General features: G+C 38.3%; 2 protein-coding genes across 8 annotated transcripts; one reads left to right on the forward strand and one right to left on the reverse strand.

The window, feature by feature from the left end:
• Positions 1-9,542: 9,542 nt before the first annotated feature.
• Positions 9,543-93,628, forward strand: CAST (calpastatin). 7 transcript variants are annotated; one of them, XR_014025497.1, is made up of 33 exons: positions 9,543-9,976; positions 22,181-22,240; positions 33,809-33,880; positions 47,931-47,984; positions 55,948-56,013; positions 57,171-57,221; positions 59,420-59,476; positions 59,565-59,681; positions 61,137-61,244; positions 61,321-61,383; positions 63,052-63,150; positions 65,742-65,822; positions 65,910-65,963; positions 67,582-67,680; positions 67,920-68,012; positions 69,632-69,733; positions 70,446-70,529; positions 72,302-72,349; positions 73,278-73,382; positions 74,222-74,323; positions 75,062-75,163; positions 78,020-78,121; positions 78,733-78,816; positions 80,612-80,659; positions 80,857-80,940; positions 81,855-81,962; positions 82,493-82,594; positions 83,680-83,772; positions 84,479-84,532; positions 85,296-85,388; positions 85,932-86,099; positions 88,413-88,487; positions 89,638-89,698. XR_014025497.1 is itself a non-coding variant. In XM_081320539.1 (33 exons), exons 1-32 carry the CDS (start codon positions 9,926-9,928, stop codon positions 89,686-89,688), a joined length of 2,562 nt encoding a protein of 853 aa, XP_081176665.1. In that variant the 5' UTR covers positions 9,546-9,925; the 3' UTR covers positions 89,689-89,698; positions 90,715-93,628. The 7 variants fall into 7 exon arrangements, 6 of the variants coding, with proteins under 6 accessions (XP_081176665.1, XP_081176666.1, XP_081176668.1 ...); XM_081320539.1 differs by lacking the exon at positions 85,932-86,099 and adding an exon at positions 90,715-93,628 and having other exon boundaries at positions 9,546-9,976; XM_081320540.1 differs by lacking the exons at positions 55,948-56,013; positions 85,932-86,099 and adding an exon at positions 90,715-93,628 and having other exon boundaries at positions 9,547-9,976.
• Positions 88,533-121,256, reverse strand: ERAP1 (endoplasmic reticulum aminopeptidase 1; the record flags this gene model as incomplete). Its single annotated transcript, XM_081320538.1, has 19 exons — positions 88,533-89,665; positions 99,570-99,753; positions 104,498-104,579; positions 104,686-104,826; positions 107,706-107,867; positions 108,046-108,230; positions 109,710-109,866; positions 110,590-110,773; positions 111,214-111,293; positions 112,271-112,425; positions 113,796-113,870; positions 113,979-114,110; positions 114,942-115,073; positions 116,181-116,294; positions 117,041-117,195; positions 117,906-118,026; positions 118,530-118,664; positions 119,196-119,334; positions 120,778-121,256. 18 exons carry the CDS (start codon positions 121,254-121,256, stop codon positions 99,604-99,606), a joined length of 2,778 nt encoding a protein of 925 aa, XP_081176664.1. The 3' UTR covers positions 88,533-89,665; positions 99,570-99,603.
• Between the last annotated feature and the right edge of the window lie 8,138 nt (positions 121,257-129,394).

Consider the following 129,394-nt stretch of genomic DNA (forward strand, 5'->3'; position numbering starts at 1 on the left):
CTGCATTTCTATAGAACTGGTTTCTGCTCGGGGGAGGGAGACTTGCGGCTATTAAGAAAAACTGGGCATGTTTTTCTGCCTCTTGGCACAAATCAAACTCCTTATATCATTTTTTACTTCTAGGATATTATTTCATCCCCATGTTTATGTTTGCAGGACATGGGATCGTAAACAAAACTAATTAACCTTATAGTTAGTTTCTTTTTCCAGAAAGCCACTATAACAATAATACCTATCAATCAATATTGCATATCACAGTCATCAGAGATGATACAAATCTAATCAGTCTAAGTGGGTTAGGACGCTGAGCTTGTTGATCAGATGGTTGGCAGTTTGGTGGGTCGAATCCCGAGTGCCGCATAGCAGAGTGAGCGCCTGTTACTCGTCCCAGCTTCTGCCAACCTAGCAGTTCGAAAGCACGTAAAAATGCAAGTAGAAAAATAGGGACCACTCCGGTGGGAAGGTAACAGCGTTCCGTGCGCCTTTGGCATCTAGTCATGCCGGCCACATGACCACGGAGACGTCCTCAGACAAGCGCTGGCTCTTCAGCTTTGAAACGGAGATGAGCACCGGCCCCTAGAGTTGGAAACGACTAGCACGCATGTGTGGGGGAACCTTTGCCTTTACCTTTACTAATCTTCTATTGCCAGATAAGGGCCAGAAAACAGGAGGGGAGGGGAAAGAGAGAGAAACCCAATACAATACTAACAAACAAGGCAAATCAAATAGAAACAGGCCTAACTATATGGTTTCCTTTATAATCAAAGCCCAAATGTTATTTTGATTAAATTTTCGTTTCAATATCCTACTCAGACCCCACTTTTTAAAAAGAGGTAGACAGCTGAAAGTGTTTGTTACTAGCTAAAGCAAATGCAATTTATCTCAAGCCAATTAGCTTTTAGTAAATAAAAAATGTTTCCTTTCATGGTGGTGAAGACACTCCCTTCTTATACAATGTTTGGAATTCAGACTAATAACACCCAGCTAACTTGTCAAATACAGTATAACTCTCTTCTGAATTTCAAAGTGAAGTTTTCCTGTTGATTATAATTTTTACCTGTCTCACATATTACTCAGTGCTTCTTCTCATTATGTCTGCTTGTGTATAGATTGCAGAATATTTTGGCAAAATAACATCAATGGAAAACATGATCAAACAGATATGAAAAAATCCCATTGCTATGACTGCTAACAAAATTGCATCAAGCAAAATAGGAATGAATATGAAAAGGAATGAACAACAATAGCATAGAAAATAAACAAGCCTTAATCCATTCAAATTAAATCACTTTAATGGTTATTGAAGAGGTTTCTCAACAGAATTAAAAAGCAGTACAAACTGGAATCAAAGAATAAAGAAAAGTAGCAAAAAAGTAAAAAAGAAATAGAAAAGAAAACAAGAAAGTGGAACAAAATATAGAAAAATAATAAAAAAGTGAAAAAGATATATAAGAAATAGAAAGGAAAAGGAAAAAGGAAAAGTAATGAGTATAAAGAAGCAGCTTCCAATCTTCTTGACAGCAATTATAGATACATTTATATTGTACTCACACTTTCTAAGGCAGGGCTTTTCAACCAGTGGTACGGGTACCACCTGTGGTACGTTGGCATCTGGCAGGTGGTACGCGACCATCCTAGAAAAGTGGTAGCAGGGGAGGGGAATGAGCTGAACCGGTGTCAGCACTGCACAAGCCTGAGCGAGAGATGCTGGAGCTGCAGGGCTGTCAGGGCTCAGTGGAAGTACCAGGATCAGTGCCAGCCTCCAGCTGGAGCTTGGCGCTGATCCTGGCGCTTCTGCTGAGCCCAGAAGAAGCACCGATCAGCTGGAATGTTGTAGCATCTCCAGGGTCTTGTGATTTACATTCAGATGCTTGGCAACTGATTCATATTTATGATGGTCACAGTGTCCCAGGGTCATGTGAAGTGACCAAAACATGCTGCAACCACCCAGCAGAGGGGGAGAACAAAAATCAGACACACACCCCACCCCACCCCCGCTGCCAATCCTCAACAGATATGCTCACACCAATGAAAACCTTGGACAGGAGGAAGAGCGCCACCGGGCAGACAGGCAGGTGTCTTGCTCGGCTGTGGCTTGGGGGGCACTTTTTTCAGTGCCATTGTAACAGTCATTAAGTGAACTGTTGTAAGTCAAGGACTACCTGTACTTCATCACTTTTTTCCTTTTTTTTTGTGGTCATCAAATTTTTGACACCTTGCTAGGCAACTGGTAGTACTCGGATGTTGCCATATACTAAAAGTGATACAATGGGTGAAAAGGTTGAAAAGCCCTGTTCTAAGTTTACATCATCATTTATTTCCTCAAGCTATACTTTCTAACCTTCAAACCCATAAATCGCAGGTTTATTTCTCTCTCTTTTTTTCAGTAAAAGGTTTCTTCTCTCATCCAGTCCATGCATCATTGACAGTAGAGAACTATGGTTACAGCTATTGAGAACTATAGCTGGGCATACAGTCTCAGTGCAGTAATCACATAAAAATAATATTTCATTGCTCTTTTCTAATTAACTGTCCATTAATCCCATCAAAAATATTCTAGTTTCAGTTGAATGTTTTATCTTATTTAAAAGATAACACATTCAACTAAAGCTAGAACATTTTTGTATCGTTGTACTGGTATGTATTTGAAACCCCCCCCAATGATTATGTTTATGAGGTAATAAATTTGAAGCATCAGATTAATAACCAAGTGCATGCTCAAAAATATGTTCCACTGTATTTGATGGGATGGATGGAAGCACACTCATGTGGAAGAACTCAAGATCAACTGAAATTTAGGATATGTAGAAATTTACTGGTGTTTTTTTGCAAATGGTTGTGGAAACTTTTTCATCACATTGCCTTGCGACAGATATCTATTAGAAGCCACAATGAAATCACCTACATCATGGCAACATCATGTGACATTAATTACAAGACATGACTAATGTAAATTACACAGTTCATATCAATTGCATGACATTACATGACATTACTTTCCTCCTCTCTGTATGCTTTCTTGGTTATTTCTGAAATAGGGCAGACCAAAACAATTGTTCAATATATTTGATTTAGATATATGGCCTTTTTCTCTCATATTTGCATCTGATTAACATAATTGCTGGGAGCAGTGGAGCCTTGGTGGAGCAGTGGGCTAATGCCTCCTTAAGTAACACCAGCTGCCTGCAATTATTGCAGGTTCGCATCCCACCAGGCTCAAGGTTGACTCAGCCTTCCATCCTTCCGAGGTAGGTAAAATGAGGACCCAGATTGTTGGGGGCAATAAGCTGACTTTGTAAAAATGCCGCTGGGGGGGGGAGCGAAAGCCCTAATAATCAGGCATATACATAGAATGAAGGCTATTGCTAAACACATTTGATTTGTGCTTAGATTGTAAGCCGCCCTGAGTCTTCGGAGAAGGGCGGGATATAAATGGGATTAAAATAAAATAAATAAATAAATAAATAAAATTTGATTCAATTTTAGCTTATTTTATTGTATAATCTTAGTCATTGTTATTGTTTTTTTAACCCATGCTTTGTGATTTATTTTGTTTCAGTTTGTGGCTTAGCCAGTTGTGATTGGTTTAGTACCATACTTACGAAAACCCAAAATACTTTGTATTCATGATATACAAATCTGTTATGTTCTTTTTTATTCTTTTTTTACTATGTTTATTTTTCCTCAAATATTGTACTATTGTACCAGTTCAGATTTACTTCCAGTCTTGTGCAGTGTTGTGCAGTGTTTATTGGTATTTGTATCTGAGCTGATTTATTTTTGTTTTCTAAAAAAATGAGCAGAGATTATGGACAGACTTTTTCTCCATTAACATGAATCCACTGTACCAACAGCACATTATCCTATAGAACCTCAGCACCTTAATTCTGGTGACTGTCTGTAAACATTTTTAGAATTACAGCTTTCTCCCAGTCCATCCACCAATGACAATATGGAACTACAGTTACAGCCTTTGGGGAAATTAGCTGTTTACAAAATTGTTGACAAGCTTATTACCATCAGCACCCAATAGGGTTTTAGTGGAGAAGGACTTTGTGCCCAAGCAGCCCTCTTCATAGCTCTTGCAACTTATTTTCTTTTATTTACCCTCAGATACATGCACACATGTGGGAAAATGGTGGGGATTCGCTAGCAATTTATACTGTTTCCTTTTTGTGTGGAGTCAGTGAAATAATGTTTATTGCTTCAAGACCAGTGATGGCTTAGGGCAGGGGTGTCAAACTCGCAACCTCACGTGACATGTCGCAACATATTGTGACTTTTTTCCATTGCCGGCAATGGGGTGGGTGTGGTTTTGTTATGATGCATCCAGCCGGCAGGCCGGCAGTTTGACACCCTGGCTTAGGGAAAGGCACTAGCTGAATTGTTCTTTTCATTAGCTGGAGAGCACACAGATTGGCCCAGGATGTCTTATCATTTTAAAAATAGTCAAAATTATGGGAGTGATAACACCAAAACATCTGGATATACTTGCTTAGAGAAGGCTGATTTAACATACAGGTCACGCTATTTGGAAATAGCTGATACCAGCAAATGACTGTTCATAAACCATAGCAAGGCCTCGTCTATGTAGCTGATTGCTTTCATCTTGCTCTTCTCCAAACACCTGTTTTTATGTCAGCTGCCTAATTGATTTATGCTTATTGGGAACCCTGCCATGAGAAAAATAATTGGAAATCCTATTCACCCTATTCTAAGGTTCTAAAGTGACTGCCAGAGGCAAGACTAAAAAGGAAAGTCTACCATCCCATGCATGTATGTGTAAGTTAATGCTTGTCTGATTCCTGATGTCATCTAAAGCCAAGTGAAATATTTATTGCTATTATTTATCCATTATTGAAAAATCAAGAAGTGTGCACTGGTTCTCAAGGGCTAAGCTCACAATGGCTATCACCAAAACCATTTCCACTTATCTACATTCTTATCAGATATGTTGTGGATTATGTCCCACCAATATACTTACAGTTTGTGCAATTCATTTTGGCAACGCCATTAGGGAACACGATTTCCTTTTTTTTCCTTGGCTACCACTGGACAATTGAATGATAGTATTTCTAAGCAAGATACAAAGCACTAGAACAGTCCATAAAAATTGACTATTGAAAATATACCCTATGAAAAAGTGTTTTATAGTATCATAATGAGCAACTGCACCCAGAGTTAGTGTGGATCTTAACCCCCCCCCCTTTTTATATATAACTGTTAGAGCCCTTTCAATGGTGCTGCTAAATTCCTGCAGTGAAACTGCTGAAAACTGGCAGCATAGTTGCCACCCTTGAAGCAGGAAGTACATGAACATCAGTCCTAAAATAAAACTGAAACACTCCCTACAAACAAAGCTTGAGGGGGAAAAAAACACAACCTACTTTCCCCAGCAATTGGAGATGCTTCTACTCACAGTATTCAGACTTGCAAATAAGCATTAAAATGTGACTTCAAAGCTACCAGAGCTTCCCTAATTCTGCTCTAGTCTGCAAAAGTGATTGAGGTTACTGTAGCATACCATAAAAGCTTTCAAAAACCACAGCCCCTAAAATAGCTATTCAGAAAATATTTTCAGGATGGCGGTGTGGTGTGGCAGGGGAGTAAACTAGTCTAAATCATGAGAAGTTACTTAATATGAAAATATTGTAATTAACAATTTTATGAACTCAAAAATAATATAGGAACACTAATTGCTTCTTTGGAATTGAACTGCAAATCTGCTTACAATGTTTCAGGCTGTCCCCAGGTTAAGAATGACTCCTGTTCCTAAGTCTGTCTTTAAGTTAAATATGTATGTAGGTGGAGCTTGTACTTATGAATGGACTGCCTATTACTAAAAATGGCAGACAGCTTTCTCCTTCATCAAGTTTATCAACCACTGAAGCCATATAACGTTGTCATGAACCGCTGAAAACAGGCGGAATGTAAAAAATGTGCAGCTTCAGCAATTCATGAAAACATTGTGCAGCTTCAGCAGTTTATTGGCTTGAGGAAGGAGAACGTTGTCCATCATTTTTAGTAATAGCCCATTCATAAATATGAGTTGTCTGTAGGTTGGGTGTTCTTGACCTGGGGACTGCCTTTATACCCTGTATACTAATAGTTGTACACAAAGTAGGGTTTTCTATGAAGGGATGGCAAGTTCTCCTGTGCTAACACTATATAGGTAAAGGTAAAGGTTCCCCCGCACATGCGTGCTAGTCGTTTCCGACTCTAGGGGCCGGTGCTCATCTCCGTTTGAAAGCTGAAGAGCCAGTGCTTGTCCGAGGATGTCTCCGTGGTCATGTGGCCGGCATGACTAGACACCAAAGGCGCACGGAACGCTGTTACCTTCCCACCGGAGTGGTCCCTATTTTTCTACTTGCATTTTTACGTGCTTTCAAACTGCTAGGTTGGCAGAAGCTGGGACGAGTAACAGGCACTCACTCTGTTACGCAGCACTCGGGATTCGACCCGCCAAACTGCCGACCTTCTGATCGACAAGCTCAGCGTCCCAACCCACTGAGCCACCGCGTCCCTTAACACTATATAGAGTCTCCCAAACACAAATTGCACTTGCTTTTCTTCATGCCACCTGGGGCCATATCTAAATTTTCAAATGTTCTTTATTCTGGAACCATTTAAAAATTCTATTTTTGTTCATAAAATAGAAAAAGAAACATCAATAGACGGGGCAGTTTAAAAAGGAAAAACAAAAGGAAGATACATCTAACTTTGTAATTAGATCTCCATTGATGGCTTTAGGAGTAAGTTTTCCAGAGTTTTAGCACCTCTGTTTCCAAATATTATGAAATGTGGTTCTTGATTTAAAGAAAAATATAGGCTGTACCAACTATACAACTATATATGCAAAATATTGTTACCTTTGTCTCAGTCATGAAAAATTTCTCATAGATAGCAATATTTTCTAAGTACGTCACATCTTGATCTACCTAAATCAGAAACTGGAATCATGCATAGGCTTTTGTGGAAATAGACTAAGGGAGGCAAAACATACACTGCAACACCACAATGCATTTTCATTGCTTACAATGCAAACTTGCACAAAATGTCATGGTGCAAATACCAAGGGCTTGTATCATGACCTCATGGTACACATATTATCATTTTTGTGTTGTGTCTCTTGGCTCAACCTCCCTCCCACACAAACCTGTGTGTCTCTCTGAATGTTTCAAAGGATGTAATTTGAAAAATTGCAATTGGCTCCTGCATATATACATCAGGAAGTCTCCATGCTTTTTAATGGGGCAACAAACTGCATAAATTTAGTGTGACTATTGTCATAGTGATCTCTATACATTGTATTTTTGTCATTATGCCAACAGATTCATACTGCAGCCTCAATTGGATTATTATGGGTAAGTATGACTGGCACCATATGTGACCTTCTACCAAATAAGTGGTAAAGATCTGCTTATATCTATGTTCTAGCTATCAGAAAATGCTCCCCTTTGCTCCTTTGCTCCTGCTGCAATAGATTAACATAGTCACCTTCCTCAAAATGTTCAAAATTAAGAATACTACAAGACACTGGCATCAGAAGATGAATCGTGGGAATATAAATTTTTGGATAGAGTTGGTATCTTTCCCCTAATAAAGAAATGCATATGTTTTAATATCTTGATCCTTCCAGGATTTCATTCTGTTTTCCTTATCAACCTTGCAGCAGGGTGTAGTGTTTTGTGTGATGAACCCTCAGGAATGCAGCACAGTCTGTCAAACCTGTTATGTGATAAGGTTCAAGCATCGTTTAAAATTAAACATCACAAATAAAGAGAATCGCATGAAAAATAATTTGTGTTTCAAGAATGATCCTTTTTGCATTGCCGGCAATGGGGTGGGCACAGCTTCACTATGATAAAACCAGCCCACGGGCCGGCAGTTTGACACCCCTGGGCTAGAATGATGATGATGATGATGATGACTCTAAAATAACCATGGAGGGCACAACCAATAACTAATTCCAAAGGGAATTTGCTCTGTTGTGGCAGCTGTTAACATCAAGCAATAGGACAAACATAATTAGACCAAATTAAGCACAGGAGAGAAACCACACACCCAGTCTTGTGCTGATACAAATCTAAAAGCACCATTTTTCTACCAGAGCAGGAAATGAGGATTGCAGGTTGTCTTAATGAGGTAAGTGAACTAAGGCTGATGTCATTCATACGTCATTTCAATGTGATCATGGAAACAATGCCTGTGTTCAATTAGCAGGTCATATAGAAAAGCTCTTAATTGTGAGTAAGAGCTTACTTACAGGAGGGTTGGCAAGCTATCTACCTAAAACAGTGTTTCTCAATCTTGGCAACTTTAAGATGTTGAACTTCAACTCCCAAAATTCCCCAGCCAGTGATGCTAGCTGGAAATTCTGGGAGTTGAAGTCCATATGTCTTAATGTTGCTTAAGGTTGAGAAACACTGCTCCAGGTGTTTTGTATGCAGCCAATATTCTGGTGAGCCAGAATATTGGGAGCTTATTTCAGAAATGTCCAGACAGCCAAACCGGGCAGGTGCCTAGAACTGAGTCCTAATTCTCAAGAGTCTATTAGAATATATGTCCTGATAACAATTTCTCTGCTTTTAAGTTTGTCTTCCAAGCCCTTCTTTTTTTTTATTAGAAAATTTTATTAAATGTACATTTAAAAACAAAAGTGGAGATGATTCAACTTCCCTGGCTACAACACTACTATTAGTATTACCTTATGTTACAGAAAGAAAAAACAAAAGCTTAAAATACATTCTATGACAGGACAGAGTATAACAAACTGTACATATAACATCTGTAAATTTTTTGGTAAACTGTCTTTCAGTCATCAGCGTTATATTTACATATATTTCATAAAGCCCTTCTTTATGAGCTACCATTTTCAAAATTGAGATGACAATGAAGTAAAGACTACTTTTTGCAGAGATATTGTGATTAGACAATAATTCCTAAGGAAACTTGGCCAATCAACGTTCTTTTCATTTTTATGCCAGGAAAATATTTCTGACAGTTCTTTTCACTTGAAATGTTCTTTTAAACTTGCATTTAGCTAGCATAATTATATGCCTGTTTGTAATTGTATAAATTGAGTTGGAATTTCTTTTGAGTGAGATTTATTAAGTTTTAAGCAAGGGGTTTTGTTTTGCTTTTATTGTTCTTGACATTAATTGAACTGGGAAATGTCTATATAAGCTTTCAAATAAATTACACCAAGGTCAGTGGGAGAGGCTTCCAGATGTGTATATAAAAAAGCCTGTCTTGATTTACTTTCATCTGCACGGCATTATCTGGACTTGCTAGATAAATGTTCTAGATAAATGTTCGTCTCATCCAAACACTGGCCAGAATCAAGGATGGACCACACGGCTTCACATCTGGGTTTTAAGAGGAGAGGAAGGTAATACTGACCTGCGCAGATTAAGTACTAAAATTATTTTATTTTATTTTATTTTTAGAAATTAAGGAGAGGCCTCATTTATACCAGGCCAAAACAGTCAAGAGACAGGGTCAATAGATGGGATGGTGGTAGTGGCTGCAAGATTTTAAAAAGGAGGGCTCATTTGAAACAAGATAGAATGAAACGGCGCTCGGAGGTTGGGTTAGCAGCCTGTAACCTCGACAAGGCACAGCAGGCTCGGGGAATACAACAACGTGCCACCCAGTACTCTTGTAGCGGATCTCCTCCCCAGGAAAGCCTCCGTGACTGAAGCAACGGCGGCGGCGGTGGCAGGAAGAGGAGGCGCCACAGACGTCCGATTTTGGCACGGGGTCCGTCGGAAAAGTTGTTTCGTAGCTCCCCCGGCTCCGGATCCTCCTCTGCGGCTCGCCTCTCTTCCTTGTTTTGGAGTCACCGCAGAGTCCCTTCAACACGCCGCAAGGGGAAAAAAAAAACAAACGGCCTGCGAGGAGCCAAAGCGCCTCCTCAGCTGTCATGTCGCAGCCGACGAAGGGCAAAAAACAACCCGCCGCTGGCTCCAAAGAGGTAAGCCGAGGGCGGCCGGCGGGCGGGCGGACGGACGAGCGGGCGGGCAGAAAACTAAACTGTTGCCCCCTTAATTGGGCTCTCCTTCCATTTTCCCCTTTCGAGTAAGAAGGGCGAGAAAAGCGTCGCCCTGCGGCGTGCAAGGTCGGGGCTTGAAGCTTCTGCGTTCGAAGCGCAGCAGAAATGCGCCAGCGCCCAAAGCGGCGAGGAGCCAAGATCGGCAGCGCGCAGAGGCGCGGGCGAGCCGAGGCGCAGAGCCCGGAGCGGCGAGGAAAGCGCTTGGGGTGGGGCGAAGCGGCTGCTCGAATGAGGGAACTTGGGGTGCGCGCGCGTCCTCGTTTGCCTACGCCAGGGGTCTTCAAACTTGGCCCTTTTATGACTTGTGGACTTCAACTCCCAGAATTCCTCAGCCAGCAAAGCTGGCTGAGGAATTCTGGGAGTTGAAGTCCACAAGTCATAAAAGGGCCAAGTTTGAAGACCCCTGGCCTACGCCCAGGCCGCCTCTCCGCCGCGACGGCGCATTTTGAGTCTCTCGCTGCAGATGCGCCCGGCTACCCTGTTAATTTCTCCTGTCAGCTGCGGATAAGCTCAGTAGGGCTGTCATCTGCAGGGCGCCCGCTGGAGGAAGGCTGTCCGAGGGGACTTCAAAAGACCAGAGCCCCTCCCTGCGGTCGGGTGAAAAACGGTGACTGTTAACGCGAATTGCCCTTTAAATATATATATATATATATTAGCAGGCATTGGGGGCTACTTTAAAGCCGGAGATGGAATCCTTGAAAGCTTAAAGAGGGAAAAGAGACTCTGCGCGTCTCGAAGTTTGCCTCGGGGCGGTTTCTAAAGTGTGTAGGATTCAAAGCTACCTTCGACTTGGAAACTTTTACCGTTCCGGGTTTTGTTTGCGCAAGCCGCCAAATTTTAAAACCGTGATTTACAAAGTGCTGCAAAACCCGAGTCACACGGACACTGTGGGGACGATTTACCGAGTAACAAATTAGCAAGCACAATGAACGCGTTCTGAAAACGTGGCTTATGGTTATGAAACGGCGTATGGTGTGACTTCATTAAGTTTACCGTGTAGGTTGGTATACTGTGCAACAGCCCTCATATCATGGCCTGTTGTATGTACCGTGCCATTAAAACAATGAGCTTTCTCAAGACATTCGTTATGGCTTGTTTGCAACTCAGTGTGCTGTGTGAACCCAGGCTCTGGGCCTCTGTATGTTCAATGGCATTCATCTACACTGTCATTAAGTTTCATGTCATTTCCTGGTTTAAATGAAATGTAGTTGGTATCCTGTAATGGTTCCAATAGAAATCGGGATTTAACAGATTGCCTTCAGGATTTTGGGCATGTTCCCTCCTCTTTAAAAGAGAGAGGTTCTTACAATTTAGGCTCCTCGCCATAGAGAAGAGATGAAAGGTGGGTATGAGGTCATTTATCAAGACCTCTGTCTTATTTCTAGTACAGGAGGGTGTTCATCTTGCAGGTATTCCTGCTGTGAAATGATAGATAGTACAGTGGAACTTCACGGTTTGATTTCTACCATTAAGATACTTCATAGTGCCGGGAAAAGTAGGTTGCAGGGCGGCTGATTTTATGGCCTTCCTGTTTGTGGGATAGCAGGAGGAATGGCAGGTGGAGATTCTTTTAACACATTCACAAAATTGTGGAGCAAATTGTTCATAGTCATACCTCCCCCCCTTTTTTTAAAAAAAAAAATACTGTTTGCAAACTCTTGAGAAGTCAAGATACTGAGGAAAGGCCTTGCTTTGAAGATAAAACCTCTCTGTATGGTCCTTGACAGTTAGTGACCTATTAGGTACCCCAAGAAGAATTGGGAGACTTTGAAATATCCTTCTCAGAATTTATAGTAGCTGACTTTCCATATTCTTCTGGCCTCTCAAGCCACTGGCAACAAAGTGTTTCAGTATTCTGTGAAAAACCAAACTAGTGTGTTTAGTTTATGGTCCATTGTCCTGGTAATTAGTAAGTCATAATTCAACTGACTCTTGGTTAGCACCTGTGGGAACATAGTTTATGAGCCCTTAATTTCTATCTGGAGCAAAGTGCATTTCTTTATCTATGAATACAGCCCCGGGATAAAATATGAGTTATTGGCCAGTCTTTTTTTTTTAAGATATTCTGAGAAAGGAGGAGGAATTTTAACCCGAAAATGCTAGGGATTTAGAAAGAAAGGCAACGAGTGGAGACACCTTCCCTACTTCCAGGAACTGAGTCAAAACAATGAAATCATACTTAGAAGGCTTTGGGCGGTGCAGCTGGCACCAAGGGAAGCTGGATGGAGTCATCATTCCCGTCCTTACCTCCGTCTATCCCGGAGTGGGGGTGGGGGTGGGAGGTGGGGATGCCGTTTTAGCCGATTGGACTCGCCCGTAGTTTGTCCCAAAAGACGATTGCTTCTTGGCAAGCCTGCCTTGTTTCACAAACTTCAAAGCAGAAAGGCGGGGCTCTAGCAAGCAGGCACCACCTTGACACGGACCCTCCTCTTCAAACGTTCCTACTCTGCTGTCTGTTTGGGGGCGGACCGACTGAAGGACGCAGCGGCTTCTCCACGCCCCGCTCTTTGCCCGCACATCTTCCCAAGCCCTCCGGCCAGAGAGTCGCAGCCAGCCGCGCATAGTTGGGGAGTTTCGTGCGATCTCTTGGGAGGCTGAAGGCGAACTTCTTGGAAGGGAGAGCTGGGAGCGGTCCCCGCGATGGCGTTTGCGAGTTGGTGGTATGCGACGGTAAATACGCGGGGAGTTGATCACACAGTGATTGCTGCGGGTTTTGGAGATCTGACATTTGAGGGAGTGTCAGTCGTTAATCCTCTCGGATTGGAAATCCTTCCTGGTCTTTGCCCAAAGCGTACCTCTGCGCTTTTTACACCAGGGATGAATTGGCCAAGGAGAACCAGAAAGTTTACGCCCTTCTGACATGCACAGAATAGTTGGCATCTATTCTTGTGAATTGCTTGTGCCTTTTCAAACTTCCTGACGTGAAAGTCGGATTGATCAGAAAAGGAAAAAGGGGATACAGTTCTGAAGGGTAGGATTATACTCTTCATTCCTTGAATGAATCAGTCTGAAAGAGAGCTTTTAAACAGCTGATTCATTGGAAGGTGTATGGTAAGCCAGATTTGGGAATCACGAAAATAGTTATTCTGATTAAAGTTTTGGAAACATTTTGAGCAATTTAATTGATGATTTAAGAAAATGGCATGCAATTTTTTTTTTCATTAAAAAAGTCCATAATTTTCAGTGCAAATTGGGTGGCTTCCATATTTACGGAGGGTGGAGCTGCAGGTCTTATGTAAATAAAATCAATATTAACTATCCTGCCAACATTTATGATTATGCTAGTGTATATGATTATCGCAAAGTTAAATGGCTTTTTCAAAAAGACTTGTATGTTTTCCTTCTCTCCAATTTGTCATTGGGAAGAAAGAATGACCAAGATTTCTGAGATAGAGTAAAAGCTATAGAGTCTTTTTTTTCCTCTCTGAATACTTCTGAACTACATTTTTGCTTTTAATGTCTCTAGCAAAGTGCATTTCTGGCTTATGAGAGGCTTTCTAAAATAAATTATGACACTTATTTTGAAGTTTGGTAATTATCATTGCAGGGATGCAGTGGGTTAGGACGCTGAGCTTGTCGATCAGAAGATCGGCAGTTTGGCGGGTCGAATCCTGAGTGTTGCGTAGCAGAGTGAGTGCCTGTTACTCGTCCCAGCTTCTGCCAACCTAGCAGTTCAAAAGCACGTAAAAATGCAAGTAGAAAAATAGGGACCACTACGGTGGGAAGGTAACAGCGTTCCGTGCATCTTTGGTGTCTAGTCATGCCGGCCACATGACCATGGAGACGTCCTCGGACACGTGGCTTTGAAACGGAGATGAGCACTGGCCCCTAGAGTTGGAAACGACTAGCATGCATGTGCGGCGGAACCTTTACCTTTACCTTAATTATCATTGCAGAAGAACTTTGTGAGTTAACCTGCAATCACGTTACAAAGAGATCATCCATTCCATTTGCTGATTTAACCAACTTTAGGCAAGTGATTTTAAACTTGCAAAAGAGATGGAATGGATCATGTAACCATATATTTTACTACATAATGTAGTGATTAATCCACCTTAGCTATTTTAGACAACTACATTATATTATTCTTTTGCATTTTAGTATTCAATGACTGTGGGCCTCACAGTTTAAGGGTTGATATTATAGTATAGCTAGGCCATGCTGTGTTTTGCTCATGTGTAACTGACAGATTGGATGTCAAATTGTGAGTTTAATATATTAGATTTTATCTATTATTTATTATTTTATTTTATAATTTTTTACCAGATATTCCTTGAATGTTTTTAAGTTGTTCTTGTCTTTGGTCTTTGACTGTAATAAAGTTGACTTGACTTGACTTGAATGTAGTGGGCAGGTTGCTGAGGGAAGTACCTAGTGGTGGGATTCAGCCGCTTCGCACCAATTTGGCAGAACCGGTACCTATTTTTTTGTTGCCCAGGCCTAGAGTGGACTTTCGGAAGCAGCATCCACACAGAGAACCGGTTATTCACATATTTGAATCCCACCATTGGAAGTACCTGACAACATACTTGAGAACACCAGTATTAAAGCAATTAATAATTACTAATTATTAGTTATTCAGCCATGTCATTATGTTTAGCATATAAAGCCCCTAAAAAGTGAGAGACTAAGATAAAGATCATTTTCCTGATTGCAGACTTGCTTGATCACTAACACTGTAAAAGTGCTGGAAGGGCTTGTGCTACAATAGAGAGACTGCTGTGTTATGGGTTACTGTACTGAGAACTAGGCCTTCTCTATGCGCAGCCTATCGTCTGGAATATGTCCCCCCTGATACCTGGGAGGTTTCCTTTTAAGTTTGCAAAAGGCACCTCTGTGAACATCCGGTGTGTTTTCCCTCCTTTTTAGGATATACTGTGATTTATTGCATTTTAACATTTTTTTCCTTCTTCCATGATACCTTTTAAAAACATTTTTTTCTATCAAAAGGTGGTATTAAATGGTGTTCATGCAGATCTCTATTGTTTCCTGTAGTAATGTCTGGCTAATAAATTTGACATAGATCGTATAGGTTGTAATTGGGTTGTGTACATAGATAAAACCCTACTTAAAAAAATTATTACTTTTAAAATAGTACCAGAAAAAAGGAAAAAGTACCAAACACAAAAATCCATATATAATAAAAATACATAAGTGCTTAAAAAAATAAATGAAAAGTACAATGAAAAAAACAAAATGTAAATTAAAGTAATTGGTGAAGAATTACAATTCTATATTAAATATATTAATTTATTATAACATATATAATGCAAACATTATGCAAGTGTGTGTATTATACATGAAAGTATACACACATATACTTTTAACACTATTTAATTTACTAAATTATATCCCTCCTCCTTCACTGTCAAGCAACACTGAGCAGCTACTCTTATGTAACCATCATGCTTTTTTTAACCTACTGTATTTTATATATATGAGTCCTGTATTTCATTATATTTATCTACAGTGTACAAAGTCATATATGGTGAATTTATCTTTTCAATGTTACAGTATCAGTCTTTAGCTATATTGAGAATCTATATACATTGTCCAGTTGCCACGTTCTGTGTACAATATACATAATTCAAGAGAATAATATTCTCTGAAAAGTTTAACATTTGTTGTACAGTAACACTTATATATTAGACTTCTTTCCCCCAAAGTTTAACTGTAAAAACATATGCTTTAAAGAACCAGTGTCCTTTATTCTGTCATGGACTCTGTCTGTCTGTCTGTCTGTCTGTTTGTCTGTCCGTCTGTCCGTCTGTCTGTCTATCTATCTATCTAAAACATTTATACAGCCAATTAATTAACAATGAGGGAGGATTTGGTTTTTTGAATCTCAGCCATCTGAGATACAAAGTTCTAAATTTAAGATATTATAAAACACATGGGCAGTTAACATTTTGGTTTGAATTAAATATTACACCATATTTAGTTTCTATCTTGTCCCCACTTATCGGAGCCTGGACCAAAATACTTCTCAAAGGCCCAGATCTGAAGAAGTTGTATGCTATTGGACCATGTGCACCAAACCATGCAGTATCAGAAATTGCGTGAATCAGATTCCAAGTTTTTTCAGTTAACTTCAGTGTAGCTCATGCAATTTGTTTTTGCTACTGATAATGATTATTTACAACATAATCCCTTTTGTTTTGTGGGGTTGTCTAGATGAGCAAAGTCCCAGAATTGAAGCATGTGCCCCCTAATAATTCTTTTATGGCACTTTACTGAACTTCATTAAACTAAAGTGAATAATCTGTTCTATTTCATGTGGGAATACCTAGTTTTAATATGTGTAGGTTAAAATTACTGTGGTTTTACAGAATAACAAATTACAGTTCCAGTCCTCATACTAATATTTATAGTTGTCTATTTATAGGCCTGTTTATTTTGATACCTTCACAAAAGTGACTGTGATACAACATTGCATAAAGTCTTACTCCAGGCAAAAATATTCATAACAAGAATTGGATAAATGCCAAACTTGGATTTGTGTTATTATTCTGCATTTTTCCCTACCCAAGGAGAACTTAGTATAGATTTCATGTATGCAAACTTCTAGCCCTCACATGTATTTAGAAATATTTACATATATTTATAACATATATTTATATTTATAAAATTATACATTGTTAAATATACACTTTATATTTGTATATATAAATTTATAATATAAATTTATAAAATTCATAGGCTACCCATCTTACCTCAAGTTACTAATTGGAAGGAAGCAATAACCACTGTTTGATTCTGGAATCCAATTTAAAGCTTCTACAATGATTTCTTGCTTCCTGTGCTGGAACGTGTCTTGTGAAAGGGAATGTAATAGTATGTGGAAATGACTTTGGGAGACCGGAAGAAGAGACGCAGCCTGTGCAAGGTCTAAACAATGAAAATTGAATCGGGAAGAGTGGCAAAAGTGTCTCAGAAGGGATCTTCTCTAGTTTTGGAGAGAATAAAAGGGAAATATGGGAGGGGTCCTTTCAGACTTGCAAGATTCTACTAATCAGTGCTTTTTTGTAAAGGAAAAAGGTGCCAGAACTCACACATGTCATACAACGCGTCTTGCCTATGCTACAAGGTTCCATCCAAAAAAGGTTCCGGAACTCCGTTCTGAGCGTTCTGTGAGGAAAAAAAGCTCTGCTACTAATATAACCTTACAATAAAGATACAGCTAGTACTCCTGATTGTGTTTCTGGTTGGAACTACCTTGCAAGACTGACAGGGATGTGCTATTTCTCTGGCTAAGTGTTTCCCTTAATTGAACCAGTGTTTCTGTGAAAGATTTCCCCCCCCCCCAAACATACAGCTGAAAACTGCTTTCATGTAATTTAAATCTATCATTCCTGGTCTTGCATTATGAAACAATGAAGAATAATTTCTTGATTTTCTTCTGTGTGACATCCTTTCAGATATTTTAACCACACAGGGTGGATATACATGATTACAGTAGTGATGGATACAGTGTTACAAGGTCTGGGAACAGAACATCCTGGAGATCTATTTACATGGTTGCTAAGAATCAACACTGATGGTGGCAATAATCAACCAATCGCTCAATATCAAATAACTAGCAGCAATTAAGAATCAGGGCCATAAATACTCAGGCAGTTTTCAGTGATGTTTATTTAATTTATAATGAATAAATTTAATGGAGATAAATAGTTTCTCAGCCGGGCCTTTCTAAACAAATTAGAAATTAAATCATTTTATGAGAAAAGTCCTTTTTAAAGAAAAAGGTTTTCACACTGCCATGAAATGACATCTTGAATATGTCAGGTCTCTCTACAAAATGACTTGATGGGTTCATACTGAAGATAATGTTTCAGAAGTCCTGGTATGATTTATCACTGATTGTTTCAGTTATTTCCAGAAATTAATATATTACCCAGTATATGTTTTGCTATCCAATTGAGGCATTGTGTTTTGGAAGGCATCTTCCTATTTGGTGTGGTGATGAAGGTGTTGGCCTAGAACAGGGGTCTTCAAACTTGGCCCTTATATGACTTGTGGACTAACTCCCAGAATACCTCAGCCAGGCACACTGGCTGAGGAATTCTGGGAGTTGAAGTCCACAAGTCATAAAAAGGCCAAGTTTGAAAACCCCTGGCCTAGAAACTAGGAAACTATGAGCTTTAGTTTTGTCTCAGGCATGCCTTAGTCCTGCCTTAGACATGGCAGCCCAATCCACCTCACAGAGTTGTTGTTGTAGGTAAAGTAGGGGGAGGAAGAAAGAGCCCTATATATGATCACTGTCTTCAGTTACTTATGAAGTTACTGCGGCTGCTTTCGTGTCGGAAGTGCCAAGGCGCTTCTGGGATGAAAGGATTAACCAGTGACATCACTGTTGCCCAGAGGATGCCTGGTTGGAGACTCCTTTCAGATCCTCTTTAATGTGTCCATTGAAGTGGTACCTATTTAGCTACTCACGTTAGCACACTTTCGAATTGCTAGGTGAGCAGCAGCTGGAGCAAATGACTGGAGCTCAACCCATCACATTACTTGGCTTTTGAATGTGGGCTTGTAGATTGTCAACCCAGTGTTTTAACCACGTGAGTCTACTTATAAAGTAATAAAGGCAGAATGAAAGAATTAAATTAATGCACAGATATGAAATTATCATTATACATCAAATATTTCCTTATTTTGTAACATATTGGAGTTTTTAATACATATTTTAACTTTTTGGTTATCCGTTAGTGGAAATTCTGGTAGTTGTAAAAGAAAAACATTCATAACGCTGAGGTTTTAGGTTCTTGTGGAAAGATACAGTATTGAAAGAAAGGATCAAAAAGATGTTATTGTAATTTTTTTCCTTTAGTGTCATAACTTCAAATAGGAAAAAATTGGTTTCCTTTTAGTTATCCAAGTATAATTAAGTTGAGCAATAGTCAGATAAAGCAATCAAACAATGCCTGTTGGTTTCTTCCCCTTTCTCCTATCTTACTACAGCTTTTGTGATAAGTAGGTAATCTATATGCGCCTGTTTAACATTTCAAAATTAATTTCTTTATTGGCAGAATAAAACTTACCCTGGCACAGTTAAATCTGTTCTCCATATGTTACTACTTCTACATCCCATCTCTTTCTAGGAGCAAAATAAGTGCATGAATCAAACCTGGCTGGAGATTTATCAGGCTGGCAGGATGTTGTTTTCATTTATCTTCCTCTAGAACAAGATTCCTTGATGTCGATGATCTGTCTCACTCTGGCCTTTGGGACACAGAGATCTTCCAGGCCACTCAGGGACAAAAAATGTACCTTTCAGACATTCCAAAGCTGCCTAGTTCAATCTGATTCATCAGCTGTTTGTCTCTTTCCCAACTGATTTGTCAGAGTGCTAGAGTTATGTCTGGATGATCATATGACAGGATGGCAGACAACATTGTACTCACTTGCTGCATTCTGTCACACAATCTGTCATAAGGGCTTCTTGAATATTTTATCCTAGTATTGGATCATACATTTTTGGAAATACACAGTCATCAACTTACAAGTATAGTTTGGACCAGAATTTCTGTTGCTAAGCATGGAAGTTGTTGAGTGAATCTTGATTTTACAATTTTTTGCCACAGTATTTAAGCAAATCACTATAACTGTTAAAAGTGAATCATACAGTTGTTAATGAATCCAGCGTCCCCCATTGACTCTGCTGTCAGAAGCTGGCTGGGAAGGTTGCAGATGGTGATCACATGACTTTGGGATACTGCAACTATTGTAAATACATGCCAGTTGCCAAGTGTCTAAATTTTGATCACGTGACTGAGGCAGTGGCGTAGCGTGGGTTGTCAGCACCCGGGGCAATTTGCGCCCCCTAACCCGGTGACGTCATGGCACCGCCGAAAAGACGCGCCCCGCAGCGGCGTAGACTTTCCAAGAAGAGTCGCGCGCATGCGGGATGCTTCTGGGTCCCTCTCGAGGGCGGCTGGGCGGGGCTCCGACCTGCAAGAGCCGCTGCATTCAAGCTCGCACGTGAGCCCCGCTAAATAAAGCCACGCATGCGCACGAAGCTAGGCCAGCCGGCCGGCGGGTCCGTCTTCGCTCGGCCAAGCCTGCCGGGGCACCTGCGGGGCGCTTGCGGTTGGCCTGAGCCTGGGCGGAGAGTTGGGCGCTTCTATTTATTTTATTCAGTTTATGTGGCCGCCCATCTCACCTGCCGGACTCGTTTCGCTTTGCAAGAAAGAGCAGCTCGAGAGCGGAGCCAAGCCGACTCTGTGCAGCCCTTGGGGCTCCCTGAGCAGCTCAGTGCGAGCGCGCCCCCCCAGATGTTGCGCCCGGTGCGGCCGGCCCCCCCTGCACCCCCCACGCTACGCCACTGGACTGAGGGGATGATGTGACAGTTGTAAGTATGAGGATCAGTCATAAGTCACTTTTAGTGCTGTTGTAACTTTGAATGGTTGCAAAATAAATGGATATAAGTCAAGGATTTCCTGTAAGCTGTGTAGTTGTTTATTTATTTAGCATATGGCAAAAATGTTAAAAAGCACATCACAATTACATTCTCAATGAACACTTATGAAACTATTTACAAATTCAAAGGTAAACTATTAATATAGTCAATACATGATGGACTTACATACAGAAAATCTCTGGAGTTTCCCTGATGTGTGCTCAAAGGGCACTGTTCCTTAATATGTCACACTGTCTGCTTTGGAGCACCACAATCACATTTCTAGGAGGAGGGCTTTCCCCATTTATGGAGGTGACTAGCACACCTGCTATGTTGAGTCCCAATTCTACTGAGGATTGACCAGGTCTTAAGGGGTAGATTGAATCCTTCTGATTCAGCTATAAAACAGGGAAAGTTGTGACATTCTGGATGAGCAATAGAGGACCATTCTTGTGTCCAGACCTGAAGCAGATTGAAGTTGTTATCTAGCAAGGCATAACAGATGTCTCCTATGTAGTGATAGATGGGAAGTCAAGAAACACAAGTTCAATGTTCTGGTGAATATACAGTAGAGCAACATATCCTGAGTTCCTAGGCCATGTGTGGCCTCTCTTCTCTTTACAATGGATTACATTAAAGCCACACATGTAGTTCTGCACAGGATAAAGTATATGGAGTATAATTTGTTGGTTAGTAAGATTCTATACCGTAGCTGAACCTGAATTCCAAGCTTCTAAGAACTCGTTTCTTCTGTCTGTCTTGCAACGACATCCCGGCCCATCTGAGATGAGTGTACAAAGTATATTGTGGCCAAATTTTCCATGAGAGCAATCAAGACAAGTAATCAAATAATGTATCCGTGATGAGCATGTATTTGTTTTTATATGTTGATGGATGCAGATCATTTATCATAATAAGGAACGCAAGTATATGTGGCCACTAAAATTCTATAGGCCTCTAAAATTGTCTATAGGCTATTGCAAATTTTAACATGACAAAAGCGGAAAATGATTCAGTGTAATAGTAATTGCATTTGTTATAGTTTGGTTTAATTTAATTATATTTAAATTTAAATAAGAAATATATCTTGGGTTTTGTTTCAGACATATCTCCTAGTATGGGAGCAAAACCCCTGGTACAACAGGTGACACAATATGACCTACTGTGTTCCAGAAAAAGTTTGAAGCCTGTGATGTTGTGTGAGGGATTATGCTCCAGGAATTAATAAATACAGAAAAATAAAATCTACATTATATTTAATTTCATTTAAATTTAAAGTATAGGCAATGTTTTGAAGCCAATGAGAACAATTAAGATTTTTGTACTTAAATCATGCAAGCTCTTCATAAGAGGAGGAAGGGGAGCTTCTCCCTCCACAAAATGATTGCTTGGATATAAAATCCCAGTTGATAAAAGAAGGTAGATTGGAGATGAAGGTGTTTTCCTTAGTCCTAGTGCAATATTTCCTTCATTGTAACTCCTTCATCCTTTTTATTTTCTAAATAAATCTGTGCAATCTATTGTGGGAGCTGGTGGAATTTTTGTAAAGACAATACCAGAAGTCATTGGTGTGCCTTGCAGCCTACTAACTTCTTATTTTTCTTTTTAAAATGGGGGAAAATGTCTTGTGGGTGCAAAGGGAGTAGTCTGTGGGCATGTTGCCTATTCTTAGTGTAGAAAATGTTGTATGTTTTCAAATGCTAGTTTGATGTTTTAAAATTTTCTTACAGCATGGAGGTAAAACTGCAAGTGGAGCATCAAAAGAGAAGAAAGGAGCAGAAGCAACTGAGGTAAATTATGGCTATAAATTATAATAACAGAATGAGTCATTATTTAACTTTTGCACATCTCTTACCATTCATAGCTTGTATAAAGAAGATGGTTAACAAATTTCATTAATTATTGTGATTTGGTTATTTCATTATTAGCCATCAGCCATAAACTGGACTGCCGTAATGAATACAAAGAAGTTTTGTTTTCATATAAGTTCTGAAACATTCTGAATTATTTTCAGATTGCATGAATTCCTATCAAGCAGTATTGGGTAGAAGTAGGTTAAGCTCTAGTATATTACTGTCATTATTATCATTTCTGAATTTAACTGAATTTAGAGTCCTGCTTAAGCTTTTTATCAGGAGTCTACAACCTCAGGCTGCAGACAGCATATAGTTTCCTATAATCCAGAATCTAAATATTGCTCACATCTTTCTGTTTTTAACAAGACAGAAGTTATTTAAAAACCCAGGCAATGAATTGCATTGTGTTAACTACATGTTAATTCAATTAAATTAAATGGAATTTTTGTCATAGCCTTGCCCACTTTTAGGAGACTGCACTTGTTTTATTTATTATTATTATTATTATTATTATTATTATTATTATTATTATTATTATTATTATTATTATTATTATTATTATTATTAATATTTTATTTGTATACCGCCCTTCTCCCGAAGGACTCAGGGCGGTGAACAGGGCAAACATAAAAGTACAGGAATACAAAAACTAAAAAAGAATTAAACAAGATGTCCAAGTTAAAACAGTAGATTAAAAAACATTTAAAATAGCAATAAAAACCTAAACCCATCCCCCATCAGGCCAGGCCGGCTTGTTCGAACAAATAAGTCTTCAGATCGCGTCGGAAGGAGCGAAGGTCAGGCGCCATCCGGAGCTCAACCGGCAAATGATTCCATAAATCCAGGGCGCCCACAGAGAAGGACCTCCCCCTGGCGGCCACCAGACGGCATTCTCCATTCTCCGGTGGCACCCTGAGGAGGCCCTCTCTGTGGGAGCGCACAGGGCGGAGGGAAATTGACGCCGGCAGCAGGTGATCCCTAAGGTACTCCGGACCCATGCCATGTAGGGCTTTGAAAACCATTACCAGAACCTTGAATCTCACCCGGAAGACAACTGGGAGCCAATGCAGCTCACGGAGCAGAGGTGTAACATGGGAGTATTGGGAGACTCCCAACACAACTCTCGCGGCTGCATTCTATACATAATTTATAGTCTGTTTGAGCTGTACCATATGATCCTGATCCCTCAACATTTAAAGTATGGAAGTTGGCTTTGCTGGATGTCCATGCAAATAGGTACGAGAGGCAAGTTCATGAATATAGCTGTAAATGCAGAGGCTTCTGCATGCATAGGAACTCTCACATGGAAGATTAATAGGGTTCAAATAAGGCTCTTGATATTCCTGGAGAAGGTCTTTCTGTGTGGTTGCTAAGTTGACATCAAGTGGATGGCATACAATCAGTCTATCCTTCAATGTAATAGAGAAAACTGGATTGATTTGAAGTGTAATGTTGAATTCTGTGTGACAGATGGGAGGAATTTGAGCCAGCATGGCTAAAGATCAAGTGCTGAGAGTTGGTCTTAACACTTTGAGAGATACAGGTTGCTTTACTCACTTGAGGAAACAGGTATAAGCTAAACACATTTTTAAAATATACCCAGTGCTATGATCATCTTGGTTCTTCATGCATGTCATTTAATTATTTCTTTATTTGTCAAATATATATGGCTGCCCATGTCACAAATAAGTGACTCTGGGTGACATAAAACAAGGCTAAAAAAATCATTGTTACACAGAACAATTGCTATTATTATGGTTGGTCACACAGTCAGCCAGATGTTTAGATTAGATTTTGTATTTCTATTTAAATTGATCAAAGTGGTCCTTGATCCTTGAGTTCTTCCATGAACCTGGTATTGGCAGATGTTGTTGTTTTAAATTCCCCCCCCCCCTCAAGTTCTTTCTCTTATCTCCTGCTGGCTTTAGATACTGCAGCATTCACTATTTATATTTTTTTTTTGTCTTTCCTATCAACGATGATTAAATCTGGGGTGTTATGTGTCAGGTGCCTGTCTGTTTGAATTCTAAAGTTCCAGAGCATTTTAGTGCCCTTGTTGTCTAGTACTTTGTATATTTTGTGATCGCACCAGTTATGGCTTGTAGGCAAATGGTATTTCTTGCAGCTACTCCACTGCAACATTGTTGCTACTTTGTCATGCCATTGTTTATTGTCAGTCTGTACTATCTTCTTGCAGCAGCTTACTAGATGGTTCAGTGTTTCTTCAGTTTCTTTGCAGAGGTGGCATTTGCTGTTCCTTACTGTCATCTCAATTCTGGCTTTATATGCTTTTGATCTTAAGGCTTGTTCTTGTGTAGCCAGAATTCTTCTATCTCAGACATGTCAAACACAAGGCCTGGGGGCCAGATCCGGCCCGCGAAGTGGTTTCATGTGGCCCTTGAAGCCATCCTGGAAACAGTGAGGGAACGGCCCCCACTGCCTTGGCCCTGGCCCAGAGACCCTCCTTCTTCCAGAGACCCTCAGATCTGTCCCACTCCTGCCCAGGCACCCATAGGCACCCTTGATGCGAACAATGTAGAGCTGGCCATGCCCACCCAGTAGGCCAAATGCACTCTAGCCACGCCCACCCAGTAGGCCACGCCCACCCTGGCCATACCCACCCGGCCCCCTGAGGGCAACCACAATCCTGATGTGGCCCTCAAGGAAATTGAGTTTGACACCCCTGCTCTATCTCTTTCTTCAACTTTCCTGTTCTTAGCCATTGTCAGGTCTTGTTGTTATCTGCTTTGCCTGCTAGGTTTGTGTGTGTGTGTGTGTGGGTGGGTGGGTGTGCGTGCGTGCGTGTGTGTGCGTGCTGGCCATGCACTACTTTTTTATTTTTCCTTTGGTCTTTCTTGTAGGCCAGTTTGGTCTCTCTTGTATTCAATAATCCTTTGTTTACTAACTTCAGTGCATCTTCTTCATTGTCCTTCAGATATTAGGATATTATTCCAATGCCTGTTTTTCTTCTTCAGCTGTCTGGTGTATTTGCATCACTCCACAGTCAATGGGATGGCAGTGTCTTTTTTATTGACAATTATTGAATCTGGAATGATCTTATTAACTTTGAAAACTTTAAAAACTACAAAACTCAAGGTTAAAATAGAATAAGTATTAGGTGAAGAGTAGGTATTAATAATAATAATGGAGTCACCTCAGTATTTTATCTGATGGCCCAACCAAGTTACTAGAGTGAAAAAAATATTCCATAAGGTGGCACTTTGGCAACAAAAAAAAAGTCTGCTGCTTAGGACTTGCCAGATATAGTTCCATAGTTAACAGGACCCATAACATGCTTTTCCTGTTGGTTCTGGTGGGACAGGCAGGTGTAATTGGGGAGAGGCAGTCCCTCAGATAATAAGACCCCATGCTATGTAGGGCTTCAAAAGTCAAAGCCAGCATCTTGAACTGGACCAATGCAGATTGTGGAGCAGAGGCGTAATGTGTTGTTCTGGAAACATACATTACTTCTTACATTGTTGCAGTTTGTAACAGCTGAAGCCTTCAGATGCACTTCAAGGGAAGTTCCATGTAAAACACATTACAATGGTCCAACTGAGAGGTGACTAGGGTTTGAGTGGCCATGAGTACAGCCCTTCAATTTAACAATGGGTGCAACCAGCACCCAATACAAAGTTGTGCAAACGCCTTCTACCCATGACTGTCACTTCCTCTTTAAGCAGGAGGGGTGAGTTAGGAGACTCTCCAGGTTGTGCATGGGCACTACAGCCTCATCCAGCATCAAAGATGGCGTAGTCCTAGAATCAGCAGCTCCCAATACCTAAAGCCACTCAGTATTGCCAGGGTTGATTCATATTGTAAGTTAGGTAGTAAAGCTCTAATTTATTTATCATACCAGGGCTTCTTTATTGAGTCAGCATGAATAAAGTTCTGCATTTAAAGTAGCATTCCTAAGCTATCTATCTGGACAATTTGGATATACAGATAGTCTTTGCTTAGCGATCTATCTGATTTAGCAACCATTCACAATTATAATAGTGATGAAAAAGTAACTTTACCACCAATCCTCACATCTGCAATCTTCATACTTGTGTAAAGCAAAGGAAAGCTGAAATAAGATCATAAGCGAACAGTAGTTGCAGTGTTACCTAGCAACCATTTCGCTTAATAACTGAGCTGTAATTGCTCAACAAGAATCTCCTGTAATCACCATCTGACTAATCCCTGTAATACAATGAACAATGACAGATATTGTTCAAAATGGGTAGTCACCAGTTTATTGTGCCACCTCTGCAATATTCCAAGAGATGGGTTTTATGTAACCCCCATAGCTTTAGTAGTGAATCAATTGGTGGTATTCAAAGTGTTATGTTCTTGCCTAGGTGTAAGAAGACATCCAGATGTTATACTGATACTGTCATCAGAATGGGAATCATTACTAGGCAGCAACTTTGGGCTAAAGTGACTTCATTTGCTATCTCTGGACTTGGCTGGATTTGCAAGCTGGAGGTCTTGATCAGGATGTACTCTTGGTATAGCAATTTTCTTTTTTCTTTTTATAAATGAATCTTTATTTACATTTCGTGTTAAAAACACACCATACACCAAAAAAGACAAAAAAAACCACAATTACAATATACAAAAAACGAAGAAATCAAAAAATTGAAAACTATTTCAAAAATTTCACATTATATCTACTTCTAAACTAACAATTATATTCCACTCATTAAGTCTCTTATAACCATTCAACTCCAAAGCTTATTCATTAACAAAGACTATATCACTTCATTTTTGACCAACCTCGAAGCCACCCTCATTTCTTTAATCTTTTATCCATCCAAATATACCATTTATTCCATGATAGAAATGCTGGTGTCTCTTCTTTACCCTTCAACTTCTTGGTCAATGTGTCTGCTTCTGCACAATCAAGTATTCTCCTAGTTATAACTTCATCCGGCGGGGTATAATTTGCCTTCCAAAATTGAGCATACCCCATCCTTGCCACCGTTAAGATATGTAAAACCAAATACCATATTTCCTTCTTAATATTTCCAGGCCTGGAGCCAAGCAGATACGTCTCTGGTATAGCAATTTTCTTTCATCCTCTTTCCTGATCAAGACCCTAAGGTAAAACAGAATGAAGCAGATCGTCATTATCTGAAACTGAATAAGATGGAACCAATTTGGGCTGTTTCAGGCTGGAAGGATGTTTGGCTTCCTGAACTATGGATTGTTTTCTTTTTTGATTGCAGGACTCAGAGCGTTTATAATGATTTTCTTTAGGGTTGCTCTTAGATGACAAGTCCAAAGATATCAGGTCAATTAAAGGTTTGGCTGCTGTTTGTGTTAACAGCTGTGTTTATTTAAATTCATCAAATTATCTCAGTATTGTTCACTGATAAGGCCTCAACAGAGTTAATCCTGTTTCTAGAGTTTCCTTAGTGCCAGTTTTTTTTTCTTGTAAAATCTCAGTATGGTTATTTGAACATTGTCTTGTCAAGTATGCTAAAAGTACTTGGATGCTTATGGTTTTGGCTTTTTTTAAAAAAAAAATATCATGGCTGCCTATAGCATGAGGCAGGGCAGTCTGCCTGAGACATTAAACCCAAGAGTGCAGTTCTTTTTCCATCTTGGAAAACAGCCAGTGGTATATTTGAAAAGTGAAAAGAAAGGATATCGTTTGGAACAGCATGCAGGGGACAGTGGAATTCCTAAAAGGCAACAGAATTGGTTTATGTCCTCTCATGTTAGGGAGCCATTTGACAGCACTTAGATCAATAATATGACATGGGCATCAAAGAAGTAAGCTAAGTGATAGAAGGTTAGCTCTTCTGATAGAACAACATCCAGTACTATTTCTGTTAACTGTAATTGTTAAAGCACCTTGATATGTTTGGAGTATATGGTTCTACTTTTTGATGGAAAGTGAGACTGTAAACTCTGCCTGTATTTGGTTGTCATTTCTAACCATCATTTGTTCTCCAGAGCAATTCTATTTCATATGGTTATCCATAAACAGATCGAAGTTAGTGCTAACATTTTGAATTACCGCTAGCTTATCTGCATAATTTTGCACAAAGGTTTCAAAGGCTGTTTTTAAAGAGTCCACATTTGTATTTATAGAGGTAAACACAGTCTCTAAAAATTGAAATTACAATTTGTAGTTAGTAGACATTGTCTAGCAGCAAAGCCTGTTGTGAATTCCTTTGCTAAATTGCTTGACTTGCTTTCCCCACTTCAGAGTTACATTCATGGCAGTCAGAAAGTTTGATTCCTCATGCAAAAGTATAGAAGAGTTTTAATAGATGTTGTTTTTCAATTTCTGTTTCCAAATCCCAATTCACTATAGCTTTGGGAGGTAGGGATGGAATGGAGAAGATTTATTTTTTATTATTTTTATTTACAGTTTTCTTATCATGTAGTCATCCGTTTTTGGCTACTTGGTTGATTTAGGTAGAGTCTACGAGCCTTGTCTTGATGTGTTTCTTTTTCTTCCTCAATGCCTTGGTGTCATTGTACCATATCAGAAGCCTTTACAATGTTTTAGGGACTTGGTACTCATATTTAGAATATCCCCTGCAGATAATTATTAAATAAAAGTAGATAACAAAATGGGTTGCTAAGCTATTTATAAAAATGGATAAAACAAATAAAATATAAGGAGCTCAAGCAGGAAAGCTGCTGCTTTGTTGCCATTAATTCTACTGTAAGCACATTTACTAGTATATATGTTCTATAATGAGACTTATTCATGTCTAACATTATATTTTAAGGCAGTGGCCTCCAACCTTTTGGGCACCAGTAATTGGTCCCATGGAGAGAGGTTTTTCCATGGACTGGAGTGGGCAATGTTTCGCATGCTGTCTGCCGCATGGAGTGGGCTTCGCTTATTTGCATGGCCCAATTTCTGGCATGCTGCAGCCTAGTGCTGGTCCATGGACCAGGGGTTGGGGACCCCTATTTTAAGGGATATAGGCTACCATGCTTGTAACTAGCACTTGAATAATTTCACTCCACGTACTGCTCAGGTTACCTTTGATTAAGAATGGCAAAATGTGATAGCTTCCAGGTTTCCATCATCATTCTTTTATAAATTTTAGTATGATTATGTGCCTTTTACTAGGTGTAATCTTGCACCAAACTGTAGTTGAACAAATCACCGTGATTACCTTTACACAAGGCCAAATCCAAACAAAATTATAGTATGTGTGGATCGAACCATCTTAGTGGCAGTTTTAAGGGTATCAGACTTTGTCTGTCCCTATCCCAAGAAACATAATCTAAATGGCTGTCATGTTGGAAGGCAGCAGAAAGTGGGAAAGAAATGCAAATACAAAGACAGGAATGCTGAATGATCCAGTGAAACTCAGCTTCATTTCATGATAACAGAGAATTGTATTCTGAGTTCAAAAGAATAGCTTTCAGTCAGACTAGCTGACATTTGTACTAAAACTTGGTTGACTTTTGAATTGTCTTGGATGATGGCAATTTGCTTGTAACATTATCTGCTCTGCTTTATTTATTAGATAAATAAGAATGTATCACATTTCCTGAAGAATAAGTGCTGCTGCAATTTTATCTTCTCTGACTTTGTCAGTTCATTGTCTAAAGTTCTTTTTCATCCTAGCCTAATGACATAAAGGAGGGTATTGTGTTCACTTGCAGGTCCCCAAACATTCAGAGAACAGAATGCATGAATGAGTGTCAGTTTACGATGCTGGGTTATCACATCAGCAAAATAGAATAGTTTTTGTTAATTATATAAATGTACCCAAATATACATGTGCATATGTATTCTTGGGATGCATTTCAGTGCTCAGTACACATGGTTAATTTGTTCTTAGATCCTACCTTGCTACACTTTGCATTCTGGAAAAGTAGATAGGTTTCTGATAGGAATGGGTGTGCAATATAGAGTACTGTAAATGATATATTTACAGTAACTATTCTCTTTCCTGTACCGTTTTCACAACTTTCATTTTAGAATCCTTGTTACATTTTTAGTATGAGTTGTACAATGACAAAAATATATACACATAACCACATAACATTTGAATATTCTGGGCATTTTTAAACTTTTCAACTTGTATTTCCTATTTTGTGCCAACTGTTGTTCCTTGATTTGGAAAGTAAACACTATGAGCAAAGGCATCAATTTTCGTTAGGTCATTCTAAAAATAATAATAAAAAAGGTTATCATTAGCACTATTGTTTTTAAAGAAGTTGGGGTTTTTTTAAAAAAAGAAACTTTATAATTTTATAATGCACTTTAGTCTTCTATTTTTTTAAAATAAAAAATCCACATCTTTTATTTTGGTATGGTATTTCTAAAACACCTGTTATCAAGTTTTTATATTTGTTAATATTTTTGGCCTTGTGACAAGTTTTAGAATTAAGCTATGTTTTTTTTTATTGAAAAGTTTTATCATACATTTTATCTTTGACAGTCCCCCCTACCCCTCCCCTGTCCCTCCCTCCTTACCCCTCCCCCCCTCCCCACCCCCACCCCCGACTTCCCAGAGCTAAGTACAAGGTATAAAAAAACAAAGAATCATAAACAACCATATGCTAACAACCATAGACTCTAAAATCTATCACTCTCTAGCTCACATAGGATAACTACAAACACTATTAATATAGAATATATAAAAAAACAGAAAAAAGAAAGAAAGGAAGACTTATTCAAATACTACATGAAACTTCTTAGTCCCATATTTGTTCTGGATATACTCAATCCATTCCTCTTAACAGTTTAATAGCCTCCTTAGACTTCACAACCTCTAAATTCAAAATCAAAGCCTTTTCTTTTCCTTTATTTCATTCTCCAATTCTTCCCTCCTAGCTTCCACAGCACATCTATGTTTATTGTTCATATATATCAACACCCCTCTCAAATAGGCCTTGCTAGCATCCCAAACCATATCCATAGAGGTGCCCTTATTCATATAAATTTCAAAAAAAACAAAAACCCTTCATCCGCTGTTTACATTCTTCCCCATTTCTCTGGTTTCTAAACAAATTCTCATTTACGCGCCACGAGCGCCTATCTCTATTCTCCTTATAAATCTCTAGCCAAACTGGGCTATGATCAGAAATAGTTCTTGCACATATCTTCACCTTCTTAATCCTTAAAAAAAAAGTCATTAGTCAACAAAATAAAATCGATCCTGAAAAAAGATTGATGTCTGTCAGAAAAAAAAAGTATAATCCTTTTCATGCGAATGTCTTTCACGCCAAATATCTCGCAGTTCCAAGTCATCCTTCATTTCAAAATAGGATTTAGACAGTCTAGCATGACTTGGGCCGCGCTTAAAAGCTCCAGCCTTGTCCATCTGTACATCCAAAACACCATTCCAATCCCCCATAAAAATAAAAATTTTATAATCCAACTAGGTAAACTTTGTATGAAATAAACTAAAAAAGTCAACTTGTTGTTGATTAGGAGCATATAATCCAACTAAAAGCATCCTTTGCTTAAATAGGACTATCTGTTTTAGGCCGTGCTCCTCCCACTACTTGGCTGTAAATACATTTTAGAAATTCCATAGACTTCTGCTGATCTTATTCTTTTATTTTTTTTTATCGTTTTAGAGCAGCACGCGTCTCCCTCTGCTCTCTAGAATCATCCAAAGAAGTTGTAGCTTGATCTCCTCCAGCACCATTCTCCTCTGTCTGTCCATCTTCAGCCTCTTGGTGTTCTCCTTCTCCAGATCCCTTTGCAGCTTCCAAAAGTGATAGTGGGGTTGCTTTTAAAACGTTATTGTAAAAATCACACGCCTGCATCACAGTAGCCAAACGGTACCTTTTACCTTCATGCATCACCATCAACCCAACTGGAATCTCCCATCTGAACCTTATATCTCGTTGCTTGAGCTCTTGCACTACAAATGTAAAATCCTTCCTTCTCCTTAAAATCTTTGGAGGAATTTCTTTTAGAACCAAAACTTCTTGATCAGCAATCACGACTTTAGTACCATAAGCAGCTTGAATAACTTCGTCTCTAATTTCCCTCTTTGCAAAATAAACCACCACATCTCTAGGTAGCTTTCTCTGTCTGGCAATCCATGAATTCACACGAAACACTTTATCCATGCCTCCCTTTATTTCAGATGCTGGCTGCCTCAATACTACTTCCAAAGCCTCAGAAATCAGCTGCTTTAGATCTTCCTTAATATTCTCTTTTAAACCTCTGATTCTAACAGCGTACTGCATCTGGTAATATTGAGCAAGACTCAATTCTTTGTCCATTTTGTCTCTTAAATCTTCATTTTCCAGTACTTTTGCTTCTAATATGGCATTTTTTTGAGTCAAGTCTTCCACTTTTTCATCCAAATCTTCCACACATTCAGCCACTCTATACACTGAAGACAAAATGTCTACCTTCATCACTCTGAACTTCTCTTCCATCCTCTCTTCTATTCTCTCCTCCAATTTCTCCAACTTCTCCTCCATCTTTGCAAATTTATCACCCATTGCTTCCAGAATTACCTGGGCAAATTTTCCAAGAGCATCTTGTAAATCCTTCGGTGTCAATACATCAGGAAGAAGCAACGCTTGCAATGATGACTGCTGCACCGGAGAAGTTCCAGCACTCCAAAGAGCTTTTGGGAGAGATTTAGCCGCCATCTTTACTTTCACTTACTACGCACTTTCACTTTTAAATTTATAAAATCCATTAAGCTAGAAAGCAGCAATAAAAATCCTCTTCACCTTTTCCTCCTGTACCGCTCTGCCTGCTCCTTTTATTCCATGGTCTTTCCTTCTGGCAGGGGTGGTCGCAAACGCCTGGCTCCGCTCCAGAAATCACGGAGCAGAGACGCTGACCAGCTGGGAGCAGCCCAGGCTACGGGGGAGTTCGATCCTTCAGCCGCCCAAGCTTTAAGCTCAGGCGGCCCCGGAGAACTCAACCCCTACCTGGGGGCTCACCCCCTCCTCTTCTCCCGAGGAGGGGGCTTCAAATCCACCCGAACAGCTGATCGGCGCTGTTTCGGGTGGAAATAACACAGCTGAGCCGCGGGCAGCCCGAAAGGGCTGTCTCCGGCGCCGTGCCGCCACCGGAAGTCTAGAATTAAGCTATGTTAAATTAAAATAACTGTATAATATTGTTATACACACACACACACACACACACACACACATTGTTGTAAGATGTAAGTTAGATAAATTTTTAACTTTGTCTTCGCTACATTCTGTTCTAATGGGAAGATGGCAGACAAGTACTTACAGTTAATTCATAATCTCAAAATAAACCTGTGATTCATCTGTGATAGGAATATGATAGAATATCATAATGTGTTTGTACATTTTGCATCCCCAAAATATTATTGCCTGAGAAATTTATATTCATGATTCCAAATGGTGCTCCAAGCGTTTTTTGGAACAGTGTTTAATTTAATTTCATGAAGATATTGCTTATAGAAGGGCATTTTTGTAATATACAAAGGAAATAAAATTTGGAAATAGAATTCAATGTCTCTAGTGAAGGATTTCTCCCGTGATGTTAAAATGCTAAGATTTAATTCTTTATTTTTTTCTTCACAGAAGAGATCTGTAAATACTAGCAATATTGATTTGCCTAAAAGCCAGACGAGTGGAGTTTCTTCAGTCAGTAAGGTAATTTACCTGTCTGTCAATCTTCCCAAAAGCAAAATATCTCCCTATTGTTGTAAATGCTTATGATGATGCTACTCTAACAGTTTGTTGCTTTTGTAAAGAGGTAGAGAGCGTCTAAGACACGGGTAGGCAACCTCGGCTCTTTTATGACTCATTGACTTCAACTCCCAGAATTCCTGAGTCAGCTGACTCAGGAATTCTGGGAGTTGAAGTCCATGAGTCATAAAAGAGCCGAGGTTGCCTACCCCTGGTCTAAGATCATGAAAATTAAGAAAAATATTTAATGTATTGAAATCTCTAAATTAAACTAGTTAGAAGGATTAATATGCACAGAATCTAAATGCAAGGCTTTAGTATTGATTTTTGGTGATAATTTAGGATTTGTAAACGAGGCTTTGTGCTGGTCATATTTTCTGCCCCAGTGTATTGCTTCATCTCAGATACATCTCAGATACATATCTCCAAATATTTCTTTTGTTGCAATCGTCCTGTCTTTTTCCACATGGTTCTTTTATTCTGGAGTGCTTCTTAAAATTTAAATGATTTTGGTCTAATTTCAGTTTATTCTAAGATTTAATGTTCTGCTTTTTAAAATCAATGTATAGCATATTAAATACTGTACCTAAGGAGATGTAATTCAGATAGTATAATGTAATATTATGCATTTACCTATTTTATATCTATTGCTATATAGCAGAGTTCCCCAACCTTTCCAGCTTTGTGGACTGGCTACAGGGGGGAAATGGTTCTGCGCAAGTGGTGGGCAAGTGTGTACAAGCATGTGCAGCTCCATTTGTGGGAATGGTGAGCACGCTTGCCCGCCACTCGTGCAAATGGAGCACATGTCCCTGCACTTGCCTGCTGCCTGTGCTTGAGGTGATGTGCTCATGTGCGTGCTCCCCACTGCTTCCATGGCCCAGTTCCGAAGGGCTCAAGGCCCGGGGGTGGGCTGCAGACTGGGCAACCTGCTTTATAGAAAGCATGAAGGATGAGTGCTTGAATATAGCCTCTTCGATCTTTTCTGCCTCTACAGTAACAAAAAGCAGAACTCTGGCTTTTTATATGGCATGCTTTCACTTTCGATAGAAAGGCAGGAAATAAATTCAGTGAATACATAATACTTATATTTACTTTAAGCAGAGATGTTTGGAATCTTTTGTGTTCTGAGACTTGGACGTAATCCCTTCCAGAATTGCATGTTACCAAACCATGATTTGTCATAGTGAAAATGAACCAAAGCTGAGCTCTGAGCTTGCTCTTGTAGAGAGATCTTAGCCTCCCAATTGCCATTATTCACAGTTTAATATGCTATTGAAGCCCTAAATAGTGTTGAATACTGGTTATGTTTAAAGAAGGGTTGGACATTCTAGTTTTGAAGCTGGTTCAGTTTTGTAGAGAATTGGCAGCAGGTTATTGTTTGTTATTATACTTTACTGCTAAGAAGGTAAAAATTTGCTTGTGAGAAGTTCTGGCTCAGATGCCAAAATAATTTGGCTGGCTCTGATAGTGCTGTGAAGCTTGAAGATCTGCAGAAAGGAGATTAACATTTGCTGCTTGGCTTCAGTATTTTGAGACAGCCTATAAACAAATCATAATTCATATTAACCATAGATCCTGTATGGATAATATGTCAAGCTATAGCTGTTGTAAAGAAAGGAAAAATTCTTATTTCTTTTTGTAACTCAGCCACTAGCTGGGTGAATATATTTAACCCTTCTTGCTGAATAACTATACAGTGGCTGGACCCACATAGTATACTGAACCAAAACAACCACAAAAAAGCCACATTATTTATTTATTTATTATCAAATTTATATAGTTCCCCATTTCCCGAGAACACGATTCTTTGTGTTGTGGCTTAATGCAATGTGTGAAGGTAATTTAAACTCATTTTTTATAATCTGAACAATAATTTAGCTCAAAAATCATCAGTGGTTGAAGTTAGCATTGTCCAATCCTACAAATTTGTTGGGCCAGAAGGACTGTTATAAAAAACCCATATTATTCACAACTTACTGCTTAGGCATGAGCTTAAATGGACTCCAGAAGATGGAGGACTCCAGAAGGCCTGGAGGAATGATGTCCATGGGGTCACGATGGGTCGGACATCTAACAACAACAACTAACAACAACAACTGCTTAACATGCATTTAGTTTTATTGTATTTCTAAAGTGAAATGATCTTGTGTGCTCTGGATTAGCATAAATGTCTGATCAAATTCAAAATATCCAGATGTTTTTGTTTAAATATCTATAATATTTGTTTTAAAAGGCACTTAATAATGGTGTATTCTATATACACTATTAAGAACATCTCACTTTAAATAAGAAGTGAGGAAGAATCATAATGAAAAAATGGCAAGATTTTTGAGTTTATTGCTTTTTCTGATGAATAAGAATTGCTGAGAACTGTTTTGTGCCTTTATAAATGCTGTGGGGTAGAGGGGAGAGCAGAATTTAGGTGTGTATAGGACAGAGTTGGAAATAATTTATTAATGCTCCCACTTTGAACACTTCTGGTAATTCTGCTATGTTTGAAAATTACAATGGCTTCTATAAATCCTACAAGCTAAGCCAGGGGGTAGGCAAAGCTGGCTCAGGAATTCTGGGAGTTGAAGTCCACGAGTCATAAAAGAGCCAAGGTTGCCTACCCCTGAGCTAAGCAATAGTAATATCTAGAGATAACTGCAGTCTTTTGCACTAAAATTACTGATGGGAGTAAGCATATTTGACTTAGGCAGTGCTTTCTATTTGACTGCGCTAATAGTTGGGTCTATTTTTGTCCTCAGTGGCTGCTGTCAATCACACAGCTTTTTAGCATATTCATAGAGGGGTGGAGCAGAACGGCTGTAGGCAGAGGGAGTTTGGAAACTCTTCGTTTGGCTTCGTTGTACTATTCTGAAATGCCACAGACTATGTTGAAACTGTAGTCATAGGCAGACCTGATAAGCACTGTAACACAAACAAAATTGTGCTAAGGATCTGAGCAGGCTACATCAGAAATTTGGAGCAGAATTGTTGAGCTGTACAGCGTGAGTACTCTTTTTCCGGAATGTTTGTGTGATTGTCAATATTCTGGGCTAGTTCTACGCACTTCCTCCTTCCTTCTCCGAGTCTGCATTTTTCTATATTATAGAAACATGATCTTACAATTTGTAGGTTTGAGACTCACTTAGTAAATGAGTGCTTTCCCAGGATTTGTAACAAACTGGGTTTCTTATTTTACTCACAGAGTAAACCTTTTCAAGAGTTGCTTGACAGTTGTTTCCTGAGCCCACCCAGGAAGGATGTTATGAAAACAGTGACATGAAAGTTCTTTAAAGCAGAACAAAAGCTCTACAGATCTAAATATTATTACTAATAAATTTATAAGACCGGCAGAATTGACTTAAAAATTCATTTCTGGTTCTCAATATTTAGGCTGCATTTTTCAGGGTGTGGCCATCTGAGTGGCAGGATATGTTTGTTGAGACATGCCTAACTATTGTCCTTATAATAACCCATAGGTAGCATTTATTGCAATGCTATTTGCTGTTGTTTCTTAACAAAACAAGTTGTTGCTAAGCAACCTATAATATTCTCTGTCCCCCTTAATTTAATAAATGTTTGTCATTTCATATTTTAGGAAATGATTTTGTTTGATTATGAGGTTTGGAGTTTAGTTTACCTGCATTGGAATTTAGTCCTGAGAATACTTATGAAAAAGTCCATCTATTAAATATAGTGGCAATAGTACTACTTAGACATAACTTTAGAAATTTGAGCCCCTGGTTGCCACGTAAATGGTATTTATTGAAATAAGATATTTTATATTTTTGTTCTTCACACCATGCATTTATGCTAAACAAGAAAATGCTTTAAATAGTGTTTAAGGAGGAGTTGTTTTGTTTATGAATTGCAGGCAATTTTATAGAATTATTCCAATGAAAATTATGTAGAAATGAATGTGAATGAAGTTGAAAGCAAACTTTCATTAGAGGAAGATTTGTGTCTTTCTTCAGATTAAGGATTAAAATTATTTTCTTCTAAAATGTTATATTTAACCAGTACAGCAAGCATGGGAAACCTATAGCCCTTGAAATGTTCATGAACCAGTTCTGTACAACTCTAGATATTGTTGCCAATGGTGAGATCAAGCTCCATTAAGAGAATACTAACTTTAATAAAGGCCCAGTTTGAATGCCAGAGTAATGTCCTGAACAACTTAATGATGCAAAACTTGGGTTTTCAGTGGGACCCCACTTCCAACATCATGTGGCTCTGCAGCTCAGGGTTGTATACTCATTGGATGGTTTTTATTTATTTATTATTTATTAATTCGGTTTATATACCGCCCTACTCCCGAGGGACTCAGGGTGGTTTACAAGGCAAAATTTAAAAACAATACAATATTGGTGGAGCAGTGGGCTAATGCCTACTTAAGTAACACCAGCTGCCTGCAATTAGTGCAGGTTCATATCCCACCAGGCTCAAGGTTGACTCAGCCTTCCATCCTTCCGAGGTAGGTAAAATGAGGACCCAGATTGTTGGGGGCAATTAAGCTGACTTTGTAATAATGCTTGGGGGGGGGCGAAAGCCCTAATAAGCAGGCATATACATAGAATGAAGGCTACTGCTAAGCTTGTAAGCTGCCCTGAGTCTTCGGAGAAGGGCGGGATATAAATGGAATATAAATGGGATATAAAATAAATAAAATTAAGTCTAGCCCCAAAAAATTAAAATCACAATTTAAAAACATTAAAACCCCTCAGTCCAGACCAGATAGCTCAAAGAGCCAGGTTTTTAGGTCCTGGCGAAATGAACGAAGGCCGGGGGCAGTCCGGAGTTCCGTTGGCAGTTGATTCCACAGGGCAGGCACGCCCACAGAGAACGCCCTCCCCCTGTGGATCGCCCGTCGGCAATCCTTGACCGGCGGTACCCTGAGGAGGCCCTACCTGTGGGAGCGCACAGGACGATGGGAAATTGATGCTGGCAGCTGGTGCTCCCTCAGATAATCTGGGCCCATGCCATTTAGGGCTTTATAGGTCATCACTAGCACCTTGAATCTCACCCGGAGGGCAACTGGAAGCCAATGCAGCTCGCGGAGAAGAGGTGTTACATGGGAGTATCAGGAGACTCCCATCACAACTCGCGCGGCTGCATTCTGCACCAGCTGAAGCCTCCGAGTGGTCCTCAGGGGCAGCCCCATGTAGACAGCATTGCAGTGGTCTAGCCGGGAGGTCACGAGCGCATGGGTGACTGTGCGTAGGGCATCTCGGTCCAGATAGGGCCGTAACTGGCGCACCAGGCGAACCTGGCAAAAGCCCCCCTGGCCACGGCTCCTATATGATCTTCCAAACTGAGCCATGAGTCCAGGAGGACGCCGAAGTTGCGGGCCCTATCAACGGGGGGGTAACACCTCACCCCCCATAGTTAACGATGGAAAAGATTGGTTAGTCTGAGATGCCGGTATGCACAGCCACTCAGTCTTGGCAGAATTGAGACGAAGCCTGTTTCTCCCCATCCAAACCTGGACTGCCTCCAGGCAACGGGACATCACATCAAGGGCATCACTGGGTTGGTTTGGGGTGGAAAGAAAAAGCTGGGTATCATCAGCATACTGATGATACCCCACCCCAAAACCACAAATGAGTTCACGCAGCGGCTTCATATAGATGTTGAATATGAGGGGAGAGAGGACCAACCCCTGAGGAACTCCTCAAACAAGAGGCCTCGGGGCGGACCTCTGCCCTCCCATCAACACCGACTGCAAGCAACCCAGGAGGTAGGAGGAGAACCACTGTAAAACAGTGCCCCCTACTCCCAACCCCATGAGATGCCGCAGTAGGATACCATGGTCGATGGTATCAAAAGCCGCTGAGAGGTCTAATAGGACTAGGACAGAGGAACAACCCCTGTCCCGAGCCCAGCAGAGATCATTCACCAGCGCAACCAATGCCATCTCTGTGCTGTACCCGGGCCTGAAACCCAATTGGTACGGGTCCAGATAATCAGTTTCCTCCAGGAACAGAGGGAGCTGAAGTGCCACCACGCTCTCAACCACCTTCGCAAGAAAGCGAAGTTTGGAGACCGGACGATAGTTGTTCAAAATAGCCAGGTCCAGGGCAGGCTTCTTGAGGAGGAGCCTCACCACTGCCTCCTTCAAGGCGGCAGGGAAGGTATCCTCCCTCAAAGAAGCAGTTATTACTGCCTGGAACCAGCCTCGTGTCTCCTCCTGGGCTGCATATACCAGCCAGGAGAGGCACGGGTACAATAAACACGTGGTGGAACTCAGTCTCCTCATGATCCTGTCCACCTCATCTGGGGTCACAGGATCGAATTCACTCCAGGTAACATTCTCTAGACCGCTCGATTCCTCCCCGTCAATCTCTGCCTAGTCAGAATCCAAACTGGCTCGAATCTGAGCGATTTTGTCCATCAGATGATAGCTAAACTTTTCGGCCCGACCTTGCAAGGGATCCTCCCTCACCTCCTGATTAAGGAGGGAGTGAGTCACCCTAAACAGGGCGGCCGGGCGATTATCTGCGGACGCGATGAGGGCAGCAAAGTAATTAGAATTCGCTGTCCTCATCGTCGCGAGATAAGACCTCGTAAAGGTTCTTAACCGCAATCAGTCAGACTCAGACCGGCTGGATCTCCAACAGCTCTCTAGACCTCGTCTCCGACGCTTCATCTCCCGGAGCTCCACAGAAAACCATGGAGCCCACCGGGATCTGCGCCGGGTCAGGGGTCGCAAGGGTACAACACGGTCGAGCGCCTCGGTGGCAGCCCTTTCCCAGGCATCCAGCAAGGCGTCGGCCGGGCTGTGAGCCTTTTAGTTTCATTATATACAATTTGGGAATATTTTTACGACTGTGCAAAAATCCTTCCCTGGCTGTATGTGTCACTGGTAACTTGAGTTGTACAGTTTTGTTCTAGGTTAGTTTAAACAAAAGGTTTATTTAATTAGAATTATTTTCTCAGATCCTATGGCAATTGATAGTTTGATAATATTTCTTCTCTAATTATTTTAATCATGAACTAATAAAAAAAATTGGGTCCAGTTACAATGAAGTTATATTTCTATGTAAATGCAACAATGAAGACCGTTTGAACGCAACACAATTATGTTGCAAATTTGAGGCACTATGAAATTGTTCTACTGATTCATTGGGATCAGACTATCACTCTCTGTGTAGTTGGACTGGGTCTCGTAATTATTTTGAAGTTGTAGCTCTGATCTGAATTTACTATAGGTGACACAGTTTTTACTGCTCTGCCTTTTTCTTTGCAGACTTTGTCTTGAGGGTTACGAAGCCCAAGTATGGTGTGGGAAAAGGTGCTGTACATTCAACCTTTGTATTAGCTTTTAAAAAATCTCATATCTACGAGTTTCAGAATTACCAGTAAGGTTGGATTATTATCCCAGTGTGTCTGGATGCATGTGGAGGATAGTGTATATTCTTAAAATATGGAATAAGACATCAGTAAGAGGTCTTCAACTGTATGTAAGAGTAGAAAAATAAACAAGATATTTAGTTGATATGTATGACATGAGCTGGAGAAAGCTAGGAAATTGATTCCTGTGGTTTCAAATTTCCTTGTACTGAACATATTCCATGAAAGGAAGATTAATTGATAAATTTTAAAAATGCAGAATATTATATTTCTCTTTCTTTTGGCACTGCTGGTTGATGTGGAATAGTAAATAGAGCTTGCAACTCTGTGACACGGCAGGAAAGAGCAACATTTTTTAAAAAAAAATATAGAAGTTTACCTGCCCATGACAAAATGAGTAGTAGGATATAATTTATATTTACTTCTCACCATAAATTACAGTGACTATATCATATAAGGAGTTGCCAAATCTCATGTGGTAGTAATTTTAATACTTACCCGCTCTACTTTTCACAGAAATACGGTAAATGAAAAGTATTCTTGCTGCTATCTGTGGTAGTTAGGAGGTATTCCTAGTAATTTTCTTTATGGAAACCACAAACTCTTTGCTTTCCCCACGTTCCACCCTTAAAATATCCTTTGCATGTGACAGTAGGCCACAAATTCTATTTAGGATTGTCCTTTTCCATGCTAAAATTTAAAATGTAGAAGGAATTTTTTCCTTTTTTATTTATTAACTTGAATCTAAGAAAAAGTATATTTCTCAATTTAATTCTTAAGATTGACGTTTCCTGAAGCAAAGAAAGGATGTTTCAGTTTGAGCAAAAATGGAAAAGTGAAATTTCAACCCAGAATTCTCAATTTAGGAGGGGCAATTTTAGGAATGGTACCAGTTCATGAGGAAAAGATTGGTTCGGAACATGACGTCTTACATGTAGGAGGGTGCGTTCTTTTGAGCACAGTTACAGTCATTTCCTTTGTCATTAAGGTTTCTTTGGGACAGATCCTTAAAAGGCTTAGTCAACCACTTTGGGGATTCATTTTCCTTATTTATCTCAGAAGGGATATGTATAGAGCAGGGATCTTCAAATTTGGCCCTTTTATGACTTGTGGACTTCAACTCCCAGAATTCCTCAGCCAGGCACACTGGCTGAGGAATTTTGGGAGTTGAAGTCCACAAGTCATAAAAGGGCCAAGTTTGAAAACCCCTGGTATAGAGTTATGTAAAATGTTCCAAGGTCACAACTTTTGTATCTTAGGACACCTATTCAAATATTTTAATTTCAGGACAAAACACCCCACGTTTTTTTTTAAATTTTATTCTGAATATAGAACAAAACTATTAGAATACTTGTTAAGATGTTCAGTATTAGCCAGTTGGAACATAACTTACCTGACGTGTTCTAATGGAACAATCTAAGGAAGGCTGTTGAACCGGACTCCATTTAAAACTTCTCTTTCTTTCACACATCCTGATAGTGATATACGCAGAAGCTAAAGAGGTCTGGGGAGAAGCATTTTTATTTGTTTATTTTGGGGCTTTTTCCTTTTCTTTTTACAATGCAAGGAGACTACCTGACCTGTCTCCTATTTTCCCCCACAACAAAAATCCTATGATATGGGTTGAACTGAGAGAATGGCTGTTCCAAGTCATGCAGCTGACTTTCATTGCTGCAAGGACAAAGTCTCCTAGCCTCCTGATTTCTAGTAAATCCAGCAGCTTGCCTGTGAGCGGATAGAGTCCAGGGGTCAGCAACCTGAAACAGTGAAAGAGCCACTCGGAACCGGTTCCCTCACAAAAGGAAAAACTGGGAGCTGCAAAAAAATGTGTGCACATGCGCATACATGCATACATGCGCAGAACAGGGTTTGACTGAAGAGTGGAGCCAAGGCGAGATATGCACCTACGGTACCCTGCATATTTGAATTGATTGGTTGAACTTTTTTAGTCCCACTTTTTTTTTTTTTTGGACTGCACATGGCAGAGGACTGGGAGCCGCAGGAGATGGCTGAAAGAGCCGCATGCGGCTCTGGAGCCGCGGGTTGCAGACCTGTGGGATAGACGTTTATCCTTTCTGACTGTCCTCACTATCTTGTCTATCATTAGCTAATGCAAAAATGAGCAGATTGTATTAGTATGCAGTTTTTAACCGTTGGACACTCCTGCATTTCATAAAGTGCTGGTTCCTACGGTATACACGAAATGCCTCTGTTTTTTCAATGCAGTCAGGAAGGTGTTTTTCCCCCTCTTATATCTGGGTGTGCCTTCCTCAAAACATGCCAGAGTCTCTCCAAATTTTATTTAGCTATGAATCATTCAGCTATTGTTGATTACCAGGCAATAGTTTCATATTTGCTTCTTAGTTTCAGTATGTGGTCCTCAAGGGTCAGTGCTGTGCTTTCTTCTGCTTATTTAATTTATGGCATAACAAAAACAAGAACAACAACATAGTCAAAGTGGACAGCATTAAGTTTGCTGCAAGATGATTTGTTTCACTTTGGAATTTTATGTAGCTGGGGTTCAGTCACATTATTTTTCTGTTATTTTGGTATTCAATAAAGCTGGAATATCAAGATCTGCTAACTTGCATAGTGAGATTCCCATGCCTATCACTTCAGAAACAGCGATTTGCAGAACATGCACAATCCCCAAACATATTAATAATATAAAATATTTCAGTAATCCTTTTTACAATCTTGCTATCATAAAATCAATGTTTTGATGGATTTATTTGAAAAACTTGTATCTTACGTGAAGAATTGTATATTTAGTAAGAAGCAAAAAAATAAAATAGTTCTTCTCCCAGATTTTCAGTCTTGAAATGTTTTTGCAAACGGGTTCTCTGTCAACATTATTTCATGTGACTAGTGTTTAACAATACGTTTAAAAATTAGGCTGGATGATTTCCTGTATATAATGGTTATAATGCCATCTTGCATTCATGAAAATGATAGCCAGCTTTTTAGACTACTCATTCATACTCATGTCTTCATCACAAACAGAGTAAACATTGGGAGAAGCATAATGTCTGTCATTAAAAGCCCTCCAACTCTCAGGGAAAAAAAAACTTTGTTCTTTTAAAATCAGTGTTTAAATTTGTATAGTTTTTATTACGGTATATAAAAATACCTTCAATAAAAATTAATTAGAAATAAAATCAGAGGCAGAACTGTGGCAACAAGAAAAAGAGGATGCTTATGTCCTCTCCTAACTTGCCTTGATAAACAACTGGAAATATCAGAAACCAAGACAGATCCAGAAAAAAAGAAGTACTGTAGGTATCTTTACTTCAGAATTCAGAAATAGAGGACATTTTGCTCCAGATTTTTATTTCTATAATGTAGATAAGTATGTTTGGTAGAAAGGACATTAAATTTTAATTTGTTTGGTTTGTCTGTACTTAAATCCAATGTTCTTTGTATTTCTGTACAAACTGTACAAAGTAACCATATATACTTACGTATTTATCAGGTTGTTCAAGATGATACTTTCTTCTAAATGTTTGAGATTACATTTTTTTTCTGATAAATCCTTTAAAATCTGTAAAACTTAGAGTTTAGGGGATTTATGACAATGTGCTTTCTGTGAATTCAATGTGCCAGCTGCTCTGTATTGTAGCTTTGGCAGCTGTAGTAGCTCATGCAGGAATGCATGATTATAATTTTAAAATTAGAAAGTAATTTCTTCTGAAATTCTCTTAAAATTTGATTTTTTATCATGTGTCCAGTTGCAAGGTGATCACAGCATGAATGGCCACAGCTGCCCATCTGTGCTCACGTAGGAGCTGAGAATTCCAGGAAGACTCCCCACGACTCGGGAATGGGGGAATGCCACTGCATTTAGAGCCAAGGATGGAAAGTCCCCAGAACGAGGAGATCCAAAAATCCATAGCCACTCAATCCTACTATGTGAACATGTGTTCCTCCCCCTGCAGACCCCAACAGCATTGCTTGATTAGCCAGGTGTCGAGATTTATTTATATAATTTGTATGGCTGCCCTCTCAACAATTGACTTTGAATGATGAACAATATTAAAGTAAAAAAAAACCTGCAGTAGTACAATTATTTAAATATACAGCAGCTGCGAAAATATATCCATAATCACTAATACAAATGAAAAATGGGTCCTTGCATACATTTGTAGCAACTGGCCCAGAGAAAGAGCCAGGCCTTTAGAACTTTATAAAAGAATAGCAAAGTATATACTGTATAACTGAAGAACATTCATGAACTAAGGATACTTGATTCTAAAACTGATGAATGACCTGTACCAATAGCCAGATGTAGGTATTAAACCATGGGTGAGAGTATTGGGTTCTCTGACACCCCCCCCAAAGCAGGGGTTTCAGAGTCAACCTCTCCTCCCACCATTCTTACTGGAACCAGCCAACAGAAAGGAGGAGAAGCCCTACAATGCTGTAGTATCCACTGTTACTCCCTGTAATCAGTCCAGAAGAATCCATGGCTGATGGTATCAGAATCAAGGATGGTCAGGGTGTCTGCATTACCCATAACTTAGGTTTCCCACAAATCATCAATAAGCACCCCCGAGGGTGTCTTAATTCTATATTCTGGCCTGAGTTCTGATTGAAAATTATCCAGATAATCCATTTCCTCTAGAGTCATCTTTAATATGTAATATGTGGCTCAGTGGGTTATGATGCTGAGCCTGTCGATCAGAAGGTCGGCAGTTTGGCGGGTTGAATCCCGAGTGCCCCGTAACAGAGTGAGCACCTGTTACTCATCCCAGCTTCTGCCAACCTAGCAGTTCGAAAGCACGTAAAAATGCAAGTAGAAAAATAGGGACCACTATGGTGGGAAGGTAACAACGTTCCGTGCGCCTTTGGCGTCTAGTCATGCTGGCCACATGACCACGGAGACCTCCTCGGACAAGCTCTTCGGCCCCTAGAGTTGGAAACTACTAGCATGCATGTGCGGGGGAACCTTTACCTTTTACCTAGCATTATATGCTTTTAATTTTTTTTTAGTTGTTCACTGTTTACCCTGGCCTTCCAAACAAAGATTAGATTTACCCATAACATTAAGTGGTTAAATAAGTGGTTTGGTGCAGTGCATGAATTCATCTGCTATTTACTATAGACTTGTTTAATGTATTAATAATAAAATCTATCTGGGATTGTTGAAATGATGTGCAGAATTTCCCAAATCTAGTTTCCTTTCAGTTTGTCATGTAATCAAATGACAATCTGTTCTTCAAATTTTATGGTATTTAAGTTGCGTATTTAAAAAAATAGGTGCCATATGTGTTATTCTATTATTTTTTATTTTATTTTTATTTATAAAAATAAAAATTATTCTATTATGTATGCTTCAACTTTCCTTTAGAAATGGGCAGCGAAATAAACATTAGCAGAGTTTAATTGCACATGTATTGCATGGTGATGGATTCTTTTCTGGCAGATCATGCTATTCCTTTTGCAAAGTAATCAATGTATACATTCCAGCAAGAATGTCTAATCTTCTCCTTGCAAATGCAATATTTTGAGTTTTACTATTTTGGAATCCAGCTAATTGAAAATGTTCTGGTGGAATTTTTCAAGTTAGGCTGGGGTGTTTTTTTCTGAGCTCAGCGCAAAAATATGGTTTCTGTTTCATTCAGACCCCAATAGATCAATGTTTGTTGCACAGCAACAAACTTGGTGGAGCAGTGGACTAATGCCTCCTTAAGTAACACCAGCTGCCTGCAATTAGTGCAGGTTCGCATCCCACCAGGCTCAAGGTTGACTCAGCCTTCCATCCTTCCGAGGTAGGTAAAATGAGGACCCAGATTGTTGGGGGCAATAAGCTGACTTTGTAATAATGCCGCTGGGGGGGGGTGTGAAAGCCCTAATAAGCAGGCATATACATAGAATGAAGGCTATTGCTAAGCACATTGATTTGTGCTTTAAATTGTAAGCCGCCCTGAGTCTTCGGAGAAGGGTGGGATATAAATGGGATTTTTAAAAAAGTGACTTGTGTAAGATAGGCATGGTACAGGATACTTATGGTCCTTGTCTGAGCTTGATTGTTTTGTTGCAGCCCTTTCATTATCAAATTAGGTAACATCATCAGTGCTAGAATAGAGTGAGGTTTGTGATGCATCCTCTTCTAAAAAGGTGACAATTATCAGCTGGTCTCTAAGCTTCCCTTTTGGATTGCTAATGAGACAGTCATTGGTGAACAACTATAGAGCGCTGTAGGGAAAATACCTTATCTGGACTCTTTTCAAGCAGGATTCAGGCCTTGGTATCCAATGGAGAGGACTCTGTTTTGTTTTTATTAACTTTGTCAGAATATAGGGGAGAGAGCAACTGTTCTGGTCCTAATAGAACTCTCAGGGGCCTCCCATGTCATCAGTCATAATGCTGTTCTGGATTGCTTGTGAGAGTTGAGGATTAGGGGCCCTATGTTGCAATGGCTCCACTCCTATCTGAGTACCATTGGTATAATATGTGCCTATGATTATGCAACTTGTTGGAACAAACTGAACTTGGCATACTTATCTGTCATTGCATAAATCTATCATTACAGTACATTTCTATCTGTTATGGGGTCCAGCATAGTCTGAAATACAGTGTGTTATATTGAGGTATTAATATTCATCATTTTATTTTTTTTAAAAAAAGATCTAGGATGGATAATTAATTCACACATTTTTGTACCTTAATGCAGGCCCAGACTTCTGTTGCATCAAAGGCACCAACTATGAAACCTGCTGAAACAAAGGTATGTCTTCTTAAAAAGGTGAACAAGTCATTCTTGCAGTGTCATCTATTCAAGTGGGATTTTTCTTATCAAGTCTTATAGTTGAAGCTATCAATTTTTCCAAATTTTTAATAAAGAGTGATGTTGTTGAGTGGTGTTGGGAACAAATATGAAACTGTTGTTGTTAGTTGCGAAGTCGTGTCCGACCCATCGCGACCCCATGGACAACGTTCCTCCAGGCCTTCCTGTCCTCTACCATCTTCTGGAGTCCATTTAGGCTGCTTCAGTGACTCCATCCAGCCACCTCATTCTCTGTCATCCCCTTCTTCTCTTGCCCTCAACCTTTACCAGCATTAGGCTCTTCTCCAGTGATTCCTCATAAGGTGGCCAAAGTATTTGAGTTTCAACTTCAGGATTTGTCCTTCTAAAGATCAGTCAGGGTTGATCTCCTCTAGGACTGATCGGTTTGATCGCTTTGCAGTCCAAGGGACTCGCGGGAGTCTTCTACAGCACCATAGTTCAAAGGCTTCAATTCTTTTGTACTCAGCCCTTCTTATGGTCCAACTTTCACTGCCATACATTGCAACTGGGAAGACCATAGCCTTTACTATATGCACTTTTATTGGCACGGTGATGTCTCCTTTTTAGTGTGCTGTGTAGGTTTGCCATGGCTTTCCTCCCCAAGAGCAAGCATCTTTTAATTTCTTGGCTGCAGTCCCCATCTGCGGTGATCTTGGAGCCCAGGAAAATAAAATCTGTCACTACCTCCATTTCTTCCCCATCTATTGGCCAGGCTTTGAGAGGGCTGGATGCCATGATCTTGGTTTTCTTAATGTTCAGTTTCAACCCAACTTTTGCACTCTCCTTCTTCACTCGCAACAAGAGACTCTTCAGTTCCTCTTCACTTTCTGCCATTAGAGTGGTATCATCTGCATATCTTAATATGAAACTAGTCTATCATTATTATATTTTTGCATAGATTAATGTAATTGTTTTGCATATTATTATCTTTGACATGATTTCTGCATTTAACTCATGAATGTGTTTGGTGTAAGTTTCCAGCTGTATTATTTTGGATTCACTATCACATTAATTCCTTTTAGGAAGGTTTATATGAGAGGATATTGCTATTATTTATTTATTTATTTATTTATTGATGGGATTTATATCCCGCCCTATCTCCTGAAGGACTCAGGGCGGCTCACAATAAAACATATAATAAGTGCATAAATCAAGATAAATGAAATTGAGAACATCAGTGCAATAAAAAATTAGAGAATTTAAAAATGAATTAAAAATACTAAATATAAATTAATTAAGATGCCTGTCAGTCTAGGTCAGCTTAGCATTATTTAAGAATTATTCTGGTTTATGGGACAGCATTTTTGCCATTACCTATCACTGACATATCACTCTTCCCACTCCCAACCCTAAATTAAAGAAGAAATAATTTCATATAGTGACATATGAGACAAACTGATCAATTTTTCAGAGCCTTTGTAACCATTTGGGAGTTTATCTGGAGAAAAATACTTATTTTATTTTTTAAAAAATAATTCTATTTATAATAGCAAAATCATTTTAACTGATTTTGCTTTTAACATTTGTTGATCTTTATCAGATTGGTGCTCAAGTGGTCATCATATAAATAGACCAAGTGGCTGCTCTTTTTGTAGACTTAACGTGATAACCACATACTGTAGGTTTAAAAAGATTGGGAGAGCCATCTACATTGTAGGATTGCTAAATAGTTAAAACGTGGACCTGCAGATATGTTCTTTCATTTATAGAAATAGATTTAGTGTTTTAATTGGCTCTTTGTGAAATATGTTTAACATAGGAGCAAATGGAGCCACTGAGAAATACAAGGAATAGTCAAGTTGATCAAGCCAACTTTCAGAAGGCTATTCTTCATAGAGCTTGAAGTTGAATCTGTTGTCACTGAAACTAGAGTTGAGTTCCTTGTTTTACAAAGGACTTCTATTTTGCGTTCTTCTAATGCTTGGAGAAATAAATGAAGATTAATATAAATGTATGTTAATCTTAGGCTTCATAATGCTTGGTTTACCTGTTCAGGAGCTTTCTTATAAAAGGGCAGCATGTTTGTTGGGGGAACAATTATCCTTTTCCTACATTACTGTAATTACTGAAGCTATTCTATTTTCGGGAAGCAGAAGTTAATATAATTTCCCAATGACATCTGTTCCCATACTTGCTGTCTTGTTTAATTAGGAATCACATTTTTATACAATAGGCATCGATATTGCGAGTTCCTTAAATAGCATGAAGAAATTTTACAGGAAGATGCTACTAATATTTCTCCAAAACATAGTCAGTAAGGTTAATCTTCTAGATACTTATATCATTGATTCTATCCCATCTGCATTGAATACCAATTATTAAAACAAACATATAATTATTGTGTAGATAATACTGGACTTACAGCCACAATCGGGACTGGAACTTTCGTGCTAAGTGATGCTATCATTAAATGAATGGCACCTGATTTTACAACCTTTTTACTGTGATTGTTAAGGAAATATGAATTCTCCCATTGACTTTGTTTGTTGAGAGCCCCATGGGAAGGTTGTGGATGGGGATCACGTGGCCCCCAAGAATGCTGCAACTGTTGGCAATACACGCTGCCAAGCATCTGAATATTGATCACATGGCTGTGAGGACACTGTGACAGTTGCAAGTGTGAGGGAAGTGTCATGTCATTTTTTGACAGTGTCATAACTTTAAATGGTCATTTAAATGAATGGTTGTAAATGAGGTCTACCTGTATATGTTTGCCAGTATGTTTAGAGCTTTAGGTACTAATGTACACCCCAAAATTGGGTTCAACTTATCCACAAATCAAAGCTCGAATTTTTTTAAAGCCTGCCACAAACTTAAACTTATGCTGTTTTATAGATAATGATGTAACAGTTTGCCATTTCCCGTCAGTCATTGTTAAAAATTCAAGGGTCAGCTAATCTGCAGGTGACGCATTTTTCATGTTTGACTGAAATTTTGAAGGTTGATGTATTTGCATTTGGTCTTATCCACAATTGTGTATAGTTATTCTCAGTGCCCAGTAGTGTTGTCAGTTTGTGTTTCCCAAACCACAGCTAGCTATGCAATATAATCATGTAAAAATAAGATTGCTGTAGCTGGCACCTGTAAAATTCCAAGTAAGCAATAAAATTTAACAAATTACCCCATCTTAATAGGTCTGCATCCAAGGATAGTCTTCTGACTGTCTTATAAACAGGCAACTATAATTGGAATATGTGATCTGGAAGAGTTGCACAATAGTGGCATGTAAAATGATGGGGATGAAATAGATTTGTGTGGCAATACAGGAGCCTGGAAAATTACTGCACTATATTATTTCCAAAGAAAATAATCAGGACTGAGATAGCATGATGGCTGCAAAATTCCAGAAGGAGGTGGCACTAGCAAAAAGAAAGTACCTCTGTAATGGCATTTCTCAAAGAATAATCCTGGATTGAGAATAATTCTCAAACAGCATTGCCAATAGCAAATAATCACTATTTTCAAACCTGAACTCCCATCCAAATTAACCCAAATTGTTCCATCACCCAGCCTGCTACAATGAACTGTGCTTTGTTCTGCATACTCCTAAATTTTAAGATTGCTTGAATCTAGAATGGTATTGAGACTATTGCATTATCTGTATTAAGGGCAAAAAAGAAATAAGGTATTTCTGTTTACTCATCTCCAGCCACAGCAAAGAGAACAAAAAGTTATCTCCCCTCTCAAATAAATACAGTTGTTATACACATGACACTTGGATGTTAAAAACAATGTTTTGGATTGGCTGAGATTTACTTTCTCAGCTGTTACATATATTTGGTATTAAGCTGCAAGGGAACTTTCAGATGTTGCTGAACTACTATTTTTTATCATCCATCACTATTGTCATTATGGCTGGGGCTGCTGGGAATCAGTGGCGTAGCGTGGGTTGTCAGCACCCGGGGCAAGGCAAGTAATTTGCGCCCCCTAACCTGTGGATTTTAGCACTCGAGTCTCTTCCACTAGCTCAGGAATTCTGGGAGTTGAAGTCCATGAGTCATAAAAGAGCCAAGGTTGCCTACCCCTGAGTTAGGTTCAAGGCAAAAAAGGGTCTCTGGAGAAGAGGGAAAATGCTAGTTTAACACTGAAACAAGGCAACTTTAAGGTGCCTCAGCTGTGATTTAGGATGAGACAAAGAGAGGACATGGCGTTGAAAATGGTTAATGGGGCATGTTTGTTCCACTCTTAGTGGACGTCAGGATAAACCCCACGAGAGAATGACCTTACAACAGATGTGAATAGGCTTGGACTACGTTTGTAGATTGAGTGCATACATCACATGGAGCGATGATGGGCTTCATCAAGATTTATGATCCCACAATTGGCTAGTTTTCTCCATCTTGTCCTAAACCCTGGATACCAACCACGGTTTATGGCTTAGCATGTGGCGTGGGGTTGACCCAACATGTTAGGCGACAAACAATGACTTCCAACTTACAATGCCTCAGCTTCCCAAGGTTATTCCAAAGCCGGAAAAGCCAACCAACCCACCCTGCAGCTTTGCCTGCTTAGGCTGAACCCCAGGAATTCATACTTGCTGCGGCGCCCGACCTATTTTCTGCCCAGACGCTGCTTATCCAAGCCAAGCCGCCTCCTTCTCTTTGGCACCTCACCCCAAAGATTCGCCGGCCTGGCTGGAAACTCTCGCTGCTGGCGACGTGTGTCGGGGGGGGCGGTCCCGATCGCCGATGCACGGTTGGATCGGCAACCTGCCGACGCAGCTTTCGTTCCAGAGCAGGGACCCCCGGAGAGACGCTGCAGCGATCCTCCCCCCGCGGGAAATCCACCCTCTTTCAAGCCCCGCCGCGCCCCCCCACCTTTGGCAACCCCGGGAGCGCCTTGGGAGAGCCTCCGCAGCGGAGCCCCGGGCTTGCAGGAGGGCCGCGCTCTGTGCACGGCAGGAGCCGCCTTCTCCTTTGCGGGGGGGGAGGAGGGAGAGAAAGCTTCCGTCCAGCGCCGGAGCGAAGGCGGAGCGGCCCGAAGGAGGAGTCACGCTGTGTGGTTGTGTGTTTGTGTGTGTGTGTGTGTGGCGCGCCGTGGGGTGTCAGGCCCTTCCCGGCTGGGGCTCCGGTGCCTCCGCCCTGCCGGATCCCGGCGCTGTCGAGCGCGCCCCCCCCAGATGTTGCACCCGGTGCGGCCGGCCCCCCCTGCACCCCCCACGCTACGCCACTGCTGGGAATTGTGATCAGCTAGATGTACAATAAGATAACTTTCAGGTCTGCATGATGAAGGTAGAGTTTTGTTGAAAAATAAAGTGCTTGTTCCAGCTGAGCTTAGAAATGGCCAAATATGAAAAAGGTCTTGCTAGTCAAAGAGTAATCTATCAACTTGCTTTCCACAGCTCAAATTATGAAATGCTAAATATTAAATAAAGCAAGCATATTGAATGTGACCTGTTAATGCAATTCTCCACAGAATAATTTATGTGACTTCAACTGAGCTGACTGCATTTTCTCTAGTAAATGTTCGTTGAAACCCATTATAAATTCAAGGGAAATCATCAAGATAGAAAATAAAGAAAATAAACATTTCCCAGAATTGAACCAACAGAACCATGAGGCAGTATTAAACTGAAATGTTCAATGAACCTCAGTATCTTGGTAACAAGTTCTTTTGGTTTTTGCGGGGAGGGAAACCAGCATGCTTATAAGCAACATTTATAATCCAAAGCTATGCAGGGTTTGGGATGTGATTCAGCAGTTTATTTCATCCTTTGTTTTGAATGGTGGGGATACAATGAGCTAATATAAAAGAAAAGGACCATGTCCTCTTGCGATACAGAAGTAGTTTAATACGATTACAGGCCTGAAATTCCCCAGTTTTATTTGAGGATGGAAATAAAATGACATGTGTAATAAATGTAATAATCCATTTTTTGAAATATTTTAGCCTTTCATTTTTTAAAATCAAGATGTTACTACGTATGTCTCTACTCTCTTATACTTTTGTATAATTATTATCAGTCTGCTGTGCTGAATGTTGTGCTTTCTATTATCATAGAAACATGTGGTAAAAAGATAAAAAAAAACCTTTTACTATGGCTATGGAATAAAAATTGAAACATTAAAACAAAGGAGAGCAGGACACCATAATTGCTACAGGGAGAGTGTTATATCAGACTAGAGTTAGTGCCCTCTGAAATTTAGAGACAGTTATATGATATGATATAACTGTCTTACTGGTTAGTGAAGGGAGATCTGATTGTTCAAGACTATGGTCCTGGGTAGAGGAACATTGATGCTGTTGGATTTCCTGATATTTAATACAGTATGTTGTTTAAATGCACTAAGTGTACACTCATAGGCCATAAGGGATTTCTTCCTTGGAGAGGCCAAAATGTTGGAGTTTTTGTGAAATAGTTCTAACCCATGTTGATTTATAATTTATCCTTCATAAGGAGAGTCCCAAACCTGTGGGAAAGAACATTAATTTCAGCCAGCGTGCTATAATGCAACCTCATGCACCTGTTTTGACCTTGGACATACTGTCTCTGTGTTTGTGCATAGTCAGGGGTGCTGTGCACATTCAGCTATTTCACTGGCAATCCCTGTGTCTCTTTAATTGAGGATATTGTCATTCTACATTTTCGACAATGGCCTCACACACTCTATCATGTCAGAGTTGGCAAATATCCACTTCCAAGATGGGCCATGATGTCATTGGCAAGTAGGCAAAACCTTTCATTCATTAACTCAGGGAAGATGTTGCATCTCATAGAATAAAATGATTTAAGAGTTTTAATTATGTTTACTTTATACTCATGTACTCAGTAGAATTCCAGATTATCTAGATCTTTTATGTATCAATCTAGGGAATAAATGCACTTCTTTCAGTTGAAAGGACTTTCTTAGGAATCTTTGTACTCAGAAATAGAAAAATCGCCTCATTTACCTAATCTGTAGTCCATACATACATTAGGATTATTTCCAAAACTTGGGATCAAGTCTGATTTATTCCAAGTTATAGAGTGAGCAGATTATGACACAGAGTTTTACATTTCTGGAATGAAATTAGGAATAGAATGAAAGATTTTTATCCTCTGCCTCCCCTTTTGCATCCACTATTTTTTTAGAATTTCTAATTACCCAGAAAAGAGAGCCTAAAACTTTTTTTAAGGACAAACTTGACATTTATATGTATATATTGAAAAAGACAAATTGTACCATTACAAATAATATACAATAATGTTTAAAGATAATTGGAGAATAGAAATTGAGAAAATTCAGTGTGAGTTCTAATTCTGTTTCAGTCACTCCAGGAAACCATATCAGAAACCAGTCGTAATGTTGTAGTTGGAACCAGTTGATAAATCAAAATAGTTATCTTAGCATCCACATTTGTCAAGGGAACAAGTCTATAATTTGTGCAGTGCTATGGATTTGAAGGGAAAAAAGTGCTTCAGAACTTCAGAAACCCTCATTGGTCAAATTCCTTAATGCAATCATTTTTTTTATGGGAGACAATATGTTTACATTAAGGAGTTGCAACAAGTGGTACAAATGCCACCACATCTCTTTCAAAAGATCTTATTCTTTCAGTTTCAAAGTGCTTCATGGCCCTAGTCAATAACTAGAAAACATAATATGATCTTTGTCCAGCTTGGGAAGAATTATAATCTTTGGCTAAATGACACATAGGAATAAGAATATTTTAGTTAAAAAAACTTCATTACATACTTCATAAGAATAAGAAATATACTTCATACTTTATAAGAATAAGAAATAGGAATCCTAGATATTTTTATATCAACCAACAGGGATATTTTGCTAGCACACTTCCATAATTTTATCAATATAATTGTGTTCACCATTTCTAGAGGATAGAAAGTTGAGGTTAATAAGAAGTTTCCTTATACTTTGAGCAATTTCTTTCCAAGATCCTGAGTTTGTACTCCCAATACTAGGCTTCCTCAAGCCAACAACAGACACATGGAGTGGAATCCCAGAAAAGGAAGAGAAACAAGAAGAAGGTGATACAGACCCTGGGTTGTGTGTTTTTATGCTTGATAATAACAGCTGTCACATTGCCAGCATGTGCTCATTCATTAATCCTTAACTAATACATTCTAGTTTATGTCTACCTTTTCTTTTATATGATCATGTTGCAATCATTTCTCATGGCACAGCACACTTTGAAAATGTGTCATATAAATGCAGTCTAATAGTATTTCTTACCATTTAGTCTACTGTGCACCATACACTGTGTTAATATTTATGTCCTGGAGAATGATATAGCTGTGCTTTGGCAAATTTCTTCTTATCTAAAAGACAAGAAAGCTAAGAGGTTTCTGCATTTTTGCTTGTTTTTGATAACTGCTGTACAATATTAAAATGTGTGGAAGCATCAGAGAAAAGCTTTTATTCAAATTACAAAGAGGCTAGTTAATTGAAAGTATAGTATTACATAGAGTTTGAAGTGGGCAGTTTAACCTGTTGCTTATATAGATGCTTATATATATGCTTAATATTTGATATAAAAGCAATCCTCTAGTAATTGCTCTAAATCCCACTTTCTGATTTGAATTTCTATTTTCCTTCTAATCCATGATTTAAATTATTCTCATAAATGCCACCCTAACATTGCATCATTCATTACCTGATATATTTAGATTTCATTTCTTCATTCTGTTCTTGTCGCAGATGGTAAAAATTTTGCCTATGCACCATACAGTTGTTTTTGTACCATGCAGTTTTATTGTTTTTGACTTTTATTAGGCATATACACAGAATGAAGGCTACTGCTAAGCTTGTAAGCCGCCCTGAGTCTTCGGAGAAGGGCGGGATATAAATGGAATTAAAATAAAATAAAATAAATAAAATATTTGTTATGTATATTTATAATGTACATATGATTATGTGTATGTTGTTTTATTCTTGATTGTCAGTCATCCATAATTTGGTTAAGATGGATGGCTATAGAAATGTTTTTAATAAATAAATAAAAATAAACACAGGTTTGTCTAAGTCAATTAAATGATGCTCAAAGTCATAGAAATAGTTTTTGGGCTTCTTAGTTGAAGCCCAAAGAGTTTAAGTTATACACAGCTTGCAGAATATCTTCCTGCAGTAGCCAGTGAAAAATGTAAATCAAGTAATTATTTTTTTATTATTATTATTTGTACTGCAGGCAACACAGAAATCAAAGACAGAACCTGGAAAAGCACTACAGGACAAAAAGGTAGGACGAAAAGCCTTTATTCTGAATGTGCATTAAATACATACAATATGATTTTTTCCTTTAAAAAAAACACTCCTTTGGTTTGTTCCTATGTGTTTACCTGACTTTATTTTGTTCTTTTAACCTTCTCTTAGTCATACTAAAGATATTTTCTCAACAGCATGCAAACCAGTTAGGATTAGAATTAGAAAAACCAGTGCTGTGCCTTTTTCTAAGCTTTCCATGGTAGCACTGTGGGCCCATGAAAATATGTTTTTGAATGTAAGGGGTAGCAAATATGTTCCACCGAGTCAAATGCATATTGGGATTTGTTGGATTGCACAGTATGAACCCAGGAAAATTTAGAAAATTTAGATACCAACCCACATTACCTTTTCTCCCATTTTGATTGGAACAGTTGCAGTTCTGGTTTTCGATAACCCTAACTTTAGTTATAATAATAAGCAGAGGGTTGTAAATTTGTTTTTTTGAAACTGAGAGCCAATTTGATGTGGTGGTTAAGGCATCAGGCTAGAAACCAGGAGATTGAATTCTAGTCCAGCCTTAGGATAAAAGCCAGCTAATAATAATAATAATAATAAAGTTGGAAGGGACCTTGGAGGTCATCTAGTCCAACCCCCTGTTCAGGCAGAAAACCCTATGCCATTTCAGACAAATGGCTGTCCAGTCTCTTCTTAAAAACTTCCAGTGTTGGAGCATTCACAGCTTCTTCTCTTTCTCAGTACAGTCCACCTGACAGGGTTATTGATGTGGGGGAAATATGGGGAGAAAGAAGTCTTAGGTATGTTCGCCTCCTTGAGTTATTTACAAAAATAATAATGGTGGGACTAAAAAATATTAAATAGTTAGAATTGTTTGAAAATATTTCTGTTATAGTTTTAAAAAACTGTTTTCAAGAGAATGTTAATGTGTATTTGCAGACTTAATTGTTCTCTCCAGATGTACATATCTGTACTTCACAACAGTGTCCAAATAAAGTAATTTTAAAGTTCACTGCTCTGAAATCAGCAAAATGTGGACCAAATGATATTAAACTATACAAGCATCTCTCTCTCTCTCTCTCTCTCTCTCTCTCTCTCTCTCTCTCTCTCTCTCTCTCTCCCTCTCCCTCTCCCTCTCCCTCTCCCTCTCCCTCTCCCTCTCCCTCTCTCTCTCTCTCTCTCTTTCTCTCCCCCCACACACACCCTTATTAAGAGGGCCGGTCAGAATTAAATAATTATAATATAATTATATAGTATAGTATAGTATAAATTAGGGTTTTACTTGATTGTCCTCAACTGTACAGTAGTCTTAATCTAGTTTAGGTCTGGAAGTCATTAACAGTTTATAGAACAGTAAAAAGGTTTCGTTCAGATTTCAGTATATGGTTAAAAACTCACTGATTCCATATACAATGGTCCAATCTTCTAAATAAAATAGAAGAATAAAAAGAAATGAAAAAAAATCAGTTGCCAGGTAGGTCTTTAGTACAACATTTCTTTGTTGCTATTTAATAATCATATGGATTTTTTGCTACATGAATATAGCAACTTTATATCATTTAATGGAATTTATGTTTAGGTGTACCATGCAGAGAGCTAAGCTCTTAACAAAGGATTAAATAGCAGAATAAATAATTTCAGTTTTGAATTGAAGCCTGTATGAACAATGTTATTTTAAACTATATTAAACTATATAAAAATGAATGAGCTTATATTAATTTAACACATTTGTTTATTCAGTTTTTAAGTATTTATTATCTTTAGAGGAATCTGATAATAGTGGAAAGATAGAATGTAAATTATTACCCTACCCTTGAAGGACTATGTCTATCTTAATGGTGGGATTTATATTTTAATAATCAGGCAGGGGTACATGACTGTTTGAATATATCAGTTATCAGGGCTTTTTTGTCATAGAACGCCCAGAACGGAGTTCCAGCACCTTTTTTGGATGGAATCTTGTAGGGTAGGCAAGGCGGGTTGTATGACGTGTGTGAGTTCCGGCACCTTTTTTTTTTTTTTTTACAAAAAAAGTACTGTCAGTTATAATGTAATTATGTTAGAAGATTTATGTCTACACAGTGTTGAAATTTGTACTTTGTAGGGAAAGTAATAATATTGACGATTATTTTGTTCATCATGCAGATCATTCTGTTCTAGAATAAAAATCATTAAAAGAGGTTTGATTAAGTTTTCATATTACTGTGTGTACTACAGGCAGATGAATCTCAACCTGTCAGTCCAATTGAAGGGAAGCAGAGAGATCCTGGAGGGGTAATTGATTTACATATTATGATAAAAATATTTTAAATAGAAATTAGTATAAACAGATGCATAAAAATTTAAAAATATATTTGTGCAGGCAAAAAGTCCAAGCAAAGAGTCTTTAGGGAAGGAGCCTAAGCAACCAAGTTTGGGAAAAGAAGCTTCTGGTCAAAATGCCAAATCAACACAGCTGGCATCAACTAAAGAAGCAAAGGTAAGGTGATCTTTCTAATGAAAATATTCAGGTAGCATTTCTTATGTTAAATTTATGATAGCCTACTCCAAAATGACACACTCCAGAAATGCTAAGACTTGTTACTAGGATTCCTAACCATAGGCTATGTTAAGTGGGAATTCTAAGAACTGAATTTTGTTAATTTGGAGAGCAACATAATGAAAAAAAACTGGTAGAAAAGGAATCCCAAAGACTAAGAAGGACAAGTGAGGGGAAATGTATTACTAAATAAATCACTTTGGTAAATAACCTTCACCTTTTATGCATTCTTAAAAACAGATAAGAATATATTCCAGATGTGTAATTATGACCTGTTATAATTATGGTTGTGTTTGTGGGATGGTTCTTGTTGTACAAATGTCTGCAGAATAATAAGGCAATTTCAAGTACTTGTGTAATTTAGATTGAAACATCACAGTTGGTCACTTTATTATATTACAAAATTGGCCAAAGCTCACTAGCAGGACGTACTAGCCACTCTTTGATCCTGCCATAATAGCAGCATTTTGCAATAACTCAGTTTGGTTGTTTAAAAATGTACTTAAAAAGCTTTACTGTGGTAGTTTCAGAACAGTTTCCATTTAGTAATCATTGGTTAATATAAAAGCATTTTGTAAGGTTAATGTATTAAATTGGGTTAGATCACATCCCTACTATGAGATTATTGAATTATTTAAGAAATGTTACTTTCCTTAACACCTCAGTTTTAATGAGGAACTATATAGAATAGCATTGTGCATTGCCAATAAAATATTTTTTCCTCTCAAATTTTTATTTGCATGGCTAGAATTACACCGTTGATCCTTTTATTTGACAGTGTTCTAGTGTTACTGCATCTCATAAACAATGAATTATTAATCAGAAATGAAAATACAAATAGTCCTTGACTTACAAGCACAATTAAGCCCAAAATTTCTGTTGTTAAGCGAAACATTTGTTAAGTGAATTTTGCCGCATTTCATGACCTTTCTTGCCCCAATTTATAAGTGAATCACTGCAGTTGTTAAGTTAGTGACACAGCTTCCCCATTGACTTTGCTTGTCAGAAAGTTGCAAAAGGTGATCACATGACCCCAGGACACTGCAATTGTCATAAACATGAACCTGTTGGCAAGTGTCGGAATTTTGATCACATGACCTTTGGGACGCTGCAATGGGTGTAAATGTGAAACATGATCTTACGTCACTTTATTCAATGCCGTTGTAACTTTGAATGATCACTAAATGAACTGTCGTAAGTCAAGGACTACCTTTATATGTAAGCTACATTTTTACAGTAATTCTGAATTATGCTTGTAGTAAATGATTTCATATTACGCTTTTTATTTAAGACCAGTGTAAAATCATACTTGAATGACAATTTTTGCTTAGAATTTGGGCTGCTCTAAATATGAGTGTACTTTGCATGGGCTGATCTTACCTTTTTCTACCTTAGGCTAACACCGACAAGAAACCATTGGCTTCCAAGGTAGCTGTTGGCAAGGTAGCTGTTGGCACAGCTGGAGCAGTCACAGCTGCTGGCTTGACTGCTGCATCTGCAGAGGTGAGTTTAGTGGTGGTTAGTGGTATGTGTATGTGTAATTATGTACTAGCTCTGAGAAATACATTCTTGTTTTCAGACTAAAGAACATAAACTGGCATCTCCTGTTCCAGTTACTGCAGGCAGTAAACCAGCAGAAAAGGTAAATAAAGGGTTTACTAGCTATGTATTCTACTGCTGTATTATTATCTTTTTAAAGAACCATTTTAAAAGTAGCTAGCCAGCATGGATATTCATTGATATTCTTTTAAATATGCACAATCAGCTTTATTTCAAACTGTAATTTCCCCATCATTACTATGGTGGCTCCTGACTCCTGGGAAAATAAAATGTAGAGCTATGTTGTACTACATATACAAATGTTCAGCAAGCATTGCGGGCCCAATTGGCAAAGGAAAACTCAGGACTAAGTATAGGTTGGAAACATGCGGAAGAGTCCTTCATCCATCAGTGGATAGACAATGGCTAAAATGATGATGATGATAATGATGATGGATGATGATGATGGTGATGGCAATGATAATGATGATACAAATGTGCACTTGTATATGTGCCACATGCACACTTGAATAATCAAGTGTCTATGTGGCACATATAATCTCTTACTGCCCTGATTGGAAGGTTTTGTCCATCCTTTTGTTTTTTAAGCTGCTTGACGCATGAATAATCTTTCTCTCACTTTAAATCTCTGCCGTTTTGCTTGCTTGCATTTGAGTAATTTTTCTGTTTGTCTATAAATCTCTCCCTGAGTCCTTTTTACGCTTCACGTTCTTTACTAAACTATCCACTTCCTTTTCTTTTTTCTAGTCATTTCTTCTAGGTGTGGCTTCTCTGAGTCAAGCTTACTGTTATATCAAGCAGACTCCCTATGCCTGTATTATCTTTCTAGACATCTTTCTTCCTGTACTCATAACACCACACCTTTTATATATTTTCAAATTCAACATTTGTTTCTTCCTCTTACCTCTTCAGGGCGATCTTCCTCCTCCTTCATTCCAATTTTCCTAAAGTTTTCCTTTTTTGTATACTAAAGAGCTCCTTATTTGATCCTGTGATCCAACTGTTTTATTTTCCAAGTTATCCCAGCATTTACCTGCATTTTCAAGTCCTATTTCCTACATTCTGCTAATTTCAATACCTAGATATCTGGATTTCTAGCAGCTAAGTTATTTATTTCTTTTATTTGCAAGTCTCTATCATATTGCCCAGATTATTTCTCCAGTGTTAAAATATCTCCTGGGTTACATAACTATAACTTTAGATCAGACATGTCAAACACAAGGCCCGGGGGCCGGATCCGGCCCGCGAAGTGGTTTCATGTGGCCCGCAACGCCATCCTGGAAACAGTGAGGGAACAGCCCCCACTGCCTTGGCCCTGGCCCAGAGACCCTCCTTCTGCCAGAGACCCTCAGATCTGTCCCACTCCTGCCCGGGCCCCCATAGGCACCCTTGATGCAAATGATGTAGAGCTGGCCACGCCCACCCAGTAGGCCATACGCACTCTAGCCACGCCCACCCAGTAGGCCACGCCCACCCTGGCCATACCCACCCGGCCCCCTGAGGGCAACCGCAATGCTGATGCGGCCCTCAATGAAATTGAGTTTGACACCCCTGCTTTAGATACTAATATTTCACTGAAACCTTTTAGAATTTAGATAATATGTTGTTAGATTTTACTGCATTGGTTTTATATATTTGATTATAATAACTTTAAGCTGTATTTACTAAATAACATCTTAACATAGAACATTACAGTAGTCACCTACCTCCATGTCAGTGCTAGATATTATTAACAAAAATGTCTCCCCAGTCTGATTTAGATACTGCCTTAGATGATTTAATAGATACACTTGGAAGTCCTGAAGAAAATGAACCACCTGCTCCAATATATCTTGGACCAGAAGTTTCGGTATGGGATTTCTTCTATAAAAACCTTATGCATGAAACCTGCATTTTTATAATTACATTTTATAAATTTGCATGTAAGTAAAATAATGATAAGTTTATCCAAGTTTTGTTTTCCCATGTGACATCCTTGAACATCAGTGTATGCCTCTCTATTATGCATTTTTCACGTTTTTAACTCACATTGAAGCCTGGATTAGTTTAACTGGGGTGTTTTCTTTCCTATCTCTATTACGGGAGGGATTACCCTTTCATTTTTTTATTTTGTGTTGCTTACCAGTATATGGTGATCATTGTGTTTCAATTCAGTTGTTAAGTCCAAATGAATTTAGGACAGCTTGCTTCCATGGGAATAGGTCTAGGTCAGGAGTAGGCAACCTCGGCTCTTTTATGACTCATGGACTTCAACTCCCAGAATTCCTGAGCCAGCTTGGCTGGCTCAGGAATTCTGGGAGTTGAAGTCCATGAGTCATAAAAGAGCCGAGGTTGCCTACCCCTGGTCTAGGTGAAGTGACTGAAAAGAATTTTCAGAAGGTAGAACTTTCTCATGCAACTTGCTCTAAAAAATTAAAAACAGCTAGCATCCGCAATCTTTTTCCTTTCTTAAATATGCTTTCATTTTATGTCATTGAATGGTAATCTGGTCTACAGACCATTAGAAGTAGCATTACAATGTTGTGAATGAATTATATGCTCTTTAAAATTTACATATTAGAGAACAGGGAGGTTGAATGACAGTCTAGTCTTTTTGCTTTTTCTGAGTAGAATAAAGTTATAGAACAGCAAAAGAGAGAGAACTATTTCAGACAATAATGTTTGGAAATATGTCTATGCTTAGGGAACTTTTCTCCCTCTGTAATCAAAATGCAGGAGAAAGAAGGTTTGGGTATTTACAAACTCTGTACTATGAATTAATCTAACCATCATTGATATATAACTGGGTAGGTTAATGATTTTTATTATTCACATAGTCAGATAAAAAGAAGCTAATAATGTCATCTCAAGTATGGAAGAATAATAATCATTTTCTGACCTCTAAGTAAGGGAATTTTTTTAAAAAAACAACAACACTATAGTGAGTTTATTTCCATTTCCAATTATTAATCCTAATCATTAAATTATCCTGATAATTATCACCCAGAATTGAACCAACAGAACCATGAGGCAATATTAAATCTAACTGTTCAATGAACCTCTATATCTTGATAACAAGTTCTTTTGATTTTTTTTGGAAACCAGCGTGCTTATAAGCAACATTTATAATCCAAAGCTATGCAGGGTTTCGGATATGATTCAGCAGTTTATTTCATCCTTTGTTTTGAATGGTGAGGATACGATGAGCTCATATAAAAGAAAAGAACCATGTCCTCTTGCCATACAAAAGTAGTTTAATATGATTAGAGGGCTGAGTTTCCGGTTATATTTGAGGATGGAAATAAAATGATACATGTATCCAAATAATATTCCATTTTTTTAAAAAAAAATCTTTTAGCCCTTCATTTTTTAAAATCAAGATATTACTACCTCCATTTCTACTCTCTTATATTTTTGAATAATTATCAGTCTGCTGTGCTGAATGTTGTGCTTTCGTATATTTTTCTATTATCATAGAAACATGCGGTAAAAAGGTAAAAAAAAGTCAAAAAGGAAAAAAAAACACCTTTTCCCATATTGTCAATCGAATTCAATCTTTTACTATGACCATGGAATAAAAATTAAAACATGAAAACAAAACAGAGCAAGACATAATAGGGTATTACAATTAATGATGGGATCATGAATGGGTCACCAGAATCTGCCTAATTTTACAGACAATATAGCAGAATTTAGGTAAAGATAAACTGTATCCTACTGATTTGATAGTAAAAGCTGTTCATAAAAGAGATCAGATTTTCCTTGTAAGGCAAGGAGTTATAAAATGAGTCTGTGGGTCCTTATATAGGGTGCAATATAATAGGGCGTGAGCTGTGGTTTCAATGGCCCCTTGTCCACAGGGCACAATCTCAATTCATATGGGACTTTTTAAAAATCGGCTCACCAGAACTGCTACAGGGAGAGTGTTATAACAGGCTAGAGTTAGTGCCCTCTGAAATTTAGAGACAGTTACATGATATAAATCTCTCACTGGTTAGTGAAGGGAGATCTGATTGTTCAAGAAAATGTTCCTGATAATTATCACCTCCTACCAGATGGTATGTTATTTTAAAACCCAGCATGTTTTAAGTATTAGGTAAAATATTATCTAATTTGTCTTATTAAAATGAACTGCTGTTCTCAATTATTAGGTAATTGAGGTAAACAGATGTGTTCTATACAATAGTGATAGAATAAGAGAACAGAAAAGACATTTGCAGATGTAGACATCAGCTTGTATTGATTTTTAATTCATTATTATTTTTATTATTATTTTTCCTTCCATAAGCATAGATTTTTACCAAATATTAGGGATAACTGCTTTCCGTAGATAACTAGTGTTAAAATGAAATTAAAATTATTTTTTTCTTAATAAATTGGAATCTTATGGAAATATCTTTTATGTAACTATGAATTAATTGTTGAGCTCAAGAATAAAATGTAACTTTTCCTTTGATGTAGGACCCAATATCGTCCTTAAATATAGAAGAGTTGGGCAAATGGGAGAGCACAATTCCTCCAGAATACAGGAAATTATTGGAGGTATAGACTACTCAGTGTTATGTTTCAGCCATTTCCTATAAGGCATATTGCTTAAAATATCATCACAAAAACACTTTTCTTTTTCAGAGTAAAGGTGATGATAAAATAACTTCTCCATCAGTTGCAGTGGGAGAATCACAGGTATGGTTAATTTGTTCAGTACAAAATGTGAACAGAGGAAACTATTACTGTTCTTTACATATAAAGTTATCCATGCTTTTTTTAAGACACAAAACAAATAAATAGGTTTAGACACATATAATAGGACCATGCAGTATTTAATCTCTAATTGGTGATCTGGAGCACACAGTATTTGCAACACCTTAAAAATTTTGGGTGATTCTGAGAAAAGATGCTTCTGTTTTAGGATGTTGCAGTCAGCTACTCCAAAACACCTGAAAATTGAATGTAATATTTAATCACAGAGAAAACTTATTAGTTGGGATGCAACCAATTTACTATATATAAGTAGTCATGTTCTTATACAAGTGACTAACTCAAACTACTAGAAATGTGCAGGTTTAAATGATTTGTTTGACACATAAAAGTGGATAGTATTATGTTTGTTGAATTCATTGAATAATCTCTAGAATTTGATACAGAATGTTATATAGAAAAGGTTTTGTACTTTGTGTGGTATAAATACAGTGATTTTTGTTATGGACAAGAATTGTGGATTCAGACTAAGGTGTGCCTTTTTCATTTCTAATATAAAGTATATGGGGCATAGTCGTTAAATAAAATTAAGAATTCCTTTTAATTCTGTAATTATATTTCAAAATCTTTTGCTAAGTTAAGGCATGTTGGTGACTAATTCCAGAAAAAAAAATCAGTCAAGGCAATCAAGGTCACATGAAGTGTTAATACCACTCTACAATGCCTTGGTAAGGCCACACTTGGAATACTGCATTCAGTTTTGGTCACCACGATGTAAAAAAGATGTTGAGACTCTAGAAAGAGCACAGAGAAAAGCAACAAAGATGATTAGGGGACTGGAAGCTAAAACATACAAGGAATGGTTGCTGGAATTGGATATGTCTAGTTTAATGAAGAGAAGGATGAGGGGTGACATGATAGCAGTGTTCCAATATCTCAAGGGCTGTCACAAAGAAGAGGGAGTCAAGCTATTCTTCAAAGGGCCTGAAGGCAAGATAAGAAGCAATGGATGGAAACTAACCAAAGAGAGAAACAACCTAGAATTAAGGAGAAATTTCCTGACAGTTAGAACAGTTAATCAGTGGAACAACCTGTCTCCAGAAACTGTGAATGCTCCAACACAGGAAGTTTTTAAGAAGAGACTGGACAGCCATTTGTCAGTGTAGGGTTTCCTGCCTGAGCAGGGGATTGGACTAGAATAGATGACCTCCAAGGTCCTTTCCATCATCATTATCATCGTCATCATCATCATCATTATTGTCATTAAACAAATGATCTTAAGGCAAGGACTATCTGTATTTGATTTGAATCATGCCATTAAATAAAACACTCTCGATATTATGTGTGAATGTAACCACTGAACAGCAAAGAACTGCTAGAAAAGCAAGCTGTTGTAAAACTTGATTGCAAATCATCTTTTTTCCCCTTTTTGTCTTCCCTTTTGATGTTAGTGCTTCTATTAATAGAGAATGACGGGTGTTTCTAGATTAGAAATTGGCTAATTTAGCTATGTAGTATTTGCATTAAAAATATGGTGCCCATAACCTGTAAAGAGCTGTTGGGTAACTTGTATAAATCTAACCCAGTTTATGTTTTCATTTAGCCAACAATGACAGACGATGATCTTGCAGATGCTCTGGCATCTGATTTCACTTGCACTACTATACCATCTGCTGGAGAAAAGGAAGTCAGGCCAAAAGAGGTACTGGTTTACTGTCTTTTAAAGGAATATTGCCAAGCATGAAATATCCATTTACAAAGGTAGTTTTAATATATTGCTTTAGCAATAGCAGTACATTTAAATTAATATATTTCTTTCAATACATTACAATACACTAATTAATACATTAATATTAATTTAATGCTTTGCTTTTATAATTTATGCCAATACATTTTGTGTTTATATTTATTTATTATATATTTATATTTTTGTGCTGTAAGCCTGCAACAAAAGATGACCTTTTACAAGCCCATACTACAACATCAGTCAGCAGTTCAGCTCCTCCCAAACAGAAAAAACCGAAATTGGAAGAGGTAGATATGTTACTGTTCTATATTAAATGCTCTGATACTTAAAAATAGATGCACAAAATTATTATGACCAAGGATTTTGGAAGGCTGCTACAAAGGTTAGGTAACAAAATCTTTTCCAGTCCTTATTGTACATGTTTAAACTATATCATGAGAATTTGTACTGAAATATATCAATAGAACTGAATTTAAACTTCAGTCATTGAATGAGTCTTTCCAACTGAAGAAAATATTTTCATTTTGCAGCTTTTTTCATTCAGCATTTTTCAAAATGCTTTTAAAATGAGGACTTTATTGTGTTTCATCTTAGTGGGGTCCATCCAACAGAAGGGTGACTGTGGCTTTAGGTGAGAAAATTTCAGTAGTCTACAGCACATTATGAGCCTTTGAACAGTTTGAGGTATATAGCCCTAATCTGTAGCTGATAGTTAAAGGAGGTTGAGATTTTATTTGAAAATACAGATAATGCACACTATATCCTTTAGTTGCCGCAAGATCTCAAACACACGTACGCTTAAATTTCAGATGTGAAATCAGAACGTGATTTCATTCTCTGCCAAAATGATCAGTTTTTTTCCACTGTGGCTTTTATTGGGCATGACTTTTATTTTTTCCTTTCTACCTGTGTTAAATGTTGCACTATAATTATCCTGAATGTTTATTGAGGCACAGGATCACAAGCAATTATAAAAGCACATTAGGATCCCATTAATCTACTATCTAATGTTGAATAATAATAAGTATAGCTGGAGAGAACATGTTTGTCACTTTACCTAGAACAGTGGTGGCGAACCTATGGCACGTGTGCCAGAGGTGGCACTCAGAGCCCTCTCTGTGGGCACACGCGCCGTTGCCCCAGCAGAGTTCGCCAGAGTAGTGAGCACATGGCTTTTGGAAGCAACAGGGCAGGAAGTGAGCAAGCAAGCAAGCGGCGTTGGCCCCTCGGGGATGCCCCGGAGACGGCAAGGGGCTGGCCCCGGCCACACTCACCCAGTCTGCCATGACCACTGCAGCCATGCCCACCCAGTGGGCCATGCTTCCCTACCCCCACCTGAGGGCACCACAATGCTGATGCAGCACTGGCACTTTGCGATAAATAAGTGGGTTTTGGGTTGCAGTTTGGGCACTCGGTCTCTAAAAGGTTCGCCATTACTGACCTAGAATGTGGCAATAATTACTCAATTCATGGATTTCCCCCCTTTTTTATTGAAATAAACAAGGATTAATTTTCCTGAGATTTCTCATAATCGTTTCTTGTATAAATCACTCTACTTTCCTGAGCTCACAATTGTTATACTACAACTAAGTCTTCAGCTAAGTTTCAAGATTCATGGTGGATTTATTATTATTATGGCTGATGAGCCTGTATTATTATAGATTACTTGAAATTCAATATTAACTACAAAAAAAGAGACTGTGCAAGCCAGCCCAAGGCAATTGTCCTGTAATGGAAAAGTGCATAATTTGCCATCCTGCATTCAAATGTTTTAGCTATCAGGTCTAGATTATACTATAAAACAATTGCTGAAAAATCTGAATTGTCAATACAGCATTATGTCCAATAATGTGCAGATATAAGGAATCGCCTGTATTATTATTTGCATTTTGGCTTTACAATTTAGGTGACAATTAGTGATAGTGCCCTGGATGCACTTGTGGATACACTTGGTATGCCAGAACCTGAACCTGAAGAAGATACCAGTTCCTTCATTGAAGTTGAAGAGGTAAATCTGTGCTGCAAACATTTTGAGAAACTAGCCCAAAATAGAGCCACTTTGATCTAGTGATCAAGACACCTGGGTAGTAACCAGGAGATTGAGAATTCTGGTCCTACCTCAGACATGAAAACCAACTGGGTGATGTTCAGCCAGGCACTCACTCTCAGCATTGCCTACCTCACAGGGTTCTTGCTGTGGGGAAAATGGGAGAAAGAAGAAATATTAGGTATCACTGCCTTGAGTTATTTATAAAATAACAAAGGCAATACTTTTTAAAAAAAAATCTAATCAACTAATGTACAAATAATCAAACAGAACAATTTTTGCTTGTTGGTAAAAGAGTTGGAAAGCTTAAGAATGACTAGGAAGATTTGTGCAATAAAATAGACGGGGTTTTTTTGCATTTGTACTCCTAAATTTAGAGTAAGCCCAATTAAATACATTAAGAGGTATTTGTGAATAAAAATTAAGATTAGGTTGCAACTGTGGGGGAATAAAGTACTATTTAATTACATAATATATGTTCAATAGTCATGAAATACTTAGGTGTATATAATTCGATCAATGAATTATGAATAATATACACCAATAAGTATTAAATCGATTCAATCAATTTAAATTTAGGCAGTTTTAAATCCCACTGATTTCGGAGTATGTATTTAGATTTCCGAAGAATCATCTTTTATACTGATAAATTGTTTTTTCTCCCCTCCTTTAGCCAAAAGCCACAGAAAGGAAAGAAAAGAAACCTGGTGAACATGATGATACAATTCCTCCTGAATACAGATTAAAACCAACCTTGGTAACTAATAATCTCCAGCCTTCAGTAACATGCAATACATTATTTTATTAGTTTAGCAATTGCATTGGAATATTAAATTATTCAGTTATTTAGTTGATGTTGTAGTTTTACTTTAAAGCCACTTGTTCCTAAATTTTGCCGTATCATTTCCAGGTTAAGAGGGATAATTGCAGTTTGAGCACTGGGAATCTTGACCTGGGTGCACTTTCATCTTTCACTGCTTTGATGTGCCATAAAAGGCAAGAATAGGGAAATGCTTATTTGATCCCTTTGCAACCGTCTGATGAAAAGGGCACACTATAATGATTCCATGCAGAATCTGGGTAGTGATTGATAGCAAGGGGGTGATATGGTCTTTTAGCTTTTTGATTGTCTCTTTTGAACAGTATGTAGAAGTTGTTTGTCTCTATGTGCCTGTTGATGGCTGGTCTTCAAAACCTGGAGCTATATCATCAAGCTTACCAATTGTCAAATGTTAAATACTGGAAGCCAACAATTGGTGTTGTTTTTCTTAGGGATATACAAATACAGCACTGTTGGCCAAATGGATAGTATTAAGATCTAAATATAATAGAACTAGTATCTCTAGAAACAACTATATCAGTTAGGAAGCAATGTTATATAATGACTAAATGTAAAGATCCTATGCTTTTTCCCCTGCTAAATTGTATTTATGGGGAAATCCAACATTAATGGGGGAAAAGGCAGTGATATGGAAAAATTGGTTGAAAGTGGTGATACTGATTTTGGACCAAGTGATAGATAATGAGGATGTGTTTTTAATATGCATTCTGCTAAGAACAAATATCTATCAGATACAACTCAGTGGCAATATTTGCTGGTACAATATTTGTTAATAACATTGTTTAGACAGCAGTATTTCCAACATCTGAGACACCTGAGAAATTAGATCAGCTGGTTTAATGTTTTATACAACGAAAATAATATTTAGAGCTTATTGAACTCCATTAAGTCTGTGTAGAAAAGGATTGTCAAGGACAGAATTTACAGGTTGTCCTTGACTTTCGACCATTCATTTAATGATTGTTTGAAGTTATGATGGCACTGAAAAAGTGATTTACAACCAGTCCTTGCACTTATGACCAGTGCATCATGTGTAGTCATGTGACCAGAAACCAGGTACTTGGTATCCAGCATGTATTTACAATGGTTGCCACTTTATGACCTTCTTAGGGGACTTCTGACAAGCAAAGTCAATAAGGGAAGCAAGATTCACTTAATGACGACAGCAGTTTCCTTATCATCTGTGGCAAAAGAAGTTGTAAAATTGGGCATGACTCACTTAGAAACTATATGGAGGTTCCAGTCTCAAATGTAGACATAAGTCAAGGATGGCCTATAAGGCCTATATTAAGGATGATTTTTTACAGTGTGCTGTGCTTACTAAGTTTGGGAGAAAACTAGACTATATAAATTGGATATGCAAGAAAACCTAAAATTTTCAGAGTATAACATTCTGTTGAATTACATACCTAGTATATGGAATTTGACAACTGGACAGCATGGCCAAAGGTGAGGAATGGTGGAAAATGAAGTTCATAAAAATGTGATGACCATAGGCTTCTACATCTGCCGTAGATTGATCCACCTCAATAATCAACTTGGTGTCTTAATTATTGTTATTATATAGAATTATTAAACTTTGGGGAAAATATTTCTATTCCAGTTTGGACTTCTTTTGTATCTTTACTATTTTTATATTGCTTGAATATGAATTGCATTTTTATCACTAGTTTCTTTTAAAATATTAGGACAAAGATGGGAAGCCGCTGTTGCCAACACCCGAAGAGAAACCAAAGGTTATTTAACAATTTTTAAAATATTTATTTTCTATTACTTCTATTGAAAAAGAACCAGTTGAGTGAAAATTTTATCAGTTCTTTTTTCAAAATATATTGTGAATACATTCAACATTCTCTTTGGAGGAAAGTCTAGTGTATTACAAAGAGAAGTTCTTAATAAAGATTTTTCTTTTCTTTTTATTATTCTTTTCCTTTCTATTTTTGCAATAGCAAATACAATATCAAAACAAAGGACTGTTTGGTCCAGAGCTGTAAGTCACAGATTCCAGTTCTGTATTTGCAGGGAAAGTCAGAAAGAAGACAGGAAATCAAAAGCGTGCTTTCATTGTTGATACCCAGCAACTAATGCTTTGGGTGTGAACTTTTTTTTTCTGATACCAATATAACAAGAAATCTAAATGAATAGCCTTATTCTTATATCAATTTGTCTTCATACATTGGTTGCCATTATCACATTTGATGGCAATGATTTAATCACATGTAGTTGAAGAAATTACCTCCTTTTAGCATTCAAGAATCTCCTTGTATCTTACTTCAACAGATAAGTCTAGATTCTAATACCATGGAGGGATGAGAATCTTCTACTGAATTTTTTCTTACATGATTTTATAAGCATTTATTATCCCACAGTTGTGGTCCACCTTTTTACTTTAAGAACTCAAAAGATAATGTCTTCCTCCTGCATTTCTTATATTAGTTTCTCTCTTACAGTGCAAGTGATATAATTTGTTGCCAATGTGTAGTGGGGGTGGGCATGGCTTCCACATGACTCATCTGGTCCGCGGGCTGGCAGTTTGACACCCCTGACTTAGGGAGTGCTGTAAAGCACTATGAAGAGATATATAAATGCTATTGCTATTGTGGCTGTCGTTTTTGTCTGTTTTTTTGTTTTGTTTACTCTATCTATTTTTTCTCTTTTTTACAGCCAATTAATGAGACTGAACTCATTGATGAATTTTCAAAAGACTTTGTCTGTCCTGCTTCTTCCACAGAAAATTCAAAACCAACTGAACTTGTTGATACATCTAAGGTATGTTTCTTTTTCCCAGTAAAATCCAAAATCCTGTAATGAATTAGATTACTGTTTCTACTGATTCTACCCCAATATGGTGAGAAGGACACGCACCGGGTATTGTCAGCTAATAAGTGTTGGCTAGTGGAGCCCAGAAGGAGAGCTTTTGGGAGCATCATCCTTTGGAACATCATTCCTCCCCCCCACCTGCCCCCCTCCCCCCGAGATTTGATTGGCCTGTCCCTGCTGACCTTTTGTAAGGCCTAAAAACTTGATTATGTGCCTGTTCATGGATTAAAAACTGTCTCTTGGTGGTTGATTAGATTATGCCTGGCTGTTACATTTTATTATTTTTATTTGTTTTTAAATATTGTCTGTCTTATGCATTTTATTTGTTTTATTGTAAGTGTATTGTGTTGAGATGAGCAGCAATATAAATCAAACAAACTCCTCAACCAGGAAGCTGTTTTGAGAAATCTGAGAGTAGTATTTCTCAATGCATCAGTACAATTTCAGATCGAGAAAGACTGCATTGAATGGAAGCAGATGAAAAATGTGTAAATCCATCCATAGCATAACCTCCTCTCATGCTCTGCTCTTATATAACTCACCATTTGTTAAGGTTTAGGTATTTCACATGTGGAAGAGAATAAGGGGAAATCCCTACAAAGCAGACTGCAGCTATTACTTTGGGATTTTATTTGAGCAGAGTACTGAGCAGGCCATCCACACAGAAGGATGTATGTAAAGACAAGTCACATGCTGGGAAATAGAGATTTAGGCACAACTCCTTTTAATGGTGCTCAGACAGTCATATCTTTTAATGATTAAAATTCTTTCATCATTTTTTCCCCAAGACACCTGTGGTAGAGGAGCCCCCCCAAGTTCCCAAAGTAAAAGTAGCTGCATCTCCTGTAGCTCTTCCTGTGCAACCTTTGGCTTCACCAGGAGTTTCAACAGTGAGTATCTTCTTAGAGACCACAGAAATGAGATCACATTTGAGAGGGCAGTAACTGCTTGTGTGTGTGTGTGTGTGTGTGTGTGTGTGTGTGAGAGAGAGAGAGAGAGAGAGAAGATATTGTATGTGTGGGTATGTATATATCATCTAAAAAGAGATCCAAACTGAACAAAAAGATTCATTTGATTCTAATATCATGTGACAGAAGTGGATTTATTCCTTGAATATAATGTAAAGATGAAATGTTCAAATGTTTTCTAAATCAAATATTTTAATTGTGCTAAGATTGACAGGAATGTGGTCATATCTGTCTGTCAAACACAAAAAGCCTCCTGAACTATGTTGTGCAAAGGCAAATCCTCTAATTCAGACATGTCAAACACAAGGCCCGGGGGCCAGATCCGGCCCGCGAAGTGGTTTCATGCGGCCCGCGAAGCCATCCTGGAAAGAGTGAGGGAACGGCTCCCACTGCCTTGGCCCTGGCCCAGAGACCCTCCTTCTGCCAGAGACCCTCAGATCTGTCCCACTCCTGCCCAGGCCCCCATAGGCACCCTTGATGCCAAGGATGTAGAGCTGGCCATGCCCACCCAGTAGGCCATACGCACTCTAGCCACGCCCACCCAGTAGGCCACACCCACCCGGCCCCCTGAGGGCAACCGCAATGCTGATGCGGCCCTCACTGAAATTGAGTTTGACACCCCTGCTCTAATTGATATCTGTTCTTGTCTTTTTGCTTTAGAAACCTGAGTCAACTAAGCCCCAGAACACATCTGGAGAAGAAGCTATCTCAGCTTCAGCTGTGTCTTCTGTAAAATCTTCAGCTCCTATAGTCACTTCTCCAGTGAGTAACCAAGTTATAGAAAATAATATAAAATTAATACAAAACTTCCCAAGATGCACTTGATCAAATCCAATAATTGATTTTATGGCAAAGCTGTAGTGGCCCAGTGGTTAAAATGTAGTATTGCAGGCTGACTCTGCCCACTGCCAAGAATTTGATCCTGACCTACTCAAGGTTGATTTAGCCTTCCATTCTTACGAGGTCGGTAAAATGAGCACCCATATATTGTGGGAATATACTGACAATGTAAACTGCTCAGAGAGTGCTATATAATAGCGGTTCCCAAACCCAGGTCCATGGCCTGATGCCAAATGGCATGTGAGTATGCGAAGCTGCATTTGTGCAAGAGGCACGTGTGTGCAAAACCATTCCTTCTCCCCTCCTTGTCACTGCTATCACCATTGCCGCCAATCTATACAGCCAGAAAAGTTGGGGACTGCTGCTGTAAAGCACTATGTAGCGGTATATACCGTATATACTTGAGTATAAGCCGAATTTTTCAGCCCACTTTTTGGGCTGAAAAATTCCACTTCGGCTTATACTCCAGTCAACAAAAAAAACTTACCGAGGACTTGTGCGCGGCCGAGGCTTTGGTGCTTCCGGGATCGCGCGCACCTCTCCCAAGCCACCGCCGTCCGAGACCTGCCGAAGTTTGGGGAGGTTTGGGGAGGTGCGCGCGCACCTCCCCAAACCTCCCCAAACGGCAGGTCTCCGTTCCTCCGCGCCCTGCCTGCCTGCTTCTTTCCGCAGCGGAAAGAAGCAGGCAGGCAGGGCGCGGAGGAACGGAGACCTGCCGACATTTGGGGAGGTTTGGGCGCTTCCCCAAACCTCGGCAGGTCTCCGTTCCTCCTGCCGACGTTTGGGGAGGTTTGGGCGCCTCCCCAAACCTCCCCAGGTCTCCGTTCCTCCGCGCAGACCTGCCGACGTTTGGGGAGGTTTGGGCGCCTCCCCAAACCTCCCCAAACGTCGGCAGGTCTCCGTTCCTCCTGCCGACGTTTGGGGAGGTTTGGGCACCTCCCCAAACCTCCCCAGGTCTCCGTTCCTCCGCGCAGACCTGCCGACGTTTGGGGAGGTTTGGGCGCCTCCCCAAACCTCCCCAAACGTCGGCAGGTCTCCGTTCCTCCTGCCGACGTTTGGGGAGGTTTGGGCGCCTCCCCAAACCTCCCCAGGTCTCCGTTCCTCCGCGCAGACCTGCCGACGTTTGGGCAGGTTTGGGCGCCTCCCCAAACCTCCCCAGGTCTCCGTTCCTCCGCGCAGACCTGCCGACGTTTGGGGAGGTTTGGGCGCCTCCCCAAACCTCCCCAGGTCTCCGTTCCTCCTGCCGACGTTTGGGGAGGTTTGGGCGCCTCCCCAAACCTCCCCAGGTCTCCGTTCCTCCGCGCAGACCTGCCGACGTTTGGGGAGGTTTGGGCGCCTCCCCAAACCTCCCCAGGTCTCCGTTCCTCCGCGCAGACCTGCCGACGTTTGGGGAGGTTTGGGCGCCTCCCCAAACCTCCCCAAACGTCGGCAGGTCTCCGTTCCTCCTGCCGACGTTTGGGGAGGTTTGGGCACCTCCCCAAACCTCCCCAGGTCTCCGTTCCTCCGCGCAGACCTGCCGACGTTTGGGGAGGTTTGGGCGCCTCCCCAAACCTCCCCAGGTCTCCGTTCCTCCGCGCAGACCTGCCGACGTTTGGGGAGGTTTGGGGAGGCGCCCAAACCTCCCCAAACGTCAGCAGGTCTGCGCGGAGGAACGGAGACCTGCCGACGTTTGGGGAGGTTTGGGGAGGCGCCCAAACCTCCCCAAACGTCGGCAGGTCTGCGCGGAGGAACGGAGACCTGCCGACGTTTGGGGAGGTTTGGGGAGGTGCGCGCGCACCTCCCCAAACTTCGGCAGGTCTCCGGACGGCGGCTACTTGGGAGAGGTGCGCGCGATCCTGGAAGCACCGAAGCCTCGGCCGCGCGCAAGTCCTCGGTAAGCTCCGGGCGGTCACTTGCTTCGCGTCTCCTGAGGGAAGGGGGGGCGACTGGAGCGGGCGTGTTTCCTCGCCTGCTGGGCGCCGCGATTTGCCCGGGGAACGCGTGGGCCCCGAATGGCAGCGTGGAGCGAGGAAGCGGACAGCCAGGGCTTCCCCGAGAGCCGCAGCCACACAGGGTATTCCTGTGTATTCAGGCTTGCAAAATGGCGGATCGAGCCTCTGCTGGCGGCAGAGGCTTGCAGAGCGTGGATCCAGCCTCCGCCGGCGGCGGAGGCTTGCAGAGCGCGGATCCAGCCTCCGCCGGCGGCGGAGGCTTGCAGAACGGCGGATCGGCTTATACTCGAGTCAACAACTTTTCCCAGTTTTTGGGGGTGAAATTGGGGGTCTCGGCTTATACTCGAGTCGGCTTATACTCAAGTATATACGGTAAGTCTATTGCTATCCTTAGCAGCCTTATAAAACATCCGTATATACTTTCAGTATAGATCGCCCAGAAGTAGCAATTCACACATTTTAAAGTTTTGAAGGTTGAGAATGCTGGTATAAATGATTTGGGAGCTGAGATAATCTGATTTTCTTCCTCTTTTTAATATTTGGGATTATTACATTGAAATTTTTTCCCTGATTCAGGGAATGACTAAGTCCAATTTAATTAAGGCTTTTGGCAAAGTAAAATCTTTAATTAATCTAGATAAAAATTCCATATAAATTTTGTCTATACCTACTACTATTTTTTTTACTTAGCCTAACCAATTGTACATTACTGTACTATCATAACAGTAACAAGTTTTCTTGACTGTTATTTCGTATTAAATTTGAGATCAGTAATGTTATATTTCTCATTTTTCAATCACACTTTTTAAAAATACCTCTTAACTGATTTCACTTATGTTATTTATAGAGCACAGAAGCAACTAGTGAAGCACTAGATGCCTTATCTGGAAGCCTAGGAAAAAGAGATCCTGCTCCAGAAGAAAAAAAACCTGCTGTGGATAAAGTGAAAGTAATAAAATATCTAATTTGCTGATTATAATGGAGGGGGCCTCTCTTACTTTCTGAATGTACCAAAATAGTTTGCTATGAAGTGTAGTTTTTCTGTTTTTTAATTAATTGCTAGCATTTAATTCTCAATTTTTAAAACTATTTCTCCAGTGATGGAACAGTGCCATGACAGCAGGCAGATTTCAACACTGAACGTTATATACTCATAATTATCTTTGTTTGTGGCTTCATGCATTGTGTGAAGCCAACCATTCTTATGACGTGTTGAACAAACTATGCTTAAGTAATTCAAAGCTTACCATGCATCATTGTAGTCACAATCAGAGATATTCTAAAATAGCATTTTGAAAGTGGCACGAGAGAGGAAGAGCATGGATGTTGCAGTGGATTTAAGGAATATATCTCAAAATGGCCACTCATTGAATTCTTCTTCTCATGCTCTTCCATAGTTCATGTGGTAGAGAGTTGGTTGGAAGAATTTCTGTGATAGTCAGCAATAGATTTAGGTTTTGTTTTATAAAGATAGTAGAAAGCAATGGGACAATCCTAATAAACTATACTGAGATTGTCTTGTTGTTGGAACTTTCTGTTTCTTGTATTTCTGTTGTCTAGGAAAAAACAAAAAAAGACAAGCATGAGAAACTTGGGGAAAATGAGGAAACAATCCCTCCTGATTACAGATTAACTGAAGTAAAGGTAATAAAGCTTATTTTTCTTGTATGCTTCATTCACTTTTTTGTTAAAAGTAGTTTTTATGTTTTAATAAACTTTCTGCAGAATTGTAGTATAAAGTTCAGTATAGCAAATCAGGAATTTTAGATATATGTATTTGCAAACTTTAGATACAATATGCAGCATATATTAATAGTTATGTAAAGAGTTCAGTTAAATATACAAATTACTCTGAACCATTTTCCTCATGTTTTTCTTCTCGTATAGTAATATATTTGCTAGGTCTGTGATGGCAAGGTCCCAACCCTATTTTGGTTAATTTGTTAATTCTGTTCATTAATAACCAGACCAAATATGTGTCCTGAAATGATAGAATAGATAGGATAGGATAGGATAGAATAGAATAGAATAGAATAGAATAGAATAGAATAGAATAGAATAGAATAGAATAGAATAGAATAGAATAGAATAGAATATCTTGTCATTGTGTAACTCACAACGAAATTAAGTAATTAAATTCTGAAATTGGGGAAATCTGCAAGAAAGGGGGGTCAAAAAAGAGAGAAAATAGTAGCCATGACAATATTATACTAATGTTACCAATTTTTGTATATATTGTGAGGCTTCAATTTAGTGATTGTGGTAGCTCTCTTGAGGGTTTTTTTTGAACACCCCAATAACCCTGCCTGATGCCTTTTCAGGATCTTATTTGCAATATTTCTGTACTATACACTTAATACTGTAAATATCACAGCTATGAGACATTGCTATGCACCTTGTATGACAAAAATCACAGATTAAATTCTTAAAAGCTTCCAGTTTTATCTCACAAATGAGGTGGCTTCAGAAATTGGCTTGCAGATGTAATATAGGAATGTACAAATTGAGGAACGCATCACCTTGAGATTTACCCCAGAAGTGGATAGGGCCAGTGTTTGTTTAATGGCCCTTCAACCTCTTCTCTTCCCCTCCATCCCTGGAGTTGCTTATTTTAGGCATCAGCAAGGGGAGATTACATATTAATGAAAATTATGGGTCTAGAAGGTATTGGGTGCCTGCTATGACAAAACAGGAAAATAATTGTACTAATTGGGTCTACAGCAGAAAATTTGTTATGTTGCGAGAGAAAATAGAAAGAGCTAGCTTGTCTTTTTAACTTAAAAATGAAGATTACAGGACTCTTTTTATGTCATCATAAATTAATAAACATTAAAACTGAATAAAGTATTCCTAAAGTCCCAAAAGCAAAATTAATTGACAGAAAATTCCCCCCCCCCCTTGGAACCTGTAACAGCTGGCCAGCAAAATGCAGATAAGAATTTTCTTTCTGCAATTATTCCTGCTTTTTATGTTGAATTATGATGGTATAGTTGGGGAGAGCTGGAAGCTGTATTGTTCACCTGAATCTCTAGATAGTAGCATTTTAAATTGCATGTGGATCTTTAACCATGAACGCCTTGTACAATATAGTCAAGATCAATATCCTGAATTAGTATGAATTGATTGCATGTTGACAGCTCTCAAAATTTCTAAGTTGGTGGAAAGATATATCCTGCAGTAGCTAAATATTCCAGCTCATCTTTCAGCACAGGCAACATCTTTTTCACAAACATATTTGAGGAAGGAGCAGAAGCTAATTAAAAGATGCAGTTGATAAAAGCAGCCACAGGCATTTCTTACTGTGGTCTCTCTGGAAACATGTATACTGGATTCTATGAGATAGCTGATCTCCTAAATTTGTGACAGAATTATGTATAATATTAAGTAATTGCCATCGTGTATTAATTGCTAGATTCCTTTTTTTTCTTCCCCTCCACAGGATAAAGATGGGAAGCCACTTTTGCCAAAACCTGAAAAAAAGCCTCAGGTGTGTGTACAGATTGGTCAGAAACCTTTAATATATTCTAGTTTGAAAGCCTTTGTTATGACTTAATATCTTCCAACTGGATACTTACTTAATTACTTAATTCTTTGATAAGAATTAATTCAGTTACCTTATGAAGGAAAAAAGGGGACATTTAGATATGTATTAAAACATTTTTAATGATTTATTCTGATTTCTAGCCCCTGAGTGAAAGTGAACTTCTTGATGCTTTGTCTGAAGGATTTTCTTGTTCTGCACCAGCATCAACAACAGAAACACCTGTGGTAAGGATTGGGGGGAGGGGAGGGAGGGAGAGGGACAGGGATGGAGAGAGAGAGAGAGAAAGAAAGAGAGAAAACACTTTGCCTCTAGATTTTAAAAAAATATTCTATTAACTGTGGTAGAACTGTATACTTTATATTGCATTGCATTCAGTAGATCTGTACAATAACATTGTATTTATAGGGTCATTTTTACATCCCTTCTAATAAATTTGGACACACATTTTGCATTTTTTTCATAGTTAGTACATCCCAAGTTAGGGACGCAGTGGCTCAGTGGGTTAGGACGCTGAGCTTGTCGATCAGAAGGTTGGCAGTTTGGCGGGTCGAATCCCAAGTGCCGCGTAACAGAGTGAGCGCCTGTTACTCGTCCCAGCTTCTGCCAACCTAGCAGTTCGAAAGCACGTAAAAATGCAAGTAGAAAAATAGGGATCACTATGGTGGGAAGGTAACAGCATTCCGTGCGCCTTTGGCGTCTAGTCATGCCGGCCACATGACCACGGAGATGTCCTCGGACAAACGCTGGCTCTTCGACTTTGAAACGGAGATGTGCACCGGCCCCTAGAGTCGGAAACGACTAGCACGTATGTGCGGGGGAACCTTTATCTTTACTTTACATCCCAAGTTAATTTTTTAATGGACATTTTCAGAATATTTCTGGATAAGCCAGAACGTTTTAACCCAAAGGATTTTTTGCAGAAGGCAGTCAGCATTCAGAGTTTTCTCTTTTATTAGCTGGCTAGGATTTCAGCTCTCAGTAATTACTGGAGGAAAAATTTGTTGCATTTTCTGTAAATTCTTTAGTTTTAGAAAAGCATTCAGGAAGCATTAAGGGACAGGTCAGAAACAGCTCTCTTTGTTAACTTCTTTTTTCCTCCCTTTTACATGTATTGATGAATCCTTTCCTTTCCTTGTAGAAATCTACAGGTCCTCCTAGCAAGCCAGCTGTTCCTACTGAAGAGGTGATTTCTTCTGCTGCCACTTCTGCCGTGCATTCATCTGTTCCAAAACAAGCAGCCCTCCCAGTAAGCAGAGCAATGCTTCTCGATAACTGTACTCGTGGCCAAAATTTCAAATATTAGCAACTTTCACTAACCCAAGGGTAGGCAACCTCGGCTCTTTTATGACTCATGGACTTCAACTCCCAGAATTCCTGAGTCAGCTAACCTATCGATATCCAGTTACAGTGACATTCCAATTCAGTTTTATTAGCCCATTTGATGTTTTAGGAATGTTGATGATGTTTAAATCCAGGTTCTTGAAGTTTAGTACAAACTAAATTATGTAAAAAAAAAGTGTGCAAATGCATTTGCTTTTTTATGCAGATAGTTATTTGTTGGAACAATCTAGTAGTGTTCTTGAGTTCCATTGGAAGGACTTTTATTGATGCTAAAGCATTGTTTGAGTTAAATTTGATTTACAACTACTTTTTTTTTAAAAAAAATAAAGCATTCAGAAATATTGGAAGCTGAATTCCCTTGCTTGTGGTCAGAGGTGCAAAAAATAAAATGCTGACTGTATAAACGTCTTCTTTGTTTTTTCTTAAATCTGTCAGGGTAGGAAAGAACTTGATGCTGCTGCAGACCTTCTTGCAGACTCACTGGGACAAAGACAGCCTGACCCAGATGAAAACAAACCAGTTTTGGATAAAGTAAAGGTGAGAAAATAGTAGAGACCTTTCTCCCCAAACTGCTAATTAGTACTATACTTGGTTTCCAAAGTTGCAAAGAAAACTAAATGCCCTGAGCCAGTTTTGGCAGACGTATGGATGGACTGAGCCAGGGAAGTTTGCTAAAACACTAGGGAAATAGAGATGTTTTCTGTGTCAGTTCTCTAAAGTCATCGTTTGCTTCACTAAAGGTAAAGGTAAAGGTTCCCCCACACATGCGTGCTAGTCGTTTCCGACTCTAGGGGCCGGTGCTCATCTCCGTTTCAAAGCCGAAGAGCTAGCGCTTGTCCGAGGATGTCTCCGTGGTCATGTGGCCCGCATGACTAGATGCCAAAGGCGCACGGAACGCTGTTACCTTCCCACTGTAGTGGTCTCTATTTTTCTACTTGCATTTTTACGTGCTTTCGAACTGCTAGGTTGGCAGAAGCTGGGACGAGTAACAGGCTCTCACTCTGTTACGCGGCACTCGGGATTTGACCCACCAAACTGCCGACCTTCTGATCAACAAGCTCAGCGTCCTAACCCACTGAGCCACCACGTCGCTTCACTACACATTGTTTTATTACTTTATTCCTGCTAGGAACCCTTTTTCTCCCTTTATTTGCCTCTTGAAATACTGAAAATCAAAATAAAATATTTATTTTATCTCTCTAATCTTTATTAGACTGCAAAATTATACCTGTGGAACAAAAAATGTTACTCAAAAATTACAAATTTGTGTTTTTTTGCGTACCAGTGAATTTAATTTTCACAAAACACTGCACCAAAAAACTGAAAATTCACAGAAGCTTGACTTAAATATGTTTAAAAGGTTCTAGTATTTCTTGAATTCATTTACAAAAAATGTTGCTTTGTATTTAGATGACATTATAAAATATTTCATATAAGGATATTTGAATCTGCAATGTTTTAGGGCATTCATTATTTTAATGCTTTGTGACATCACTTTTTAAAAACATTTTCATTCTGAGGAGGTTATCAAGGTGAGACTGTCATCTATAAATCATGGTTGGGATTAGTTAGACTCCTCTAAAAGAATAAGTGTCTTTTAAAGAAACCCCACTTTTTTACAGGAAAAAGTCAAAGCTGAGCATAAAGACAAACTTGGAGAAAGAGATGATACAATCCCTCCTGAATATAGACATCTTCTTGACTCTGATGAAAAGGTAAATGTATACTTTTAAAGTCAAACGTACAACATATTTTTAAAGAAGTAAATGTACTGATGCAGCACTAGACTTTTGAATAACATTGATAAAGAACTAATAAATAAGGGGGTGTCCCTAGTGTTTAAATGCATGTGTTACCTTATAAATAACACTATTGCCCAGACTAGGGTCTTCTAAATGTGTTGAAGTTGAACATCCTTTAGCATTAGTCAGGATGGTTTCTGTTAATCAAGAATCATGGGAGTTGTTGTCTAAAAGAATGAAAGTTAGGGAAGGCTGCTTTAGAGCAACTATGACAAATTACTTGACATTGAAAATAAAAGTATCTTGATCCTTTCATGTTTTTTGAAACCGTGTTTTACATACATGCAAACATAAGACTGGAAAAGATCTTGGAGGTCTTCTTGTCCAGCCCACAGCCCAAGGCAGGAATCATTATATCATTCCAGACAATGGTTGTCCAATCTTTTCTTGAGAAAGTCCAGCGACGGAACATCCATAACTCTTATTTTGTATTGGAGATACGATTTTAGCATGCAGAATGCTACTTTTGAAGGACATGAAGGTAGTTTTGAACCAACCGAATTAGGAAAAGTTGAACAATCCAACAAGCACTTTAGATTATTTAAAATAGAAGACTAGATTAGACTTGAATAGGCTGGTGAATGACACTAATATTTAATCATGTTTATCTTTGTCAAAGGGTAAGCCTGTAAAGCCAACAGATAAAGATGGTGAGAAACCCAAAGAACAAACAGTAAGGAAGTATTACTTTCAATTCTGTGCTGGGTTTGCTTGTCAGTAAATTGGCTTAGTTTATTGAAATATGAACCTACCACCAGGACCAAAATGATGGATATGAATCCTTTAACATTGCATTAAGTAGCGTGAATTTTAATACTGTTCAGATGAAAAGGTGTCTTGATTAGTTTGTACAGTATAAGACCAATGAGAAATAAGATGGCTTCTATCTGGAATAATATTGGAAAGAACAACAATTCTTATGTATTAAATTTCTACACCATCCATCTCACTTAGATGACCCTGGGTGGTTTATCTCAAGAAACTTTAGGTCAAGAAACTGATCAAATTCTTAAAAAGATGCAGGATTCTTATGACAAACATGAATTAGAAACCAAATAGTAGTGATAATGGAGTGTTTTTATTACTTTTGCTGCTGTAGCTGGGTGGGCTTTTGTTCCCAGCCATTTGTTTACTGTTTCATATCAGTTAACGCCATGTACCAGTGAGGAGCCTCAGGGAGTAGGACCCAGTGGTGAGCTTTAAAGAGAGGATGGTTTTAATTTTAATAACTTAAGACCTATGACACCTGGAAACATTTCTGCATTTTGAAAGTTCCGTTTCACTTGCCCTGTATCTTTGTACCAAATATGCTTGAAACATGAACAGATGTTTGATAACAAAAAAATTTGATTTCGGTTTAGAGCTTATCTTTTAAGAAGATCTTTGAAAAGTACTTATTTCGCAGTTCTTTAAAATGGTAATTATTCTTATCTCAGAAGCCCGACAGTGACTCAGCAGCCATTGATGCTCTCTCTGGGGATTTTGACCATTGTGGCAAATCTGCTGTTTCACAGCCACCTTCAACAAAGGTAGGCCTCTTTTTTGGCAAGGAGATCAGGTGCTCTTTATCTCAAATCTTAACGTCCTGCCATTAAAGGAGCAAAGGTAAGAAAAGGTAGTTTGCAAAATGGCCTTGCTTCTGTTTTGTTAAACAGCAAGTCAAATCTGCTGTTGAGCAAAATTTGCTTTGTTATGTGGTCCCGAATTAATATTTTTTTAAAAAGTATACAATATTTGCATCCTATTTGTGAATATAAGCCGTATTTAAGAAAGAATCCCACTCGAAGAGTGCAAGTTGACCCAAATCTGAGTTGTATACCACCAGCTATTTTTATCCTGCCCTTCAGGTGGCAAGCATACATAGTACTTCTGCCTTTTATTTTCTTTCCAACCTTGAGTTTGGTTGGGCTGAAAAAGAGGGACTGGCCCAAGGTCACCCAACCAGCTTTCATGCCTAAGGAGGGCATAGAACTCTGTCTCTTGGTTTCTAGGCCTGCAATTTCACTATTGTGTAAATGTGTATAATGGATGTTTATTTCTATTGTGCATGAAAATCCCTATTGATGAGTCAGAAGAAATCCAACATCTTCAGTTCAACAATTCTTATTAGACTTTAAATATGTCCAAGTTTGAGTTTCAAGAATTCTTCAGTAAAGAAGACGACCAGGAAAAAGAGGGAGAAAAATACATCGGCTAATTTGAAAACTATCTGTGTTCTTAATCAGATAGCAAAATATATTGTAAGAGTTTTTGAAACTTGAAAGCTTATTCTCTTTTGTGTCATTTGGTTGACTGTAATCAACAGGGTTAGCTCTGGCTTTTTATCATGGATATACTGTTTAAAAAACACATATTCATGTTTTCTGTCCTCTTGCTTTTATCCAGTGAACAACATTTAATAGAAAAAGTTTTTAAATAGATGTTTTCTCAGTTTAAAGCTACTCCTCAAAATAAGTAAACATCCCCGTTAAGGACTGGATTCATTTAAATAATCTTCAAAAAGATGGATTTCATGGGTTTCCTACTCACAATTATTTGCCTATGGCTTTTATCAAAACTTCTTCCTTTGGGAGGTTTGTCAAGTTTTTAGGTAACCTGACTTTTAGGTAACTAAAAATTCTATCCAGTATGAGAATGTAGCTGAGGTTAATCTCACATTGGCTTCTAAGGCTAAGAATAGACTTGTTAAACAAATGCTTTTTAGGAGTGGCATTTTATTTCTAGTCTTTGGATGAACATGCATTAATTAACTCAAATAATGGAACAAAGAGTTGGCTGTTTTAAATGCTAATTCAGGTTTCTTAGAGTCAAATGGAATGAGGGAACAAGTATTAAATGTCCATTCTTGCTTTTATTTCTTAGTTGTAAATCTGAGTTTTATTCATTCTCAAGAACGTCTCCAATGTAAATGCTGCCTAAATTATCCAAAGAAACTCTTCTTCCCTCATCAAAAATAAAAGTTGTTTTGAATGTGTTCCTGCTAATAAAAGTTTTTCTCACATTAAAGTGTGCTACGTATAGGCTTCTTTTTGTTTGTTTTCATCTCCAGGAAAATACAAATTGTTGTTGTTAGTTGCGAAGTCGTGTCCGACCCATCGCGACCCTATGGACAATGTTCCTCCAGGCCTTCCTGTCCTCTACCATCTTCTGGAGTCCATCTAAGCTCACGCCTACTGTTTCAGTGACTCCATCCAACCACCTCATTCTCTGTCGTCCCCTTCTTCTATTGCCCTCAATCTTTCCCAGCATTAGGCTCTTCTCCAGTGAGTCCTTCCTTCTCATTAGGTGGCCAAAGTATTTGAGTTTTAGCTTCAGGATCTGGCCTTCTAAAGAGCAGTCAGGGTTGATCTCCTCTAGGACTGACCGGTTTGATCGCCTTGCAGTCCAAGGGACTCGCAGGAGTCTTCTCCAGCACCATAGCTCAAAGGCTTCAATTCTTTGGCGCTCAGCCTTTCTTATGGTCCAGCTTTCACTGCCATACATTGCAACTGGGAAGACCATAGCCTTGACTATACGCACTTTTGTTGACAGGGTGATGTCTCTGCTTTTTAGTGTGCTGTCTAGATTTGCCATGGCTTTCCTCCCCAGGAGCAAGCGTCTTTTAATTTAAAATACAAATAGGACACAGTTTTCCCATGTGCATGTTTATACGCGCTCAATGAAATGCAAGAATTTATTCTTACACCATAAATAAAATATGTATGAACCTGCATATTTAAACATTAAACTTTAGAAAACTTACGTCTTCCTCAGGAGAGATAAAGCAGAACCAGAAAAGGGGGTGCTTGGCAGGAGCTAAGCAGCTTATTATTCTCCTTAGTCAAGTATATACTTAACTAAAGTCTCATAATGCCTCTTAAAATTATATTATGGAATTATATGGTGTTCTACCTTTTCAACAACTAGTTTTAGCTTCTCCGTGGTGCAGTGGCTAGAATGCAGTATTACAGGCTAATTCTGCTGACTGCCAGAGTTCGAGTCTCACTGGCTCAAGGTTGACTCAGCCTTCCATCCTTATGAGGTCGGTAAAATGAGGACCCAGATTGTTCGGGGCAGTAGGCTGACTATGTAAATCGCTTAGGGCTGTAAAGAGCTGTGAAGTAGCATACAAGTCTAAGTGCTACTGCTATTCTGCATACGCCTGAACTCGGGTCAGATCACCATCACATGAATTTCAGTTTTTCTGTATAGATAATGCTTGACTTAACGTTCATTCATTTAATGATGGTTGAAATAGGGAAAAGTGATTTTTTTGGCCTGTCTTCAAAATTAGGACCACCATAGTCATGTGATTAAAATTCAGGCACATTTACGATCGATAGCAACATCCTGTGGTCACCTAATCATGATTAGTGACCTTGCCAACTGGTTTTTGACAAACAATGTCAATTGGGAGAAGCTGGATTCACATAACAAAGGTGATTTGCTTTAACAACTGATTCTGGTCCCAATTATCGTAAGTCAAGGACTACTTGTATGTATCACAAGCAACTACTTTTTGAAAAGATGTATTTCTTGAAAAATGAACAAGAATTTTTCTCTGTTGGGCATAGGAGGATAAATCAAAAGGTGCTGCCTCATCTAAACCACCAAGGAAGGAGGAAAAGAAATCCAAAACGCCCAAGAAGGTAAGAGATTGTTTAGCACAGGGGTGTCAAACTTGCAACGTCATGTGACACTTTTTTTCCATTGCCGGCAGTGGGTGGGCGCGGTTTCACCATGATGTATCCAGCCCAGGGGCCAGCAGATTGACACCCCTGGTTTAGCATAACAATTCTACCTAGTGTGATTAGTTCCACTTTCATCTCTTTTATGAGCAGGATGATTTCTGAAGCATCTTATGTGCAATTTTTAAGCTTATTCCCTTACCCTCTATTGTTAGTCAGGAAGCCTGATTTTTTTTTTTTTTAATCTTTCATTTCTATCACCTATTACTAGAAAAGAAACTATGAACCTGTTGTACTCAGATGGAGCAATGTGAAATTGTGGGGATATAAAGAGTGACTATAATAAATTAAAATTATACTTTAGCATGAAACATACTTATGAGAATGTTATTCCTAAATTTAATGCAAAAGCTAATGAGCCTCTGGAGATTTTATAGAATCTTTGTACATTATTTGCCTAAATTCATAGGCATATTTAATACTAGCTTCTACTGTAGTTACGTAAACGTGTAAATGATACCCTTTTTGCTGTTTTATATGCTTGTATTGGGGCTGGGAGGGATCAAGTCTGGAATAACTTGGATTGGGGTGTCGCCTTAGCTAACAACCACAGGAAATGCTAGTCACTAAGTTATGTGGTCATGTGTCATGCTTTATGACCGTGCAACAGAAATTTCATCCCAGTAGTGGTCACATCAAGGATAACCTATGTGGTAAAGAAATAAGTACACTTATCATTGGGTGCTACTGCTGTGATCAAATGTTGGATCTCTAGATGCATGAAAGTACCAATTAACTTTAGGAGAGAGAGTTTTAAGATATGAAAAGCTTTTTACCCCAGTTTCTGGTTTTTGATAATTCTGTTTATTTCAAACTGTTTCCCCCCCCCCCAAATCTTTATTTTCCATTATTCTTTTTAAATGAGCTAGTTAACATATCACACTTTACTATGGTTTGATTAACCATGTCTTATTGACTCGCTTCACAGAACATGCTAAGCCAAAATCAGGCCCCCCCTCCCAACATATAATTCATCACTCGGTATCTGAACTCAGTGTTTACTACATGGATACAGTAATTAATGTCATCATTCCTTTTTCTCTCCTTTAAGGCAAAGGAGCAATCTTCTGCCGCAAAATCTGCAAAACAAAAAAAAAGTTAAATGTCATCAGGTAAGCAGTCCTAAGTTATCTATCACGCATCTATAATATGCAGGTGATTCAGAATGAATTAACATTTAGAAAATCTGTGGTTCTAAATCCTGACGTTAGGTTTTCACTATCTCAGAAATTAGTTTGACTCATAGCACATATTCTGATGTCCTAAAAAGTCTTTCCCAACATGGTGCCTTCTTTGTAAGATGCCCTCTTACATCTTTCCCATTAGCGATCTATTGCTGTACACTTGAAGTAACAGATGGATAACCTACACGATGCATCAGCCCCTTTTTGCAGCCCCAGGAAGCCTCTCCTGCAAATATCAGCACCAAAATAGAGAGGCGGATTTTCTCCCTTGTTTCTTACAAATAAGAAGTAAAGTCAGATCATTGCTTCCTCTGGCGACAATAGATCACTGCCATAATCCTTGAAGTTGGAATAAAATCATTTAAAAAAACCTCCATATTCTCCCTGTGACTGTTGTTGGCTGTACCTGGGCTAATTTTTTTTCTACAGACCTCTGGTTAATTGAGGCATACTGCAAAAGATGGGTTCACGACTACAGTAAGATCATTTCCCAGCCGCTTGGGAAGAATGAGAGAATGAGCGTGCCCACTGCCACCATCCAGCCTTTAAGCCCCATCTGGCTCCCTGACAAAAAGAGAACCTTTGATATTTATTTATTTATTTAAAAAAGCCTTAATGGAACACTAGTTTTTATTCTTGGGAACAAAGCAAATTTCATTAAACAAAGAAATTATGTTCAGTAAGAGGATTCTGCTTACGTGAAGCATCAGAGATACAATGTTATGTTCCTATATCCTGATTTTTTTCTCTATTGAGTCACAAAGTTGAAAAGAACAGCTCTATACATTCTATGAATAACATTATCGGTTAGTTTAAGTTTAAGTCAACCCTGTTTGTCCTGCTAATCTGGATATTTTAGTTTTCTATTTTAAAATTCCTGCCTCAGCTGTTGAATGTTACGACACACTTCCTTTTAAGAATAGAATATATTTTTGTCTTTTCAGAATGTTTATCACCAGTGCGAAAATTCTTTATTTTGATGGACAGCTGCATTTGAACAAAAGCAGTTTTTCAAAAAGATAGCATCTTGGACATTTTATGGTATTGGGCTGTTTTGGCTTGCAAAGCATTTATTTTGCTATTTTCAAGGATGAACTCACATTTTCTAGACACATACTTTATTGTCTATATTATTGTCATTTTCTTAATTTTTGAAAAGAAAAGAATGCTTTATATTTGTAAGAAAAATATTTCTTATGGATTTAATAGGAGTGAAATATGCAAAAGTTTGCACATAATCTACCCACAGTGCCTGTAAATCTCAGTGAATCTATGCTAGTTTTGGCATAAAAAGGAATGCTTTAAACATGGTTGCCTTCTTTTTTAAGCCAATTGCCTATGAGTACTTTTGCTGGAGAATACTTAGGGGGAAATGAGTAAATAGTTGCAAAATTTTCAGAGTTGGGGCAGAGTAGAAGCTAGTATGTTGCAGCCTTGGCTTCTTATCAAATAATGAACAGTGTCATCCTTTAAAACTTGCATTGCATACAATGTATTTGTGCTACATCTGTCATTGGCTTCCTGGAAGGATATAGTACTACATCCAAACTTATAGAGACAGGTAACTGGTATTTCTTCCACCAACCCCCTCCCCCAAAACTCTTCTATACTATCTGCTTTACTCTGAGCAATAAGTAACACAAGAGGTGAATACATAGGATGGCATAGTGCCCGTCCTAGGAATTGAGAACATGCAAAGAATCCTTATCCTAGTGCAGTGTTTTTCAAACTTAGCAACTTTTGAGTTGTGTGCATTTCAATTTCTTTAATTCCCCAGCCAGCCATTCTGGGATTTGAAGTCCACACATCTTAAAGGTGCAAAGTTGAAGAAACACTGTCCTAGTGTATACATATACAGGGAGTGCAGAATTAGTAGGCAAGTTGTATTTGTGAGGATTAATTTTATTATTGAACAACAACCATGTTCTCAATGAACCCAAAAAACTCATTAATATCAAAGCTGAATATTTTTGGAAGTAGTTTTTAGTTTGTTTTTAGTTATAGCTATTTTAGGGGGATATCTGTGTGTGCAGGTGACTATTACTGTGCATAATTATTAGGCAACTTAACAAAAAACAAATATATACCCATTTCAATTATTTATTTTTACCAGTGAAACCAATATAACATCTCAACATTCACAAATATACATTTCTGACATTCAAAAACATAACAAAAACAAATCAGTGACCAATATAGCCACCTTTCTTTGCAAGGACACTCAAAAGCCTGCCATCCATGGATTCTGTCAGTGTTTTGATCTGTTCACCATCAACATTGCGTGCAGCAGCAACCACAGCCTCCCAGACACTGTTCAGAGAGGTGTACTGTTTTCCCTCCTTGTAAATCTCACATTTGATGATGGACCACAGGTTCTCAATGGGGTTCAGATCAGGTGAACAAGGAGGCCATGTCATTAGATTTCCTTCTTTTATACCCTTTCTTGCCAGCCACGCTGTGGAGTACTTGGACGCGTGTGATGGAGCATTGTCCTGCATGAAAATCATGTTTTTCTTGAAGGATGCAGACTTCTTCCTGTACCACTGCTTGAAGAAGGTGTCTTCCAGAAACTGGCAGTAGGACTGGGAGTTGAGCTTGACTCCATCCTCAACCCGAAAAGGCCCCACAAGCTCATCTTTGATGATACCAGTCCAAACCAGTACTCCACCTCCACCTTGCTGGCGTCTGAGTCGGACTGGAGCTCTCTGCCCTTTACCAATCCAGCCACGGGCCCATCCATCTGGCCCATCAAGACTCACTCTCATTTCATCAGTCCATAAAACCTTAGAAAAATCAGTCTTGAGATATTTCTTGGCCCAGTCTTGACGTTTCAGCTTGTGTGTCTTGTTCAGTGGTGGTCGTCTTTCAGCCTTTCTTACCTTGGCCATGTCTCTGAGTATTGCACACCTTGTGCTTTTGGGCACTCCAGTGATGTTGCAGCTCTGAAATATGGCCAAACTGGTGGCAAGTGGCATCTTGGCAGCTGCACGCTTGACTTTTCTCAGTTCATGGGCAGTTATTTTGTGCCTTGGTTTCTCCACACGCTTCTTGCGACCCTGTTGACTATTTTGAATGAAACGCTTGATTGTTCGATGATCACGCTTCAGAAGCTTTGCAATTTTAAGAGTGCTGCATCCCTCTGCAAGATATCTCACTATTTTTTACTTTTCTGAGCCTGTCAAGTCCTTCTTTTGACCCATTTTGCCAAAGGAAAGGAAGTTGCCTAATAATTATGCACACCTGATACAGGGTGTTGATGTCATTAGACCACACCCCTTCTCATTACAGAGATGCACATCACCTAATATGCTTAATTGGTAGTAGGCTTTCGAGCCTATACAGCTTGGAGTAAGACAACATGCATAAAGAGGATGATGTGGTCAAAATACTCATTTGCCTAATAATTCTGCACTCCCTGTATGGCATAGCTGATTTCAGAATAATTCTTGATAGGATTTCAGTGCTGTTTTTTCTTTAAGTATTCCATGCAGGATATGTGAGAGATGGATACAGTTCCAGATTCAGATGTGCTTTGAAATCTCTCAACTGACTTCCATCTTAAAATGATTACACCTGTTCTTAGGTAGCTGGTTCCATAAACTAAACCAACATTAGTTATTCCAGGAATCTTAGCTGTGTGATTTCTTTTCACCTGCATAGGAACTAAAAGGAAAAGCATGGTGTTTTCTATCACAATGTTTACTTTTTTTCAAATGTATTTCATGAGAGATTTCCTTGTGGATTACATCTTTCATATTGAAGACAATGAGACTGTCCTTAATTACATGCAATGTCAATACTGAACTGTATTTGACATTTTACTGTGTCACACTAATAAACATTTTGTGTATTACTTTATATTTGTTATTTTGTATTCTATTGCAATCTGACTCCTATCAAAAATACCTTAAATATGTTTTGTTATATCTTATCAATTCTTATTACCTAATCCTTAGGCATACACATTTCCCAGTCCAGTCCAACCTTGCTTTTAAGTACTGCTGTGGATTATGGACTTTTCACATATTTTGCCACTAGGAATTGTGTCTTAATTATTGAAATTCAATTCTACTCGGACTTCCGGTTTGCTGTTGTGGCGCTGCAGAGACAGAAAGGCGAGCTCCGTCTTCCGCGTCCAAATTAATTGTGCTGGGGGACCCTGGAAAGGGTCGAAAGTCGCCCTGTAGAGTGATGAGTAAGGAGGAGATCCCTGCTTGATTGTGGGAGGGGGTGGCCCTTCCATTTGATCCGGGGAAGCCCTCCAAAATGGCATGGGAAAGACCGGCCATACCAATATGGCTCATCACTAAGCTGCTGACAGCCGAAGTCAAAATTACCACCAAGCAACTTTAAAGCAATGTGGATGAAACTGGGTGAGACCTGATCCTCTCTTTAAGATTTTAAGTATTTTTTCCTGTAAAAGCTGCCCAAAGTATTTTTCCCCCTGTGAGGAGAGAGGGAAGGGAATTTTTACCCCATCCTCTAAGAAAAGCGGTGACTAACTACCCAGGGGAAACAGAGCAACTATAAGAACAATTTTAATCTAATTGGATGTATATTCTTTTGATACTTGGGGACTAAAAGTGTTCCTTTTCTCATTGGAGATGTTTGTTTTTATTTTTTAAAAAAATACTTGAAAAACTACCATATAAACTTTGGATTTAAAAAGCTTAAAATGGCGTCGGTGACATCTTGTGGCAAAGTATGGTATTACAATTTGTTATTGCTTAAAAAAGACTTGGCTTGAATCCCAGACTTTAGATAAAATTTCTTTGACCTTGACAGCTACCACCTATGAAATACTCAGCTGCAAAGAAGGAACTTCTGGGCAGCATATGTAACCTGCTGGAACTATGAATGTAAAGTTTTACTGACTCTCAGAGCTATACTTGGGGAATTGCTTTCCTATTTCTTTACATGAGAAACATGTTATTATATGAGATGATGGAACACCTTGGACTATAAACTTTTATTTGACAAACAACTTCTACTATAAAGATCACATATAACACATGAAATAATGTCCCATAACTAGCTACAAAAGAGAAAAAAAACTATTTTTAATGTTTGATTCTAAAGTCTGCAACTTAACATACTATTAAGAGAATATGGATGAAGACCAGGAAAAAATCCTTTCCATGTTGAAATCAATACATGAAACCATCCTTTCAGCTTGTGATGAAATAAGAAGCAACATAAACGAATGAGATGCCAGCTTAAATATACAAGCCCAGATCTTGACTACAACCAAAGAACTAACAATGCAGGAAATAACAGCAAAATTGGAACAACTAAGCACCAAGACAGAGGACCCAACTGATCAACAGACCCAGCCAACGGAAAAATCAGAAAAGGGAGTGACAACACTGAAACTGGAAAAGACTTTTTACAAAACTCAGAAGAAATTTGAGGAAAAGGAAGAAGAACAGACTGAATGGAAGATAAACGTATCAGGACAATTGTGGGAAATTGGAATAATAGAGAGGGGATCTAATGAATACAAATGGGCTCATTCTTCCAAAAAACTTCAAACAAAGGGTCTTTCTTATTCCAAATAATATATATATAATAATAGAGGGAGAACTATTTGATGATTCAAAGGCACTGACATGGAAGGTTAACTGACAAAGGAAGAAAGCCAGAGTAAGGCTGAAGAAAATAATGGCTTTGATTTATTAGAGGGGATATTATATTACTAATTAGAGGGTTGAATATAATGGAAAATAGATAACTTTTAGAAAATAAAGTAACATTATAACTGAATAGCTAAGATATGTAACAAGACTATTAGGCTTTGGTGTGAAAAGGGAAAAGCTGAGATAAGAGAAATTTTGATCACAACATAAAATATTTGGAAATCATAAATAACTGGTTTTTTTAATATTGATGGGAAAATAAAATTTATGTATAGGCTAAAAAGTATTGATAAATGTAACAAGAATGTTTTTACTTAGTTGAAAATAAGAATTTTGTTTGCCCAATATGAGATATTTATATATATATTACTGAATTATTGGTTAACCCAGATAACACACATAATGGTTTTGACTTATTAGAGGGGATATGGTATTAATTAGATGGTTTAACACAGGGGAAAATAGATAACTTTTAGAAAACAGAACAAGACTATAATCAAATAGATAAAATGTGTATTTAGAATATTAGAATTTGTTATGAAAAGGGAAAAAGGAAGAAGTTGAGATAAGAGAAACTTTGGTAACCTAAATATAAAACACTTGGAAATCATAAATAACAAATGTTAATTTGAATATTGATGGGAAATTAAAGCTTGGGGGGGGGAAAGCAATAACAGGACATTGTATATAAGGATCGAATGCAAATGCAATTAAGGTATGTATAAGCTAAACATTATTGATAATTGTAACAAAGATATTCTTATTTAGTTGATAATAATAAAAACCTGTATTAGCTTAATATGAGACAGTAAATATTAAGGGAAAAGGAGATGAAATATCTGATGTTGTAACTTGAGGTTTATAATAAAGATTTATGTATGCTATTGAATTATTGGTTAACCTAGTCATCACGTTGCTTTTTAAATACTCAATTGTAAAATGAGAAAATGAATAAAATATTATTTTTTAAAAAAGAAATTCAATGCTACTCAACTATAAATGATGACATTTAAGACAGTGGAACCTATTTTGGAGATTAATACTCTGTTATTTTGTTGCACTGAGAATACTAATATTTTAGCATATTTTAACAATGCAGAGAGGATTTTAGAAATGATACATTCCAAGGCAAAGATTCATCTCTCAACTTTATTCCCAGAAATCGGAAATACTGTAGTTTATTGCAACAGGGTTGTTGTGAAATCCATCAAAATGTTTAATAAAAGCCTTTCGCCATAACACAAATGTATGACTTGTGGATAAGGAGAAAAATGAATGAGGGTGAAACAAGAACATTAATGAAGGAATGACATTCTTGAGGCACAGATACCTCCCGTTTATATTTTTTATTTTTATTTTTTTATTTTAATCCCATTTATATCCCGCCCTTCTCCGAAGACTCAGGGCGGCTTACAATTTAAGCACAAACCAATGTGCTTAGCAATAGCCTTCATTCTATGTATATGCCTGCTTATTAGGGCTTTTGCCCCACCCCCCCAAGCGGCATTATTACAAAGTCAGCTTATTGCCCCCAACAATCTGGGTCCTCATTTTACCTACCACGGAAGGATGGAAGGCTGAGTCAACCTTGAGCCTGGTGGGACTCGAACCTGCACTAATTGCAGGCAGCTGGTGTTACTTAAGGAGGCATTAGCCCACTGCTCCACCAAGGCTTTTTTATATGACTTTTATACTATTATTCCAAAAATAAAATTGTAGCAGTGTGCACCAATATACCTAATTAAAATTTCTTCACTGAATAATTAAGCTGGTGGAAAGTGATGGTTTTTTTGCCAGGTGCCATCAAAGAAAGAATTACACAAGAATCTTCATGCACACAATCCTCGCTTAACAATAGTAATTGTGACCAGAATTTCCATCACTATGCAATATAGTTGCAAGGGACGTGGTGGCTCAGTGGGTTAGGATGCTGAGCTTGTCGATCAGATGGTTGGCAGTTTGGCGGGTCGAATCCCGAGTGTCGCGTAACATAGTGAGCGCCTGTTATTCGTCCCAGCTTCTGCCAACCTAGCAGTTTGAAAGCATGTAGAAATGCAAGTAGAAAAATAGGGACCACTGCGGTGGGAAGGTAACAGCGTTCCGTGCGCCTTTGGCGTCTAGTCATGCCGGCCACATGACCACGGAGACATCCTTGGACAAGCGTTGGCTCTTCGGCTTTGAAACGGAGATAAGCACTGGCCCCTAGAGTTGGAAACGACTAGCACACATGTGCAGGGGAACCTTTACCTTTACGCAATATAGTTCCAAAAGATGCTTAATGACGGCAGTCCCATTGGTATCATTGAGGACTACCTCACAACTTCCTGCTGACTTCCAAAAAGCAAGGTCAATGGAGAAGCTGGCAGGAAGTTGCAAGTCTCAGGCAGCTCTCAACCAGGCTGGCAAGTGGGTAAGTGGTTGGTGTAAGCATGGTGGGCCAGCTGTTGCTGGGTGGGGAAGAGGGTCTATGAAACGGGTGCCAAACTCGATAATGTCACGTGATATATCATGACGTATCGTGATGTTTTTTTGTCTTTGCGGAGCCAGGGTGGGCGTGGCCTGCACGTGGCGCATCTGCCCTATGGGCCACCAGTTTGACACCTCTGGTCTATGACAACTCGCCATGGCTAACTTGCTGCAGGCCAACTTGCTGCGGGACAAGAGCTACACTAATACTAAAGAAATAGTGGACTAGAAGCATGAAAGGATGCCAAAATGAAATGTGAATGACAAAAATTCAAATCTTTTTAAAAATTATTTTGAACAATTGAATTGTTGAATTGTCCTGCAGCGAATTGTCCCGTGGCGAGTCAGCCATGGCAAGTTGGCTGCGGCAAGTTGTCCCATTCCGGGGGGAAGATGTGTAGGCAGCTGCATTGGCATGGCATTCCAGGATTGGGGGTAGCTGCTACCAGGTGAGTGTGCATGCGCAAAGGGCAGTTGTGGGTGGTAGGGTGTTATAGGCATAGGCAAGGAAGTACAACATTTCCAGGATCCATGCCCAGGACCTTGTACTCCATAGCCAGGCTATTCAAGAGAAAAAACTGTAGGAATGAGAGTAATTTAGAGCAGTCTCTTGTAACATTTCCTGCCAGCTTCCCCACTGACTTTGCTTGCAGGCAGCTGGCAGAGAAGGTCACAAATGGAGATCATGTGACTGCAGAATGCTGCAAACATCATAAGCTGATTGCCAAGCACCCAGAGCATGATCATGTGACCAGAATGCTAGGAAAGGTGAAGGTTCAAGGATCGGTTGTCAGTACCACTTATTCAATGCTGTTGTAACTTTGAACAGCTGATGAGTGACTGGTCATTAACTGCGAATTACATTGGAATGGCCACAATTGTATACATAACTGTGTATAGTTTTGAGATGCAACAAAATGAACTTTTCCCCTCGATCTCCTTGAAACTGTGCCAGAACAGGCAAGACAAAAATGGTATATAAGTGAAGTTTACCCATTACTTATACAGTCTTAATTTTTATAGCTGCCCTGAGTAGCTCATTTTAACATTCAATTACTGGTAAGTACTATTTAATTCTAGCCTGCAGAGTCTGTAGAGTTATTTTAAAGAAATGAAAAAATAATGGCCATTACGGGTAGTCCTTGACTTAACCATTCATTTAGTAATCGAAGTTACAATGGCACTGAAAAAAGTGACCCTTGCAGCATCCCCAGTTGCTTGGCAACTGGTTCGAATTTATGATGGTTGCAGAATCTCGGGGTTATGTGAAAACCTTTTGCAACCTTCTGACAAGCAAAGTCAATGGGGGAAAGCCAGATTCACTTAACAGCCATGTTACTAACTCAACAACTGCAGTGATTCAGTTAACAACTGTGGCAAGAAAGGTCATAAAATGGAGCAATATTCTCACTTCTTCTTGTAAGTCAAGGATTACCTTGTTGTATAAACTTGTTTGAAGCTAATTATTAAAGCTATTATTATAAAAAATACTTGTGTAGGGCATTGCAGTTATAGTAGTAAAAAACTGGGCTTATCATATACACATAGATCTGCAATACTGTTTTTCTTGCCTTTAATTTGTTTCCCACAATCCCCAACGTAGTCCAAGTGGAATAATTTTAAATATATTAAGGAACAATCCTGTTGCAGAGATTCCTATCGATTTGTAAGCAGTATGGATAGGCTTGAGAACTTACTTGTCAATTCTGAATCAATAGTTCACGTACAACTTCACACTTTGCTATTAATCTGTAACCATGCCTTGATTTTTTCAAGGTTCTTATCCATCCACTGGATATTTTCCTCAATTGTTTCTATTGCTTGTTGAACAGCACGGAGCTCTGAAGTTTTTTTGTCCATTGAGCTGAAATAATTTTTAACCTGTTGAGGAAATACACAGAGAAACACAACTGATTTAATAATACTAATACTAATAATATAACAACAACAATAATCCATTCCTTACGTTAAACATAAGAAAGGTGACAATTGTACAAAGTGGAAGAGGAAGTTTTTAAGAAGAGACTGGACAACCATTTGTCTGAAATGGTATAGGTTCTCCTGTAGTACCAATAGTAATAGGTGCCTTGGGTGCAATCTCAAAACAACTGGAGCACCACTTGAACACCACTGGCATTGACAAATTCACCATTAGTCAATTGCAAAAGGTGGCCTTACTAGGAACTGCTTCCATCCTGCGATGATATCTATAATATCATCAAACATCCACATCTGCCTATCCCAGGTCCTTGGTAAGGACTTGATAGGTAGACAAAAATGCCAGTCTGAACATAGGTAGACAAAAATCCAGTCTGAACATCTGGCTGACTGTGCGGTGATCAATAATAATAACAAAACAACAACAATAATAATCCATTCCTTACGTTAAACACAAGAAAGGTGACAATTGTACAAAGTGGAAGAGGTTGAATACATCTATCTTTATGTGCTGGGCTCATTAATAGAATAGAGTTGGAAGGGACTTTGGAGGTTTTCTAGTCCAACCCCCTGCTCAGGCAGGACAACCTATACCATTTCAGTCAAATGGTTGTCCAGTCTCTTCTTAAAAAGTGTTGGAGCATTCACAACTTCTGGAGGCAAGTAGTTCCACTGATTAATTGTTCTGTCAGGAAATTTCTTCTCAGTTCTAGGTTGCTTCTCTCCTTGATTAGTTTCCATCCATTGCTTCTTGTCCTGCCTTCAGATGCTTTGAAGAATAGCTTGACTTCCTCTTCTTTGTGGCAAGCTCTTAGATATTGGAACACTGCTATCATGTCACCCCTCGTCCTTCTCTTCATACCCAATTCCAGCAACCGTTCTTTATATTTTAGCCTCCAGTCCCCTAATCATCTTTGTTGCTCTTCTCTGTACTCTTTCTAGAGTCTCAACATCTTTTTTTACATCGTGATGACCAAAACTGGATGCAGTATTCTAAGTGTGGCCTTATCAAGGCATTGTAAAGTGGTAGTAACACTTCACGTGATCTTGATTCAATCCCTTTGTTAATGCAGCCTAGCACTGTGTTGGCTTTTTTGGCAGCTGCAGCACACTGCTGGCTCATATTTGAGTGATTGTCCACTAGGACTCCAAGATCCCTCTCACAGTTACTACTATTGATTCCTGCAGGATTCTTATTTCTAAAAGGATTTGAAAAATAATATTTTAGAAATCATTCCATCCAACTATTTGGGGCCTACTATGGTAGCAATAAGGGACGCGGTGGCTCAGTGGGTTAGGACGCTGAGCTTGTCGATCAGAAGGTCGGCAGTTTGGCGGGTCGAATCCCGAGTGCCGCGTAACAGAGTGAGCGCCTGTTACTCGTCCCAGCTTCTGCCAACCTAGCAGTTCGAAAGCACGTAAAAATGCAAGTAGAAAAATAGGGACCACTACGGTGGGAAGGTAACAGCGTTCCGTGCGCCTTTGGCGTCCAGTCATGCCGGCCACATGACCACGGAGATGTCCTCGGACAAGCGCTTTGAAACGGAGATGAGCACCGGCCCCTAGAGTTGGAAACGACTAGCATGCATGTGCGGGGGAACCTTTACCTTTACCTTTATGGTAGCAATAGAAAACTAGTTTTCTCAAAATACTTTACTGAATACACTGTGCCATGGGATGGCATTCAAAACTATTTGATTATGCTTATCTCTCCTTCTTCACTATGCCTTCCACCAGAAAGGAATTGAAAATAAAAAATCTATTCCAGTTGACAAGAAGAGCCAGTTAGCAATGAGACACTCTCTTAAGAGATATATGGATCATCTTCATATGCTTCCATTCTCTGGATGGACATGAATAGTTGCAAATTTTTTCCTCCCTTCTGACAGAAGCCGCAGCTATCTCAGAAGTACTCATTCTCAAGCCCTACTCATTTCCAAATGAAAAATGTAGGAAGATACAAACAAAAGAGCCTTGGTGGAGCAGTGGGCTAATGTCTCCTTAAGTAACACCAGCTGCCTGCAATTAGTGCAGGTTCGCATCCCACCAGGCTCAAGGTTGACTCAGCCTTCCATCCTTCCGAGGTAGGTAAAATGAGGACCCAGATTGTAATAATGCCACTGGGGGGGGGGCGAAAGCCCTAATAAGCAGGCATATACATAGAATGAAGGCTATTGCTAAGCACATTGATTTGTGCTTTAAATTGTAAGCCGCCCTGAGTCTTCGGAGAAGGGCGGGATATAAATGGGATTAAAAAAAATGTAGTAAGTTGGGCATATTACCATAGATGTTGACAATATACCATTTCAAAACTAGACTTGTATGCCTAAAGCATGTCAAATTATAAAACATTTGTGCAGTAACTAAGCATAACACAGGTAAAAAAATCAATGGTCCTGAACACAGGCCTCCTCCGTCTGCATTCAAGAAATGACTCTCAAATTGCAAGTACAATGCTCTGCAAGGACCATGTTCACACTGAGAATGTGCTTGTGCACTCATTTCAAGATGCTTCTTTTCTTATTCAAATCAACAGACATTTGGAACTCAATTAGGATATTTTTATAACAAAGAGAAATAAATGACTAATTCACTGAATTTTAAATGTTTTAAATTTTGTAGTGCCAGATCCTTTGGTCATATCAGACCAATTTTGCAAGGCCTACTGTCAGGCACAAAAAACAGGTCCACATGTGAAGGTTAAATTTAACTCTTATTGCTAAAAGCCTACACACAGGAATCTTCTCAACTAACAGTCAATGCCTGATTAGAGTTAGATAAGCCAAGAGAGGGTTGGACTTAATTTGTTGTGGCTATCTAGGCTGGCCCTTTTTTTCATCCCTCCCCCTAGTTCTGCCAGTCCTTCTCCTACACCTAAATTAGTTACTAATTTGTTTCCAGGTACAATTGAAGGTTCTAGTTTGACTTATAAAGCCCCACATGGCTTGGCAACAGGTAAACTTCAAGGCTGCCTTTTCCAACTCTACTTCAACCCTCCAGCCTGCTTCCCATGGGCAACCTGCCAGGAGCAACTGCTTTTGGCCCCAATTTTCATGAGGGGAAGGAAGTTGAGAAACTAGAAAATGCTGTTTTCCTCATATGTTTAGTTATGAACACCTAGAAGGAATGAAGCTATACTCTTCCACAGGAACTTTGGAAGTCTGAAATTGGATTTTGTCACTGTAATTTTATTTTTTATTTTTTTTATTTTAATCCCATTTATATCCCGCCCTTCTCCGAAGACTCAGGGCGGCTTACAAGCTTAGCAGTAGCCTTCATTCTATGTATATGCCTGCTTATTAAGGCTTTCGCGCGCCCCCCCAAGCAGCATTATTACAAAGTCAGCTTAATTGCCCCCAACAATCTGGGTCCTCATTTTACCTACCTCGGAAGGATGGAAGGCTGAGTCAACCTTGAGCCTGGTGGGACTTGAACCTGCAATAACTGCAGGCAGCTGGTGTTACTTAAGGAGGCATTAGCCCACTGCTCCACCAAGGCACCAATTGAATAGTATTGTGCTTTCTTGAAATGATTTTGATCTGCTAGTACTATAATGATGTTGTGTTTTGTTGTAAGCTGGCATGAGTCAATTACAGGTAGTCCTTGACTTACAACAGTTTGTTTAGTGACTGTTCAGAGTTACAACGGCACTGAAAAAGGTGACTTATGCCCATTTTTCATAGTTACAACTTTGCAGCATCCCCATCATCATGTGATCAAAATTCAGAGGCTAGAGAACTGGCTCATATTTATGTCCTTTGCTGCATCCCAGGTTCATGTGATCACCTTTTGCAACCTTCTAACAAACAAAGTCAATGGGAAAACCACATTCACTTAACAACCAGGTTACCAACTTATCAACTGCAGTAATTCACTTAACAACTGTGGCAAGAAAAATCATAAAAAGGGGCAAAACTCACTTAACAAATGTCTCAATTAACAACAGAAATTTTGGACTCAATTATGGTCGTAGGTTGAGGACTACCTGTATTTGGAAACCTGTATTACAGAGCCTTGGTGGAGCAGTGGGCTAATGCCTCCTTAAGTAACACCAGCTGCCTGCAATTAGTGCAGGTTCGCATCCCACCAGGCTCAAGGTTGACTCAGCCTTCCATCCTTCCGAGGTAGGTAAAATGAGGTCCCAGATTGTTGGGGGCAATAAGCTGACTTTGTAATAATGCCGCTTGGGGGGGGGGGAGAAAGCCCTAATAAGCAGGCATATACATAGAATGAAGGCTATTGCTAAGCACATTGATTTGTGCTTAGATTGTAAGCCTCCCTGAGTCTTCGGAGAAGGGCGGGATATAAATGGGATTAAAAAAAACCCTCAGATAAGTGTATATGCATGTGTAGATGGGTATTTATTAGAATCAGTTTAGTGTAATGATTAAAAGCAGTGGAGCAGAAACTAAAGTTCTAAAATAGGGCAGCCAGCTGGATGACCTTGAGCCAGTTACTCTTTCAGCACTAGAAGTCACACATCACAAAATGTTGCAAAAAAAAGCATGAACTTGTCTATATAAGTTGCCATAAGTAAAAACTAACTTGAAAGCACGAACATATGTCTCTATATATACACAAACACAAAACTAAACATTATTATATATCCTTACCAATTTGAGTCTATAAGATAAAAATATCGTGTCACAGTTACTTATGTAATACAGACTGTCAAAGCTATATTTACCTCAGCAAGCTGCTCCTTTGTGGAATACTGATTTGTTATGCCAGTAATCATTTGTGCAAGTGAGTGTGAGCCAAAGTCAAATCTACAGGAAAAACAAACAAAACCAATAACAAACATCAACAAAGTAAACAGTTTTGTAGGCTTCCTCAAAACAAAATAAAATGCAAGAACATGAAGGTCATACATACTTTTTTACAAGTTTCTGCCAGTTTTGTTTTAAAAACTTCCAAGCTAATTGATATCCATAAGGATTCCTTCCAACACTAACAAGTATAGAAGGAAGTTCCTGGGTCTTTATTATGTCACCTTGCAATGCTTGATCCATTAACCTAAAAAGAACATGATTAAACAAGTATTTCAATTAAGCTTGGATACATGAAATATATGCAGGTTCGTTAAGAAAAGACATCCCTTATTAAAGGGAGCAAGGAGTACAATAAATAATGCAGCTTTTAAATTTTTTCTCTCATTGATTTGCTCAATGAGTGGATATCTAGCACTGCCCAAAAGTAATGATGATCTAATTTTCTTGTCTAAGTCCCATTAGGCATTCTTGACAATATTGTTTCACAAAAAAGTATTTTATTTATCCCGTGTTTCTAAGTTACCCACATGCAAATGAATAAATTAAAAACACTAATTTTTTTGGAAGTTTCTTCTTCTGTCTCTTAATGTATGTATAGTACAATATATGCCAAACATAAAAGAAATTCATGTTTTGGAAAAGCTGATTGTGAATGTGGGTTAACATATAAAGACTTGCTAGCACAGGAAAATAGGGAGCTTAGGATGAAATCAAGAAAATAATTGACTGCAGAGGGATTTAGTTTTCAATAGTTCTAATATGTGCAATTAAAATATTTAATATAGATTTTAAATGACCAGGAATAGAATGAGATAAAATAGAATTTAAAAATGAATTATGTACAATGTAAAAAAATGTAAAAAAAATATTGAGATTTGAAATGGAGGAAAAGCAAGTTAAAGGGTCTGAAAGTCTTAAAAGTTCAATGCAAACTTTTTAAAAAATGATGTACCATTGTTACATGACCCCAGAAAAATTGTCTAAGGCGGTGGCCCCCAACCTTTTGGACACCAGGGACAGGTTACATGGAGAGAGGTTTTTCCCCAGACCGGAAGAGGTGTGGTTTTGTGTGCTGCCTGCATCCTCTGGAAAAGGCTTCACCTGTTCGTGCGGTCCGGTTTCTGGCATGCCAGACTGGTGCCGGTCCATGGACCGGGGGTTGGGGACCCTTGATCTAAGGTGTGTAAATATACTTCTAATCACTGTTGGAAATGTGAAAAATGTGAAGAAACATTTTCTTATGCATAATGGACTTGTCAAAGAGCAAAAAGATGCTGGACACAAATGCATAAGCAGTACAGATGGTGATGCATAGAGTTTTAAAAATTAATCTTCAGATAATACTGGAACTTTTCTTATTAGTTTTATGAACACTCAACTAGAAGAGGCTTGTGGACAATTCGTCTTTAAGGCTATTATATGCACAAGGGTAGAAGGCTACAGGTAGTCCTCGACTTACAACAGTTAATTTTGTGACCATTCAGTTACAACAGCAGTGAAAAAAGTGATTCATAACTATTTTTTACACGACTGTCACAGCATCCCCATGGTCACATGATCAAAATTCAGATGCTTGGCAACTGGCTTGTATTTATGATGGTTGCAGTGTCCTGGAGTCATGTGATCACCTTTTGCAATCTTCTGATAAGCAAAGTCAATGGAGAAGCCAGATTCACTTAACTGCGTTGCTAACTTAACTGCAGTTAAGTTAGCAACTGGGGCAAGAAAGGTTTAAGATGGGGCAAAACTCAATAACTATCTCGCTTACAACAGAAATTTTGGGCTCAATTATGGTCATAAGTCAAAAACATCAATAATGGATGAATGGATTGTAAAGATGGCTGAGTTTACAGAAACAGCTAAACCAGGGGTGTGAAACTCAATTTCATTGAGGGCTGCATCAGCATTGCAGTTGCCCTCAGGGGGGCGGGTGGGCATGGTCTACTGGGTGGGCGTGGCTAGAGTGCGTATGGCCTACTGGGTGGGCGTGGCCAGCTCTACATCGTTCGCATCAAGGGTGCCTATGGTGGCTTGGGCAGGAGTGGGACAGATCTGAGGGTCTCTGGCCCAGGGCCAAGGCAGTGGGGGCCGTTCCCTCACTGTTTCCAGGATGGCTTTGTAGGCCACAAGAAACCACTTTGCGGGCCAGATCCGGCCCCCGGGCCTTGTGTTTGACATGTCTGAGCTAAACTGACTTATTTGATTAAGGAGGGAGCTACAACTACTTTTTTTAAAAGACTGTATAGACTTTTTGCTGAAAAAGAATCAAAATGAACTGGTGTTTGTGGGGAAAAAAGGAACTATGATATACAATATGGGAGGTTAGAGATGGTAATAGCCATGTTTATAACTACTGCAAAGATTTTAGTTATTTTAGACATCTTTTTCTTGCTTTTTATTTATTCATATTTTTACCCTTTTATAGTATTTTTCTGTTCTATGTTTCTGTAGTTTTTAAAATCTTTGTAAACACTTTTACTAAAAAACATTTATAAAAAAGCTGATTGTGAATGTAGCATGGTTTTTAATAAAATAAAATTCTACTGACTAAAAGATAAACATTCAGCAGGGCAAAAGATAAAGATGAAGAAAATATAGTCTGGAACAGAAGATTAAAAGCTATTGTTCAGCTGTTTCCTACTCGGTATTAAAAAAATTGTCAATTGTTCCTTGTTCCATTCAAGCTTGAGCTTCTCATTGACCTCAAAGGAATAGTAATATAAAACTGCATTTCTGTCTAGCATATGTTAACATGTGCAACTAATGTATAATTAAACAATTATAATTTGGTTATAATTGTTCCTCAGAAACAGTTATTGCATAACTATTAAGTCAGTGCCCCAACTTGTACACTTGGACCAGTTCCATGGAGAGAGTTTTTTCCGTGGATTGGAGGGGGGCATGGTTTCACATGCTCCTGGTAGGATAAGGCTTCACTTGTTTGCACGGCCCAGTTTCTGGCATGCCACAAACCAATGCCAGGCCACGTACCAGAGGTTGGGGACCCCTGTATTAACTTATCATGTAAAAGTTAAGAAATGGGTATTGAAAGAGCTGTAAAGTTAATATATGAACCAGTTCCTTTGAATTTAAAATTACCCATGTTATTTGAAGAATACATACCACTGAAGCTTTTCTTTGTTTGGGCTCAAACACAGCACAACTTCAATCTGGTTCTTTTCAGTATCGAATTCAGGTAACTGATACTTGCTAAAAAGGAAATCCCAGTTTTCATCTGTTTGTATTCCAACAGCATACACTGCCATCTTAATGTTATTTGGCAATCTGTAACAAATTGTGCTCATATTATTCTCTGAGAAAAAAAATATTAAATCACTATTTATTTGATTCAATTTGCAAAGTACATCTCCCACCAAACAGGATTACAGACCCCTGAATGGTTGTCTCCTTCCTGAATACAGAAGGATATTGTTTAAGCACCCTTAAAAAGTGAAATACATACTTCAGAGTTCCATCTGAGTTCTTCCATTTCATGAAGTACTCTTGTGCCTTGTCTACACATGGTTTGTATTTGCGTACACATGCAAACATAAGTAGGGAGTTTCGAAGCATTTGTTCAGACACGGTACCTTCATCATCCCAAGACTGTTTGTCAATCATATTTTTAAATAGATTTACGATGTATGCCTAGAGCGATTTGTGAAATTAAAAAATCAAGTTGTAATAAATGTAAATCAATTATTTAAAGCAGCAACTAACAATTTTGTTATTCAATCAAATATCATATTCCTTGTATCTTTCATAAATCAGAAACAGAAAGCTGGATAGGATGTATACTTCCTGTGATTTAAGGAATAATTTCTTTTAATAATAACAACACAGAAATTATTTCATATATGTGAACTTGTTTATAAAATTGTTTTATAAAATTGTAATGCATGCCTATACATTATTCATTAGGGTAGCCATAACGTCACTGTAGTCTATACAAAGAAAAGAGATTCCAACAAAAGAAAACATCTGTAACTCAGGGTTGAAGTATGGAATCCTTGGCACAGTTTGAGCTTGTTGTTTGTTTGGAAACATTTCATTACATTCATTACATTATCAATGAAAATGAAGTTACCTAGTTGGGCAATGAAAATCAGTATCTTCTCAACTCCATAGAGAAGGAAGGACCTGTGAAAATTACCACTTATTTCAACAATGAAAGTCTCTGCCTAACTGAAATATTTTCCTTAAATGGAAGGATTATGCTAGTTTACTGAAAAGACAGTTTGGGGTTAAAGACTGTAGGTTGATGTGCAATAAATGCACCCTCCACATTCAATTTCCACAGTGCTTAACAACTTCATTAATATTCTGAGGTCTATTTAGATCAACAATACATTTGCCCCTCCTCAACATAATAATGTTATAGTTATCTTATTCTGCTGGAATCCATCTACAAAAAGTGTTATAGGTAGTTCTTGACCTATGCTTGGTTGCTTAGCGACCATTTAAACTTCTGATGGACCAGATTTGGGGTACTTATTCATATTTTTTACCCTTTTATAGTATTTTTCTGTTCGATGTTTCTGTAGTTTTTAAAATCTGTCTAAAAACTTTTAATAAAAATATTTATAAAAAAGCTGATTGTGAATGTAGAATGGCTTTTAATAAAATAAAATTCTACTGAGAAAATATATATATTAAGCAGGGCAAAAGATAAAGAAAATATAGTCATGTGGCTACATTTTAGACATTTGGCAACTGGCCCGCATTTATGGCCATTTAAGGTATCCTATAAGTCACATGGCTACATTTTACAATGTTTTTGCCAAAAAACAGGATTTACTTTGTCCTATGGCAAAACACTGGTTTGCTTAACAACCATGGCATTCATGACCACTACAAAAAAGGTAGTAAAATCAGATCAGTCATGTGGGAGATCCATTTTACAATTATTGTGATTTACGACCATGATGGGCAAGCTCCATTACTGTTGTATGAGAGAACTATCTGCATTCTACAAAGAATTTATCTTTAATATTCCATTTTGGAATTCTTAAGTTTAAAAAGAAACAAAATAAAATTCATTTCAGATAGCATAGAATATATCCATTGATTATTTAAAAAAATCTATGTAAGTTTTCAGTTTTATTCTGCCATAAATCTTTATTTTACCTTTAATTGTTGTTCTGTGTCACTTATGTTTGTCTTCTCCAACAGTTTGTACAAAGGGATTAGCTCATTCAGTCCTTGATATACAGGAGCAATTTCAGATTCATGTTTTAAGTATAATGTTAAATCAAGAGCTTTTTCAATTGACAGCTTTCCAGCACTGAGGAAATATAAAATGTCTGTTTTAACAAATAAATTTTTTTAACGATCTGAATCATCTTCCCTATGATTTTTTCTAATTTAACAATGTACTTGTATATTAACCAAATACGTTTTAGCTTTTTACTGTGGTTAAACACAAATTTGTTATCAGATGAAACAAATCTTTTTTTGTAATAAAAAAAATAAAATATAAGAAAGCAAACTATTGTGTTGTAGATAGTAAATGTACTGAAACTTAGCAATATGCTAGTTTTGACAGCTGATAAATTCTTGAACAATAGCTGCACTGGAACAGCTCTGTGGCTTTCAGCATACTTTCAGTTCAGTTTTCATGTATATGGCTTTTTATATAATATTTTATATGGCCTTGGATTATCTTTAAATCCTTTGACACAATTCTCAGCTAGGGATACCAGAACAGTACAAGGATGCGTAAGTTGTCTGACATTCTAACTGTATTTCTCAATATACAAGAGTTATTTCTTTTCTTAGCTCATGATGTATCCTGCCTTTAGATACATTTAGATATTCTGTGTACTTCAACCAGTGTATCCTGCACAAATGTAGAATATGCTTGTTTCTCAGAGACAAACCCATCTTTCTTTTAAAGAAGTATCTCCTAAATGAGGTGCTTCTTACCACAGGTATCCATGCCCGCTTATTTAATTCCTTCCTTCTCAGACCTCAAATGTTAGGCATGTGCAAATGTTTTAACTCTTACCTCACCAGCTGGAATGCATTGTTAATGAGGCTTGCTCGATCATTGCTGCTTATTGTTTCATGATTGTCTTTTAACAGGCGAATTAGAGAATCCCAGCCATGATCTCCATAATGCACAATATAATAACCATTCATTCCTACATTAAATTTTATCCACTCCACTTCTTCTGGGAGGACTATATTATCTAAAATCAAAATATATCACAATTCACAGAAACACCTGATTTATTTACATTCATTACATCATTAAAAATAAGGATTTCCTGCTTTAATACTCTTTCGAAAACATACCTTCAACATGTACTATATAACTGCTTTGTGGATATGCATCTGATTTTCCTAAAATACAATATTCCCTAAATTTTAAACTTTTCCAAAAATGTTTCAATAACTGACTGAAATTTATTATTATTTAATAGAGTTAAGCAAAATGCTTTGTGAGAAAAAAAAATGCAACCTCACAACCTCATTTGCCATTCCAGTCTCTGTTCCAAGTCAAAATCGTACATTTCAGGGTTGGGCCAACATTTGTACAGTAATGTTTTCACTATAAAAAATTTTGTACACTTCTGTTGTTTAATGTTTGTAATCTTATGTAGGCCTCCACCATTTGAGTTAAACTTACTTGTTTTGGTTGTCAGCAAGAATCTCCGAACATCATTACATTTATTGGTAATATATGTCAATGGGATGTGCCACAGACTCCTAAAAAACAAAATCAACACTGTGATTTTTGATACAGGATGAATTGTTTTGAAACAGATAAAATGAATGCATTTTTTAAAAAACAATGCTGCATCACTTTGCAGGATAAAGTATATAAACATTAACTTGGGGAGCAGTGTGGTATAACAAGGACACATTTATGAAGCTGAAAATAAGGTTGTGTACCTAAAAAGAATTTAAATGGTTGACTCAACCTTCCTCCCATGTTAATGGCAATTATTACTGTTTTAACAATTATCTGCTGTTTACTCTGGAAAAAATTGAACGAGTAGTTTTCTGTAAGAAAGGGATATATGCATAAATTTGTCTGCTTAGCATCCTAAGAATTAAAACCATCAAGCAGGTTCCTGGAGAGAAAGCAGATTCATCAAGTAGATTCCTAGAGAGGAAGCAGGGAGAATTTAACACAGCATCAGCCAGACTTTTGCAAAAGGTAACCCCTCCAATTGTTTTTTTGCTGAGAGACAAGGCTCTTTCGCAAACTTGTTTCAGCAATTCCTGTCATTCTTAAGCAACTGCATGCTTGGATTTCAGCAGGTGCCAGAGCAGAGGGGCAGCAGTAATGTAAGCTGACTGGGCTGTCTCTGGCAAGTGGGAAGACCCAGGGTGGGCCATGCATGAGTATCTCTCCAGTCTGGGGGTGAAAATCCTGCAAGCAGGGAGGACTTTCAGTGTCAGAGTGAAGCTTCACAGGTCCTCCCTTACCTTGCAGAGGCATCCAACATGCCTTATCCTGAATTCCATCTACTTAATGGCACATGAGATCGCTTCACAACTGCAAGTGGGAGCGTCAGAATTGCAGTCGTTGAGCGAAGCAGTCAAATGGTATCTTACTTAATGACTGCTTTGCTCAACAAACCAAATTCCAGTGTCAACTGTGGTGCTAAGTATCTATATCACAAGGTAGAATCAGGAGAAAATATAATCATAAACAAGTCGCATTTGTTCATCATTACCCAGCTGATGACAAAGTAGCTTTTTTTGAATAATGTTCTTGTTGTAGATGGATATTTTTTCCTTTAATAGTAACGGTCACTAGAGGAAATCCTTTCTGGAGTGTCCAAGTATTCATCACTGCCTGTACATCTTGAAGCACACCTTTGGTCCAGTGCTACATAAAAGTTACAAAAATATTAACAAAAACATAGGCATGTGCATTGATAAAGTAGTAGTCATAGAAATTAAAAAATACAAGTGTGCCGTTTTTTAATAATTTTCAAAATCAACAATGTAATGTCCTCAGCTGTGATATTCTTTTCAGCATAAGAAAGCAATGCTTTAAGGATAATTTCTTAAGGTTTCTTTTAACAATCAAGTAATACTCCTAATAAGTTGCAAATTCTTCATTTTTATTTCCAATTATCTATGTACCAGAGGAACAAGACCTCTTTTGATTTATTTTCTGTAGCTATGCAGTTCTAAACAATATCCAACTCAGTTGATATAATAAATTATTTGCTACATTTTCTTCCCCTTCCACATCAGCAAAGTAATGAAGCTTGGTAATTTATATTTTAATCGGCTGTAATTTTCCAAACAAGATGATGAAATTTTAAAAATTCAATTTAAACAATACTTTATTTAAATTATGGTTTGAGAACAAAACCAGGGCATTCTTCTTTTTTAAACTCAACATGTGGTCATTAAAGAAATCTTAAGGTTCACCATATTTCTTTCATTGGAAATTTTTAATTTATATTAGAAAAAAACTAGAACAATAAGTAACTGAAAAAAAAATCATAACTATTAGGGGACCTATAGCATTTGTTATGTTTTGCCTACATGCTAAATAATTATTTGTGAAAGCAACCTGATAAAACTACAAGCTTTTTGAGAGAAAAGCTTGTCATTAATACAATCCAAAACAAATATCTGTGATTTTTTGAAATATTTCAGAACATTTCATCTAAAATATCTTAATTCAAAGATTGGTGGTGCTTCACTTAGGCATTAGTTTTTGTCAAAATGACTGCATAATAGCAATCAATTTTATTGATTTAAAATTTTGGTTTCCAAATATCAAGTTATTGTACAATGCACTTTTTTAGTGTTATTGTAAACAATTTAAATCCATGTTTGAACTTGAAAGATTCTGTTTTGAGTTGGAAACTATTCTGACCTCAAAACAGTCACTTTGAGTTCAGACTTTTTCAGAATGGTTGGAACAGTACTCAAAAGATCCAGTAGATAAGATTTAAACAATCTATTTCAATTGCATACCTTACAAATGAAAAGAATGTATCACAACTTCATGACATAATATGGATAGCCACCCAGATTTGCTGGTCAATGAGATAGGCAGCATATATATTAAAGGAAGGAAGGAAGGAAGGAAGGAAGGAAGGAAGGAAGGAAGGAAGGAAGGAAGGAAGGAAGGAAGGAAGGAAGGAAAGAGGAAAGTAGGGAGGGATGGAGAAAGAAAAAGAAAGAGAGAAAAAGAAAGAAAAAGAAAATGAAAGAAAAGATAAAAATTTATCTCACTGAGTTTAAGACTTTCTCCTTGTTTCTGATACAAACTCCATTTTGTATGGGACTTCCATCAGCATATGGACAAACCTAACCAATAAACAGTTATTAAAGATATCACAAGATGAACATCAATGCTGCTCAAGAACATTTTGAAATTAGATATTTTGAAAGAAGAAATACTTCTCAAATACTTGCATCTGATAAGCTGTCCCACAGATCTTTGTTTTTTGTGTTCTGATAACTGAATCGCAACAAATATTTCGCAAGACCAGCTTGAAAAACATCTGGGCTGAGATAGTCCTGTAGCATATTGAGAATACAAGCACCCTGTAAAGAGAATGAAATAATACGGAATACATCTTTTTTTTCATGTTTAGGGATTTGGACTAATATATGTCCATATAAAAGGGACGCGGTGGCTCAGTGGGTTAGAACGCTGAGCTTGTCGATCAGAAGGTCGGCAGTTTGGCGGGTCAAATCCCAAGTGCCGCGTAACAGAGTGAGCGCCTGTTACTCATCCCAGCTTCTGCCAACCTAGCAGTTTGAAAGCACATAAAAATGCAAGTAGAAAAATAGGGACCACCACGGTGGGAAGGTAACAGTGTTCCATGCGACTTTGGCATCTAGTCATGCTGGCCACGACCACAGAGACGTCCTCAGACAAGCGCTGGCTCTTTGGCTTTGAAACGGAGATGAGCACCGGCCCCTAGAGTTGGAAACGACTAGCACGCATGTGCGGGGGAACCTTTACCTATATGTCCATATAATCACTGATTATGGTACTAAATTCTATTTTTTATCTCTGCAGATTGAAATTAATGACCCCAAAAATGTTTCTGACATAGAAACATTGATTTCTGGTTTTAATGAGTAGAAAGAAATGGATAATGGATAATAAAAACAAGAGAGGGTGAGGTTTATTTATAATCACAAAGTGAGAATTTTGTAAATGTATTTTATATTATATACAGAGGAATTCTGAACCTTCTTTTTTCTGTTTTTTCCATTCAAATCTTTCAGCACTTTTTCTTTTTTTTTCTTTACTGTTTCTGCACTTTATTAGTTTGCATTAGTTTTTGTGTTTATATCTGAAATTCACTTTCAGATATAAACGCAGTATCCAGATTTATTAAACTTGGCCAAAAATTTTTACTTTACCTTATCATAGGAAACTTCATCAAACATTTCTAAAATCTGAGCTGGATCTTCAACAGGAGTCGATATAGGATGTGAAGAATTTAAAGCATCTACCTCCATGGCATTAAAATACTTGTTTAAAAAATGATCTTCCTAAACAAAAGAAAAAGAAGCCAAAAGTAGTCGTCTGAAATTTTTGAGTTTATTTTTAAATGACACATAGAGATGAACTTACATTTAATTATTTATACAGAATTAATACTTTATTGCTTCATTTATGACTACAAGCTGCTTTATACATATTTTGAGTAACATTACTTTTGGTAAGAGTGGAGAATTAAAATATGTAAGCGGTCAAAGTGAAATTAAACTTTAATTCCCCCCAAATTGGCCTCCAAATCTAAACTGTGGTTAATTTCACCAAAAATTAATTATGTAAAATAATTACTAAATCTATTTATAAAACACTTTTGCTGATAAAATGATTATCTTTAATATTACTGGGATTAAATCTCATTATTCCAATTCCAGCATTGAATTAAATATTGATAGGCTAATATTTCATCCAATGGATGAAGCGAATTCTAGTCCAAAAAAATCTTATGCCATAATAAATTAGTGTTTAAGGTGTTTCGTATTATGTGTCTGAAAATATTGGTCTCAGCAGAAAAAAGATAATTTGTTTTCTTTATGGGCTGAGAACAAATGGAATGTTGGCAGACTCCAATCAAACACCCCACTTCCCAAAAGACAAAAAGGGACAACGGGAAATAGTAGGAAATAACTCCCTTAAGTCTTAAGTAACTTAGAAAATAATAGCGTTAGTATTATGGGAAAATGTATACAATTCACTATATATATTTTTTCTTTTAATAACCCTATAATCCCTTCATCAAGGTGAAGTCAGGGTGACAGATCAGAGCTCGAGCATTTACTGGATGGATGCCCTTCCTGATGCTTAAGCAGTTTCACAACAGACAATTACTCATTGTGCCCAGAGAGAAAAATATCTTCCACTAGTTATCTTCCACAAGTTCACTTCTAGGCATATCATGCCGCTAACACAATTTACTGTATAATTATTTTCATTAATTATAAAGTTTCATGCTGTGCTACACAATCATGCCTCCAGTCTAAAAACATTGCTGAGGCTGCCTTAGTGCAAATCTACAAGGGGAAGAAGGTGTCTGTTTCCAGTCCTGGTATTTTCTTGGCTTATTATTAAAAATGGGAAGAACCCCCCCCCCGCCCAATACTTACAACTTTCAGTTCTGGATGGGTCTTTCTTACTGACACAAATTCCATAAACTTGGCAAAACCTTCATTAAGCCAAAGATCATTCCACCATTCCATTGTAACCAAATTTCCAAACCACTATAAAACAGAACATGTAGCAAGATTGAGAACAATTCATAAGACGCTAATCAACTTGAAAGTGTCCATTTTATAAAGAGGGAACAAAGTAAAGGTATAGGTTGGCACTGCTCTGTACCTACTCAACAGTCTGTTTATGAACAAAAAAGAACTGTTTTGTGTGGCAACAGCTAGTGCCTTTCATGAGACCACCTAATGTTTATGAAAACTGAGCATTCACAACAACTCCAGTATAAATACCAGCAGCAAATTTAGCATTATGACCCTTTAGACTGATTATTTGGCATTGACTGGGTAGTAGTTCTTAAGACAAACTGAATTTCTGCAGGAATGTACTTAGAAAAACCAACACTCTTACTGAATTTCTATAGGATGGACAGTCCAACTATCTCACACAAAACAAGTGACTTTGGATGGCTTACAACAAAGCTTATGTGGTATTGCTAAAACTATATGCAGCACATTCACTGGTGAATGCAAAGTAGGTAATCACACTCTCTGTAAAGCTTCAGTGAAGAAACTATAGACCAGAAGATATCCTTTCTAAACTATATACAGAAAACATACTGTAAATTCTGTTAGCTTTATGAGGAAAAAAAATCTTATATGCTGGCTTGAGTCATTTATATAAATGTCACAACGCAACAATCAACTGATGTTACTTTTCTGATTTCACAGGGAATTGTTCTCCAGATAATTAAAATATAAGCTGCAATTTCATATATGAAAAACAGGCCAAAATTTACCTGATGAGCAAGTTCATGGGCTACCGTCATAGTAATTACAAGTTTCTTTGATACTGAGGATTTTTCAGAATCATATAACAAAGCAGATTCCCTGTACGTGGTCAATCCCCAATTTTCCATTGCACCAGACTGAAAATCTGGAATAGCTGCTAGATCTGTAATGAAATGTTATTTTCTTAAAATCTGTTTACACCCTATCATACACCTGGAAAAAAGTACATGCATGTGCACACACAGACAACTAATATAAGTTCAAATATTTAGTGATATGGTAATTTTTCAAAAGTAACCATAAATCTTTTTGGCCTTTAAAAAAACATTCTTCGGGAGATTTTTTTTTTAAAAAAACAGTAACATTTGCATTACTCTGTATAATGTACACTGAAAAAGAACATGCAATTAAAAATGATACAGTGAAAAAAGATGATAGCAGCATCTAGATACAAGTAATGCTTGAGACTACATATGAAATGTTCCCACAAAAGACTGTTTACATGTATGAATTTTATCTAGAACTCTTTTTTTGGGTGATTTTTCGGACAGAACTTCATATTAAACTCAATAACACTCAATAGGACTGTAATTCTATTTTTCAGTGAGTTGGTTTATATCTTAGCAACATTATCAGTAATAAAAAGATTAAAAAAACAACTGTCCAACTTTCTAGTAGGACACTTAACACAAATTGGAAGGAACTTTGAATTGAATAAGAATTTATTTTGTATATATATAAAACACATCTTTTTAAAAAATCTAACTCTAAACGATTTTTTTAAATATTAAAAAATGACTTTAAATTAAGAGAATTAATCTGGCTGGTTAATATACTTTTCAGCTCTTAACAGTATCTCAGAATAATACATACCTTGTTTTGGCAAAGGATATGCAATGCCAAAATATCCCTCGAAGAAGTCTAAAAGTTTCACTGCTGCGTCCAAAGCATATTCTGCTTGTTTGATTTTGTGTGGCACAGTGTATACTGAAACCTAAAAAACACAAGCATGAATGGATTTTGACGCATCAACATAGGTTTCTCATAACGTAGTCCCAAGTACCACAATCAGCACCCGGAATTGCATTGGGCAGATCAAGATATAGTTTTGTTGTATTTGCTTCCAATTCTGTCTTGTTTAGGATGGGAACAAGCCAAAGCTTCTATGTTTCTTGTCATGCTAAACAATAGAATATTTGTTCAGTTACTCAGCAGAAGCCTAAACAACCGAGAACAGTTCTGAATATGTAGAATTACTGTACTAATTGTTTATAAACAATTTTTTTTTAAAAAAAATCCTATGTTCAACAGTGTGAAATCAATTGTGCAAGTCTAAGCATTTAATTATTACATTCAATCAATAGACTTGGGAATTTCTGAAAAATTAGTTAAAATTAGACTGTTCTCATTTTCAGAACTCATTTTATAACTGCAATCTTGTGCTTGAATCTGTATAAATGTTTATACAGATAAAATCAGCTGGTGCTAAATGATTACCTTAATTCCACGTAATGTCCTCTTGGTAACTGATTTAAAGTCTGAAATAATGAAGGCTACTAAGTAAGTGCTCATCTTTACACTGATGTCAAACTGGTCCTCAATAAGCCATTCATTAATGTTTACTGATTTCACCTAAAATTTAAAAAATACAATTACATTTTGCTTGTAGTTGACAACTTTAAGACTGTTTGGAATTAAGTCTTTTATATTTCTGTTCAAACTCCCTCACTGCACAAAGATTACAAAAACGCTGTGTTAATGTTACAAAACCTTTTGCAGCAAAGGCTATACTTGCCTTTTTGAAGGGTCACTAAAATATAAATGTATGCCTATGCAACTCATTAACAGTTATGGATTAGCATGTTGTAGAGTGCAGTTTGATCCAAATCTACCCATAAGATAGTCTCATTAAGTTTAACTGGACATCTTTCAAGGAAAAAAATAAAGTGTTGCAGCTCACAATAGCAAAGAATACCACTTTTGAGGATATACGTAATCTGGATTTCAAGTTTTTCTTACTTTTTAAAATATATTAACAATGAATTTTCTATTTTGATTTCATGTGAACATTCTTTGCATAATATATGCACAAATTTGTGTATACTATTTTTTTTAAAAAAAATCTTTTATCTGCCTTCTAAAATATTCAAAAAATACATATACCAAAGGCATATTAGATAGTGCTAGGTGCTTTGGGCTTCTTCTGATCTTAATAGAAAATGTTGCTTTTAGTGCAGGTTCATCAAAGCAAGGAAAGGCCATACGCGCAGCTGTTGCCTCAAACTGGGTTGATGCAAGCACCCTGGAATTAAGACAAAAACAAGTAAATTTAAACTGATTAGGCAGACATACATTTACTAGTCCACATTTAACTTCAACAATATTACTTACCTTATATTTATAGATCAGGAAAAAATATGAAGCATAGTCATTAATAAGGCAAGCCTACACGTGTTTTTTGGAAGTAGGTTTCTCTGCTTCATGGGCTGTATTCTCAGATATGTGCACAGAAGGTTAGTCTGTACCACAACTGCTTTTCTAGAATTTACAACTTGAAAAGTTCTCTGATTGCCTGTCTAATAATGGATTTGTTTTTTTTAATGGATTCCATGATGAAAGATATTCCAAAGATTCATTTTGGCAGGGAAAAGAAATGCATGAAATTAAATAACCAATTCTAGAATACTGCACATACTTTATAAATTACCATTAGGAGGAAAGATGAAGAATGAACTCTCTACCAGAATAGGTTTGCCACCTGTATGACAATTTGTTAGAATGGAGCAACAAAATTAATGTCCCAAATCTATTTCAGGAACCACCCCAGTTGTCTTAATTAACTGAATCCTATGGTCATGAGATGAAGCAATTTTCTGCCAGCTTCCCACAATCAAAGCCAGTGAAGAAAGCAGTAGCAAGTTGCAAGTCCCAGGCCAGAAAGCAGGTAAGTGGCTGCTGCCAGCTGTGGGAGAGATAAAGAGGGTGATCAGAGAGGATGTGTGGGATGTGCAAAAGTCACAGCATGTGTTGGGGAGGAGGTGTGAGGGGGCAAGGGAGTTCAGAAAAGGTTGTGAGGGTGCGAATGGATGAGTGGAGGGAGACAAGGTGGGGAGAGGGTCAAGTGCATGAGGCAGCAAGAGGCTGTGTCAGAAGTGCATTGTGGGTCTCAAGACTGTATGCAAGAGGTATGATATGGTTTTAGCGCACATGATTTGAGACAGATAAGGTGTGGATTCGGGAGGATGCACAAAGGTGTGAGGCATGGCATGGGTCGGGGAGGGTGAGTAAGGGCTGGGGAGATTAGAGTGTGGGTTGGGGAAGATTCAAGAGAGATAGCAAGGGGCAGGGAGGGTGCATAAGAGTGTGTAAGTAGCCAGCGCAAAGTGAGTGCAGAAGGGTAAGGGGAGAGTCCACAGGTAGGGAAGATTTACCCCAGTGATTTATGACCGTCTCTGCTGGCTTTCCCACTGGCTTTTTAGGGAAACCAGCAATGAAGGTTGTAAATGGAGACTGCGTGATTTTGGCAACCAGCCATAAGTGTGAACTGACTGCCAAGTGCCCGGATTACAATCACATGATCACAGGGGTGCTAGGAGAGGTGGAACTTCAAGGAGCAGTTGTAATCACCATTCATTCAGTACTATCATAACTTCACACAGTTGCTGAATGAATGATCATACCTGTAAATATAAAATAAGAAGAAAAGTTATATAGTCAAATAATAAATAGTTAATACAGGGCTTACCTTGTTTCCCCTTCCAGAGTTCTATACGTGCTTTTATAAAAACCATGAAAACTCTCAGATAAATTGGCAGAGTACTCAATGCTAATAATGTAGCTCTGTCCATCTTGTAGAGGTTCAGTAGAAACAAGTGCTATCTGCTCAAATGGTGGATGTTCTAAAACCATCATTCCTTTAGCTGTATCAGCACTGTCCTTGGTGTTGTGGATAGTAGCTTTGGTTATCTGAAGATATTTGCTGTGAAGGATGATTGAACTAGTTTGCTCTGTTATTAAAATCTCTATTTTGGATAATCCAGTAAAAGACAGAGTTGTGAGATTCGGATGAATAAGAAGATCATAATGAACTGGAACAACATACTTTGGAAGTCTAATTTTATCCCAAGGAAAAGGATTCCTTTCATCTCTAGCAAATGAACATGATGTCGCACATAGAAAACTTAGAATGCTTAGCAATAAGAACATTTTACTCTTCTTCAACATAAAAATCTGATCAGGAAGCAGCAATCTGATGCCAGGTTACTGTGGGATCCAGAATTAGAAATCTAATAAAGAAAAATAAATTCAGACAATATAACCATATTTTATGAAATGCTGACTATAATTTATATGGTATAGTTTTAAAAGTGTTATTCTATATATTCTTTTCTATCTAGCAGGCTGTCTTAAAAGAGTATACAATTTTGGTGAACTGTAGATTTTCAGAATTACACCTTAATATTAAAATAAGGGTAACTAATTTTAAGGCAAACTGTACTTATTTACTTCTGTTAAAGTGTAAATGACACATTTTTACTTGTTTAAATACGGCAATATATACTTCTAACTATGGGAAAAGAAAATTATCTTCAAAATGAAGCTTGAAAATAATATGGTCAAACAACACCTGGAATACTGTGTGCACTTCTAGTCATTATAACAGGATACTCAGGAACTGGGATAAGTTTATAAAAGAGCAACAGAGATAGTAAAAGGATTGGAGGCTAAATCCTACAAAAAATGGTTAAAGGAACTTGGTACTGTTTAGCCTAAAGAAGAGAAGACTATAAGGAGACATGATAACAATCTTCCAATGCGTGAAAGGATGTCAGACTTGTCTTACATGCCAGACTGATTTCACATTCATATTAACATATTCATAAGGAAAATAAAGATAAAAATATCTCTTAACATAAAAAACTTTTTAAAATCAAGCTTACAAAGCAATATGTATGTTGGTCAGTGTTTCCATTCAGTATGTTAAGATAGATCACCTAGATCAGGGGTGTCAAACTGCCTGCTCGTGGGCTGGTTGCATCATGAGGAGGCTGCGCCCACCCCAGCTCTGGCAATGCAAAAAAAGTCACAATGTTGCGGCACGTCATGTGATGTGGCGAGTTTGACACCCATGGTGTAAGGAGGCATTTCCTGACCAAGAGCCATTAAGCAGTAGATCAGCCTGCTTCTTAAAGTTGCTCATTTCCTCTGATCTGGACATCACACTATGTTGATGTAGTCTCAAACTACATTGGCTGTTTTGGTAGTTGTGGTACATTGTTGGTTCATGCTTAATCTGTGATCTATCAAGACACCCAGAACCTTCTCACGAGTATTATTAAACCAGGTATTGGCTACCTGTGTATTTGGTTTCTTCTGCCTAACTGAAGAACCTTACATTTCTTATAACTAAAACATGGTCTAATGTTTTAGTCTATCAACATCCTTTTCAATCTTATCTCTTTCAATCCATTTTGTGTTATCTGCAAATATTATGAGCATCTCTTCTGTTCCCTCACTGAAATCATTTATCAAATTTATGTGTCCACTGATCTTACACAAGGCGATTCCAGTTGGCATACAATGAAACCCAACAATTCTAAAAACCACTTAAAGCAATTAAATAAACATACATAAAAACGGGATGGTTAGAGGATTAAAATCAGAATGTTGTATGTTGTGAAGCCAACACATGGGCTTCCTGCTGCCAAGGTGATCCCCAACCCCTAATGCAGGGGTAGGCAACCTTGGCTCTTTTATGACTCGTGGACTTCAACTCCCAGAATTCCTAAGCCAGCTGGCTCAGGAATTCTGGGAGTTGAAGTCCACGAGTCATAAAAGAGCCAAGGTTGCCTACCCCTACTACCCTAATAAAACAAACCATATTTTGAGGAACTTTTTGAAAGGCTTGGGATGGGATGCTGTTCCAAAGAGTAGGTGTTGCAACAGAAAAGGCTCATCTCCTAGGTCCTGCCAAATGGAACTCCTCAGCAGATGGGACCCAAAACAGAGAGGCAGCATTTTACACAGATTTATAAAGATGTTTATACAGATTCTGAAGAGTACTGGGCCCATTGATACCACACAGCATGCCTCTCCATGTAGACATAAACCCATGAATGAATGATCAGATGGTGGCTACAGTTCAACCAAATCCATCTGGCAGTTGAGACCATCCATCTCACAGTTTCAATTTATGAAGAAAGAGGCTATACTCTACTTAGAAACAGCACATAGTACTAAAAAGGATCCAAAACGTTCTGGGTGAAGATATTCTGTACCTTCTCAGTGCAAAAGTACCAATTTCTTTTAAATCAGTTTAATAATCTTTCCTTCAGAATAACATCAGCAGTGGTGTTAAGTCCTCTCTTGCCAGTGAATCAGTGAATTCCCTAAACTACCTGTTGCTATTTTTATGTCGATAATCTGATTTCATTCTTCCTGATTTCCAGCTGGTAAACTGAACTTCAAACATTTATTGAAAGCAAAGCTGTTCATTCGTTTCCTTCATCTCGTCTTGCAAGTTTATCTGTGAGCCAAAGGAGATCTTCTGTAGGGACTCCCCAGACGCAGATGGACTGCATTTGCACGAAATGCAGAGATCCAATTTTCGACCTTCTCGCCGCTCGGGTTGACACCACACGACACTATAAGCCAGGGGTCTTCAAACTCAGCCCTTTTATGACTCATGGACTCCAACTCCCAGAATTCCTCAGCCAGTGTGCCTGGCTGAGGAATTCTGGGAGTTGAAGTCCATGAGTCATAAAAGGGCAGAGTTTGAAGACCCCTGCTATAAGCTAAAACGCGGTTAGCTACCTGGTAGTTCAGTGTGCTGCGAGAACGCAATCACAGGGAGAGGGGAAAAGGGAAGTGCCGTTTTCAACCCACGTAGAATAACCAGCAGCCACTGCCGTTTTTTCGTCGGTTCCTGTACCGTTACGGAATTGTATCGGTTTAACGACGACGCACAGCGGCGGGGCAAGCCTCGCCCATTAGGGACTATCTGACCTCAGTCTTCAGACTCGGGATCAATTCGGCCCAGCGCAAGGGCGCTGAAAAACCTTCGCGGAGGGCTGCTTTCAAAGGCTCCAAAACTGAGCGTGCGCAAATGGAGTCGTCACTTTCAGTATTGAAACCTGACAGTTAAACGGAGGGAAATGAGGCCTCTTCTCTTCCTTTCCCTTCCACGAATGTAACTTCCCTCTTCTTGCCTACCTTCTTATGTCTTAGGACAAGCCTTTAGTAGGGATGCCCTTTTTTTACCTGCTCGAACCAAGACAGCCGCCAGCACCACCGCTGCTGCTCCCCTTGGTTTAACGACGAAAAGCGAAAGCGAAACGGCCAGGAAAGTGCTTGCCCTACTCAGCCTCTTGAGGCGCCCTATGCGAACGGGCTGTAAAGCGAAGGGCAACAAAACGTTACCGCTGAGTATCCTTACTCTTTGTTACTACGGTACGTACGCTGCCAAGAGAGTCCTCGGAACACCGGTTTTATTTATTGGATTAGTGTTTCTCTACCTTGGCCACTTGAAGATGTGGGGGACTTAAGTTCTCAGGACTCCTCAGCCAGCATCTCACATTTTCAAGTGGGCAAGATTGAGAAACACTGCATGAAACGGCCTGCTTCAGAGCACGTTAATCAGTTTTCTCCTGCGTCACCAGCACGGTATTCATTGGATTGACACTTTTATTCTTTCACCCCCACCAGAATGTTGGAAAGAAATTGTGTAAAGTGGCTCGGAATTTTACCCCATCTCTCTCTCTGTGGACAGGAAAACTAGGAGAAAAATAGAACTGGATGTGACTGAACTTGGTATGGCGAAAAAGAACGATTAGCTTATAAAACTGGCTGGATATCCAGCCGAACCAGACCAAAGTTAAGAGGAAAATGAATAAAGACATTTTTTTTTTAAAAAGTGTAATTTCCCCATTTGGAAAAGGCAGTAAGTAGGGTGACAATTTGAAGTACTGCTTCCAGCCTAAGTCTCTTCCCTTCCACTCACTGACCCAAAACAAAGACAGGATTAAGTGGTTAGAAAAACTTGTGCTGGGCATCTATGCCCTCCTTTAAAAAAAAACACTGTCTCTGGTGGGGCTATTCTAGACCACTAAACAACAGCAAAGAATTATAGGAGCTTTAATCAATACTCTGGTTTTGGTTCATTAGAAACTCATATATGTACAACTGCCACATATTTATCTATTTTTGCAGATATTAAAATGCCTAATGTTTGTTTTTATATTTGCAATGTTTTTTTTATAAAAAAAGTATTTTAAAAAACTTACAGTAACTTCATGCTTACTGTCACAAGGGGTAGCTGTTTTGCTACTTTCATTTAGTCAAGTACTGAAGTTAATAAAAAGAATATTTCAGTAAAATAAAATAGAAGCAGAAAACAATGGTTTTATATTCAGTATTTGATTTGGAAGAGTGTACAAGTTAAACATTTTGTGTAATTACTTTTCAAAAATTAAGCAATTGCATTAATTGAAAAATACTAACAGGCATCCATAACTTCAGTACTACTCAGTATTATAGTCCAAACTATATATATGTCATAAAAAACTAGTCAACATACTGTTACCAAAAATTAATATTTATTATTTGTCTGGGAAACAGTACATTCTCTTTACAGACCCAGAATTAAAGAGCTGCTTTGTGCAAATAAAATTATGCCACCGAAGTTAATCTGAACATTCCCCCCCCCACACACACATTTTATGTTCATCTGCTATTGCAAATCCTGTGGCTGCTCTTCTAGGAATATCTTTTATTCTGGCAATAGATTTCAATAGGTTTGATTATAACGAATGTGCTGCAAATGTTTCTAAGCCCCATTTATTTCAGAAGCAGTTTTAATTCAACTTATGTCATAAAATGTGCATTATAAAAGATTGCTAGGAGCATTCACCAAGAATAGCACGTATTAAAAGGAAGGATAGTCTGATGAAATTGTATTTACAACTAAGTCATGTGCATTGGCTATTGCCATTATTAGTAATAACAATACAACTTAGACCTATATACTGCTTCACAGTGCTCTACAGCCCTCTCTAAGTGGCTTACAGAGTCAGCATATTTCCCCCAACAATCTGGGTCCTCATTTTACCAACCCAGAAGGATGGAAGGCTGAGTCAACCTTGAGCTAATAAGACTTTAACTGTTGAACTGTTGGCAGTCAGCAGAAGTAGCCTGCAGTACTGCATTCTAACCACTGCGCCACCATGGCTCTAAGCATGGCATTACTATCATGAATAAAATACAGTTTGCGTGCAAATGTATGCACACTCCATACTTTCCTGCATGAGGATTGCTATAACAGGACAAATAGTCATATGACATTTAGAGGGCGATAAAAAACATTTTCTGTCATTTCAAGAAAATCTTCATTTTGTTCACTTACACAGAGTATATACCTCTGGGAGGCCAAGATCAGAGTTCAACAGAGTTTGAAAAGTTTAGGAATATTGTCCTTTTCTCTGTATGACTGTTTTTCATTTAGGATATGTACAGTGAAGCAAAGAGATGAAAGTTTCTTTTCCACAGAACTATTTCCTGAAGTGAGAAGGTCACAACATTCATGAATTTCAAAAGAGATCATTCAAACACTAAGGTATCATTAAACATTATTATTCTGAAATGGTTTTATGCTGTGGTCTTGTCAATTACCTGACATTAATCTTTTCCAGGGAAGAAAGCAAAGTCAGTTCAGAGTTCATAAAAACTGTTCATCTGGGAGTTGTCTGTCACTGCCTGAAAGTAATTATGATTTTCCCCAAGGAATGAAGAGATTCAGTATATTCTGAACTTAAAAACAATAGAACCATTTGGACTTCAGTATTGATATAAATACTTTCATCTCTGGCTATCTGGCTAGAGCATATTTGGAAGGTTCAAAAATGCCTTCTTAGGAGTGAAATGTGATTAACATATGGAACTAATAAAAATGTATAATTTTACACTTGTCTGCATGAATACATATACTGTTCCTGTGTCCATGATTCATCTGTAGTTTTGATACAAATAGATAATCTTTTTTATGGACTGCTATTGAAATGAATGACATTTTCTATAATCCTAAATAATGTCCATTTTGGTAAGATACTCTGAGACATCACCATATATCTCTTGAATATATCACTGAAGAAACACTGTAGTTGAATTCTGAAGCTTTAGATTGGATTAGGTCTATGAATCAGATATTCCCCCATTTCTCCATCTCTGGGCTTTTTGTTGGGAATTTGTTTGGAATTTGTTCATGTCAGTATCTTGTAAATTTCATATAATTTTCAAAATTCATATGGGTAACTGTAGACCAAGATTACTACATAAAAATTACTGTCTTAAGAAATTAGTCATAAAATGAACATAAATATTAAATGCAAAATAACAGTCTACACTAGGACAGCTTCTTTGTGGTATACAATGTTAAGTGCCAATTTTACTTTTATATGTTATATCCACATTGTCCGTTATTCTGAATGAAATACTACTGTCTCTTGCATGTTCCTACCATGTCTGTATTGAAAATATCTTACAAGGCTTAATGACTATTTAAATCAGAAAAAACCCCACCTCTAATATTCTCCTTTCAGGAAAACTGTCTAATTAAATACTGAAACCTCGAAACTTCCAGAAAAATGCAATGGTTCTTAGACTTCCAAAGATTCTTTTTCATGCAGAGAGCGGATTGGTTCAACAGAATGGATTAAGTATCTTTTTTCCAGCAAAATGGGATTTGGAGCTGCATCTTACATGAAATTTTCTGGCTGTACATACAAGATACCACTGTCTTGATCCCAACCTTAATAAAAATATGTTTAAGCAGTCTTAAGGAAAAGAAGGAAATCATAAAATCTATAATTAGATGCTTATAATATTTGTTGAACAAACAGTATCATTCCTATAAATGTTACTGTAATTTCTGTCCTAAGTATGTACCAACTCTTGTTACATCTTCTTATTTTTCATCTTCATTAAACATTTTAAAAATATAGATAAATTTTTTGATGTACAGATATTTTTTTACCTTCAGTAAAACAAGTCTGTGCCTTTGGGAAAATGGAATTACCACTGAGATCATTATATTATAGAAAACTCAGATGTTTTTATTTTGAAATTTTAAACTACTTTCAGTGTAAAAAAGGTAAAGGTTCCTCTGCACATGTGTGCTAGTTGTTTCCGACTCTAGGGGCCAGTGCTCATCTCCGTTTCAAAGCCAAAGAGCCAGCACTTGTCTGAGGACGTCTCTGTGGTCATGTGGCCGGCATGACTGGACGCCAAAGGCGCCCGGAACGCTGTTACCTTCCCACCGTAGTGGTCCCTATTTTTCTACTTGCATTTTTACATGCTTTCGAACTGCTGGGTTGGCAGAAGCTGGGACGAGTAACAGGTGCTCACTCTGTTAAGTGGCACTCGGGATTCGACCCATCAAACTGCCGACCTTCTGATTGACAGGCTCAAGTAACTAATCCGTGTTACATACTTTACATGGGAATAAGTTCTACTGTATTGTAAACAATGAGATTAACCGTTTGGGTAAAATTTCATTGGAAAGCTGCTTTTTGAAATACCCTTCCCTTAGTTGGTAACCTGAAGATACATTTGGAATAATAATTCCCATATTTTCCTTCATAAACCATATTTTTAGACAATCTGCTAGCTACAATCTCAACCCCCTCTAGAGGGCACCAGGTTGGAAAAGGTGGCTATTTAATGGGACATAGGAATACATATAACTGAATATATTTGAATCCTGGAAATAACAATGAGACTCCTATGTGCAGGAGCATGTTATACATAAGAAACAGCATGTGCACAGATGCCTGACAGATGGTTTGTGCTGTCAGATCCAATAGTGCCACTTAGCTATTAAGAAAGTGGAGGGAAGTATGGGCTCTGCATTTACTCTGTGTAACACTTCCAAACAGATGGTCAAAGCTGCCAGCAAAAAGACTGCCCTTTCAGTACTGCAAATATGATCCAACTCCCAAATCTAATATTTATCAGATACGTAAATTAAGGCATTTTTAACCATGACCAAGGCAACAAAGAGATAAGAGAACTTTAAAAATAATATCAAATAAACCTCTAAAAAAGCATTTTAGCAGCAACAAACAGACCAAAGAGATACAGTAAGTTAACTAGGTCCATGTGCACACATGGAAGTGGGGATGTGAGTGTCAGGTTTCATAAGAACATTTTAAAATAAACTCCTGTGCATATGGCGCTCTTAGCACATAATGGGGAAGTAGCTGTAAGGGTATTATGAAGGACATCTGCATGCTCTTTTTATGCTCATGGTTACTAAGCAATATTTCCCCTCACAGGTAAAATAGTTTTCCTTTTGAATATAGGGGCTTTTA

The sequence above is a fragment of the Vipera berus genome (genome assembly GCF_964194415.1).
Source record: "Vipera berus genome assembly, chromosome: 2".
Taxonomy (NCBI): Eukaryota; Metazoa; Chordata; class Lepidosauria; order Squamata; family Viperidae; genus Vipera; species Vipera berus.

What these genes read in the sequence shown, in the direction of transcription:
- CAST (XM_081320539.1), top strand. Translation starts at nt 9,926, where the DNA reads ATGTCGCAGCCGACGAAGGGCAAAAAACAACCCGCCGCTGGCTCCAAA. An exon ending in AAAAACCGAAATTGGAAGAG is followed by an intron (nt 68,013 to 69,631) that starts GTAGATATGTTA and finishes TTTACAATTTAG; the next exon opens with GTGACAATTAGTGATAGTGC. An exon ending in ACAGATTAAAACCAACCTTG is followed by an intron (nt 70,530 to 72,301) that starts GTAACTAATAAT and finishes TTAAAATATTAG; the next exon opens with GACAAAGATGGGAAGCCGCT.